This window comes from Dermacentor andersoni, chromosome 1 (assembly GCF_023375885.2).
Source record: "Dermacentor andersoni chromosome 1, qqDerAnde1_hic_scaffold, whole genome shotgun sequence".
Lineage (NCBI taxonomy): Eukaryota > Metazoa > Arthropoda > Arachnida > Ixodida > Ixodidae > Dermacentor > Dermacentor andersoni.
This window is the reverse complement of record NC_092814.1, coordinates 279,133,082-279,277,260: the sequence shown is the minus strand read 5'-3', so window position 1 is coordinate 279,277,260 and position 144,179 is coordinate 279,133,082. Positions and strand designations below refer to the sequence as shown.

At 46.6% G+C, this 144,179-nt stretch overlaps 2 long non-coding RNA genes across 2 annotated transcripts; one reads left to right on the top strand and one right to left on the bottom strand.

Annotated features, from left to right (window-relative positions):
• Positions 1-29,020: 29,020 nt before the first annotated feature.
• Positions 29,021-83,319, top strand: LOC140215321 (uncharacterized). Its single transcript, XR_011892278.1, has 3 exons — positions 29,021-29,245; positions 79,919-79,977; positions 82,617-83,319. It is a non-coding gene; the product is annotated as an uncharacterized lncRNA (long non-coding RNA).
• Positions 83,320-101,420: 18,101 nt separating this feature from the next.
• Positions 101,421-102,519, bottom strand: LOC129381075 (uncharacterized). The gene is made up of 2 exons (XR_008609302.1): positions 101,992-102,519; positions 101,421-101,929 (listed from the first exon to the last, which is right to left on the bottom strand). It is a non-coding gene; the product is annotated as an uncharacterized lncRNA (long non-coding RNA).
• Between the last annotated feature and the right edge of the window lie 41,660 nt (positions 102,520-144,179).

The window sequence follows — 144,179 nt, the reverse complement described above, 5'->3', positions numbered from 1 at the left end:
TGGCATTCTGCGCACACTTCATTTCCGTTTCGCCTCCCACGTCATCACTCACTTTCAAAGCTCAAGCGAACAGGCTGGCGTTGCAAACGCGCGGCGCCATTTTGTCTGTGGCTGTCGGTTCGCTACAGGGAGGGGCAGCGAAGTGCTAGCGTGGCAGTGTCACAAATGGTCACAGACGAAGGTGAGCTAATCCTCCAAGAAGACAAAATGATCTTGTACTCACGGATGGTGCAGGCTGTTTCAGACTCCGAGCTGTATTGAACAGGGTGATCAGTTTTAAGTTTCGTGGAATTTTTTTTTTAGGATCGCCTGTGGCAGATAGTATGATTCTTGTCCTTGAGCTGGATTATTCGATGAGGCGGACATTACAAGCACGAGGATTCGAAACACATATTCCTCTAATTAACCAAAGTTCACTAATTAATGTTTTAATTAAATTACGGCACACATTGAAGTTTACTGATTGTAGCCGCCGAGCTTGCAAGACGTGACCACTAGAAATTCAAAGTGTGGCAATTTCCAAAGCTACTCCAGCTCCAGTTACTTCCGTGCTTCAACGCATAAAATGGCGCTTTGTTAAAAAAGCAAGTGGAACAACAGTGCATTTTTACGGCAAGTTTGATGGCGCATATCTCCAAACTGGCATCATTCTGGAAATTCAATCCAATTGGATACACCTTGCAAGCTCGCCGGCTATACAATACGTAAATTGCAACATGTGCCGTAAAGTAATTAATTCATAAGGTAATATGTGTATTTTTGTTAACTAGTTGAATAAATGTTTCGATTACCCGGGCAAGTAGTGTCCGTCTCTCTGAATAATCCAGCTCAAGGACTAGAATTACGTTATCTGCAACAGGCTATTCTTGCAAATTCCATAAAAGTTAAATATCATCACCCTGTATGTGCATAGAGAAGTCGTCACAGCGCGGTGCACATTCGCGATGCATTTAGCAGCAGTTTGTCTAGATTTGTTGCTAAAAGGAAACTCGTACATTGGTTTTTACTTTCAGGCAAGGGCATATACGCGGCCAGTAAGTGCGAAGTCGGTCGCTTTTCCTCTGCAGAACACTGCGCGCAGTCTTCTTTGATTGGCTACAGGCCAGTCATCCAAGTGCAACTACACTCGTCTGCACGAAGACCCCTGAATTAGTCTGCGCGAGCCTGCACGAATTGTAGGTAAAACGAGATCGCCTATAAATATCTATTAGATGTATGGATGCTGTGCGCGTCCCCTTTGAAACGGGGTGGTGGTTTGCGCCACCAGGCTCTTTTACTTATTTTGTCTAATCTCTTACCGATCTTAATTTTTTAAACAGACAAAAAATTCCCAGCATCAAACTTTCTGAACCCCTATTGGGAACTTTGTTTTTGTACGCCTCCGTTGTTTGTAGTCTCCCTGCTTTTCTGTCACCAAACCTCCAATCGCTTTTTGCTAATCTTTGTTGCTGACATGTTTACTTTCCCCCTGCTATCCCTGAACTTGAGGCCAGCGATGCCTAAACCCGCAGTTCTGTAGATATCTTCACGTTCTAATAAAACCTGTTCCCATCGTTTCCCTATCCTTACCGCAGCTAGCACATTCTTCTTCCTTGGTGTACATCGCTTTATAACTATGCGTTCTAAGGCATGCTGATCTCGTTTCGAAAAGTAAAGAGCTTCCCTTCGAGTTATCATAAATTGTTTCTTTCCTTATTTCGTTTTGACCTCTTAGGTAGTTACTCATGGCAGTTACTCACCAAGGAGATTGCCTCAGCCTCTCTGACTTTGCGCTTGACATTCTTTGTTACCCTGTTGCTTATTAGCCGCCGTGGTGGCTTAAGGGCTATGGTATTTAGTTGCTAAGCACAAGGTGAAAGTGAACCCGGCCGAATCCCGGCCAGAATGCAGACAGAATCCCGACCAGAACCCCAGAACTTAATTTCTTTGTTGCTTACTATACCGGTCGCATGCTTCCTGGTAAGCTTCCTAGTTATTTTCCTCCACTGCCAGTCAATATTTTTTCTCTACAAATACACTCTCCAAGCCAATTTACTTTATTCCATATTCCTCGGTCGTTCTTCATAATTAATTTTACTGTGAGTTGCCCTCACTTAAGAACTTGTCCAGCCCATATCACCCTGCACAGGTTCACGTATAGTCTTCCTGTGAGCGCCCAATGCGAAGCGTCCCTCTGGCATTTGGTTGCCATCGAGTCCTGATTCTACTTCTGACTTCAAGCAGACAAACACATTTCCCAATGTAAATCGTGTAACCATTACACCTTTCCACGTGCCCCGAAGCACCTCGTACATATTGTATCCCCACAGGGCTCTGTGTTTCATTACGGCCGCATTTCTCTTACCCGTTGCTATTATTGTTTTTTCCTGTGTTTCCATATATCTATTGATTTGGTTTATCTATACACCAACGTATTTGTATTCTTTTACCCGAGGTATTTCCTGGCCCTGTATTGACACTGTCTGTTCAGTGTTTTCGTTGAATACCATCAGACCTGGTTTTTTCACGCGAAATTTCAATCCTAAATTCTCACCTTCCTGTTCACAGATATTAGCCAGACGTTGCATATCACTTTGCCTGTTAGCAAACGATGCAAGGTTGTCCGCATAAAGCAAACCTGGGAGCTCCTGATTTACTATCGTGCTCGCCTGTTTGTACGAGAGACTAAACCCGACATTGATTTCTTGTAGCGCCCTTTCCATCCTTATCATGCACATCATAAACAGCAGCAGTGGTAAAGGGCACGCCTGTCTCAATCCCTTGGTGATATCAACTTTCTCCTTGCTACTCATCCCTTGCCGTTCAACGGAAACGGTATTTTCTAGGTAAAGCTCCCTCAGAAGCAGTATACAGTCGTTGTCAAAGCCTTCGTATTCCAGAATGTCCCACAAAATGCGGCGGTTAACGTTGTCATATATATACGCTCTGGCAGTGTCTAAAAAAGCCACATGTAACGGTCTCCTTTCTTCCCTGGATACATTAATACACTGAGTAAGAACAAATAAGTTATCATCCAGATGCCTACCGATTCTGAAGCCATTCTGAAGTTCCTCCAATATTCCATTATGTTCTGCCCATGCTTGCAGAATTAATTGCCTGCATTGCTAACCTGTATGTTATGTCGATGTAATGGTCAACGGTCTATATGAGTGGAATCAATTGTTTTTTCCGCATTGTCTTTTTAAATCAAGTTCATTCTACTTTGTCGTCAACTGTCTGGTATTCGCCTATTTCTAACCTTTTGACTACTGCTTTCAACAGAGCGTCCTTTTTTGGTCTTCGTTCATTAATCAGCCTAACGGGAACCTTGTCTAACCCTGCAGCTGTGCGCTTACGAATTTTCTCTTGTGCTTTTTTCCACTTGACATTTCTCAGCGCTAGCTTCTTTTCCGTCTGTTTCTCGTTTATGCTTTTTTTTCCTTCTCAAAATCCACCTCGGCATTGCCTCGAAATCATTCGGGTGTTATTTTTCGGATGTAATTTAATGCCGCGTCCCCTTCCGGTTTGTTTCTATCTTCGTCGAGAATATGTTGTTGTAATGTTCCAGATTTTCTGCCTTATAAATTAATGTGGTTCCAAAGTATTCTAGGTGCGGCCTTCTTTTTCTCATATTTCTGTGAACCAGCGTTCACTTTCACCTTTTATCTTTGCTAGAACCAATATTTGAACCATATTTTTTTTTTCTTCCTACGTTCAGCCGACACTCACGTGGTATTTTTTTTAAATTTCGTGCACTTCAAAGAAAGGCTGGAAAAAATTAAACAGGGCAGTTATCTTAGCATAGATGAAATAATCCGATGTTTCTGAACAAGCGCTACAAATTTTTTATCGAAGAAGTTTCACTAGAGTTACTACTTAAAAAGTTAATTAAGCAATCTTTGTTAATTACCCAGCTTAGGGGATTGGGGAAAAAATGTCATGACGTGCTTCATATGGCTCAGAACAATACTGCGCCCATTCGACACGCGTAGCGCCCATGTTTGTATCTTTAATACTTCGCCCAGGTTAGCTACGTGATCGAGTTCTGCAGAAATGTATCCATCTCTCGGAGCACACTAGAGAGAGAAGTGGTTCTTGAAGGGAAACGGAAAGGTTGACGCTATCTTCTGCAGCCCTGCAGCACGGCTCAGCGCCAACCGGGGTGGGGGGAGAGTGGGGGCAAAAGAGATAGCAGAGGCACACTACATGCTAGACTTTGCATGTCCGAACCTCTCTCACAGCATTCCAGACCCGCTTTTTATCCTGTTTATTTCCCGGTTTCACTCGCCGCGGGAATTCACTGTTCTTCTTCATGGCCAATAACAAACGCCGAACCATTCACAATATTCCGCCCCCAAAGTCCTACCTTTTTGCCGGACTCCCTGGTCTCGAAAGTTTCACAATCGCCCCGCATATGAGGCAACCACGTGGCAAACTGTGAACCTGATGTCGACGACGTTCCCACGGGAGTCCTCGACAATGGTCCCTTTCAACAATTAGTGGCCTCTTCGTGACGGTGTATCTGTCAGCATCGGGACACTGACCTTCGCGGTAGTCGGAGAGCGGCGTTGTCGTCTCGAAGTGAGATGTGTCTGTTTACGTGTCACCGTCGGCGCGAGGTCCAGTCGTAGTCCGGGCGGGCATTCGTCTCGCCCATCAGCTCGGGGCGGTCGAAAAGCCGATGATACGGAATGTCCGTCGGTCTCAGGTGACGCTGATTTAGTCGCCTTGAGTAAACGACGAAGCGTAAATAGCACACCATATAGCTGCACGTCTGCCGGTGAAACATGCTTTGTTCCAAGGATGATGATGATGATGATGATGAATGTTATGAGCGTCCTCTTTGGAACGGGGCGGTGGGTTGCGCCACCAAGCTCTTGCTATTATACTGTCTAATGCCCAAGCTAGGTTAAATAAGAAAAAAAAAGAAAGAAAAAGAGAAAGGAAAAACACGATGAACTCCCACAACCACATCTTCTGATCCCCTATTGCGAACTATGCTTTTGTACGTCTCCGTTCTTTGTCGTTTCCCTACTTTTCTTCCACCAAGGTATCACCAAGCACCTGGCCGCGCAAAGCTCCCGTTGTGGCTGTCGTGCATTATTTAATCAATGCAAAATACTAAGGTGCTACAGGGACCAGCGTGCACGTGAGACATACGAGGCATTTCGCATCGACAAAGAAGGCGATATGTGCCTGAGTGTGCCTTCGATATCGTTCCTCACCAAGTAACTCACGAATTGTGCACGTGGATGATGGCAACGGCACCATTTGGTTGAGTTCATCTTCGTGGCTACGTTCCTGATGACGTATTCCTACTTTGGTATATTCTCGTCTCCCACCTCCTGCCTATTCAAGCTCCTGTATATATTGCTGTGTGCGCAATAAAATATTGGTTGATAGTCAACGCTTCTTCTGTCCTAGTGTGCACGTCCCGTTCTTTGCGCTGTTACCCGTTCTTTTTCTTCTTTTTTTATAGGCATGTACAATCCGGCCCAAGTTAGCACTTTATTACAGTAATCGGGAGTCGCTTTGGCTAGTCCCCCTAGCATGTTGTGAATAATTGATCTCTCTATGTACCGTTGAATATTTCCCCCATATTGTTTCATGAAGTCATCTCTTCTTTTGAAAGTGTCATATATTCCCATAGAAAGCTCAGAGTAGTCATTCTTGGTAATTTTAATGCACCTGGAATTAATTGGAGTTCGCTTAGATATTCTAATCGCAATAATTAGATAGAGAACAAATGCAGCCTGTTGTTGGACTTTCTGGCCAGCTATTCCCTTTAGCAGCATAACTTGATCGCTAGTTCCTGTGCTGAATGCTGAATTCCTGCATAATGCTGAAGCTGTAGATGTCTCTCGTTCTGACATTTCCCTTGGGCGTAGCGATCAGTTTCATCCGTCACTAAAGATAACTGCCTCTGTATCAGCCCTGAGGCAGAACTCCTCCAGTGCCACAAATAAACCATCTTGCTTTGCTTTCAAGCGTGATGATTACATTGATTTATATGAGTTCTTGTCCGCCACCGATCGGTCATTGGTTACAGACAAAACAAATGTTTATGACTAAGTAGATCAGTTTACAGGGCTTGTTTTGAGCAATATGCGCAAATACATTCTCCAGTACAGACCTAAACGCTCTAAATTTCCCCACTGGTTCTCGCCTGAACTTATAACTGCCCTAAAGCGTGAGGATCGCGCGCACCGAAAATCGAGATGTCCTGTGCCTAATGAGTGGTCTTATACGTCTCAAGATGGCAATAGACATTCTTTGGGTACTTCCCACGAAGCGCACACTTGACCAGCGCCTGCCTAGACGACGACGGTGCCCGGCGCTGGCTATTGACGGGTCAACAAAGAAGCTCCCTTCGGGGTGACAGCGACCGCCGCCTTCTGTGGAAGTGGTAACGACCGTCAGGGCCAGGCTTCTCAAATCGTTACAATCTGACCGTCACGCCAAACTATTGGTGCCCACTATTGGTGCATTGATGCAAGGAGCCAGCGTCCCCGACTTTCGTGGAAACAGCTTCAACTTCAGATTTCCTATTGCCGCGTGGTGGCGTCCTACGCGGGGGCGATCTGTGGTTTGGGAGAGCTTCAGAATGGCTTTAGAATAGGTAGGCGTTTGGATGATAACTTGTTTGTTCTTACTCAGTGTATTGAAATATCAAAAGCAGAAAGCAGACCGTTGTATGTAGCCTTTTTGGACATTACAGGAGCATACGACAACGTAGACCGCAGCATTTTGTGGGATATTCTGGAAGGGAAAGGCTTAGGTAACGATTGTATACAGCTCTTGAGAGAGATTTACCTAGAAAATACTGTTTGCGTTGAATGGGAAGGGATGAGGAGCGCGGAGAAAGTTCATATCAACAAGGGACTGAGGCAGGGGTGCCCTTTATCCCCGCTGCTGTTTATGATGTACATGGTGAGGATGGAGAGGGCGCTAGAAGGAAGTAATATCGGGTTTAATCTCTCATACAAACAGGCAGGTACAGTAATAGAGCAGCAACTCCCAGGTTTATTTTATGCGGACGACATTGTGTTGCTCGCAAACAAGCAAAGTGATTTGCAACGTCTGGCTAATATCTGTGGACAGGAAGGCAACAAGTTAGGTTTGAAATTTAGTGTTAGAAAATCAGGTGTTATTGTATTCAATGAAAACAGTGAACAGACAGTGGAGATACAGGGCCAAGAAATACCTCGGGTAACAGAATATAAATACCTTGGTATATGGATAAACGAAGGCAACGGATATATGGAAACACAGGAAAAAACCATAACAGTCAAGGGGAAGAGAAATGCAGCCATAATGAAGCACAGAGCGCTATGGGGATACAATAGGTACGAGGTCCTCCGAGGTATGTGGAAAGGGGTAATGGTTCCAGGACTTACTTTTGGAAATGCGGTTGTTTGCTTTAAATCAGGGGTACAATCAGGACTCGACGGGAACCAAAGGTCAGTGGGTCGCCTCGCATTGGGCGCTCACGGGAAGACTACAAATGAAGCTGTGCAAGGGGATATGGGCTGGACTAGTTTTGAAGTGAGGGAAGCCCGCAGTAAAATTGAGTACGAAGAACGGCTGAGGAATATGGAGGAAAGTGAATGGGCTGGGAGAGTGTTCAGGTATCTGTACAGGCAAAACATAGATTCACAGTGGAGGAAAAGAACTAGGAAGCTTACCAGCAAGTATGCGGCCTGTGGGGTGGGCAACACAGCAACAAAGAAGGTCAAGCGGAAAGTCAGAGAGGCTGAATTAATCTCATGGGTGGCGGCAATGGAAAAGAAACCTGCCATGAGTAACTACTTAAGGGGAAAAAACGAAATTAGGAAAGAAACCATTTATGATAACTCAAAGGGAAGCTCATTACTTTTCGAAGCGAGATCGGGATGCCTTAGAACACGCACCTATAAAGCGAGATATAAGAATGAAGAAGAAACATGTGCTTGCTGCGGTAAAGCTAGGGAAACGACGGAACATATTTTATTAGAATGTGAGGACGTCTACCCAGCGGTCGATTTAGGCACCACTGGCCTCCTTGAAGCCCTTGGGTTCAGCGGGAGCAGTGGTAAAGCAAACAGGTCCGCAATAGACATCAGTAAGAGGCGATTGGAGGATTGGTGGAAGAAAAGTAGGGAAACGACAAAAGACGGAGACGTACAAAAGCACAGTTCGCAATAGGGTATCAGAAAATTTGGACGTGGTAGTTCATAGTGGGTTTTTTTTTTTTTTTTTTTCATTGGTGAACATAGGTAGGATATTAGGCAGCATAGTAGTAAGAGCTTGGTGGCGCAAGCCACCGCCCCGTTCCAAAGGGGACGCTCATAACATCCATCCATCCATCTAACTGAAACGGATTAAAACGTACAGAGCCAGATACCAGGAGATAGACTTGTGCGGGGCGTGTGGAAAGGAGGAGGAAACGGCTGAACACTTGATACCTTCTTGTAAACGACTTCACCCTGCAGTTGAATGTAACGGGGAACTATTCAAAGATTTTGGTTTTAAAGACAGTGAAGGTAAAATAGACATTGAACAGGTACAAATAACTAAACGGAGGCTATCTGATTGGTGGATAATATCAACGCAAAAGTAAAGGAGTTAATACATAGGTATGCATGCATATAGTACCATTCATGGCTAGGTGGCGCGCGCCGACGCCGCCCGATTCAAAGGGTTGAGCCTCATCCATCCATCCATCCATCCATCCATCCATCCATCGCGCAACATAGGATGCGGAGTCCGGCGGAATGGTGCGGCCTCATGGGTGGGATTTTGCGAACAGTTCGACCATTATGATTGTCCGAGACATGATTATCAAATTCCCTCGTCTAGTTACATGAAAAAAAAAAAAAAAACGACTGCTCTAAAAGCGGACATCTTTGGTACTGTGGTGTTTTCTCAGACATGCGGTGTAATCAGACATGTAAATGGTGCTCCGGCATGGAGTGTCAATTCCTACATCCATGGAGTCATTTGCGAGTTGTGAATATATAAAATAAACCCCGGGATAGCGCAGGCGATCTACCACGTTTTAGGCACACCGGTGGCGTAGGCACGAGAACGCCTGGGTGACGCATTTCTGCAAGTATTTCTGCTCTGTTTAGCGCCCAGTCTGAATTAAAATTCCACGGATGACGCCCCCGCCGCTAGTCGTGGCGGTGTTTGCTAAAGACTGAATGCATTGTATACGAAATGGATAATGACGATAACCGCAGTAAGATTAGTGATCTTAAGAATTGGTAAACAGCGTGGTTGATAAGTGGGTCCACTGTACAGTCAACCGCAAGAGTTGACGGGACGCGGGATCTGCCAAGAAGTTGAATTCTCGCGACGCGTGGTCACACAGCCTCGAATTAAATGTTCCAGCATGTAGTAGCCTTCGCCACCTACACAGTCAGTCATTAAATACGAAGTGTCATGCCTTAACAGTGCAGGAATTCACATTTGAAGGGGAAACCGCATACCGTAAACTTTTGCTGTTGACTGTACGTTAATGCGATGTACCCAACACCCATCCGCTGCCGTACATCGCCAAGTATATTATTTCAGGATCCAAGACCTCACCGATATCTCCTTTTTCTTTTTCGAAATTAATTTCCAATCGCGGTTCCATATATGGTTACACCAACTCTCTTCCCCCTCATTCAGTGCTACCCGAAGAAGTGCCTTAGATAGGCTTCATTACTTTTATCTCGCGCCTCTCGGCGTGAACGAGGTCCGCGTCCACCGCGGGGAGCGCTTTTGCCACCCCCGCGAGGCCATCAGGTGTCGGCGGTGGGGCCGGCCGGGGGTCGAGGATGACCGCACTGAGGCCCCGCGCTTCTCGTCGACCCTGCTGCGAATTTGGCGCGGCCGCTCGCTGGAAGAGGCACCGCAGCCCCGCGCAGTCAGTCTCGAGCGCGCGCGCCAAGGTCCACCGCCGCACCGCGCGAGCCTAGTCAAAGCAGGCGATTTTCTAGGTAAATCTCCCTCAAAAGCAGTATACAGTCGTTGTCAAAGCCTTCGTATTCCAGAATATCCCACAAAATGCGGCGGTTAACGTTGTCATATATATACGCTCTGGCAGTGTCTAAAAAAGCCACATGTAATGGTCTCCTTTCTTCCCTGGATACATTAATACACTGAGTAAGAACAAATAAGTTATCATCCAAATGCCTACCGATTCTGAAGCCATTCTGAAGTTCCTCCAATATCCCATTATGTTCTGCCCATGCTTGCAGAATTGCCTGCATTGCTAACCTGTATGTTATGTCGATGTAATGGTCAACGGTCTATATGAGTGGAATCAATTGTTTTTTACGCATTGTCTTTTTAAATCAAGTTCATTCTACTTTGTCGTCAACTGTCTGGTATTCGCCTATCTCTAAGCTTTTGACTACTGCTTTCAACAGAGCGTCCTTTTTTGGTCTTCGTTCATTAATCGGCCTAACGGGAACCTTGTCTAACCCTGTGGCTGTGCGCTTACGAATTTTCTCTTGTGCTTTTTTCCACTTGTCATTTCTCAGCGCTAGCTTCTTTGCCGTCTGTTTCTCGTTTATGCTTTTTTTTCCTTCTCAAAATCCACCTCGGCATTGCCTCGAAATCATTCGGGTGTTATATTTCAGATGTTTTTTAATGCCGCGTCCCCTTCCGGTTTGTTTCTATCTTCGTCGAGAATATGTTGTTGTAATGTTCCAGATTTTCTGCCTAATAAATTAATGTGGTTCCAAAGTATTCTAGGTGCGGCCTTCTTTTTCTCATATTTCTGTGAACCAACGTTCACTTTCACCTTTTATCTTTGCTAGAACCAATATTTGAACCATATATTTTTTTTTCTTCCTACGTTCAGCCGACAGTCACGTGGTATTTTTTTTTAAATTTCGTGCACTTTAAAGAAAGGCTGGAAAAAATTAAACAGGGCAGTTATCTTAGCATAGATGAAATAATCCGATGTTTCTGAACAAGCGCTACAAATTTTTTATCGAAGAACTTTCACTAGAGTTACTACTTAAAAAGTTAATTAAGCAATCTTTGTTAATTACCCAGCTTAGGGGATTGGGAGAAAAATGTCATGACGTGCTTCATATGGCTCAGAACAATACTGCACCCATTCGACACGCGTAGCGCCCATGTTTGTATCTTTAATACTTCGCCCAGGTTAGCTACGTGATCGAGTTCTGCAGAAATGTATCCATCTCTCGGACCACACTAGAGAGAGAAGTGGTTTTTGAAGGAAAAAGGAAAGGTTGACGCTATCTTCTGCAGCCCTTGCGGGAGCACGGCTCAGCGCCAACCGGGGTGGGGGGAGAGTGGGGGCAAAAGAGATAGCAGAGGCACACTACATGCTAGACTTTGCATGTCCGAACCTCTCTCACAGCATTCCAGACCCGCTTTTTATCCTGTTTATTTCCCGGTTTCACTCGCCGCGGGAATTCACTGTTCTTCTTCATGGCCAATAACAAACGCCGAACCATTTACAATATTCCACCCCCAAAGTCCTACCTTTTTGCCGGACTCCCTGGTCTCGAAAGTTTCACAATCGCCCCGCATATGAGGCAACCACGTGGCAAACTGTGAACCTGATGTCGACGACGTTCCCACGGGAGTCCTCGACAATGGTCCCTTTCAACAATTAGTGGCCTCTTCGTGACGGTGTATCTGTCAGCATCGGGACACTGACCTTCGCGGTAGTCGGAGAGCGGCGTTGTCGTCTCGAAGTGAGATGTGTCTGTTTACGTGTCACCGTCGGCGCGAGGTCCAGTCGTAGTCCGGGCGGGCATTCGTCTCGCCCATCAGCTCGGGGCGGTCGAAAAGCCGATGATACGGAATGTCCGTCGGTCTCAGGTGACGCTGATTTAGTCGCCTTGAGTAAACGACGAAGCTTAAATAGCACACCATATAGCTGCATGTCTGCCGGTGAAACATGCTTTGTTCCAAGGATGATGATGATGATGATGATGATGATGATGATGATGAATGTTATGAGCGTCCCCTTTGGAACGGGGCGGTGGGTTGTGCCACCAAGCTCTTGCTATTATACTGTCTAATGCCCAAGCTAGGTTAAATAAGAAAAAAAAAAAAAGAGAAAGGAAAAACACGATGAACTCCCACAACCAAATTTTCTGATACCCTATTGCGAACTGTGCTTTTGTACGTCTCCGTTCTTTGTCGTTTCCCTACTTTTCTTCCACCAAGGTATCACCAAGAATTAGTGGCCTCTTCGTGACGGTGTATCTGTCAGGATCGGGACACTGACCTTCGCGGCAGGTGTTTACGCGTCACCGTCGGCGCCAGGTCCAGTCCTAGTCCAGGCGGGCACTCGTCTCGCCCGTCAGCTCGGGGCGGTCGAAAAGCCGATGATACGGAATGTCCGTCAGTCTCAGGTGACGCTGATTTAGTCGCCTTGAGTAAACGACGAAGCTTAAATAGCACACCATATAGCTGCACGTCTGCCGGTGAAACATGCTTTGTTCCAAGGATGATGATGATGATGATGAATGTTATGAGCGTCCCCTTTGGAACGGGGCGGTGGGTTGCGCCACCAAGCTCTTGCTATTATACTGTCTAATGCCCAAGCTAGGTTAAATAAGAAAAAAAAAAAAGAGAAAGGAAAAACACGATGAACTCCCACAACCAAATTTTCTGATCCCCTATTGCGAACTGTGCTTTTGTACGTCTCCGTTCTTTGTCGTTTCCCTACTTTTCTTCCACCAAGGTATCACCAAGAATTAGTGGCCTCTTCGTGACGGTGTATCTGTCAGGTTAGGGACACTGACCTTCGCGGTAGGTGTTTACGCGTCACCGTCGGCGCCAGGTCCAGTCCTAGTGCAGGCGGGCAGTCGTCTCGCCCGTCAGCTCGGGGCGGTCGAAAAGCCGATGATACGGAATGTCCGTCAGTCTCAGGTGACGCTGATTTAGTCGCCTTGAGTAAACGACGAAGCTTAAATAGCACACCATATAGCTGCATGTCTGCCGGTGAAACATGCTTTGTTCCAAGGATGATGATGATGATGATGATGATGATGATGAATGTTATGAGCGTCCCCTTTGGAACGGGGCGGTGGGTTGCGCCACCAAGCTCTTGCTATTATACTGTCTAATGCCCAAGCTAGGTTAAATAAGAAAAAAAAAAGAGAAAGGAAAAACACGATGAACTCCCACAACCAAATTTTCTGATCCCCTATTGCGAACTGTGCTTTTGTACGTCTCCGTTCTTTGTCGTTTCCCTACTTTTCTTCCACCAAGGTATCACCAAGAATTAGTGGCCTCTTCGTGACGGTGTATCTGTCAGGATCGGGACACTGACCTTCGCGGTAGGTGTTTACGCGTCACCGTCGGCGCCAGGTCCAGTCCTAGTGCAGGCGGGCACTCGTCTCGCCCGTCAGCTCGGGGCGGTCGAAAAGCCGATGATACGGAATGTCCGTCAGTCTCAGGTGACGCTGATTTAGTCGCCTTGAGTAAACGACGAAGCTTAAATAGCACACCATATAGCTGCATGTCTGCCGGTGAAACATGCTTTGTTCCAAGGATGATGATGATGATGATGATGATGATGATGATGATGATGATGAATGTTATGAGCGTCCCCTTTGGAACGGGGCGGTGGGTTGCGCCACCAAGCTCTTGCTATTATACTGTCTAATGCCCAAGCTAGGTTAAATAAGAAAAAAAAAGAGAAAGGAAAAACACGATGAACTCCCACAACCAAATTTTCTGATCCCCTATTGCGAACTGTGCTTTTGTACGTCTCCGTTCTTTGTCGTTTCCCTACTTTTCTTCCACCAAGGTATCACCAAGAATTAGTGGCCTCTTCGTGACGGTGTATCTGTCAGGATCGGGACACTGACCTTCGCGGTAGGTGTTTACGCGTCACCGTCGGCGCCAGGTCCAGTCCTAGTCCAGGCGGGCACTCGTCTCGCCCGTCAGCTCGGGGCGGTCGAAAAGCCGATGATACGGAATGTCCGTCAGTCTCAGGTGACGCTGATTTAGTCGCCTTGAGTAAACGACGAAGCTTAAATAGCACACCATATAGCTGCATGTCTGCCGGTGAAACATGCTTTGTTCCAAGGATGATGATGATGATGATGATGATGATGATGATGATGATGATGAATGTTATGAGCGTCCCCTTTGGAACGGGGCGGTGGGTTGTGCCACCAAGCTCTTGCTATTATACTGTCTAATGCCCAAGCTAGGTTAAATAAGAAAAAAAAAAAGAGAAAGGAAAAACACGAGGAACTCCCACAACCAAATTTTCTGATCCCCTATTGCGAACTGTGCTTTTGTACGTCTCCGTTCTTTGTCGTTTCCCTACTTTTCTTCCACCAAGGTATCACCAAGCACCTGGCCGCGCAAAGCTCCCGTTGTGGCTGTCGTGCATTATTTAATCAATGCAAAATACTAAGGTGCTACAGGGACCAGCGTGCACGTGAGACATACGAGGCATTTCACATCGACAAAGAAGGCGATATGTGCCTGAGTGTGCCTTCGAAATCGTTCCTCACCAAGTAACTCACGAATTGTGCACGTGGATGATGGCAACGGCACCATTTGGTTGAGTTCATCTTCGTGGCTACGTTCCTGATGACGTATTGTTACTTTGGTATATTCTCGTCTCCCACCTCCTGCATATTCAAGCTCCTGTATATATTGCTGTGTGCGCAATAAAATATTGGTTGATAGTCAACGCTTCTTCTGTCCTAGTGTGCACGTCCCGTTCTTTGCGCTGTTACCCGTTCTTTTTCTTCTTTTTTTATAGGCATGTACAATCCGGCCCAAGTTAGCACTTTATTACAGTAATCGGGAGTCGCTTTGGCTAGTCACCCTAGCATGTTGTGAAAAATTGATCTTTCTATGTACCGTTGAATATTTCCTCCATATTGTTTCATGAAGTCATCTCTTCTTTTGAAAGTGTCATATATTCCCATAGATAGCCCAGAGTAATCATTCTTGGTAATTTTAATGCACCTGGAATTACTTGGAGTTCGCTTAGATATTATAATCGCAATAATTAGATAGAGAACAAATGCAGCCTGTTGGACTTTCTGGCCAGCTATTCCCTTTAGCAGCATAACTTGATCGCCAGTTCCTGTGCTGAATGCTGAATTCCTGCATAATGCTGAAGCTGTAGATGTCTCTCGTTCTGACATTTCCCTTGGGCGTAGCGATCAGTTTCATCCGTCACTAAAGATAACTGCCTCTGTATCAGCCCTGAGGCAGAACTCCTCCAGTGCCACAAATAAACCATCTTGCTTTGCTTTCAAACGTGATGATTACATTGATTTATATGAGTTCTTGTCCGCCACCGATCGGTCATTGATTACGGACAAAACAAATGTTTATGACTAAGTAGATCAGTTTACAGGGCTTGTTTTGAGCAATATGCGCAAATACATTCTCCAGTACAGACCTAAACGCTCTAAATTTCCCCACTGGTTCTCGCCTGAACTTATAACTGCCCTAAAGCGTGAGGATCGCGCGCACCGAAAATCGAGATGTCCTGTGCCTAATGAGTGGTCTTATACGTCTCAAGATGGCAATAGACATTCTTTGGGTACTTCCCACGAAGCGCACACTTGACCAGCGCCTGCCTAGACGACGACGGTGCCCGGCGCTGGCTATTGACGGGTCAACAAAGAAGCTCCCTTCGGGGTGACAGCGACCGCCGCATTCTGTGGAAGTGGTAACGACCGTCAGGGCCAGGCTTCTCAAATCGTTACAATCTGACCGTCACGCCAAACAATTGGTGCCCACTGTTGGTGCATTGATGCAAGGAGCCAGCGTCCACGACTTCCGTGGAAACAGCTTCAACTTCAGATTTCCTATTGCCGCGTGGTGGCGTCCTACGCGGGGGCGATCAGTAAAATTGAGTATGAAGAACGGCTGAGGAATATGGAAGAAAGTAAATGGGCTGGGAGAGTGTTCAGGTATCTGTACAGGCAAAACATTGATTCACAGTGGAGGAAAAGAACTAGGAAGCTTAGCAGCAAGTATGCGGCCTGTGGGGTGGGCAACACAGCAACAAAGAAGGTCAAGCGGAAAGTCAGAGAGGCTGAATTAATCTCATGGGTGGCGGCAATGGAAAAGAAACCTGCCATGAGTAACTACTTAAGAGGAAAAAACGAAATCAGGAAAGAAACCATTTATGATAACTCAAAGGGAAGCTCATTACTTTTCGAAGCGAGATCGGGATGCCTTAGAACACGCACCTATAAAGCGAGATATAAGAAGGAAAAAGAAGGATGTGCTTGCTGCGGTAAAGCTTGGGAAACGACGGAGCATATTTTATGAGAATGTGAAGACGTCTACCCAGCGGTCGATTTAGGCACCACTGGCCTCCTTGAAGCCCTTGGGTTCAGCGGGACCAGTGGTAAAGCAAACAGGTCCGCAATAGACATTAGTAAGAGGCGATTGGAGGATTGGTGGAAGAAAAGTAGGGGAACGACAAAAGACGGAGACGTACAACAGCACAGTTCGCAATAGGGGATCAGAGAATTTGGACGTGGTAGTTCATAGTGTTTTTTTTTTCTTCTTTTTTCATTGGTTAGCCTAGGTAGGATATTAGGCAGCATAGTAGCAAGAGCTTCGTGGCGCAACCCACCGCCCCGTTCCAAAGGGGACGCTCATAACATCCATCCATCATAACATCCATCCATCCATCTAACTGAAACGGACTAAAACGTACCGAGCCAGATACCAGGAGATAGACTTGTTGTGCGGGGCGTGTGGAGAGGAGGAGGAAACGGCTGAACACTTGATACCTTCTTGTAAACGACTTCACCCTGCAGTTTAATGTAACGGGGAACTATTCAAAGCTTTTGGTTTTAAAGACAGTGAAGGTAAAATAGACTTTGAACAGGTATAAATAACTAAACGGAGGCTATCTGATTGGTGGATAATATCAACGCAAAAGTAAAGGAGTATAGGTATAGGTATAGGTATAGGTATATAGGTATATAGGTATATATAGGTATAGGTATAGGTATAGGCAGAACATAGGTATACATGCATAAAGTACCATTCATGGCATTCATGGGGGCGTGGAACCGGCAGTGCTATGGTAATGCCGCTCACGCATGTTCTGCTTCTCGTGCAGGTTGCATGTAGTTCCAGAGCGCTTTCAACAGGCCACGACTGCAACAACCACAGGATTATGGCCAACATCACCGAAGTATTCGCATGCAACAGCGACGAAATCTTCAATGCACGCGATCGTGGACCGGTGACGTCTGCTCCAGTGGAATCCGGCATATGTCCAGCCACAGTCAACGAACCATGGTTCACAGCTACTATCACCGGCCTACAAAAGGCGGCAGACTGCAGTGTCCCTCTGGGGCGTGGAACCGGCAGTGCTATGGCAATGCCGCTCACGCATGTTCTGCTTCTCGTGCAGGTTAGTGAATGTATACCATGTAGAACATTTGCAGTTCTTATCTTGCCGGTTCCACCCCGTATCCTGTATAACTGTGTACGTATGCATTCCGACGCCAGAAACCGCTCAAGGCATCGCATTTTGTTGTTGCGTCGTTATGCCTTTTATTTCTTATTATTAATACTGTGTGGTGATATTGAAATGAATCCCGGCCCTACCACTGATGTGACACTACAGAAAATTTTGGATGGGCAAAATGTGATTGTTCGAAAGCTTAATACTATTGAGGCGAATCAAGCGGAACAGAAGGCAGCTATAAATGATTTGACTGCACGTGTGTCGTCAATTGAAGTAAAAATGTCAGTATTACCAAACTTAGAATCCGCCGTTACTGAGTGTATGGCACACTATGACGCACAGCACGGGGTGATACAGCTGCTCCAAAATAAGGTCGATGATCTTGAAAATCGTAGTAGGCAGCACAACCTCGTGTTCTACGGCATACTTGATACAAATATTCGCGAATCTTGGTCATCATCTGAATTGCTTTTGAAGGAAGTATGCGCAACAAAATTGCAAGTTAATCCTGAGTCTATCGAAAAAGCCCATCGACTTGGAAAATTTCGAGAAGGGAAAACGCGACCCTTGATCGCAAGGTTTGGGTCTCTGAAAGAAAAACATTTGATTTTAGGAAAGGCCAAGAATTTGAAAGATACAGGTATCAGTATGTCGGAAGACTTTTCTGAGCCAGTGCGCAAGAGAAGGCGAAACCTGTGGCGATTTGCTCAGGAACACAAAAGTAAGGACGCACGTGTCCAATTAAGGCATGACACACTCTACATAGACGGCATCAAGTACACCTATGATGACCTTTCAGACAAGGTTGTGCCGTGCAAATGACCCAATAACTCCTTATCGACTTCACTTTCCTTTTTGGTAGTCAACTGTAGGAGCATTAAAAACAAAGTTGATGCTTTCAGCAATTTAGTGCACATGGTCAAACCTATAGTGTAGTTATTGGCACCGAATCATGGCTCGATGAAGACGTAGCAAGCTCTGAAGTATTTCCTGATAACTTTACAGTTTATCGAAAAGATAGAAATTACCACGGAGGTGGTGTATTTATCTTGGTAGACCAGCGCATCCCTTCTACACGCGTAAATATTATAGAAGATAGGAGTGAAGCTGTTTGGTGTCAGCTGAAACTCCCGAACGGCAAATCCCTGTCAGTCTGTTCCTTTTACCGACCACCAATTGGTTCAGCTAGGGAATTGTCTCATTTCACTGCCACAGCTACAAAAATCACATCCGATTACGTCATTGTGGGTGGGGACCTTAATCTGCCTAATCTCAACTGGAATGAACAGCCGATAGCCTCTGGAAGCTCCCCTAGCTTCACATCTGAAATTGCCGATTTCATGAATCTCCTTTCATTAAGACAAACTGTGCTGAAACCTACGCGAGGAAATCATATCTTAGATCTTTTTTTCACAAATATGCCAGAAATGGTCCAGAACACTGAAATATTGCCAGGGATAAGTGATCATGACGTCGTGCTAAGCGAAATAAATATGAAACATGTAAGCGTTTACAGTGAGAAGAATCGGTGCATGTACAATTACGCCAAGGCTGATATCCAATCAATCAATGCTTCACTGGAAGCATATTTCGTTGTGTTCGAAACTCTTGCGGATGAGTACTCTGTGGAAAACCTATGGGTTCTATTTAAAGAAAAAATATTTGAACTGCGCAACCGGTTTGTTCCGTCATGGGTATTGACTAGAAGGCGTAATCGAAGTAAGCCATGGTACACTAAAGAACTGAATATTTTAGTGAAGCGTAGGCAAAGAATTTACCGTTCATTTAAACGATACCCTTCTAAAGAGAACTTTTGTAAACTAAAACTGGCAACGCGGGAAGTGAACAACGCTACAATCCAAACAAAATCAGCCTACTTTAAAACAATAGAAAGTAAGATAAAGCAAAGTCCGAAGGAACTTTGGAAGCATATAAAACGAAATAAAAAAGACATTTCTATCCCCGCTTTGACCGATGGCGATGTTACAATTTGCGACGCCACAGAAAAGGCCAAGTTGTTCAATCTTTATTTTACATCAGTGTTCTCTGCCCCAACAGATTATCGGAAAGATCTGAAATTGTTAAAACACGAATCCACACCGATGCCTAAAATAGTGATCGAAGCTTGGGGCATTGAATTACTGCTTCATGATTTAAATTGTGCAAAAGCTGTGGGCCCTGACTGTTTACCCAATTTTATGTTGAAGTCTTGCTCTCATATAGTGTCAATGTATTTGAAAATTATTTTTGAGAAGTCCTTGGAACACAGTTCACTTCCGACTGATTGGAAAATGGCATCGGTTGCTCCTATACATAAAACTGGCCCGCGCAACATTATTAATAACTACCGTCCCATTTCACTAACTTCTGTGTGCAGTAAAGTTCTAGAGCATGTTTTATATACTGCAGTAGTCAAACATATAGATAGTAATTCTTTATTTAACCCAAATCAGCATGGATTTAGGCGAGGATTATCATGCGTCACACAACTAGTAGAGTTCACACATGTCTTAGCGGCAGCCCTGGACGACAAATCATCGGTCGACTGTATTTTTCTTGACTTTCAAAAAGCGTTCGACACCGTTTCACATTACCTGTTACTGCAGAAACTAACCAGTTTTAATATTAATCCCCAAGTTATTGCATGGATCGCCGAATATTTACGCGAGAGGCGACAATATGTAGTCGTAAACGGCGAACAATCTGCAATAAGTAATGTAACGTCAGGGGTACCTCAGGGATCAGTTCTGGGGCCCCTTCTTTTCCTACTTTATATCAATGACATTAATGAAAATGTACAGTCCCATATTAGGTTATTTGCAGATGACTGTATATTATACCGTAAGGTTACATGTGAAAGTGACTGCTTCGTAATTCAAAACGACCTATATGCCATACACGAGTGGTGTGAGCGATGGGAAATGAAACTGAATCTCGAGAAAACGGTGTGTATGAGTGTACAGTCCCATATTAGGTTATTTGCAGATGACTGTATATTATACCGTAAGGTTACATGTGAAAGTGACTGCTTCGTAATTCAAAACGACCTATATGCCATACACGAGTGGTGTGAGCGATGGGAAATGAAACTGAATCTCGAGAAAACGGTGTGTATGAGGTTCTCCAGAAAAAGAAAATCCTGGAAAATTTGAATATACGATAAACTACTGTCCAGTAAAAATGGTGTGTGAATATAAATACCTAGGCGTTTACTTTTGCCCCTCTTTATCATGGAATCGGCATGTAGATTATACCGTAGGCAAAGCTTGTCGGAGCTTGGGATTTTTACGACGAAATACACGTGCGTTTCCACAACAAACCCGGGAGCTACTATATAAATCATACGCAAGATCTGCGCTCGAATACGCATGCCCTGTGTGGGATCCTTCATCAGTAACCAACAAAGAAAGACTAGAAAAAGTTCAGTCCATGGCGGCAAGATATGTACTAAATATAGCAATGTATGACAGGCAGTTTAGTGCAACTAAATCTAAGGCAATGCTAAACTGGCAATCTCTCCAGCACCGAAGAGCGTCGTTTCGACTGAAGCTTTTGCACAGCATATATCACTCTCATACTCAAATTCCACGTGACGTGTACATAAACCAGCCTCACTACACATCAGCACGCAAAGATCATGAACAGAAGATAAGAGAATACAAATGTAATACATCGGCCTTTAGCAGCTCGTTTTTCCCAAGGACCTTCAGTCAGTGGAACCGACTTCCTTCCTCAATTGTAGGAATTTCTTGTCCTAACAAGTTCTTTTCTGCATTAAAAGCAATAGAATCTTGTGATCCCTAAGGCTTGGTAAATATCCCGTGTACGTCTAGCAATCATCATGACCTATAAAGAATCCCAGCTGCAAATGACATTTTCTTTTAGTGCCTTTTTTTTCCACCTTGTCGCACTGTATCTTAATCACTACATTGTTTCTTTTTTTTTGCAACTTATTATTCGATTTGTTTTTTTTTTTCGCTTTTTCATTATGAGTCTCTGTAATCATTGTGCTTTATGTACTCTTTTTTTTTTTTTCAAATGTGACATGTGACATCTGCAACGTGCCTGTTTCCGATATGGCTGTGTGCAACTTAGCTGTGTGCTTTTCTTTTTTTTCCTCTTTTTTTTGTCGGCCTATAATAATGTGTTGTTGACTTACACAATTATGCAAACCTGCAATTTTGATGCTTGTTTTTCATCTGTACCCCCCCCCCCCCCCACTGTAATGCCTGAATGGGCGCTGTGGGTACTAAATAAATAAATAAATAGGTGGCGCGCGCCGCCGCCGCCCGATTCAAAGGGTTGAGCCTCATTCATCCATCCATCCATCCATCGCGCAACATAGGATGCGGAGTCCGGCGGAATGGTGCTGCCTCATGGGTGGGATTTTGCGAACAGTTCGACCATTATGATTGTCCGAGACATGATTATCAAATTCCCTCGTCTAGTTACGCGGAAAAAACGACTGCTCTAAGAGCTGACAACTTTGGTACTGTGGTGTTTTCTCAGACATGCGGTGTAATCAGACATGTAAACGGTGCTCCGGCATGGAGTGTCAATACCTAGATCCATGGAGTCATTTGCGAGTTATGAATATATAAAATAAACAAATTCGTTTCATTCCACCCCCCCCCCCCCCACCCCCCGCCTTCATCTCACCAACAAGCAACTCTCGGCGTAGAGACAGACGACGGCGTGGGTCCGCTTTGTGAGTTTAGTGCGACGCCCCGGGATAGCGCAGGCGATCTACCACGTTTTAGGCGCACCGGTGGCGTAGGCACGCGAACGCCTTTGTGACGCATTTCTGCAAGTATTTCTGCTCTGTTTAGCGCCCAGTCTGAATTAAAATGCCACGGATGACGCCCCCGCGGCTGGTCGTGGCGGTGTTTGCTAAAGACTGAATGCATTGTATACGTAATGGATAATGACGATAACCGCAGTAAGATTAGTGATCTTACGAATAGGTAAACAGCGTGGTTCATAAGTGTGTCCACTGTACAAAATCCCGTCGATGAACAGTCAACCGCAAGAGTTTACGGGACGCGGGATCTGCCAAGAAGTTGAATTCTCGCGAAGCGCGGTCACACAGCCTCGAATTAAATGTTCCAGCATGTAGTAGCCTTCGCCACCTACACAGTCAGTCATCAAATACGAAGTGTCATGCCTTAACAGTGCAGGAATTCACATTTCAAGGGGAAATCGCATACCGTAAACTTTTGCTGTTGACTGTACGTTACTGCGATGTACCCAACACCCATCCGCTGCCGTACATCGCCAAGTATTTTATTTCAGGATCCAAGACCTAACCGATATTTCTTTTTTCGAAATTAATTTCAAATCGCGGTTCCATATATGGTTACACCAACTCTCTTCCCCCTCATTCGGTGCTACCCGAAGAAGTGCCTTAGATAGGCTTCATTCGTTTTATCTTGCGCCTCTCGGCGTGAACGAGGTCCGCGTCCACCGGGGGGAGCGCTTTTGCCACCCCCGCGAGGCCATCAGGTGTCGGCGGTGGGGCCGGCCGGGGGTCGAGGATGACCGCACTGAGGCCCCGCGCTTCTCGTGGACCCTGCTGCGAATTTGGCGCGGCCGCTCGCTGGAAGAGGCACCGCAGCCCCGCGCAGTCAGTCTCGAGCGCGCGCGCCAAGGTCCACCGCCGCACCGCGCGAGCCTAGTCAAAACAGGCGACCGAGGAAGGACGGCGGTGCGACAGACGGGGCAGCCTGAGAAGGGGAGCGCGGCGCGGAGGGGAAAGAGGGAGGTTTGCTCCCTCGCTCGTGGCTTCTGCTCTTGCTGCTGCTGCCGCTGCACGTGTTTTGGCGCGTGGGAAAGTCCCGCCAACAATGGTCCCGCGGCGGTCCTCGGAGCGGGCCGCCCTCTCGCCAAAGCGCCGCCACTCGCGGCCCGACGGCGCGACGTAGGCAACGGGGGCCCCTGCGCGGGCCTCCTGGTTGGCTGGTAGCTGACGTCACCCACGACGAGGTCGGTTTCTCCGCGCCTTTCAAACTCTCCTGTTCCTCCTCCTTCGCCCCTCTATCACATTTCTTTATTATCGCTTTCATTATTGCTACTACTACCATTATTATTGTTGTATTGGCTTTCGCATGGGGGAGGCTGGGCTTACAGTGCACGGACGCGTGGAGTCTTTATTTCATCAGGCTCGCCTCGGCATCCCTTTCTTCGGCGCGGTTCGCGTGCTGTGTCTCTCGGCGGTGTGGAGCGCACCTCTCTCTCTCTCTCTCTCTCCCCACCTGGCGCCGCCGCCTGTTGATTTCGAAACCCCCCCGGGGGAGAATTAAAGCGCACACGGGTGGGAGACGTTCAAGTTCGCGACGGGATATGAATCGGGTCTTCGAACACGGATGTTGCGGCGTGCAACGAGCCGCTGTTAAAAGGAAGCGAAGCAGAGGAGGCGAGAATCAAAAGCAGTGTTCGAAATTATCCCAGTCAATGAAAACGCGCTGAAGTGTTGAGTCGGGGCGTCGAAGGTCCGGGCTCTACGGGGCAGGTGGTCGCAGAGCGAAGAAAGAGCGAGGGGCGGTGTGAACAAAACGCACGTGAGACCAAGACGACAGCCGCTTTTCTGAGCGTATCTTGGCTAGCCTGCCAATCAGCAAAACGCTCAGTGACAAAACGAAAAAGAAATGGCGTGCTTAAGTACGAAACTAGAAATAGAAAGCAAAACGTATTATAAATGGACCGTTTGTTATTTCGAAAGCGATTAAAGCGGCGCGCTTGCGCCCAAGATAAAGCCCGAGAAGTGTCGCGGGAGGCCTGTCAAGTGGTCATCAATCAAACGGCAGCTTACTGCACGCTTTGTGCGCGCGCGTCTTTAAAAACAAGCGCATCGCGGATCAACTGGCCGGCCGCAACGCTCGCCTCGACGCTGTCTTGCCCTCGTTAAGTTTCGTGGTGCTTCGAATAAAATTAGCCGCCACCTTCTCGCTTTCGTGTCTGCGTGCAAAAGAGTTGCCGCAGTGCGCCAGTAGAAGCGATTGAATGGGCCCAGATATATGTGCAAAAACGATAAAGATTTGCTGGGATGCCCCATCCAGGCATTGTGGCGTCACGGTCGGCCGCGTCCATGACGAAATTACCGAGCCCGCGCGGCGCGCACTGCTTCTGGGCCGCGCCCGCGATCTTCCCATTTAACGCGTCACGATGCGCGAGCCTCAACGCGCCGACGCGGTAAACGTGGACACGAAAGGGGCGAGCATGCCACGATAAGCGTATTTGCGCATCTCCGGCGTCTGGCCACCCCCTCCTGCAAGCAACTGCCTGCACGATGGGCCTGCGATCGAAGCTCGCGGTGCCGCCTTATCAGGCGGCCACAACGCGCAACGGGGGCAGTCGCCGAGTGCTGTTGTGCGTGTATCTCAATGGTACAGCTGGAGCGAGTGTTGTATATGCTTCTGGCGCCATGCCACGTCAGGGGTCTAGCAAGTCAATCCAGCACATAAATTCATTGCGTTTCTTTTTCTTTTTTTTTTGCTTTCTTTTTACTAAGACATAAAGTCACAACTTAGACCAAGACAGCGCTTAAACGGTTTTTAATTTAGACAAGACAAAAAAAAAAAGAAAAAGGGAAAGGTTCGCTAGTAGAGATTTACCTAACTTTGGTGTATATTATGAGGTTTAATGCCGCAGAGAAACAAACGACCGGGATATATGAGAGACATTGCATAACGGGAGGCTATGAATTGATCTTTGAGCGCCTAGGGTTCTTTAATGGGCACCCAAAGCACGGTGTACGAGCCTTTATTTTTTGTCTAATTACGCCCCCATCATCCACCGTTCTCACCCGGCGACAGTAGGTTGTGATGCTAAAAAAATTTGTGCACAACGGTGTCTTTTGTTATTTTGAACCTTGTTTACATGAATAATTTATGTTGAGTATTTTCGAATACTAGCGTCTTAACCGATATACAGGGTGTCCCAGCTAACTTTAGCCAGAGTCTAAAAATATGCGAATGCACGTAGCTGGGCAGAACCAAGGTAATGTTGTTTGCCGTCGCTTGGAGATACTCAGATTATTTTTTCATTCCGCCTAATCAGATAATTAGACTTAATTAAGCAACTTGCCAAATAATATAATTAGATGAGAAGTGTCAATGAAAAAATTGTAGAGCAACATGAAAAACTGCCAATACAGCTTTCTCTTGCTCAATACGTGCTACATAAAAGCGTTTTTCCGAGTGAAAGCAGTCCGCGAATACACGCAAAATTGCCGCGCGACTAGCCGTTCGAGGCACCATGCGTTTTTACGCTCGGAAAAACGCTTTTATGTAGCACGCATTCCGCAACAGAAAGCTGTAGCGGGAGTTTCTCATGTTACACTACAATTTTCTCATTGCCACTTTTAATCTAATTACAATATTACAGCGAAGCTGCGTATGGCTAGAGTTCCGTGCATTTTTACTCTCCTTGAACAAAAACTATCATCATCAATGGCTCATACCCCCGTAGGCATTCATGCTCCCGTAAGCAACCAAAAAAAAAAATGCAATGACTCATAGCTTCGTAAGGCAAAGCCGAGCTACAAACACTCAGCAAGGTGAAGCGAACAGTGCTTAAATTCTTTCTAACTCCGCATACCACATACAGAACAGTATGTAGAAAACTGTCATCATCAATGGCTCATAACCCCGAGAGCAATGGCTCATACCCCCGTGAGCAATGGCTCATACCCCCGTGAGCAATGGTTCATACCCCCGTGAGGAATGGCTCATAGCCCCGTAAGCAAGCAAAAAATGCAATGGCTCATAGTCCCGTAAGATTAATGGTTATTCACTTTACGTGAATTAGCTGCGATGACACTACCCCTGTTTTTGTTGTCGGTGATTTCAATGTAAATGTGTCGGTACCAAAAAGGGAGCGGTTTACGCGTTCTGTGTTGCAGACGTATCCCTTGCGATGCCACAACGATCCGGCCGAACCGACCACCCAGCGGCGTACGTGCATCATTTCACATTATCAAGGAATGTTATTGCTTCGTTTGAAATAATGACCTCCGATCAAGAGAATAAATCAGTGTGCGTACCTTTCGTCACAATGACCACCCATCAAGACATTAAATTAGTTCGTACCTTTGTTCAAAATTATGTGTCACCTCCGTATCATTTGCTAAACAGCTTCCCTGTTCAACCACCTTCAGAGAGTGGAATGGCTCACGATTTTTTTTAGAAGTTGCTTAATTAAGTAAGACTAATGATCTAATTAGGCAGAATATAAAAAATAATTTAAGTATCTCCAAGCGACGGCAAACAACATTACCCTGATTCTGTCCAGCTACGCTGCATTCGCATATTTTTAAACTCTGGTTAAAGTTAGCTGGGACACCCTGTATAGGATCACGAGCAACATTACTCAGTCAAACGCCTTTGCAACGAAGCACCTTGGGATCTCCAAAATCCTCCGTTGTACAGGACATGCGTGGAACAATAAGAGCAACTTTAGGCGCGGTACAGTGAGGCAGACAAGTGACAGGCGCATGAACCAACTGGCCCAGCAGCATATTCTATTGCACAGGCCACTTGGCTGTAAAGGTCACACGCCAACCGTACACCACAGAGTTGGCTAAGCACAATCAACAAAAGGTAACATTTGTTTAACACGAACTCATGACATCCACCCTAAAGGAACTCTCACATTTTTCTTTCGACACTTCCAGAGAAATGTGCTACTGCACGCGACCTTATGGTTTCGAGGTTCACGCCATGATTTGCGGTGAAAGCCGGCTACCATATCTGCAGCGGCGCAGCCCGGAGCCTCCCGCGCGGTATTTTCCTACAATTCTTTTGTAGAAAATTCATAGACAGTCTATAGACTTGTGTCCACGAAGTCTATAGACTTTCTACAGATATTTCTTTAGACAAGTCTATAGACAGTCTATGGACTTATGGCCTTACACTTTTTGTAGACTTGTCTATAAAATGTGTGAGTCTATAGACTGTCTATAGGTTAATGAAAATTCACATTTCTAGACAAATGTCTGCAGAATGTCTGTAGACAAAAGTGTATAGGCTTAGACAGTTCTACTTTTGTGAAGTCTATGGCAAATGTCTACAGACTATCTTAAGAGTATTCCTATACTTCAGCTAGTCTATAGACTTGTGGCCTTACACTTTTTGTAGATTGTGGTCTACGTACAGACTGCCTGTAGACAATTCCTGTAGACCAGTCCTAATATATACAGGTTGTTTCAGCCAACCTGGGCCAAGTATTAAAGATACAAAAATGGGCGCTACGCGTGTCGAATGGGCGCAGTATTGTTCTGAGCCATGTGGGGCAAGCACGTCATGATATTTTTATCCAATCCGTCAAGCTGGGTAATTAACAAAAATTGCTTAATTAACTTTTTAAATAGTAACTCTAGCGATAAATCTTCAATACAGAAGTAGCACTTGCGCAGAGACATCGGAATATGTCATCTATGCTAAGATAACTGCCCTGTTTAATTTTTTCCAGCCTTTCTTTAAAGAGTGTCAAATTGAAAAAAAAAATACCACGTGACTACCGGCTAACGCGCTGCGCTTTAAATTTAGTGCCCGCAAATGTAAGTTGAACGTATTAGCAAAGGCTGCTCCGCGCACAGAGATCGATTGAACAGGCTGTCGGTGACTGCGATGGACGTCACGTGACCAAAGGGGCGTGCCGTATTAAGAAAAATATTCCTCAACGAAAATGCGGCTGCTGCGTCTGAATGCGATACGGGACCGGAAGCAGCATTTGACGCAGCGCAGGACTTCTTTTCTTCTTTTCGAACTAATGAAAAAAACACGATGCTTACACCAGCGTTTGACAGCGAGCGTCCGCGCTCGTACAGTGTGATGTGTTCATGCTTGCTTGTGCGCGCTGACACCATGCTTGTTAATTCAGTGAGTAAGCGAATGTTTACAAGTTTCCACGGCCGATAAAACTACTATCCTTACTTCGTATAGATGTCTATACTAATTGGCTATCGCAATCGATGCTTCGCCTCTCGGGCGAAACCACGAGTTTTTTTACATTTTAATGCTCTTTTCAGGCTTTTTTTTGAGACGTAGCTTCGTCGCTTTTATATTGCCGTTGCTTTGGGCAATCTGCTGGTTTTCTCATTTTCTCAGCAACACCGCTCCACACGCGCCCTTTGCCACGGCCTTTAAAGAAACAAAGGCAACAACAATATTTCATCTGCGATACTGTCATGGTTTAATGTTTATGTTGACACGTAGTTCGAGACTGCCTTGAAAAACTGTGCCCACGCCGTGAGGCAACACGTGAGTCAAGCGTTTCAAAGTCTAGCTCGTAGTAGTAGTAGTAGAAAACTTTATTTGTTATTTGGTAATAAAGTCCCAGAGGGTGGGACCCTCAGTCCAGAGCCTCATTTGCTGCTGCTATCCGGCTGGCCCGGTCAATCAGGTATCGCTGGTCGTCCAAGGCTGTGCTGGAAAGAGCGGCTTCCCACTGGGATCGGGAGGCGTTGGATATTATAGGAAGGCCGGGTGGTTTGGAGCATTGTCACGTAGAATGGTAGAGGTCTGGGTGTCCTCCACAGAAAGGATATTTGTCGGGATACTGGGTAGGGTACAAAAAGTGTGGCGGAGAGCAAGGCTGGGGAACGTATATTAGTTTGGAGCCGGCGCCAAGCGGCTGCACCTGCACGGTTTAGTTCCACGTGTGGTGGAGGGAACGTTCTACCGGATAGTCTGTAGTGTTGTCGTATGTAAGTGGTATCTTTTCCACCTTGTCTGGGTTGGACTGGCCCTGCACCGGCGCCCGGAGGTTGAGGCCTCGGGCTGTCTCATGAACGCGCTCATTGCCAGGGAGAGACGCATGCGGTGACCAAATTAGGTGAACTAGGCGTATATGTTGGTTCTTGTGTAGCAATTTATGAGCCATCGGGGAAATACGGCCTTGTGCGTAGTTTCGACATGTTTGCTGAGAATCTGTAAGAATATATATTATCTTATCTGTGGGTTGAGCACTGATGGCGAGAGCTATGTCACATTCTTCCGCTTCCGTGCAGTTGTCGGTCCGTATTGTGGCTGGTTTTTCGCCCCTCCAGTCGGCCACCGCTACCACTTCAGCTGCAATGTCGGAGTATATAGCACGCGGCGTCGACGCTGCCGTATGCTCGGTGCAGTGCCATTGCACGTGCAGCGCGCCTGCCTTTATGGTGTTCGGGCTGCATATTCCGAGGTATGGGGGCCACTGTAATGTTTTCTCTGATGTTTGGTGCGATGGACAGGGGCTTGCGTGGGGCAGACTGCTGTTGGGTATCACAAATGTCTGAGTACGTGCCTTCCAGTCGATGTGCGTTCAGTCGTTCGATTTGATTGACTTTCTGAGCTTCGATTAATTCGGCCAAGGTGTTGTGCAAACCAAGCTGGAATAGTTTGACTGTTGAGGTGTGTATAGGAAGGCCTGTCGCCGTTTTCACCGCTGCGCGTATGAGGATGTCTAGCTGGTTTGTTTGTTTTTGGCTGAGTCGTTGGTAAGGTGGGTGATAGGTAATGCGGCTTACGATTAGGGCGTGTATGATGCGCCTGACGTCTGATTCTTTTAGGCCGTGACGGCGGTTGGTGACCCTACGGATCATGTGGACTACCTGATTAATTTGTTTTTTTCAGCAGCGTCAGGGTGTATGTCGTCTTCTTGTTGGCTTGGACATCGAGTCCCAGAAACCGTAATTTGTTTACCTTATTTACACGTGCACCCTCGACAGTCACCGTGATGCCTGGGGGTAGGTGATGTTTTTTCTGGAGTTTTTTTTTTACTATAAGCAGTTATAATTTTTGAGCTGCGCACATAAGTCCTCCTGCTCGTGTATACTGCTGGGGGACATCCGCTGCCGCTTGTAAAGCGTCCTGTATTTCACCATCTGAGCCACTGGTACCCCAGATGGTGATGTCATCAGCATAAATCGCATGTCTAATTCCCGGTATGGCATCCAGTAGTGGAGGTAGTCTGCTCATAGCTATGTTAAATAGCACGGGTGGAAAGTGCTGAACCTTGTGGCGCGCCTTTTCCCGCAAGAAGGATGGAGCCTGAACGTATATGTCCTATAGACTGTCTTTTCATGGGCGCCACCATATTGCTACGCAGTGGCGCCATCTGTGGGTAGTTGGCATGCTGGCTTGGACGAGCGCTCCGTTTTGCATGGCAGGTATACGCTCAGCGGTAGTTTCTGGCGTTTGTTTTCGCTCTCGTGCGGTCTAATTAGTATGACGTGGCGTCCTCTACGTGGAATACGGTTCTATGAGACGTACTGAAGTGGTTTAAGTCGGTATGGCCGGACTTTCTGCTGGCGGTGAGGCGGACGGAGCACGCAGCGCTATGTGTGCGCGCGTATTTGAGCCCACAATCAGCCTCGGAGATCGATTGTGCATTTCTGAAAGTTCCATTCACTAATGTGACCTTATTGCAGTATTATACTCTAGTTCTAAGCTGCAGCTTAGGAGGAATGAAACATACGCGACGGTCCTAACAGCGTGGGTACCGTTTTGCTACGATAACAGCTGCGCTGTTATACTTTGACAAGCGTTCAAACTGTTAGCTGCAGATTACATTGCGTGACTACTTGGTTCGGTGGATGAGGTTTCCACCCATGAATAAAATAGTTCTCGTTAGTAATAACAGCATACCTTACAGTGTGAAATATACTTGTCCAGCAAAGCGACCGTTTACGAACCGCGCGAGCATCTTAAGCAGTGGTAGGTGCTGGATTACAGATATCTTTGTTCTATATAGCGCACGGTCCAAGTATGCGGCATCAACGTTTATAGATCTACAAACGTTGTGCGGCGTGACTAAGCGAGGTCATACTGCGGCGTTAGCCCGTTTTCTATTTCTTTTTCGAGAAAGAGGACGATAACCGGCGTTTTTTTTTTCGGTTGTGTTCGTTCCGTTCTTTACGACGCACTCACACGTATTACGGAAATTTTGAGCTCAAAAATAGCCATCGTATTATTTTTATGCGATCCATCTCGGATATTATGGCTTTACAGGGCAAAAACGCAATGTCGAAGAACATAGCTTATACATGTATCATGCTCGTTCACCGACCGCAGTGATCGCTGTGTTGAGCAGCGCCATCGGCCTCATGCAGGAGGCTAGCGTAGACATATAGTGATTTCAAGCCTACTAGATTTGAGATGCGTGAGAACGATGCCGGTGTATCACAAATATTTTATAGCGCCTGCCGCTTAGATGTTTCGTCGTTGCCTTAGGTTGGCCGTACATGAGCATGCGCTCTTATGTTTATTACTTTAGTCCCTACGACAAGCGATCAGATAGTGAGCAGATTTACCATTTAATGCTGGTAATACAGAGACGCCGGTTCTCTTCGTTCATTTAAAACCGATATACCAAAAATAGTTGACAACACGTATACACACACCGCGACTGATAAGGCGTGTCGCATGTTTGTACCCCCAAGAGATATTTCCACGTACTGTAGCTACCGGTGCACCGAAAGGCTTCCCTGACCTTATTTGAACGGACGTTGCGTAAATTTCACAAAGTACGATTTACAACATCTCTAAATCGTTCCGCAGCGCGCGACAGCAATACTTTCAAGCAGCGCGGCCGCGCCGGATCGCACAAGCCAGAGAGGAGGAAAGGCTCGCCGCGCGCCCTTTCCTCTTCGCCCGATGAAAACGTCTATACCTATCGTTGCAATGCGATCTTTGAGGAACGCCCGGACGTAAATATATAATCGTCGGCCACATTTGATTGCCACTAGATTGGTGAGAATGAGATCGTGACCTACGTTATCAAACGCGCCTTTGAGGTCTAATGCAAGGATGGCGTTGGTTTGTTGGGTGCTGATATGGTCAGTTATGTCTTCCTTAATTTGGAGCAGTACGTCTTGAGTGGATAGACCCGGTCGGAAACTTAACATTGTGTGCGGCAATAACGCTTGCTCTTTTAGGTACGGCGGAAGCCTAGACAGGACGACGTTTTCTAATAACTTTCCTATGCATGATGTTAGCGAGATGGGTCTCAGTTGGTTTGGAGACGGCTGCTTTCCTGGTTTTGGCATCATTGTAATAGAGGCGTGCCGCCATTCTTGCGACAGCGTGTGCTCTAGCCAGTGGTATTGAAAGTAATCCGTGAGTTCTTTTATCCATCTGTTGTCGAGGTTTTGTAAAAGCCGGTACTGTATTCCGTCTGCTCCCGGGGCGGTGTTGCGTACTCTTCGATGCAGTGCCGCTTTAACTTCATGTTGTGTGATGTCTTTATCTAATTCCGAGGGCTCCGCATGCGGATAATCAATGTAAGCTGGTGTGAGGCCTGTACTTATGTAAGTGTCCTTTAGCTGTTCTATTATGGCCGCATCATCCCCAGGTGTCTGTCTCAAGAATTTTTGAAGGGTTCTGCTGCTCGTTGTTTGGTTTAATTGGGGCCGATGAGATTTCTAAGCAGTACCCACGTTTTGGGCCCAAGGTACCCTACCCTGCATTTGATTGCATAGGTTCGTCCAATTGTTTCGCGTTTGTTCGATTGCGTAACTTTCCGCCTGAGCTGTTAAGGCGGCTATCCGTTGCCTGAGCTTACGATTGTGTTTCTGCTTTTTCCACCTTTTTTGTAGGCAATGGCGAGCTTCCCAAAGGTGTAACAGATGTCTGTCGACATCGGGATATTCTGGTGACGTGTCGATGATTTTCGTTGTCGCCCGGGAGTCTGTCTCAATTTGTCGTATCAATACCTGCAGAGTTTCCGGTGTCGAGTCGCCTTCGGAAGTTTCGTTGGTGCTTTGTTCCTTGCGCCGCTTTCGGAACTTGTCCCAATGAGTCATCCGTATTTTACGCTCTTTGATTTTTGCTCGCGGTGTTATTAGATGCGTTTCTATTATATTATGGTAACTACCGAAGATCTCATCAAGGTTGTGACATCCCTGGTACCTGATGTCCTTGATCAGCGTTAGGTCCGGGCATGTGTCTCGACTGACACTGTTGCCTATTCTTGTTGGGTGGGCTGCGTCTGCCATAATTGTTAAGCCTAGTTGTGCTATCGTCAGTGCTAGCCGTCGACCCTTCTGATTAGTTGTCTCGTAACCCCACGTTGAGTGTGCTGCATTAAAGTCCCCTACGATAAGTAACCGTTGCTTTGCTTCCTTTAGTGCGTGTTTGAAGAGTCCGTCGAAACAGTCTGCCCGATTTTAGGGGCACTATAAATGTTGAGCAGAAAGAAGCTAGGCTCATTCCTGTCTACGGGAATAATTTCGGTGAGTACGTGCGGTATGCGTTCGGAGCTGAGTGTGTGGTCGATTGCGGGTAATGTACACTAATGTTGCTGTTTTAATCGACCCCTTCTGGTGTTCTTTGTGCGCAAAAGTATTGTATCCAGTCAGTTTAGGTTCAATTATTGTTTCTTGTAGTGCCAATATGTCTGGTGTATGTATCTGTGCGTGTATGAACTGCGTAAGATTTTCTTGTTTCCGGCGGAAACTGCTGCAGTTCCATTGCCAAATTTTGATGGGTTGTGCTTGCGCTAAATTTTGTTGTCTAGCCATGATTTATTGTGAGCTCGCCTGAAATAAAGGGCGTGCGTATGGATGTGTCCGAATATTGTCTCTTGCCTCGAGCGGGCTAACACGGGTGCAGTTCGGGGTGGCGTTGTGGGTGACTGTTTAACTAAACTTCGTCTCGAAATTGTTGTCTAAATTCATGGGTATTAACTCATTGAGCATGTGTTGTAGGGTGGTTTTGGTTTCATCCTTTAGTTCCTGCCTACCTTGCGTGAAAACTCTCCTTGAGTTCCTGTCTGTCCCGCTGCATTTCGTTGCTCAGGCGCTCTCTATGTTGAAACTCACGTTTCAACTGGTGTAATTCCTGCCTAAGAGTTATTGCCATTTCGTTTACTAATGTTCACATCTTTTGCCTAAGCGTTCGGGCTTTGTCATTAATCATTTCCTGCACCTGAGCGTTGGTAGCGAAGTTATTTGTAAGAGGGTACCTGCCCTGTATGAGTACTGCGTCTGCATGTTGTAAGGCGTGGCCAGCTCACCTTTGTTGGATTCGTTCCAGGGCCCTTCGTGACCGCTTTTCTCTCGCTCCTCTCGATGGTTGACTGTGATTCCGGCCCTTGGTCGTTTGCAGCTGCTTCATGCCGTTCATGTCGGGGTCTCTTTGCGCGCGGTAGGATTTGCGAACTGGATATGGACGTGTCCCTGGATTTATCTCGTTTCTTTGACTCCGTTGATCTTCGGGATGATCGGCCTCTGTCTACGTTCGTCTCCGTGGAAGGTGCCGGCGATTTTGACCCGTGAGATTGTGGCTGACTGGTGCTAGTCCCATGCTAATCCCAGTCTAGCTAGAAGTCATTTCTTCCGCTAATTTGTATTGCCGGTAATGCATTCAAAAGCTGAGGTATATATAATCGCTGTTGTTCGTTATGAACGCATTCAAATCTTTCGTTAGAACGTATGCATACGGCGAAGGAAAAGAGAAGTCCGAAATACGGTGACGCATGTAGGCCGCGCGGCGTCTGCACGTTGCGTGACGGGCCCGCCAGCATATAGCTGTCGACTCTCACGAAAAAACATCTCGATATATTTCGTCGATGCAGCTGCCAAAGATGCCAACGATTGCAGTCACATGTTTCGATCGGTCAATTACACCAGCCTCCTGCTTTATAAGGCACTTACTAAAGACTAAAGTAATTCGCGGGCCTATATGTACATCTCCTGTATACCGTCGTGCGTTAACAATCCCTGCTCTATATCGCCCATTCTGTCTATTTCGTGTTGCGTTCCCTCTTTAGCGTTGCAAATGTGTCGCGCAATTCAAGCAACCATCTGGACCCCAGCTTTCTGCCTTATACCCGCTCATCATCACCGTCATAGACGCCGACTACGAGGGGGGCTCCGGGGCCCGCGCCCCCTCAGAAGATTCCCGGAGGGGGAGGGGCGCTGAGCCCCCCCCCCCCCCCCGTTATGTTATTGCATTTATTGCATTTATTGCAAATGTTATTGCATTTTATTACTGCATCATTGCTGGCGCGGACGTGCACTGCTTTTAATTCATATTTTCGCTTTATTTCTGCGAATCCTGACATTAGGAGGGCACACGCATCAGAAGCACTAGCGGCAGCTGCCTCATCCGCATTTTCTCACTTCAGCATTTAAATGTTCACTGTAAACACCATGTACAGATACAATATATTTAAATATACCAACAGGACAAATATTATTATATTTTTGAAAGAGGAGGAGGCAGCCAATTAAACAAATATTTCTAAAGCTATGGATGGCCTGTGCCTAGAGAATGAATATGTTGCTGTATGTTCATCTCGCTTCAAATTGCATTGCGTGCTTTTTTGACTATGAAAAAAAAAAAAACATATAGACTTCAGTGACCCCTTCAGCAGAGTCTTTTTATCAACCGCGTGTGAAATGCACATGAATGATGTGTGTCTCAGTATTGATTCTCGTTCCAGTAAGTAATGTTAACGACTCACAAAAACATTTCTAAAAATTTACAACATTTATTAGGGATGGAAACATCGTCACTAGCATGCAGAGGTCATGAATATATACAGGGTGTCCCAATGAACTATCATGCACCAAGATTTAGGAAAAAGTTCAATGCGTTACTCGAAGAAAACCTAGTGCATATTGTTTCCAGTACAGTGGAGTAGCGCTGTCTGTAATTTTTTCGTTATTGAGATTTAATTAAGTAATGTAATTAATTATCTAACTGGAGACGTACTATCCTAATCGTCAAAGCGCCAATGAGGCATTTGAAGGCATGAATATATACAGGATGTCCCAATGAACTATCATACACCAAGATTTAGGAAAAAAGTTCAATGCGTTACTCGAAGAAAACCTAGTGCATATTGTTTCCAGTACAGTGGAGTAGCGCTGTCTGTAATTTTATCGTTACTGAAATTTAATTAAGTAATTGCAATTAATTATCTAACTGGAGACGTACTATCCTAATTATCAAAGCGTCAATGAGGCATTCGAAGGCACAGCCAAGGGGCATCTAACTGCGGCCTTTTAAGCGGCGTACTAAATGCGCACAAATATTTTTCCGACTTATAAATAATCCCCACGATATATGGAGAATACCACGTGATTGCCCTCCCACCCGGATCATAAGGCAGCGCCATCGAACAGGCTCCCTCCTAGCTATCCAGAACGAAATAATGGAAATAAAGGAAATAATCGTGATCGAGCTATAATACCTTATCGGCCGCGCCCCGGTCGAAGTAACACGTCGCGTTTGGTGTTAGTTGGAAACAAACAGTGATAGCTGTTGTCTTAGCGTCGATAAAGCGCACAGATGCTCGGTCGTTAACATGTCACCACAAAAACGATCGAATTGACAACGTCAGTGCAAAGGTATAAAGCTGCGTTTTGTTTCGTCCCGGTCGCCATTTACTTCTCTAATGAGCAGAATGTAAACATGATCCTTGCCTTGGGAGCTGCAAATGACAAGAGGAATTCAGGCCGCAAATATATACTATAAGTCATGGAAGTGTGTGGTGGTAGACCAAAATAAACGCGTCGATTATAATTCGAAATTATGAAAACCTGAGACAAACCGGCAGCTTCCAGAAACAGCGGCGGAGGACTCCATCTTTGAGTCAATATATAACCTACGCAAGAATGTTCTAACATTTATGGCCTCAAACAGTCATGCTAGGGTGCAGGATTTCTAACTCATCAGTTTGTAGGATTCTTAATGACGGCCTTTCCACCGTACCACCTTAACCAGCACCAATGCTTGGAAGATAGGGACCCGTAGAATCGTCTATATCTTTTTCTAATTGGGTACTCACTAAAGCCGATGAGTCACCGGACTTTATGAGCAACATCATGTGCACAGATGAAGCCAATTTTCGCAGAAACGCTTAGGCAAATTTGCATAATGCACACTATTGGTGGGACTCCAATCCGCACTGGGTAAAGCGCATGTACTCGGAACCAGTACCAGTGGTCGCTCAATGTGTGGTTCGGAATTTACACCGGTGGTATGATCGGTCCCACCTTTTTCGATCACACGCTGACTGGACAGCGTTACGTGAACGAAATCCTTGAAAGAATGGTGGATGAGCTTCTCAGCGAAGTCCCGCTGTCACGTCTTCCACTTCTGTGGTATCAGCAAGATGGGGCACCCGCACACAGCAGCAGCCGAGCACGAAACTGGCTGGATGCGACTTTTCATGCGCAATAGATTGGAAGGCACAGGCCTGTAAATTGGCCAGCTAAGTCACCTGACATATCTCCACTGGATTTATTTCTTTGGGGTTATTGGAAGATCATGCTTACATGATCGAGACGGACGTCCGATTAGTTCAAGGCAAGCATAACAGATGTCTGCCGTAGAATTCCGGCGTCGGTCATCAAGAAAGCCACTGAAGATGTGATAAAGCGGACTCAGTACTGCGTAGCTGCAGAAGGCGACCTATTCGAACAGGTCCTCTAGGCAGCAGCTGGTGTTCAATAGAGCTTACGAAATCATAATAAGGGCACACTAAAATCTGATGTTTTATTTTAATTTTTTGTGCATACATCGTCAGTGCCAATTCGGCTCATTTAAAAGTGATATATTTACTTTTTGAACGCACTGGTTTTGCCGAACCTGTTTTTGCCGCACGTATAGACTTTCATGAAAAATAAAACAGTCACTTTAATTTGGCTTTGGTCCGAAGCAAGTTTCTGGCGCGAAATATAGCTTCGCGCACACTCTTTCGATGCGGTGCGAGCAAAGTCAAGATTTTAAGCTGTTCTATGCCTATGCACTGCTTCTCGCATTTTGTGTGTGGTCAGAGCGGTGCTTCGGCCGCGTTACGAAGGGACTTTTGTTATCAATGTGGTCAGCCGGACTTGAAAGACGGATAACAAGCGGGACGTAGAAATGAGAGGAAGGAATAGCTGCGAAGCCGCGTAATCTGCTGTTGGTGCTCCTTCCCTACCATTATCAAGGTGATGCGCTGCCTTTTCGGGTCAGCGACCAGGCAGTGCAGTTGCTTTCAATCAGCCTATTTGAGGGCACTACTTTATGATGCGGATGGGAGCGCACTCACGTGGTATTTTTCATTTTTCGTGGGGTTTCTTTGCCAGTCGGAAAAATTACGCCCAATTAGTATACGTCACTGAAAACACCGCAGTTAGACGTCATTTGGGGTTGCTTACAGATGTCTCATTGAGACTTTGAAAAATAGGACAGTACTTCTCGAGTTAGATAATTAATTGCAATTACCGAAGTAAATCTCAGTAACGAAAGAATTACTGGCGGCAATAGGTTTTCTTCGAGTAACCCAACTGCTCTTTTTTTAAAAGTCTTGGCGCATGATAGTTGGAGAACACTGCATAATTCACTCAGTAACCGAAATGAGGCCAAGCCGGATTCACTCAAAATCAACAGCCGTCATGCGCGGCAACGCTTATACTCACACACACAAAAAAAAAAGAAAGAAAGAGAGAGAGAGATAGAGAAAGGCTGCAGTTTCGCCGGAAAGGCGAAGCAGTATTAAGGAAGATTACACCACCGAGAGGACTCAGGCTGTGAAATTAATCTGTCTCCTATTATGAGGTCTTGTATGTGCTCATATGAAGGCGTCAATTCAGCGATCAATTCTTCGAGGTCACACGAAGTTTATATACATATATATATATATATATATATATATATATATATATATATATATAATTGGGGTTTGTAAAGCCGGGCGCCCCCCTTCCCCCTTTCCCCGGGAAAAATGAAAACTCTTCGCTTATATGATCACCGTCCTTGGGGCTACATACTCAAGAATCCCAAGCTCGCTATATGATAGGAATTATTACATGACATGCAATGCAAGCGGTAAAGAAGGACGGGACGGGGAGTGGGCGCCGTGAGAGGACGGAGGTTCACGCCAGTGCCTAAAGCAACGAGTTCTGTCAGGAAGGTCGGCAAACAGAAGGCGGCCCGGAAGCGCCGCGCCGACCACTGACGGAGCAGCTCGTCCGAGGTTATCGAACTCGCCTTCTACAGAAAGGGTTGATGTCATCGGTCCGAAGCCTCGCCGTTGTGTACGTACGCGTTCCCAGCTATCGGGATGAATCTTGGAAACTTTGAGCGAAGGCCGCCGGAACTGCTTGAAGAACGGACGTCACGCGGGGGCGCGCGAGGTTAACTCCTTCCTTTCTAGAGAGAGAGAGAGAGAGAGAGAGCGAGAGAGAGCGAGAGTGAGACGGAACAGTGAACCGAGATAGGTCATTATCGTCTCGAAAAACTAAAATAGCAGAAAGAAAAGAAAAGCGCCAGTTTACGCATGTACCGCCTGTGTGTTTACCTGTGTGCACACTCCTTCCGCGTAAACATCGATTTCAGTTCAGTGGTCTCCGCGCCTGAGAGAAAATTGAAGAAAAGAAAACAAAGGGGCGAGGGGGGGGAACATATTTCCTTTGAGCGAAAGGTCTATAATTTTTCCGCTGCTCAGTTATGCGTAAAAAAAAAAGATGAGTAGTTGCTGCTAAGACGTTGCTGCACAAAATCCACAACGTGGGCGAAGAGCTGCCGGAGCGCTTCTAGCGTCACTAACCGTTTGCACTTCTCGCCATCGCGGGTATATACTTTGCCTGCTGAGATGCGACTCCCTAGCGGACAACTGACGGGGAAATCTATACAGCGGTGACGATGCGACGTATATATCTTACACGTTTTCAAACTTAGAGATTTGTTCACTCGAAGACGTCGAAGCAAGACGCAGTCGTTTCACTGAAAGCGAGGGGTTCCTTTAGTAAACTTTATTAAATAAATAAATAAATAAATAAATAAATAAATAAATAAATAAATAAATAACGGGGTTTTACGTGCCGAAACCACGATCTAATTATGAGACACGCCATAGTGGGGGGGCTCCGGAATGACTTCGGCCACTTGGGGTTGTTTAACGTGCACCTAAATCTAAGTATACGGTTGTTTTGACATTTCACCCCCATCGAAGTAGGGCCACCGTGGCCGGGATATGAACTTGCGACCTCGGGCTTGGCATCCCAATAAATAAATAAATAAATAAATAAATAAATAAAGTATTTAATGTGTCCGGAACAACACCGAGGTCTGAGTGCTGGTGCATACAGAAAAAAAAAGAAAGTAGAAATGTAAAACAACTGCTAAGAAAAGTTATTGCCCAAAACAATTAGCGAAAAAGAAAACTGGATAGACAGCTACACAATGTGTAAAATACAGCAATAACACAGAGGTGAGAGACGGAGTACATATACGGAAGGAGAGAGAAACTGTGAGAGGACATGAGAGTTGTGCAGCGATAGAAACAAGGTTCAAGAGAAAGTGCGAAGCTTGCAACAGAAAGAAGACAACACGTTTTGAAAGATATCAACATGGCGAAAATGACGATGTATATATAGAGCAAGGACAGGAAAGGCAGGGAGGTCAACCAGACGAGCACCCGGTTTGCTACCCTACACTGGGAGTGGGGAAGGAATAAAAAGAGGAAAAAATGGAGAGAGTAAGCACTGAGTACGTGTGGGAGGATTCACGGGAGTAACGGGAAAGGCAGGCAGGTTAAAGGAAAATCCGGTTTTCTACCTTACGCTGGGGAGAGACGGGAGGTAGAGTTAGGAAAGCACAGAGAGACAGAGAGAGAGAGAGAGGGAGAGAGAAAGGAAGCACAGGCACACAATCAACAGTCGGTCACTATCGCCACATACTATCACCGCACAGCATAGTAGCACTTGTAGCGCTATAAACATCAGTTCAGGCTACGGCAGCTTGTGCAGGTCTGTTGACCTTAAAAACTGCAACATTGCCCTCGTCTCGCGCCCTCCCTTGTGAGGTCGGCATTCCAAAATAATTTCCTCTGTTAAAGGTCCTTTGTCAGTGCCCGCTATTGCGATTGCGAGTGATCGCCTCCGTAAATTGTAACGAGGACAGCCACACAGAATCTGTTGAAGAGTCTCCTCGCTATTACATTCATCACACGAGGCGTTGTCGGCCCATCCGATTCCGAAAGCAAACTTCGTGAAATTCACTCCTAGCCATATTCGACAAAGCAGGGTCATAGAGAAAGAAATTCAACAAGAGGGGACACTCGGCGAAAACTGGCAACAGGAAACACGTCACGCCTAGTGTTAATCCCATCCGTTAGTTGACCCGAGCGTCGGAAAAAAAGAATGTGAAATAAACTTACAGACAATGTTTTTTTTTAATTCTTTCCCGCTAAAAGTAAAAAGTTTTGTGTATATATATTGAACTTATACTTTGCGACTTATTTTTCTTGCGTCACCTAGCATCAAGCTAACGGCACGTCAGGCGCGACAGATGCATGCGTCATGCGCCAGACAGGCCATACCCAAGCCAGGGACGCCGGTTGCGCATGTGAAGTTCGCCTGTTCGGCGACCTGTTCCTTTTGGATGTAGCGCGTTTGTTGGGCTCCCGGCGCATTCTTGCGTTCCTTCTGCACTTCGACACGGGACCACTGCACTCTTCGACTACGGCAAGGTGAAAAGTTCTGTCTGACAGTCTGCGACGCATTTCAAGCATTTTTGGCTTTTACGGCATGGAACCGAGACTTGTGACGCATGCAGTTATCGAAAAACAGCTCGGCCGTCCTGGCGTAGTTAATTTGAGGTAATGACTCGTACTGGGAGATGTTTGCGATGCTTTCTGTGAGCCCCAACATTATTATAACTTATTTCGGTAGTTTTGGGGCACCCTCGCCGCGCCCGGTTTTGTGACGCAGTTAGCAAAAAGCAGCTCGGCCGTGTGCCCTATAGTTAGTTTCGGGTTTACTGAATCTTATTGGGACAAGTTCGTGACACATTCTCTGACCCCCAAAATTATTATAATTAATTTCATTACTTTTTAGGATACTTTGGAGGTGCGCTCGCCGTGTCTGGGGTTGTGACGCAGTTAGCGAAAGAGCAAGCTGGCCGTGGTGACAGTTTAGCGTGTACTGAATCTTAGTGAGACACGTTTGTGACGCTTTCTATGGCCCCGCAGCATTTACCTTCTTTTGGTGCTCACGCTTGTCGAAGACTCGACGAGCGATTGCCAAGAGTGTTAACACGGCAGTGTGTTTCTTGCGCCGGCAGAGCGCACTAAAGATAACGCCGATGAGCTTTAAAACCAACAACTCAAAAATTCTGTGTTCTGTTATACGACTGAAACCAGGCTTTGCTCCCACGCATTTCTCTCGAGTGCGAGTATATATATAGGCATTCTGCGAGCGTCTAGCATGGTCTGGCTGAGAGCCTGTGTTGCGGCCACCTCTGTGTATATGCAGCGTACTATCGCGTCGGTTGAAGTAAGTTCTTTTGGAAACGTGCAGTCGCCCGTGCATTTGTGCTTTTAACGTGCAGGAGATAATGCCCGGGAATGGGGGAATTAATGCTTGGAAATCAGATGTTTTCAAAATACATTGTTCGACTTGGAATGAGTCGGGTATTTTCGACGCCGTGTATGTAAAAGCGAACTGCTTTTGTTTGTAATGTCACCCATTCACCACTTTCGCACGTTTCCCCTCTACACGCAGTATTCCCATAAGGTCTAAATACCAAAATGACACATGCTTGTAATTTACTTCTTTCAGCTGATGCCGTCCGGAGGATGGATCAATCAATCAATCAATCAATCAATCAATCAATCAATCAATCAATCAATCAATCAATCAATCAATCAATCAATCAATCCTATTAACGTGCCCAGGAACAACCTGGTGGTCTTGGTACTGGAGCACGTCAGAAATGACATAACATACACAATTAGTAAGTACAATTCAATTAGTAAGTACAAGTAATTTCCTGTATGTTGTCCTTGGTGTCTTTATTTGTTGGCTTCTGATGATATGATTAATAAAAATCGGGCCCCTCGGTTAACCCCCTTTCTTTTCGTTCAACACACAGATACATATACATCAACAAACATGAACAAAAAGCGCACATACAATACATATGTGGTTTACAATATATAACGTACATTATATAACAAGCAGGCACGTACCCAAGGGGGGGGGGGGGGGACAGGGGGGCCCGGGCCCTCCCACATTGCTAAAGCGCCGCCAAATCAAGCTTGACACTTGACAGCTATTCGGCGGTCAACATTTCGCTGCCTTTTTCACTCCTTTTGGATGGCGGTAGTTATCGGCATCTCCTGGGTGTGAAGGCCAATTTTCTCATGGATTCTGTGCCCGCGCGATTAACTCGAAATGCGTTCAGTTGTCACCATCTATTGCAATGGTCTCGCGCATCGTTGTTGCTTCGTTAATTCAACCTTCTTTGTTTAGACTCATCCAGGGAACAGGAAAGGGATTCGGTTCGTAGTCAGCTGGTCTGTATGCTCTTGGAACGAGTTGCGGCAAGGAGAAAACGCCAGTTGCGTTTAACTTTTCGTTTTGCCTCATTACTTCCTCTAGTGACGGCTCGCCGCGACGCTGGCAGATCCTTGGAACCATATACCCATGATATGGGTTAGAAAGGGGGAAAATAAGATCTTGCGAAACAGCGTTCGTCATGAAACCCTGCAATAACCGTTAAACACATAAGCTATATGAATGTCACCCGTTACCTGGTCTGGTCTTTCCCTAATTGTACCGCACTTTTCACGCAAATTCGCAACTGGAAACAAGAGTCGCAAGGAGTTCAGAAATTAACCGATGTATTAAGGGAGAGAGCCGAGGCAACGGCCAAACAGGAAGGAAAAGCGAAAATTAACACATTTAACGGTTGTTTGTGAAAATATTTATGCATCATCTTCTATTTAAAAAAAAAAAACAGTAGAGAAAACGCTGCCGGAAGTGGAGAATGATTCCGTGTGTTTTGAATGACGCTCCTATATAGTTATCAGTCGAGCCACCTGACGTATCCACTTCCCTGCTGCGCTAATGGGGGTGTTTTTCTAACCTTCCGCGGTGGGCGCAGTGCAGTACGTCTAGAACCGCAGCGTCCGGCACTCTACGTGGTTGTACGGGACCGGTGGCCACGCATCGTTGCGCAACTTTCCAAATAACAATATACGAGTCGGTTTTGGCACTTGGTAGATCAGTAAACGAGGGATTCAAAAGAACTGTGCCATTGTTCCGCAAATATATATTTCTTTCTAATTCTTCCAGACCCATTTCAAAAAACGCCACTAGAAAATTTTAAGAGCGTAGGTATTCCATAACTGAGGTTTTTTAGCGCACGAAAAGGGACGAAAGACAGTGGCGAAACGAGGACACAGCGCTAACTTCCAACAATGGTTTTATTCCACAAAGCGGTAGACACATATATATATAGGTAACACCCACAACCGTACGCATGCGCATATGCACTGATTTTTAGTCAAATGAGACAGCAACGAGACATGTGTAATGGAAAGTTAAGATGATATCAAAGATGAAAGAACGACCATGCATAGCCAAAAAAATTTTTTTGTAATTTCAAGTCTAAAAGATTAAAATGTAATCTCCATCAGGCCACCCTCTGTGTCACGTTTAAAAAATCGAATTCTTTACTTGAAAGATCTATTGAAGGCGCGCTAACACACGCGCTCCCTAAACTAGCAATCTTTGCCGCTTCAATAATCTCACGTGTTGTTTGCGCTGGGCTTCTTCCTATCACCGTGCACTGTTTATAAATGGGACTGCACCCATGCTTTCTGCAGTGTAAAGCCAGATGCCCCACTCCTCCAGTTCGCACATTATTTGCGTGTTCACGCAACCTGTCATTTAGGTACCTTCCCGTTTGGCCGATGTATATTTTGCCGCACGACAGGGGCAGTTCATACACGATATTGTTCACACAATGAACGTAGCGTTCCTTGCGATTTGTCCGGCAACTGGGCTTCTCAGAACCACAGTAGCTGGCCTTGCACAAGTTGGACAGCTTGATTGGCGCTGAAAAGATGACGCTTACATTTGCGTTATTGCCAATCTTCTTCAGTCTGTGCGAGATATCGTGGATGTACGGTATGATTGCGCGTTTCTGCTTCACTCTCGGATTTTCCCGTGAAGTGGACTCCTCATCCTGTCGTCCGCGTTTTGTGGTCTTTAGGAGACCTTCGGCCACAGCTGTGATGATGTGCTGCGGGAAACCGGCCTGTTTCAGGCGATCCACTTGCGCCATAAAACTGGACAAACACTTGTGAGGACATGAGCGGCGAAGAGCATTCATTAGGGTTGACTTTGCAGTCCCCCTCTTAACCAACTTAGAGTGGCCTGATGAAAATGGCAGTAGCGGTTTGTTCGCCCTTGGTTCATACGCCCAGCACAGCTGGTGTCCCTCAAAAAACATTCTTAGATCGAGAAATCGCAAAGTACCATCCTGTGGCGTTTCATGCGTAACAGTGAGCGGTTGTAAACACTTGCTGAAAAGATCTAGCACTTGTGTGACATCAAGACAAACCTCCCCGCTAGGGCTTGGATCGAGAAGAACAAGGTAGTCGTCAACGTACCTATACACCTTTTTTACATTTGGGTTTTCTAATTTGGCATCCAGTATCCTGTTCACACGAGCAAGATAAAGGTCACTTAAAATTGGCGCAATACAGGAACCAATGCAAATTCCTTGTTTTTGAAGATAAACACTTCCATCCCACTTGGAGAATGTCGAGCGTAGATACATGGACAATAGTTCAAGAAAACCCTGTGTGGATATGCAGATGGTGTTTACAAACTTCAGTTCATCGTAAGCATCAATAGCCTCTTGAACACATACTAATAACTCATCATGTGGCAGTGAATAATATAGATCTTTGACATCTATAGAGAAAGCTTTCAAATTGCTGCCTACATGCGTCTTCAGGTACCCTATTACTTCTTCTGAGTTCTTGGTCAGAAAAGGATCATTCACTGCAAGCAACTTCAACTTGCGTTGAAGGAAAAGCCCTACGGACTTTTGCCAAGTTCCACCTTCCGACACTATAATACGCAGTGGCCATTCTGGTTTATGGGTTTTGATCGAAAAAAAACATTTCAAGGCTGTCAGATTTTTTACTTTCGATTTCGCGGACCAGTTTTCTCAGGTTTAATTTCTGACAAAGCTTCTTGGCTTCTAATTTCACTTTCGCAAGTGAGACATCTTTCCTGCTATGAAAAACTGAATTCAAAGCCTCATCTGCCTTCTGTTTCAACGAGTTATGTGGGATGACCACAAAACCACCTTCTTTATCTGCAGGTAGCAGTGCCAAGCTATTCTCGCGAAGGAAATGTTCCACACGTTTTAAGGGCACGACTGGCCTGGATGGCTTAGCTCGCGACACAACATCCACCCCTACTGAGATACACCTTCCTACTTCATTTTCCTCAGCGCATTTTGAAAGGTCTCTAACCAAGGTTAAGAGTTCAGGAGCAGACAATTTTGGTTCAACAGAAAATTTTGGTCCCAGCTTCAGGGTGTCTCTCACATACCCAGGCAGTTGTATGTCTCCCTCGATGTGGACTGCATTGTTCCGGTTCCCTTGATTCTTTTTCTGTTGATTCTGTTTTTCCCGTAGCTGCCTGAGCAGAGGTCTCCAGAGGGCTTCCACACTGTCGTCAATTCTTGTTGAGTGCTCTCGCCACTTCTTCCTTTTTTCTGCAGGTTGAGTTGCCTGAAGGAACACCTCAGTTATGGAAAATTTTAATTGAGTCTTTCGCTTGTTTACTTGTTCTTGGCAGTGTTCTTCCTGCGCGAGTCCATTTGATGTGGTTCCTTGTTCGTCAAGTAAAGGAAAGGTGTATCTCAGGCGTACCTGTGAGATACACGTTATTTCATTTCTCTTTTGCGGGTTTACGTGTGTTTATGGTGAACGGTAGGCATTATTCACGTCTGTACTAGTAAAGGTACCCCCCGCCCCCGCTCATTTTCTTAGAAAAGTTACCTTGGGCTGCGCCCCCCCCCCCACCCCGAAAAAAGAATCCTGGGTACCTGCCTGATAACAAGCCAAGTATAACATACAACATATAGAAGAACATTGAGATTTCTGGAAGTCTGGACACCAATTGCTGATGAGTGCCATAATAAAAAATAAATCTAATAAGAACAATAATAATAATAATAATAATAATAATAATAATAATAATAATAATAATAATAATAATAATAATATTATTATTATTATTAATTTTATTATAGTGCCCAGGAACCGCTACGTAGCCTCCGTACTGGTGCACTTAAAAACTAATACGCAAGACAAAATGTACAAAGAAGACGTATGTGGTCGAGGAAACAATGCGAGACGGAGAAACTAATAGGGAAACAGAAAACAGGGAGGCTGGCGTAAAAGGAAATTAATCGTACAATACGATTATCTACATTTATACAAAACACAGGAAATGAACGCTGAAATATTTCAATAAAGGCAGAATAGTTATTACATGTGTGTGTGTGTTTTTTTTTTTTTTTTTGGAGTCGATTCATAGGATAGTCTTTAATGCAACAATGCCGGGCAGAAAATGCGGAATGTTGCCTGGTATACTTTTGTAGCATGGAAAGTTGCACATGATTAAGAAGCCTTGGGCAAAATGTATAGCGTCATGGACCACCATATAGAGGTACAAAAGGCCTGATTTATTACGTCTTGATGTTAGAGGTGGCGGATGAAGTATAACTGAGAGGGCTGGGCTAAGGTCACCAGAACGGAAAGAGCGGTGCTTGAAAATATATATCAATTTATTTCGTACGCGTGCAATGAGGTCAGAATTAGATTTGCACGTTGCACCCCAAAATACAAAGGCGTATACTCTATAGTAATAGGAGGCACGCAGTAGAAGACAATTTCAGAAAGACAACAGTCATGGGATGTACGACAAACAATACCAAGAGCGCGAAGGGCACGTTGTTTCGCATATTTAACGTGTGAAGAGAAGCTTAGCGTTTTGTCTAAGTACACGCCAGGATATTTCATTTCATGAACCCTGGGCAGTTGAACATCCCCACGGGTGCATGGAAATTTCGCATGGTTTGTTTTCCTGGCATAACTTCATACCATAGCTTTGGAAGAATTTCACAGAAGTTTGTGCACTATAGTTTGAGCGCGAAAAAAAAAATGTCTTTTTGGAGGTCAATGCAGTCTTGGGCATTGTTGACAGGCTTAAGTAGCTTTAAGTTGTTAGCAAATAGAAGGAATAAAGAGAGTCGAATTGCTGACGAAATGTCATTTCTGAACAACAGGAAGAGAAGAGAGCCAAGAACATACCCTTGAGGAACTCCGCTAGTGACCTCTTAGCTAATAAAACCCTGCCCATTATATATGACAACGAAGCACGATTATTGCTTAGGTAATTTGACACCAGAGCAGGGATGGAAGCAGGTACGTCCATTTGCGTGAGCTTTGTAATAAGGCGCTTATAGCATCAAATGCTTTACTTAGGACAAGAGCGTCAAAGTGGTCCCTTTACTATGTACCACACTGGAAGCATGAGTCATAAATGTGACCAGAGAAGTGGTTCTCTTCCACGAGTGGAAGGGTTGCTTCCACTCGTGGTAACCCTGGTGGTAGACGGAGTTGCAGACGTGGACCAAATTTGTGTCTAATTGGTCCCTATACTATGTACCACACTGGGAGCATGAGTCATAAATGTGACCAGAGAAGTGGCTCTCTTCCACGAGTGGAAGGGTTGCTTCCACTCGTGGTAACCCTGGTGGTAGACGGAGTTGCAGACGTGGACCAAATTTGTGGAGACGTGCGTTGGTGAATTCACTGGTGCTCCACAGAGTCTGCGTAAGCTGGCGTGCGAGGGAGTGAAGCCTTGTGGCTGCATCTGTTCTCGACAGTGATATTGGTATAATATAGGCACCATCGCGGGCCGATCGGGCGGCGTCATCCGCACTGTGATTTCCCGAAGTTCCGCAGTGACCCGGTATCCACTGGTAGATGATGTTGTGCCCCTTGTTGATTGCGTGATGGTGGAGTAGTCGGATGTACACTTTAAAACAAGGTCTTCATTGAGTGATAGCGTACACACCGTACCAGACTGTGAAGGTAGGTTACTTGAGGTAGAAGCATTTTTTATGCCAAATATAGTACAGAAATCGTCTGCAAGGGCATCAGCGGTCTTCAAGATAACACCACCATTTTCGTCAAGAAAACATACACCTTCGGCGCTCTTTTTAGAAGCGTGAGAGCGCATGTAGCTCCAGAAATATTTTGAATTATGTGTCATGTTAGCTTCGACACGTTCAATGTGGTTGTTGTGATCATTGTTATACTAAAATTTGCGATGACAACAACAGCACCTAAATTCAAGTTTCCACTTATCTATAGCCTGTTTGCCCCGCTTTTTTGTGCGCATGGTCTTTCCGTTTATTGGCGTTTTTAGTTCTTTAGAAAACCAAGGAGGAAACTTTGACTTTTTCCACTTCGTTACATCGCTCGTAGCGGGGGAATTAGCTTCTCAAGATTCTTTGTTAACCTCTATATAAGCTTCTGCCACATATCTGTCACAAACGAGTGAATTGAAGGCGCCTATATAGCTGATTCGTGACTGCCTCTACCTGGCTTCCATCGCGTCGCTTAGGCAACCCTTATTCGGCGCAGAAACAAGTGGGTGTGACACACAATTGCATGACGCCTGATGCCGACAGCACGGAACCGCGAAGTACATTCGCAAATGCTGTGGAGCTGCCATATAAAGTCAGACACGACTGCGTCACTCATGCGGAAGCGTATGATTGACGCGCTGAAATTCGTTGCTCTTCAGAACTAGACCACAACAGGCCATCGAAGAAATGCACATTTAATTTTTTTTGCGGGCTTTCCGCGTTAGCGTGTCAACGGAGTGCTTTCTGGGGAGTGAGCCGCTATTGAGAACCGGTACACATGCGTGCGAGCGGTACGATTGTCCGAAAAGTTGGGTGGTATACTTGGGCTGTTCCGCGTTGCCTCGTTTCGTATCAATAAGGCAGGTATGCGACCACATTTTACGCTCATAAAATAGAAAGAAGCAGCTCACTGACGTTCTGCGTAGTCGTAACAAACAAACAAACAAACAAACATCTTTTGATTCGTTGAAATGATATATTGAACTCGCAAGAAACCAGGTGCATTTTCATAGTTTCCTTTTTCTGAAAGATAAAACAAATTCATACGTCTGCCGACCTGCAGTTGATGACAGCGCTCTAGACCGCGTTTCATCGCAGAAGTATATCGGAGTTATTCTCGATGGTAATGTTAGCTATGGATCCGAATGCACACGTGGCGGCCCTCCATCCATCTCAACATCCTCAAGTCTCTTGTACAAATATAAAGATGACTTGCCCCCTATCGGCTAAAAATCCCGCTATAATATTCTCTCACAGTTTCGCTTGCAGTATTGCCTCCTTGTATGGTGTTCTACTTCACAGCGTAACCTTCATATGTTAGGCTGCAGAAACGTGGAATTCGAAGTTTTCTTTTTTTTTTTTGGGGGGGGGGGGGGGGGGGGGGCTACAAAGAACGGATCACACTAAGCCTTACTTTATTACTGCTAAAGTGTTGCCCCTAATTGATATTATACAACTTAAACTTGCATTATTATTAACTGTTCAAAAACAAGTTCATTCTGACCCTGAAGCATTTAACAATAAGTTTGTAAAACAAGACGTTTACAACTTTAGAACTCCCGCACTCCAAGCCATCCGTCGACGACATCTATCCCAGCTAACGTTAGCCAAGCCGTTCAAAGAAAAAGAATTATTTCAAAAACACGGTGAAAGGCAAGATTTTAAGACCTACAGTGTTCGGTTGTCAGCCCTCTGACAATCGAACACCGTAGATCTTATCATTGTATCTTGCACCGTTATTTTTCAATACTTCTTTTTTCTTAGAACGACTTGGCTAACAGCTGTGACATATGTACGGTATGTAGGCCAGCTGATACAAACACGCCAGGAATTCATGCCCTCCTCGCGGTCTTTGGGCATCCGCCGTGTTTTTCCTATCCTTTCGGGATTTTTCATAAGCGGTAAACTAAATCCCTTCTTCCACTTCTTTTTTTGTTTCGATTTATAAATTTTTCATCACTCGCATACTCGCTCACTTGGACAAAAGACTTAATAGCTGCCGCTGGTAGTTGGCATACTTACTTAAGTTGGTTGCATAAATCTGCTGGAGTCCTTTTTTTAGCATAACTGTATATTACCTTAAAAATACCTTTTCGTTATTATTATTATTATTATTATTATTATTATTATTATTATTATTATTATTATTATTATTATTATTATTATTATTATTATTATTTTGCAAATGTGTCCCGGTTGTAATCATTCAGTGATTTCATCCCTCAAGCGTTACAGTGAATTTGCATTATATAACGCAGGTAGCGTGCTATATTCAGATGCCGTGGTCGACAAGATACCTGCTCCCTACATGAATTGTCTGCGTTCCTATCCTGACGGGAGCCTTAATATGTGCAGTGAATTTGGAATATATCACCGTCACTTAGTATAACGACGTGTCCGCAGAATTAATGGACAGTCATTCACCCAAACTGATATCTTGTGCGAAATAAGCTGCATGTATAGGCTGAGGCAGGGCACAATTACGTCATTTCTAGTATTCACCATTTATTATATATCATGACGACCCTCGACGCTTTTAACGTAAACTTTGGCTCCCTTTAACTATCGAGGGTCGTCAAGAAGATGTTGTAATATTGAAACATTTGAATATTTGGTGAATTCCGTGTTCTTCGCTTAAACGAAGTATACTGTGCGTACTACTTATATGTTTGCTCGTCCCTGTACTCCCCTTTTCCACTAGACCATATTTGCAACCCTTTCCTTTCTTCGTGAGGTAATTAAAAAGTTTCTTCCATCATTTGTGCGCAGGACGAAAGACAACATGAACGGAAATATGACGGCCGGCCTCGGGCCTGTGCCTAAGTTCAATGATATGGGTAAAATGCATTAAAATCTAAGCGCTGTGCTAGATCGGTACCGCCACAACTGCGCCGTGACCGTGCACTTGATGAAGCCAACATTTTGGAGTATATAAATAATTTTGTACAGCCTATTTCGGAGATGGCTTTGGCCTACGTTTCAGCACGGGTTTCACACGTGTATAGTTTGGTGCTAAAGCAGGCTATAGACCGTTTCATCGGGCGAGGAGGAAAGGGCGCGCGGAGAGCCTTTCCTCCTCTCTGGCTTGGGTGATCCGGCGCGGCGCTGCTTGAAAGTATTGCTGTCGCGTGCTGCGGAACGATTTCGAGATGTTTTACATCTTACTTTGTGAAATTTACGCCATGTTCGCTGATATAATGTCGTCAGGGAAGCCTTTCGGTGCATCGGTAACTACTGTAGGCAGAAATATCTCTTGAGGGCGCAAAAATCTGACACGCATAATCAGCCGCGGTGTACTCGCATTATCAGTCGCGGTGCGTGTATGTGTTGTTTACTATTTTGCTTATATCGATTTTAATTCAACAACAAAAAAAAAACGGCGTCTCTGTATTACCAACATTAAATGGTAAATCAGCTCACTGTCTGATCGATTGGCGTAGGGAGTAAAACATAAAACATAAGAGCGCGTGCTCGTGCACGGCCAACCTAAGGCAACCACGAAACATCTCAGCGGCAGGCGCTATCAAATATTTGTGATACACTGGCATCGTTCTCACGCATTTCAAGTCTAGTATGCTTGGAATTAACATATGTCTACGCTAGCCTTGCTGCATGAGGCCCATGGCGCTGTTCAGCAAAGCGACCACTGCGCTGGGTGAGCCAGCACGATACACATATAAGCTGTGTGCTTCGGCATTGCCTTTTTGGCCTGTATACAGCCATAATATATGAGAGGGTTCGCATAAAAAGAATGCGATAGCTATTTTTGAGCGCAAAATGTCCGTAATACGTGTGAGTGCGTCCTAGAGAACTAAACGAATACAACCGAAAAATAAATTCGGTTATCATCCTCTTTCTCTAAAAAGCGAGAGAAAACGGGCTAACGCCACACAACGTTTATAAATATATAACCGTTGATGCCGTATGCTTGGACCATGCGCTATACAGAACAAAGATCTGTAATGCAGCACCTACTACTGCTTAAGACGCTCGCGCAGTTCGTAAACGGTCGCTTTGCTGGACAAGCTTAATTCAGACTGTAAGGTATGCTGCTATTACTAGCCGAAACTATTTTATTCATGGGTGGAAACCTCGTCCATCCAACCAAGTAGTCACGCAATGTAACCTGCAGTGAACAGTTTGAACGCTTGTCAAACAGCACAGCACCTATCGTAGCAGAACAGTACCCACGCTGTTACGATCGTCGCGTATATTTCATGGCTCCTAAACCGCAGCTTAGAAATAGGGGATAATACTGCAATAAGGTCATATTAGTGATTGGAACATTCAGAAATACACAATTGATCTCCGAGGCTGATTGTAGGCTCAAATATGCGCGCACACATCGCGCTGCGTGTTCCGTCCACCTCAACGCCAGCAGAAATTCCGGCCATGACGCATTAAACCACTTCAGCACGTCTCACAGAACCGTTTACCACGTAGAAGACGCACGTCATACTAAACGGACCGCACGACCGCGAAAACAAACGCCAGAACCTACCGCCGAGCGTATACCTGCCATGCAAAAGACCGCTTTCACCCAAGCCAGTATGGCGCTGCTCATAGGCGGCGCCACTGCGTTCACAATATGGCGGCGCCTACGAAAAAACGGTCTATACGACAAGCTGCGACAATGCTCATTTGAGGAAGGCCCCCAGAGCGAACGGATGCCTTTTGGTTCGAGTTTCTAAGCGAACTTCGAACTTTGGATGAAAAAAAGCATGGAGTTAAGTAATGGCCTCCTACTCATTTGACACGCACGCACACTGGAAAGCAGGCAAGCGCACAGCTCAAGTGTCCGGGCGAGTGTGTGCGTTCTAAAGAATGGTCCCCGCAGTGCTGAATAGTGCACGCAGAGAACCGCGCATCCCTGCGTTCTGCTTTGCACAAACAGCTATAGGATGGCTCGGCGGCAGTCTTTCCCACACAAACGCGCGCTTGCGCGATGGGTGTCCCGCGGGGCGCGGTACAGAGCCGCCCCCCAGTGTTTAACCAACACCGCCAAAAAAGCTCCGGGCACTGCTGCGCTGCGTGGGCGCGGGAGGGGAGAGGCTCGGCGTCAAGAGGCCACTTGGCCGACGGGCGCGCGCCAAACGTCGATCGAGCCCCCCTCCTGTGCGCGCGGGGACAGCAGCACGTAGTGCTCGCCGTCGCTCTTGTTCTGTCAGCCTATGGATGACCTACGACGTCGAACGCTTCGGCTGCCACGGGCCATCTGTCGTCGCTTTTTTTGGTGCAGACGTTACGCACGAGGGACTGCCTCCGCGCGGCATCGGCCAACGCCGGCCCGTTAGTAACGCTGCAGAGCCACCCGTTCAGCGTTGCGACGGTCCACCGCGAATGTGCGCGTTGAATGAAGCCAGATGACGGTCTTACTGCGAACAGCAGCAGAAAGCTCTAAAAGGGGCTTGCGGTGTCCGTCCTTATACTCCGTCGTCGTCGTGTCATCGCCGCCGTCGTTGTCCGAGGTCACCTTAATTATCATCCCGCAGCTTCATTCTCGTCAGCTGGCGAAGGAAAACAATGCTTCGCCCACCACAGTTACGGGAGAGCCAACTCGTGCGTCCGTACACGGCAATGTGCAGTTGTAAGCCAGACGAACGTTTGAGCTATGATGGCGCAACAGTCGCGCTTGACAATTTGTTGCGGTGTTTCGGGCTCCACGCAGGTTTCGAAAGTGGTGGAATTTGTTCATGCATTTAGTTTAAATTTTTTTTAGTTTCGTTTTGAATTTTGAATTTAGTTTGAAATTAGTTTGAGTACCTCCAAGCGACGCCAAACAACGTTACCTTGCTTCTGTCCAGCTTAGTGGCATTCGCATATTTTTAAACTCTGGCTATAGTTAGCTGGGACACCCTGTATATTTCATTTCGGTGTATGCGGGTGTTTACACAGGGTGTTTCTTTATTTATATTTTTTGAGACCATACCAAATTTTTAAAGATAGCCTGTGGCAGGCGTCACAATTCTAGTCGCTGAACTGGATTACTTAAAGAGGCGGACATTACTTGCACGCAAAATCTAAATGCGCAATCGCTTAATTAAGAAAAACACTCGTTATCTTTTTAATTCATTCCTTTCCGGCGCATAATGCAATTAATGCAATTTACGAATTGTAGCCGGTAAGTTCGCAAGGTGTATCCATTTGGAAAGAATTTTCAGGATGACCCCAGTTTCGAGCTATGAATCCCCCAAAAAGTGCGATGGGCGTTCTTTGCATCAATGCAGAAAATGGCGGTTTATATATATATATATATATACATATATAAAGAGTCAAACAACAGTGCAGTTTTTTACCGCAAGTTTCGCGGCGCATATCTCGACACCCGCGCGATCCTTAGAAGTCGTTCCAAGTGGATATGCCTTGCACACTCACTGGCTACAATTCGTAAACTGCAATATTCACGCGCTGTAAAGCACTTAATTAAAAAAATCTAATTAGTGAATTTTGTTACTTATTCGATAACGCATCCCGATTTCGCGCGCGAGCCACATCCACCGCTTGGAGTAATCCAGCTCAAGGATTACGCTATACCTGCCACATGGTACTAAAAAAAAAAAAAAGAATCCGCATGGTCTGACAAAAAGAAATGCCCCTCATATAATAGCTGAAGGCGAAGCGTTGGCCGTCTTGCTGGCGCACAATCTTTTTCTTTTCTGCGGGAGACGAGGAGCGAACGAAGACGAGGAGCGAACGCGGAGGAAGCGATTAACCTGCAGGTTAATCGCTTCCTTGGGTTCACACCTTAATAGGTAGCCAAATGAAGCCGTATTATACGAGACCACGTTCGGTCTCTTAGGCTTGAGTTTGTGTGACCTTGCTGGACGCACTGCTTTTCCTGTTAGGAAATCTGCCGAGTATACGCATCCATGACACGCAACTGGCCCTCTTCGAGCCTCCGCAAATTCACGCGAGTCTGACGTTCAGTTAAGAGCTGATTGCAGTACGCAGTGCTATTATCATGTAAATTCGAAATAGTGAAACGATTCATTTCCGCGTGGCTATGGCATTAAACTGAATGAGAACCAGGTAACCGGCAACTTCACTCAGTTGAGAGCTCTCTGCATTTCAATCGTCTTGCTTAAAGCATTAAAGAATGACAAATGAATGTGCACACAGTATAAGGATCAGCGAAAATTAATTAGTATACACGAGTGAACTATACACATTTATTTCGTAACCTAGGATATCAGAATCCTGCAATGCAAATGCTTTATATTGTTTCACGATGCTGTGTGCATACTTACGTACACCTCGCCAGACATTTTTTGTTGTTGTTGTTGTCGTGACACGAACAACCAGCGCCTCTAGCGGCCGCGAGCTAGAAACAGGTGCTGAAACGAGGTTTTAAGGGATTATCTATTCGCGCGCTGATACATCGAACTGAAATTCGGGCAAATAAATTGATTAGGTTCTAGCATAGCCGCACATTGCATGTAGGTAACGCGGATCAGATTTTTAAAACATATTTTCTCTTTGTCTGAATCCGCATAAATAACCAAATTTTGCGCAAGAAAAGAAAGAGAGAGAGAGAATATGCGAAGAAAGTACTGCGGGAAGTGTGGTTGCTTGGAGGGATCCTGCTTCATCTCCTTCAAACAGCTCGTTTTTAAGGTAATAATCATAGCTGCCGAATCGCAGGATTCAAAACTATACACGAGCAAGCGATGATCGAGCAGATAGATTAGAATATACCCTATATGTAGTCTTACGGTGTAAGGCAAACGTAGCTCCCTGGATAGATTTCAGCGCCAGTGTGTCATTTTTTTTTTCTTTTTTGCTGCGTATATTTCACCGAGTGGTCCACACACTTATCAAGAACTTACGAGGTGGCGGAGCGCGAAAAGTGAACTTAAACGCCCAGAATTGTACTGTGTCGATATAGGGATTAAGCGAATAGTGATTAGGAGTTAAATATTAATTGCTGCACAACTCTATACGTGGATATCGAAACAAATTTTTAGAACAACACTGGAAAATCAGGTCTACGTGGTATATAGTATAGGACGGTCGGGGTGCAGCCTGCGGGACACCGAGACCTTGAAGCGTATGTGCATAATACTGGACTAAAATGTGGCGTCGTGGCATCGCTTCTTATGAAAGTCTCGTGTACCGCGCGCTCTGCGTATCGCATTATCGAGATAGCTCTGGGCTGTAGAGTGCAAACGGACAGAAATGATGGCAAAGGATACTTACAAGATCGTAGACGATAAATGTTTCACAAGCAATACCTCGCCGTTACTAATACTAATAGGATTCTAATATCGGATACTAATATGGATGGGGAATTCGGCGGTATCTTGGAAGACCGACCATAAGAGATATACAGTCATGACTATAAAGAACACCATTGACCAGCCTCCCGATCGCGAGGTGCTGATGATGGCAAGGGATCGGGCACGCGGAGAGGGCGCGGAACTATATAAAAGCGCCGATTTTACGCAGCAGCCGTCCTATCATATGTTCAAGGGGGCCTATACCGCGAATCATAATGGGTAGATGTATCGTTCGCCGCAAAGAAGCTATACACAAACTGCCACCACATTGGAATGCGGAAAGATTGCCTTTTGCGTAATCTTTAGCTTTAGCTTGTAAAAAAGAGCAGTGCATGCGACGGAAACGCTGCGAGGGTGGATGGACCCTCTGATGCTCACAAGAACTGTAGATATCGAAATGATATGACCGAATTCAAGAATCCCAGCCTTCATTTTAAACGCGATTTGAATGTGATGTGAATTTTAACAGTATCTCGGAACGCGTAACGGCTCGTAAGAAAAGCAAATCCGACCGTACAGTATTCTTCGAGACCACTATGGAAGACGTTCAACGTGGGCGCTTTACTGTATGTGTCGCCTGAGAGGAAGATTTCTTTTTTTGCTGTTTTTTTTTTATTCGAAGATTTCTTTGCCGACTCATTCGCGCTCAGGTTTGGACGCGAAATTCGAGAGAACGATGGTCTTATCGGTTCCTACAGCAATATTCGTCCTTTTTTCTGCCAAATGAATTGCTATATAGGGTTTTAGGAAAATACTTTACCAGGTTGGAATTATTGTTGCTCTTTATCGCGTTCGTTTAGAAGCACACATCATTCGATTTAAAGAACATAAAAAGGAAAGCGCCGCGCCGCAGCGCTCCCAGGGAGGTTCTGTACTTCATCCCATTGTGCACACGTGCATTGCGCACCATGCAGACGAGCCTCGCGGTCGCGGCGCCGTCTCCGTGCGTTCGCGCAGCATCCGCGCGCGCGTCTCAGTTTCGCTGCGCGGCGAGTATTCCCCACGGCCGGCGCCGCCAGCTCGTCCGCCGCCGACATCCGAGCCAGAAGTCAAGCCACAGGCCCGTGCGCGGTTCGCGTCGCGCTGGGAAACCAGCTTGACGAGCTTTCTCAGAAGCGTAAACATATCTGAGCCTGCGGAAGCGATGCCGCCGCTGTCGGTGACGAAAGAGTGCGACGACGACACCGCGCCCGCATCGTCGAGACCGCGACGGGGCCGCCGCCATCCAAGAACACGCACCACGGCCTGGAGCTGCAGTAGCGACGCGTTTGCGAAAGGCGCGCACACTCTGCATGCATCCTTTCTGATTAAAGAAAAAGACGCAGTCGATGTACTTGCAAGTCACTACAGCATTGCTTTCGCACTCATTGCACACAAGCACGACTTATTCGGACACACTTTTGAGTTTGAGTAACGCTGTCTTTATGCCCCTGGATTGTGCACGCGGTTTACTTCGTTTGTGCTCCCCTCCTGCCTTTTTATCACCCTTTCCCGTCGTAATCAACCAGAACTATGTTTCGTTAACCTTTGTGTCTTTCATATACATATTTTCTCTTTCTCTCTCTTTTGGCATACGCTCTTACGCCTTCGAGATGATTGTTCGCCACTTCTTCGTCTTAAAAAAAAAAATCTTGGTTTTTGCGTGCCAACAGAGAGAGGGAGAGAGAGGTAGAGATGAAGAGGAAAGGCAGGGAGGTTAACCAGATATCAGTCTCCGGTTTGCTATCCGACACTGGGAATGGGAGATAGGGGTTAGAAAGATGACAGAGAGGAAAACGCTAAAAAAAGAACACGCACACACGGAGACACACACACACAAAAGGCGTTCCAGTTAAAGACGTTCACAAAGGCCGGTAGATCACAAAAAGCGCAATAGCGCTTGCACGGGCTTCTTCTGTGACGTTAAGTCCCTTCGATGGTGTAGAATTCTCTTTTCCGATAGCGGTTGGTCGTCCAGTTGGTCAAGTTCGTGGCGAAGGCATTCCCTCTGTGGACTGTACTGCGGGCAGGCGCACAAAAATATGGTCAATCGATTCTTCATGGCCGCAGTGGTCACAGGTTGCAGTGTCGGTCATCCCTATGCGGAACGCATAGGCTTTGGTAAAGGCAACGCCCAACCACAGTCGATGCAAAAGCGTGGCGTCTCCACGGCGATGCTGTGATGACGCTCGAAGACTTAATGTGGGATCAAGAGAGTACAGTCGCGTATTTCTTAAAAGGGGTTCATTCCATTGTGACATGGTGCACTGCTGAGCAAGCAGGCCAAAAACCACGATCTGAGTATGAGGCACTTCGTAGTCGTGAACTCCGGATTAATTTTAATCACCTGAGGTTCTTTAATGTGCACCTGTATATAAATGCATGAGGGCGTTCTTGCATTTCGCGTCCATCGAAACCCGCGACTCCCAGCTAAGACGCGTATAACGCCCACGGGCCGGGTTACCCACGGCGGGTCACTTCTTGGCGCACTGAATTTTTTGCACATCGTATGTATCCGCCCGTTGTTCACTCGCCACTTGTCCCTGTAAATAACGGATAAATGAATGAACAAATCGAACAAAGCAAAACTTAAAGGGACACTAAAGTGAAAAATGATTTCTTCTGCATCAGTAAATTACATTTCTACAACATCAAAAACACCACTCTTACAACGATAAGACGTTTGGTAAGCCAGAAAAAGCGCAATAACGAAATACGGGTGGCGACGCCTACTTAAGTTTCCGCACCTGGTGGCTGTGACGTCATGGATCTTTATGGCATCTTCTAGGGCTTACTAATTATATGTAGCGGTACAGATTGACTACATTGTGTTCTAAAGGAAACAAATATTAAACATGGCAAGTTTCGGGAACCTTTACTCAGCCAACGCGGCCGAAATGCGAAAACATACTTTGGAATCCCTGACGTCACGCTGACGTACCGGCGCTGGGGATTCGGCGCGAAATTCAAATACTGATACTTGGACCTTTATTTTCTCATCTAATAACCAAACTACTTTTTTTAAATGACTGCCTGCAGGGTTCTGAAACAATGCTTCATTAGTCTAAACTTATTTATTGTTTCGCTTTAGTGCCCCTTTAATGCTTTTGGTTGGAAGGCGGCCGGGGAAATAGCACCAGCGAGACACGACATGCAGCGCAAGGTCAATTCCGGTTGGAACGAGGCCCGCCAGGGCCGAGAAGCGTTCGTGACCGCCCGATGCGTGTACTGGGAGCGGTCCGTGACAACTGCGTACGTTTCGCTTATCAGCAAGTGGTCTCAAAGCTGACATCACTAACATGTTCGCGTATGTGTCGTGTCAAGGGCAGGCTACTGGCGATAGGCGATGATGCACGAGGCAATGGTAACTTCTTACTCTATAACTTCTCGTAAGAGCGGGTGCCAGTAAATCGTGATTTTGAGCATACTATTAAGCGAAGGCGGCCAGTCCAATGCCAAATAGCACTCACGAAATAAAAAGCTTTGTGAATTCGGTACGTTCGTTAAGTTGTGAAGTTCGGTAACGTCTTAATTAGGCCCGCCCGTGACGATAGACAACAATTTTCTTAATTTTATTTTTACAGATATTTCTCGTGTTTTTCATTTTACCTCCTACACCCGTTCCCTTTAATTAAAAAAAAAATATAATGATATATGCCCTCGCTGCAAACGGAGTCAACAAGGCACTTTCCCGCTTGCACCGTGAAAGTTCAGCAGCCTTACGGCCGTGGCTGTGTGTGCGTATCTGGCGGCGTGACACGTGCATATATATCAGATACTTGTGTGTATCTGACGACGCGAAAATTCGCCGTTCATCTCAGATCTGTGTTCCGGATGTGGCGCGGTGCGACCGGAGGCGTGCGTGGCAACACAAAATGCGTAGGCCAATGCGCACTCGCAATTTACTTTTTCACGGCTTCCCGCACCGAGACTGCGGAGAAGGTGCATGGAATTTGAGTAGGCTTGAAGCAAAGGACGAGGCTGTGAGATTTCAACGCTGCTCCTCTACAGGAGCGAGGGAAAACCACCGGCTTCAAAGCAGTCGTGTTGTGTGGAACGGATATCGTTTGTCGCCACATCCTCCAGGAATTGTTTACGGCTAACTTATAAGTAACAGAAAGTCAGTGCGACGCCTTCACGCAAACGCGTCCAGCGATGTTCTCAAAGTGCCGGTTCCGTCATTATTATACCGTCTCGATCTGTTAGCTTTGTTATGTTTGGTTTTCGTGGTGTGCTCACTACCTCGTGCCGAGGAAACAGTATACGCAAGCGCTGGTAGCTCTAGCTGAACAGTACTAAGCAACCGCGCGGGCCTAAGACATTGGACAGTCACTGGGGTACGTGAGCGAGAGCTCTGCTGTTCGTCCGAAAGGCATACACAAACACAGACAGGCGCACCGTCGCGAAGTCGCGCCATCGACAGCAATGTGACGCCGCGTTGGCTGAGAAAAATGGCTCGCATGTTTGCGCTGGCGGTGCGGGCGCGCCACGCGGCCCGGCGTGTTTACACAAGCATCGCGGTCCGTTTTCGGGAACAAACACCGACGGAGCGCCGCAGGGCTGCCGCAATCACACACAGTGAACCCAGCTCCCCCCCCATCCACCCCAGCTAGTCTGCTCTCTGGAGGGCAGAACATGCTTCCTTCTGAAACTTCGGAGACTCTTCCAACTACGTCAAAAATTAATCATTCGCTTGTGCACTTGCCGTTCGTAGGAGTAACGCGATGCCAAAATCGTCATGAGGTATATTACCGCATTTGTTGCACTGAGAGGCACCGTAGTCACCGCCCTGCTCCATTCTTACATATGACTTTCGTACAGACCACTTTTCTTTCCCGCTACAGCTTTTTTTTTCGTTTTTGCCCCGTGTTTTACTGGGAGGCAATCGCTCTCATTGCTACGACAATGGAAGTGGAGCCAGCAGAACGCCCACGCCACGTGGTAGGAGCCAGCCCGAGGAAGAGAAACTGCCCTCCAAGTCAAGACGACAGCAAGGACATTATATCTTGTACTCCTGCTCAAACGATGACGCCTCAGATGATGAAGAAGGCTTCCAGAGAGTGGTGCATCGGAAAGCCAAGAGAAGAACCATCAGCGGACGGTCTTCGCCAAGTAAGTAAACTGTCATGCAACAGCGAAGACCATGGGCGCACACAATTCACTTCGTGTCGGACACACCTCCGGACAACCTCAACTGCCTTAATCGACAAGCGAACTCCGTTTCTCTGGAGGCTCTTGTCTCAGGAGAGAATAAGTATATCAGAATTAATAATTGAAAGAACGGTCCTGGATATATTGATGTCTACGACCGAAACGCAGGCGATGCTTTGATGGCAATAAAGCTTTTGCGCGACATTATGTCCACTACCTCGTTCCGCAGGACAATGAAACCACCGCTGGGGTTGTTTATGATATTGATACATCGATTAGCGACAGCGACGTGCAAATTTTAATCAAAGATGCGACACATGATGTTGTCTTAGCTCGGTTGTCTTGGTAGTTAGAGCTGTGTGAGGCACGTCTCCAAAGACGTGCCAAAGACGTTCAATCTTTCTACACAAAAGAGAGGTTTCTATCCGTGTTCCTCTGTGTGGGTTGACCCGACATGTCCTGAGAAGCCCCGCTGCCAGTGAACAAGAGAGAAAGAGGTTGCCCGGATGGTGGAGGGTATAAAAAGGTCAGCGAGACGCCACGTGGAGACACATCTCTGCCCTTGCGTGCAGGAGCACGCACGCCAAACGTTTCGGTACTTTTTGTCTTAGAGCGCACCGCTCACCCGTAACGCTGTATTGAACTTCTGTTATTGTATTTTCATCACCTCGTCTTCCCTGCCGAACCCTCTCCGATAGTCAACCTGGTTCGAGCTCCAAGCAGGTGCTGTTGAAGGTCGCCGAAACCCTGTCGCCGTAACAACTGGTGGCAGCCTTAACAGTGTGGACGCACTGACACGTTTACTCATGAAAAACGCGCACACACACACACACACGCACGCACGCACGCACGCACGCACGCACGCACGCACGCACGCACGCACGCACGCACGCACGCACGCACGCACGCACGCACGCACGCACGCACGCACGCACGCACGCACGCACGCACGCACGCACGCACGCACGCACGCACGCACGCACGCACGCACGCACGCACGCACGCACGCACGCACGCACGCACGCACGCACGCACGCACGCACGCACGCACGCACACACACACACACACACACACACACACACACACACACACACACACACACACACACACACACACACACACACACACACACACACACACACACACACACACACACACACACACACACACACACACACACACACACACACACACACACACACACACACACACACACACACACACACACACACACACACACACACACACACACACACACACACACACACACACACACACACACACACACACACACACACACACACACACACACACACACACACACACACACACACACACACACACACACACACACACACACACACACACACACACACACACACACACACACACACACACACACACACACACACACACACACACACACACACACACACACACACACACACACACACACACACACACACACACACACACACACACACACACACACGAACGAACGAACGAACGAACGCACGAACGAATTCTGTACAGCACCCGAGTGGCGGCATAGCATTGCCTAATGCGAGGCTGAAGTTACGAATTTTTTTAGTTACGGATTTCGCGATATTGCAGTATAGGTTTCAATTAAAACATGAATAACAGTCACCGACATGACAAATACAACGCGCTCCCGACTGTCAATTGCGCCTCTTCTCGCGCTTATCACACGCACATGCGAAGCTTGGCGAATAGATAAAAACAGTTATGCGCACAATGATACGAAACGGCAAGGCTTTGGCCTTGACAACGATGGGGCCCGGCGGAGGGGCTACTTTCGAAATAACTACCGCCACATTCTTTGGAAGCGGTAGCGACTGTCAAGACGAGTGGATCATCCCACTTGTGCGCGCTCACCCGTTCGTATGACGCAAACCAGTCTTCGTCTTCGTCGTCTGCACCGCTGAAGATCTTAGGGTCCCGTTGTCGTGGAACGCCGGTGCAGGTGACGGACTGTCTAGTCGGTGCCGTTTGGGATGAGCTGTTGGTCATGGCGTGTGGTAGCGTTCTTGATCGCAGCTCCAGGGTTTCAAGCGACGGGGTTTGAATCCCAGCACCTCCTTGAGAAGAGGTTTATTTGCGGCTCCCTATGCAAAGGCACAGCGACGGAGAACGGCGAGAGAGGCCGAAGCACTGTCCAAAAAGACACCAGCAATCAACAGCGCGAGCCGAGCCGAGCGTTGGAAATGCGGCAGTATATATATATATATATATATATATATATATATATATATATATATTTCCGGGGCCGACTGGTCGCCCCCCCCCCCCCCCCCCGGGAAAATGGAAACATCCCGCTTATGATCAGAGACGTAGACTGACACCATGGGGGGAATTTTGTGAACAGTACGACGATTGCAATGGATCGAGAGAAGGACATTGAATTCCCTCGTCGAGGGAAAGAGGGAAATGAACTGCTTAAGAGCGGAGCTTGAATGATGTGTACAGATGGGCTTATACGTGTAAAGGCTCGGACATGTAGCGTGTTCGAAGAATCACTGAGACCTTCTTGCGAGCCTCAAAATGTAAATTTGTACATAAAACTTGATTTTCTCATCGATCGGACGTCACTCTGGACCTCTCTTTCGCCAGGTACCTGGCTTGGCACCTGGCACGGCACCAGCCATGGAACCCATGGAACCATTCGCCTGGCACCAGCCAGGCGAATGTGTTCAGAACGCTCGATTTCGGCTAGCCGAACATAAACCGAACCGCCACTCTGAAAAAAAAAAAAAGAGAAAAAAAAGGGGGAGGTGCAGAGTAGAGAGAGAGAGAGGGAGAGAGGGAGAGAAAGGCAAAGGAAAGACAGGGAGGTTAACCAGAGATTATCTCCGGTTGGCTACCCTGTACTGGGGGAGGGGCAAGAGGATGCAATAGGTGAGAAAGAAAGAAGGATAAAAAAGAGTAGACAGAGTAGACTCCCGTTAAGGTTAGGGGAGCGAAGCGACACGGCGCGAAGCACGGCGGTGGGGGCTTAGGTAGATGCCGCTTTAGCGGTCGCAGACCAATAAATAATGACACGTTCTTACTGTGAATTCCTTTAGTGTTAAATATTCAGTTACGCGTTATACTGAAATTCTTGTTCATGCCTGGGCGGCGCATACGCAGAGGGTGCCCACGCGGCACGTACTTCTCCCGTCGTCGACGACCTTGCCGCTGGATGAGCGCCGATGACGCAGTGCGATGCGGCAAACCTTATGTTACGTGCGCCCCAGTGACACGGGCCAACACCTGATGACAAAAAACTGACGCCTCGCCATTACAGACTGTATCGCTCATTATGATCCCGTTTGGACGGAAGTTCGGGTGGCCGACAAAGCAAAGCGCGTCGTCCTCATTACTACAGTTGAAATTCGATTTAACGAAGTGGTGAACACGCTCGAATTATTTCGTTAAGTCGGGAAATTCGGAAAATCGAGTAAGGGATTTTTCGGTCCTTCGAAATCTAAAATTGTAACGTAGTGACACCCAAAAGGTACCGCAGTATTGTATTTGCCACTAACCCATGCTTGCGCGTGTAAAAAATCCGCGAGTGCGGCCCAACTACCGCTGCTCCTAGCGCCATTTTGTGCGTAAGAACGCTAGCGACTGCTGACTCCGCTGTTCCGTGCATGGGCGCGGCGTGCGGCCTCGTCAAAATAAAGCTAGGGCCGTGACTAGGGCGCCTGGATGTTTTAACGCGATAGCGTTAGAGCGCACGCTCGAAGGAAAACCCGTCTGCGTCAAAACGAGAAAGAAATCACAGCTTTTATTACTCATTTATTCCTGGAAAAGCTTCGCTAAATCGGGTTTAATGCAAGCTAGTTTCGTTAATTCGGGTTGATGACAACACTGAACCTTATGATTACTTGCCGGGGAATGAAAATTTCTTCGTTAGATCGAGAAGTTCGTAAAATCGGTTTTTTTCTTTAGATAGAGTTTTAACTCTTTCGACACCGCTCGGCCAGCAGCCCGCATTTGCGCCGTCATGCGATAAAAGCCGCATGCCCGGATACCTACACCAGACACAACGCCCTGTCACGGGCCAGTCTCGCTGCAGTCGACCTTGTTCATCCATCGTACGCTGAGAGCAGCACAATAACAGGGCGCAATCGCCCTGTCACGTGGTATTTTTTCATATTTCGCGGGATTTTTTGGAACGTGGAAGGAAGGACCACGCGAGATATATCGTGTTGGAAACAATTTATTGAGAGGTTTCTCAAGGTGCTATAAAACTTTGGGTATCACACTTGGGGTCCTGCAGCCAGTACTTAAAAAGTTCGTTATTAAGATAACTAATCCGTTAGTTAAGAGGAAAATAAAAAAAAATAGCCTGAGTAACTCTAGGCCGGTGCCAACATTATGCATTCGGTTCAACTTGCCTCCGGAGTGCCTTTCGTATTTAAAACTTTGGCTCAAGTTATGTGGGACAACCTGTATACCGTCTCCATAGCTGTCCGTTGGGACGATCATCTGCCAGGACGCACTGTGTATGTGAATTGAACGCAACCGGAGGCGTGAGTACTGTTTCAAGCGCGTGTAAAAATAAGAGACCCAAGTTGAGGCCTCAACACGCACAGAAAGCCGAGCAAGTGCAATAATACACAGCACTTCCGCGCGTTCGAAGATGCAAATAAGTCGGTGAGGGGCTTTACAAGCAGCTTTCTTTACATGTATAAAGAGTTCTAGTGAGTTCATTAGCTTTATTCTGCGTTTCGAATGCTTTTCATTCCCTGTAAATACGCCTCTGCAACGACAATTCCTTCAGGTGCATTGATAAGATGCTCTAGTGAATACTTCCCGTCCTCTGGAAAGCACCATGCTATGTCTGCAGTTATGGCTTCTATTTTCTTGTTCCACGTCAATTCGAGAGCGACGTGGATGCACAACTAGAGTTCCTCGTGGCATCATACATAGATAAGCAGGCAGCTGCATGTGTTGAGTATAAAATAACGAATGCCTATTGCACCAACTAAGTAAAAAATAAATTACAAATGTGTGCTCAAAGCAACATACCTTGGGTGCCATCTAACGCTATAATCGACTGACTGTAGCAAAGGCAAACTCGATGAGGACGGCTAAAATATGAAAACATGTTGAATATAGACGTTACGTTCTTTTATTAACTTTGTATGCCTAACTACCGTGTTAGTTACAGAAAAGGAATCGTTGCGCAGGAAGCATATGCGGTCGGTTGCCGAAAACTCGGCCATGTGTCCACGGCCCCCGATACTCCCACCCGGGCGGTAGTCGGCGCCCTCTGCATATGAGCCGCCGCGGAACTGCGCGCTCTGGAGCAGCGAAGCGCATTCAGGGTCAAATATAATTTTTCTTTGTAAACGCCTTGATTAAACAGTATAGAGAATGCTTGCCGTCGTCCTTACAGCGCTTGGTACTGGAACCACAATCAGTTGCGGGCGTCGTGCAAGATGCCGAACGCGTCGTCTACCCCCTAAAACCGCGTCTCGATTAGAGCGCCGTCGTTACGTGGATCCCGGGTGTTTCCCCATGCTCTCACGTTCGGCCCGTCCGGCTTTACTGTAACGCCTGCTACGTTGTGCCTTTCGTGCGCCTGTGTGCTATGTGCATGCGTGCTTGCTTGCGCATCTCATAAGAGAGCAGGTTCTGCAATGTACAAATGCCTTGTTCCCCTGTGGCGTAGAACCAGTTCTGGCGGTTTTCTTCTTTCTTCTTATACCGGCCTCGGCGCCCCAGCGTCGGCGCCCCAGCGAACGCATCGCGTGGTGACTCCCGCAGCTGGGGAAACGTCAGAAGCCAGTAGTTCTGTCGAAGCTAAGCCATCCGATAATTCTCACGAGCACTTGTATATGAAGGAGAGAAAAACAGAAAAGTTGGATAAAATATGAGATTTTTCGTTGGCCCATGTTGGAAACGAAAGCAGGAAACAAGTCAATCGGGGCAGTCATGAGCGAGGCACTTCTGCCAGTCAGTTTCTCGAAGGATATGCGTGCATAATGCCAGTTCGTTGCTACTACAAACTTCGTTTCGGCGACTCGGGTAGTTTGACATGCACCGAAGTCTATGAGCATGGGCCCTTTGCATATCAGCCTTATCCAAATTCAGCGACTTATCCTTATCCAGAGCACTGAGCCCTCAATTTCGGGCGCCCGCAGCCGCATAGAGCTTCCGAGCCTCCAAGCTATACGGGGTGTTTCAGCGAATACTTTCAATCTTTAAAAAAAGATTACCTGTGGCAGATAGCACAATTCTAGTCCATGAGCCGGTCTACGTACTCGAAGAGGCGGACATTATTTGCACAAAAATTGATATCCCTAATGGACTAATTAACAAAAATTAACTTGTTAAATTTTTACCTGATCACCTTATGGCACATATTGCAATTTACAAATTCTAGCCGGGAGTTCGCAAGGCGCTTGGGACGAATTCTCAGTATGGCACCAGTTTCAACATATAAAATCCCGAATTTTGCGGAGAAGTGCATTGGCGTTCCAGTTATTTTTGTGCTTCAATGCATAAAACGACGTTTTGTTAAGGAAGCAATCGGAACGAGAGTGCATTTTTACCGCAGTTAAGTTTGGCGGCGCATATCTCATAAGTGGTGTCATCCACAAAAATATTGTCAAGTGGGTACGCTTTGCAATCACACCCGCTAGAATTTGTAAATTGCAATATGTGCCATAAAGTAAATTGTTAAAAAACTTAATTAGTAATGCTCTGTTAATTAGTCGATTATGGATTTCAATCTTTTGTACAAGTAATTAGACCAGCTCGTGGACTAGAATTGTGCTATAGGTCACAGGCAAACTTAAAAACTTTTTTAAATTGTTCGCTGAAACGCCCTGTATGTATACCGCGGCAAACGATGAGGGAAGAGCGAGGGATTTTTGTCAGAGTATGCAACTGTGTGCAGATGAAGTAAGTGACACGTACTCTAAGTGAAATGGCGCAGATCCACAGAACAAGCTACGTTGAGCACGTGCATGCTCGGGAAGATGGCGAGCCGTTAACTGAAAAATTATAGTCCCATTAGCTTGTTTTAGGTGTAGTGTAAAACGTTCACTAAGGTAATGTTGAACAGAACGAGGGCAACACTTGACCTCAGTCAACCCAGCGAGCAGGCTTGATTTTTAAAGGGATGTTCAACAACGGATAACATCCATGTCATTACTCAGGTAATTGAGAAGTCTGAGAAGTGTGACCAACCTCTCGATAAGACTTTCACAGATTACGAAAAGGCGTTGGATTCAGTAGCGATACAAGGCGTTATCGAGGCATTCCGTAATCAAATATTGGAGGAAGCGTACATGAATGCTTTAAGAAATTAATCTACAGCTAGAAGTTTCACAGGCAACTATAGATCTTCTGAAGAAGAGTTAAAAAATTCGGATCACGGTGTCATGTATCGAGACGCTCCATCTCTAATGCTATTCACTGCTTGCAGTATTGAAACTGTTAAGCTGGGAAGGATTACGTGTGAGAATCGACAAGAAACTAATATTAGCAACCTCCTGTTTGCAGAGTACATTGTTCTGCTCAGCGACGCTCGAGATGACTTGCAGCAATTGACAGAATAACTTAACCGGCAAAGCATAGGAATGATATTAAGATATTTTTTTTATTGAAATGATAAATAGGAGAGGTTGGCGCCTTTATGGCCGCACCGGCTACTCCTTGTCACTTAGCAAAGGAAACAAATATGCGCAAAAAGAGCGAATAATGTCGCAAAATATGGCACTCAGTAGAACATCAGATGTATAGTCACAATACAGTCCAACAGTACCTGAATCACAAAATTTTGTGCATGAGTTCAGCACACATGTGCATATATAAAGCCGAATAATTTGAATGGCCAAAGCATAGAACACAAATAATTACACTGCAAAACTCCGAACACAAGTAATTACACATCGCGTAAACAAACACGATCACCACATAAATCAACTTTGAACACAAAACAACATTTATAGCCCTCAGTTTATTAGAATAAACAGAAATTTAATATTTCTCCAAAATGTGTGTCGTCGAAAAATTTTTTCGAAGCAAGAAGCGCTCTCTTCTGGACCAAATATCTTTTTTAGAGGGAATGGTCTTCTGTCTAAAAGTAACAAATTTGCTTGTACTACCCTTTGTGGTGAATCATATTCAGTGCACTCGAAGAGAGAAGATTATGCATATTTTCGTCTAGAGGACCACAGGAGCACTGCGGACTAGAGGCACGTTTTATCCTGTATAAAAAGTGCCGCGTAAATGCAGTAACAAGCCGCAGGCGGTGCACCAATGTTTCGAATTTTCTGTTTTCTCTCAGATTTGACGGAATTGATAGGTTCATATGTGGGTCTATAAAGTATAACTCCGAGTTCTTAGATTGCCAAAAAAAAATCAGGTAGTTTTGCTGAGACGGCAGGATCATATATCTGTCTCAGGAGTAGACGGATTTCATTGCACGAAAGAGGAATATTAATTGACTCTGTGTTATTGTGCGCTCGATTCGCAACTGTGTCCGCTGTAGTGTTACCAGAAATATTGCAGTGTCCGGCTATCCATTGAAATGCAATTACGTGATTCATTGCCCTTGCCTTTGTGTGTTCTTTGAGCGTCTAATACAATAGCAAAGTCTTCAAATAATTTTTCTAATTGCTTTGTAGTAATGCGAGAGCGGCTTGTTAATCGCTAACGATAACCCATTTTCGCGCATTTTTTACTGATTTTATGAAACGCCAAGCACATAGACTTGCAAACAGTTCTGCCACGGTGGAAGGTGTCTCTCGGGATAATTTCTATCTTTGCATTAGCGCCAAATGTGAAATGACGAATGCTGACGCAGAGGAATGTTTATGACATGAGCCGTTTGTATACACGTGGATGCACTGCCGATATAAGGAGTAACCTTAAAATAGTGCCAGTTGATGTGCGGCTACCATGAGCATGTCTCTCTTAGATATAATCCCCTAGACCGATAATTATATTTTAGGACTTGTTAACATCCAAGGAGGGTAACTAAAATCCACTTTGCATAATTCAAAGCTTGGTAATAGTGCTTTATGTTCTTGAACATAGTGAATTTTGCTTTTGTTTTGTTCGCTAAGCGCTAGGTTTAATGTATTAAAAACAAAGGTTACGGCGCTAAGCAGAGGAGGACGAAGTGAGACACAAACGATATATACGGGCGCACGCGTATATGTCGATTGTGTCTCATTTCGTCCTCCTCTGCTTAGCGCCGTAACCTTTGTTTTTAAGTCATTTAAACAAGCTCAGAAACAAATTTTGTTTAATGGATGCTTCTCGTGTTGAGTTAAGATGCGCTAAACATGTCGGCATGTTTCAGCTGTGTGTATAACAGAAAATTTGATTAATATGACGGAATACTGAGGTAATTAATGTTCAGTGATCCCGGCAAGAGAGAGACTCTTGATTCATAGTCAGTCTCAATGAGTTCTGCAGTAGTGCGTTTATCTAGGCTAATTAGTCACATGACAGCCGCATTATGGGGCGAAAATCAGATGAATAAAAATTGGTTGTAGCGTATACGTCGGCCACTCCCAAGTCATGACTGGTAGCTTGGCATTATGCCCAAGAAAAGAAAACTGCAATATCGTTCCATTCTCCCAGTACTCTAGCGTAGGGTGGATACTTGACAATAACATAGAGGCTTGAAAAGAGGATCAACATCACGGCAACAAGTGATATAACGAAAAATGTCAGACGTAACGTTACATGGACGTATCTAATATTCTAGTCGAAATCAAGGGGAAGAAAGAGTTGGCCAGCTTGTGTCCTAGAGCAGAATTAACCGGTGATTCTTTAGAGTAACAGAGTGGGTGCCCGGAGGAGGGAAACGCACTTGAGGACGGTAAATGATTAAGTGTCGTGATAAGAGAGAGAGAGAGAGGAAACAAAAAGAGAAGGCAGTGATGTTAGCCAGAAAAGTTTGTGTAAAGGGGAATAAGGGAAAATGGGAATATAAAGAAGGAAGAGAGAGAAGAATGCCGTGAATGTGTGCATGTGCGCGGACAGCACTATACGCAGTCAAAGGCGCTCGCACAAGCCAGGAGGAGGAGGAGGAGGAGGGGTGTTGCTTGCTGCAGGCGGACATAGCACTGCAAAAAGTACCGGCGATTGCTCCGCCCGAACGCCACCTATCAACCGCGATACGGTCAGAAACAATTCGCAGTACCACTTACAACACCAGGTTCCAAAAACAAGTTGACTCGGAGCCCAATACGTTGCGCGTTTTCCGAACCCCAACGACCCATACGGTTCACGATTCACTTCCCAAATCTGTATCACGGAGGAACATTGTAGGAGGAGCCGAGGCATCTCCCTCCTAAATATCCAATGTCCTCGCGGGAACAAAATGTCACTCGCATTTGAGTGTCGTGCCGTCTTGCGCCTGAGTCCATCTAATAATTTCTTGCATTCTGCTTCAAATTCAGGGCACTTTAGTATATAATGTTAAATGTCACCAAGAGCTTGACAATGCGCACACTACGATGATGGGCCAAGTCCAGCTGTCTTGCACGGCCAAGCTGGAGTTTGCGCAGACCCTGTGCGGATGCGATAAAGGAGAGCGGCATCAGCTCAGCTAAGCCCTCTAATCACACAAAGTTGGCGTGTTGGAGATCACAACGAACGGAAGCGGCTTAAGATAGCCTTCTTCATGTCTCTTTTCGCGTGCCGGAGAGCCTTCTTCGTGGGCTTGAATTGTAGCACTTTGCGCGCCAGACTGTCAGCGGCCTCGTTGCCTGCTACAGCGATATGGAAAGTGTACCCACTGGAACGCGATGGTAAATCCGGCTTACTGTAATTCTTTAACAGCATGTAATGCACGCCTAATGCACTTTTCGAGGGTAAACCCGCGCAGTATGCTGCGCGGGTTTGCTGGCCTCGTCTGATGGCCAATGCACCAACAAACCGTCACTATCACTATCCGCGAGAGAGACTATTTGCGCATGTAATGAAAGCTGACTGCTTTTGCAAATTATCATTTAGGTTTTCTTCACCTCTTTCAGATTGCACCTGTTTCAGATTGTTTTCATGGCGTCATGTACGTATCTTCAGGGTTGATATCGCTGTGCACGTGCTCTTTTTTTGTGTGCGTGTACAAGTACGACCGATCCCGGAAATATATATATAAATTTCGTTGTTGATAGCGCTTGTCTTAGTCTTCGTTTCTTCTTGTGCTCGTGTTTTGCTGCGCTGCCCAGATACCGTTCCCTGATTCAGAGCAGGGTCTCCCTTCTTTCGCACAAGTTACGTCTCTGCTCTTTTACATGCAGCGCACGGATTACGGAGGTTTAGGTCGGGAGACGGAAAGTGCTGGGGCAGCTTTAAAGTAGTAGTTGCTGCCGCCTTGCTTGCTATCATCGTTTGAAAAAGCTCACCAGTAGACTTCGCAAGGTGCTCTCTGTATTTGTACAAGTTGATCATTTTGCCAATATTAGGCCCACGTTTGTGAAATCCAGAAGCACTTGCGTAAATGGGGAAGTGATCACTCCCCATTCGATCTGCTGCTGTGATTTTTTTTATATGAACGTCATTTGAATGCAGCGTAAGCTCAATCGTACTTTATGGTGCAGGTGGTTTATAAAATGTCGCATTGCCATCGTTAGTAACACATAACTATATATAGCTGTCAAATCGCTTTCGCCACCTGCTTCTGACGAGCATCCGTGTTTTTGTCGTCCCACATTCCATGATGCACATTAAAATATCCGCATATGATACATGGTGCTGGGCAGCGATCACAGAGGTCCTTAAGGAATGTTTCAACTGTAGCCTTTTTCTTTGGGGACATGTGCACATATGCAATACTGACTTTTCTTGATGCGCATTGCATCCTGATGGCCACCACTTCCAGCACATTAGAGCACAAATTTCTGACATCCAAAGCGACATGGAAAATTTCCCGACGAATATACAACGTGGCACTTCTATCCGGAAAAGAGTTGGTGTTTGGGTTTGTATGGGCGACGTATCCAGATAGCGATATTCGTTTTGGTAGTCCGGCTTCTGAATGAGCCATAACTGGAATCGGTGATTAAAGAAAGGTTTAGCTCGGCTATTCGGTGTATTAGTCGACAACAGTTTCAATTCGATTATAAAGGACACTTTTGGTCGATTGGGGTGGCATGATTGCTTCGTTGATTTCATATTACACTAGCGGATTGGTCGCTGAATATCCTAGTAGGATGAAATCCAGTGCCAACGCTGCCTTAAGAAGGGTCTTCACGGGCCTGGGGGAATTCCTGCGAAATGCGATCGTTGTGCCGCAAAGAGAACGCGCAGTATCTCCGTGATGTCTTGGAATTGCGTTCCCAGCTGCTGAGGACTTCCATTTTTCACTGCTCCGGAATAGGAGGCTTGTATACGCTCCCCGTTTCCAATTCTAGGTAATGTTGATGCCGATGCAGAGATTCTGGTCTCCTCTGGTTGCGTCTCCTTCGAAGCATTATCTTGTCGACCACTGGTATATTTGTGGTCTTGAGTTTAGTAGTTTGCGCATGTCTTATAAGGGCAAGAAACTCGTCAGTGGACGGGGCCTTCATTAATGAAGGTGTAAGACTGTGACCAGAAAGAAACGCTTTTCTGCGATGTAGAACGTTAACGAGGAACGAGCATCCGCTGTAGCCTGCAGGGTCATCTCCGCCGCAGTTGGCACATGTTAAGTGCGCCTTACACATCTTTAAATCATATTCATGCGCTCCACCACACCGTTTGCAGCGCTGTTCACCACTTCAAAATTTTGCTACGTGACCGAAACGTCGGCATTTGAAACAACCTGGAGCTGGCTCTGTGTAATCCGTCGTTTCATGCCGCGTGAGCCTATGGTTGCGCGATTAGGCCGCTCATTGTGCGAATGTCAAAATTACAACGTCCGTACGTTACAGCGAAGCTGTTTATGGCCAGGGTTCCGTGTATTTTTCATGTCCGCCAACAAATCTGTGTGAGCAAAGATTATCATCACCAGCAACGGCTCGTGCCACTGCTCGTGCGTTCGTCGTCGTCTTCTACCACAGCTGGTTCGTTGGCGCTGCTCGGCGGAACCTTGCGAACGCGCTGGTGCCACTGCTCGCGTGTTCGTCTTCGTCTTCTTCCACAGCTGGGGAGGTATTCTGCAAGAGTCCACCTAGTGGACTGTCCATTGCCGCTCATCATGCCAGCGTTCCCATACTACCCCTCCCTCGATCTGCTAAGACGCTGAAGGCACAGGGCCACTGCCAGTCGGTGCGATGATTTCGCTCTCAAATTCCTTGCCTCAATATATCACTCGCGCCTTCGTCGTCGTCTTCTTCCATGCACAGCTAGCTCCGATGCATGCCGCTTATCATGCTAGCGTTTACATACTGCGCCTCCCCGCGAAGGCGCTGACGGCACTGGCCCACTGCCAGTCGCTGCGGTGACTTCGGTCTCAAATTATTTGCCTCAATATACCGCGAAATGAAAACACGAATGTGTGTAACGAACGTATAGCACTAATGAACCCGGATGTATAAAACTAAATGTGCGTGCGTACTTTTCGTCACGATGACCACCGATCAAGACAATAAATGTGTTCGTACTTTTGTTCAAAATTCTGTGTCACCTCTTGACGCTTGAGCAAAACGAGAACAAGGTGAAAGCGGGAGCCAACGTTTCGACAAGTGGACTTGTCTTTTTCAAGTTTCAAGGTTTTTCAAGGCCTTGAAAAAGACAAGCCCACTTGTTGAAACGTTGGCTCCCGCTTTTACCTTGGTTTCGTTTTGCTCATCGTCTTGAATTTCTATCTCCCGCCCTCCCCGTGTTTTCTTTCACGCGTGCTACACAGCTTCGCTGGTCAACCGCCCGTACAGAGTGGATTTCTTAACCTGTCATTCTTTGTCTTGTGAGTCTGTCCGGCGAGCAATGCGTCTGACTTGAAGAACTAACTCCTTGCGACTTCAAAAAATCTAGCAGGTCACGTTCTGTGTGCCATCTCGGAACACCACGTATAGTCCACGTGTTCTGGACGTAAGCGTGCGGAAGACGGACGCTCACAGCGATGTCCCCAACTTTGTTGCATCTCAATAACTCATTCACTTCTTCCTCCGTGGCTAAGTCGAGCAGTAAGGCCCCTTGGGTTGTAAAACGACTGCGAACCGGTGCACCAGATTTTACGGCGGAGTACAGGGCAATGGGGTTGACTTGCCTCAAATCCATTTCCGCTGCTGTTGGTGGAATTGCTACCGGAACAGTATGTTCTCAGAATGCACAAAAGTGCCTTCACTACCTTCTGGGCCGGTGGTCAGTGGGGATGGCGTTGCAAGTGTCAGCTCGCCCAGTGAACGACCATCTAGTCGCCTCAATGAATTGTACGTTGATTGTCTTTGTCTGCCCAATCGAGGACAGTTGTACAATAGGTGGTAAATGTTCCTACAGCAGCAGATATCGCATGCAGGACTGTCAGCCATTCCAGTTAGTGTCGAATAAGCTTTCGTGAAAGCGACTCCCAACCACAACAGATACAGAAGAAACGCTTGCGTCGGTGTAGTCCGGGCGGAGGTCCGAGTTACAGCTAAGGAGTGCAGTCTGGTGTGCCTTATATGTGCGATGTTCCACTTCAGCTAACGAGAGTGTGCGCGCCAGAAGGCGAAGCTGTCTCGCCGCGTCTGTTCTAGAAAGTGGAATCGGGACGCAGTTGTCTTCTTCATGTGATGTACGAGCAGCCTTGTATGCGTCATTATTTCCAGTGATACCGCAATGTCTGGATATGCATTGAAAAGAAATATCGTGGCCTTTTTATCTCAAGAGATGGTTAAAAGCTCCACGATTGTCCATGTCAGCTGGTCGTGAGTTCCACTCGGAGGAATGACCGCGTACATTGTAACGCCGACTTTGAATCGCAGAAGACTGCCCATATTCCAGGACTTTCTGTATTGTTCATATCAAGTGTACCGTGGACGGCCGCGAGCTCTGCAGCTGTAGATTTGGTGACATGGGAAGTCTTGAACCGTTTGGTTATTCCTCTTGTCGCTATATCTACAGCACCGCCAGAACTGGTCGATGTACGTAGTTTAGCATCAGTTTAGACGTGTTTTCACTCGTCGTATTTCTCTTACAGACTGAGTAAACTAAGTTACTTGAGTGCAGATGACGGTAGGTCCGACTTTTTCTAAAACCCTGGCAGTGTGAAGTTTACTTGGGGACAGTTCGCACATTATGGATAAATCAAAGCTCTAGCCGCAGTTGCGTACCCTGATGTAACTGAGGCACTACGAGCGAAGGCAGTTGCGCTGAATGTCGTGCGGGGCCTTTCTGCTGGGAGGCTGGCGGTAGGGGCCCGGGCGGAGTCTCCGGTGTGCATACGCATTGTCTCAACGGTACGTTCTGATTACGTAATCTTGAGCGATTGCAGTAGTTTCTGTCGTTGACGCGCTCCGTGGTAGACCAAGGCGTATCCTGTAGTTGGGCTTGGATACATTGGATTGTCCCAGGCTATATAGTTTTTCACGTGTTGGAGACGGCCGGTAGGCTGTGCCGCAGGAATCCAATAAGAAAGAACCCTGTACAGTTGCAACATAGAACATATTGAAACTCCCGACGTCTTTGCCACTAGGAACCTAAACATATGCAAGCTGCCGTCAGACCTTTTCTCAGACATGTGAGGTCCAGGAGAGGTTTCTGTAAATAACTACCCCAAAAATTTGTGATTTGTGCTGTACGGGATCAGCTGCCCATTTACGGATACCATGTAGGGAGACATTTCTGGTAAATGCCACCACTGCGCACATTTCACATGGCATCTGCAGTTCTTGTTCGCAAGGTAGGATGATGTTAAAGCGCATCTTAGGAAACCGCGCAGGAAGCTGAAGCCACATCACATCCAAAAACGTCCAAAGATGATGATTGTAGGTAGCCATACGTACCCAGAGATAGATCTTGCCGCCAAACCCTACTGCCTATAACGTACTGAAGATTGCTTCGCGTTTGGCGTTATCATAAGCTCCTTTAACATCAAAAAAAAAAAAAAAAAAGCAGCGGATAATCGTGTACAGGACTTCCGGTGCTAGACGTACGTCACCAAGTCGACAACATCGTAACTTGAAGAACTGCCACCCCAGAATCCGGTCATTGCACCTGGATACACCTCGTAATATTCGAGGTACCATTCTAATTGTGCTCTCCCTTTGTTTTCCGACGCAGCTGTCAAATGCAATCAGTCGATATGATACAATGTCTACAAGCGACTTGCCAGGCTAGAGCAGTGGAATGAGATGGCTAGTCTTCCACTCCTGGAGAATCGTGCCTGTCTGCCAGGGGCTGTTGAACAAGAGCAGGAGTACTTTTCGAGCCTCTTCGACAAGATTACATAGCGCATGGTAGGTTATACCATCGGGTCTTCGCGATGATGAACTCTTGCACAAGGCAAGTGCAGCTTTAAGTTCGTTCACAGAAGAAGGGCTGTCCACGCGGGGGTCGCGTGAATTCAGAGTGGTCGAGCGTCGATTTTCCTACAGAGCTAGTTCCGCCAGGAATCATCCGGCAGAAATCGCCAGCGTTGTCAATTTCTCTGCGTTGTTGGTGAAGTTCCAACAATTTAAAAAGATGGCTTTACCCAGGGGTTCCACGGAGACAATCAACAGTTCTGCATATGTGAACGAAATGTTTTCTGGAATCCAAAGACTCGCAAAATGACCTCCATCGTTGCGGTGCGAGTTCGTGCATGCGAAGCTGAATTCTCTTTTGTGTGCGTCTAGCCAAGCTCAAGTCATGTACGGACTCTGTACGCCTATACCTTTGCTCCGCACGGCGACAAATAGCATGAAGCTTCTCTACCTCAACGTCGTAGTCAATGCGAGTAGAGGTCCTCGAAAGCGAATTCTTGGCGTCCTATAGGGCAACATGTATAGTGTCCTCTAGGCTAGAAGATAAGCCATCACAACAGCCCTCTTCCACAATTTATTTGAACATCGGCCAGTCAATACACTGGGTGAAACCAGGCAACTGGGAGTCCGTGAGCCCTTCAGTCCTGAAATAAATGGAGAGGTAGTCACTACCCAGCATTTGAATTTCCGAAGACCATCGCACCTTTCTGGGGAGAAAGCGTGAAACAAAGGTGATATTCAGGCAGCTACTGTGCGCTGTTCCACATAGAAAGGTGGGGCTTTCACCATTTAACAAACAAAACTCTTATTTGCAGGCAAATGACACCAGTCTTCTACCCCTCGAGTTCATCTTAAAGCTTCCCCAGATATAGCGGTGAGCATTAAATTCTCCAGTCACCATCCAAGGCTGTCGAGTCACTGTCATATATCGCCTTAACTGCTCGCAGTCCATTGGAGTTGAAGGTGATATATGTAAAAAAAAAAAAAATTAAATTATGGGGTTTTACGTGCCAAAACCACTTTCTGATTATGAGGCACGCCGTAGTGGAGGACTCCGTAAATTTCGACCACCTGGGGTTCTTTAACGTGCACCTAAATCTAAGTACACGGGTGTTTTCGCATTTCGCCCCCATCGAAATGCGGCCGCCGTGGCCGGGATGTGATATATGTAGGCATCGACAACTGTGAAAGTGAACTTGCTCTTCTTGGCTGTAAAAAAAAAAGAATAAAATTATAGGGTTTTACGTGCCAAAACCACAATCTGGTTATGAGGCGCGCCGTAGGGGAGGGAGAGACTCCGGAAATTTAGACCACCTGGGGTTCTTTAACGTGCACCTAAATCTAAGCACACGAGTGTTTTCGCATTTCTCCCCCATCGAGGTGCGGCCGCCGTGTCTTCTTCGCTGTCGGGCACACGTACTGATTTTCATGATCAGGCGGTACTGGATGGTGGGCGTACGTAAACTCACGTCGTATGAAAACGATAATCTTGCTGCATTCTCCGTGTGTGGCGGACATAAAGCACTCATACTCAGACAGTTTAATGGGAGCTGATAGGTTGGGCTCACAGATGACAATAATGGGGAATTGATTAAGTAACAGAAACTAACGAAAGTCGAACAAGCACGACTTATGTCCTCTCTAGCAAACAGCGCGAATAACGGGACACAGCAAAGAGGCACGTGCACGACACAGGAGCTGACTTCCAACAAGTATGTTTATTGCGCGAGCGCAGAATATACTTGTTGAATGTACAGAATATACTCGCGCAATAAACATACTTGTTGGAAGTCAGCGCCTGCGTCGTGTGCCTCTTTTCTGTGTGGCGCCGTTGTTTGCTAGAGAATGTGTTCGTACCAACAAACCCGGATGGCCACTATTCTGAAGTTTATGTCCTCTGTTGTTCCACTAAAATAACGACGCTTTCTGGACCTCCTCAGGAAACGACGGCTTCTGGCGGAGCCGTGAGGCGCCGGACTCTTTGAGTCCAGTGCATGCAGCACGTTGCGGGATAAGCTTACATAGTAAATTAGGGAGCATACGTCCATAAGATGAAGTCAGCTGGAGCGAGACACCACCTTAAAATTTGCGAAGCTTAACTCACCCAATGGTGTCATAGATGGCAGCAACGACTGGAAGCAAGATTTTGGTGTTAATTAGGATAAGTACATCTCACAGCTATTTAATCTCACGTCGACTTTTGCAAATGTGACCTGCAAAAAGAAACTAAGAAGAAAAATCGCTACATACAACGAAATTATCGGTAAATTTGTTACGAAACAATTACGTCATCGGCACTGCGGTAGGTAGCGAAATTCAAAGAGAGAAGTTCGATCTCCTTTTAAATCCGCTAGACACTCATCTTTTTCATCAGAGAGAGAAAGTACGAGATGAAAGGAGAGAGTTAGACACAATTCTGGGGGTTTACGTACCAAAACAATGAGGCACGCTGCAGTGGGGAACTCCAGAATAACTTCGACCATGCATGCACCCAAGTTTCTTCAACGTGCACGCAACGCGCGGCACGCAATCGTACTTGCATTCCGGCCCCATAGGAATAGGGCCACCACGACGGCGAATCGAACCCACGATCTTGCGATTCGTAGCACAACGCATAGCCACCGAGCCACCACGGAGGGTAAAGGAGCCGAACCAGAGTTTGCAAACAATCCGCACAGCGCAGATGAGGGGCCAGAGTAACACGAACAGAAGAGATGCGCTTACTAACGACGGATTTTTATTCAGAGCCGTAGTATATCAGAACAAATTACAATCTAGCCAAGTTTGGAATTATGGAGCGTTTCCAGAAAAGTACAACCAACCATTCCCCTGCCCGTCTAGGTGTCCCTTTCTCGCGCCATATTTAGTCCATGTAATGCATCGAGGGTTACGTGGTTCTTCGCCTTTCACCATAGTAGAAGTGCGCGAGAATTGTTCTTCCATTTCACCTGTGCGGTAGGGAATCGAACCCGCGACCTCGTGCTCAGCAGCAGAACGCCATAGCCACTCAACCACCGCGACCCGAGTAAGCCACAGCTTCCCTCCATTCTTTTCTTTTCTTTTTTAGTAGCAGAACACACTTCCACCCCTCTTTGCAATACGAGATGACCAACAAATACGCCCCATGCGACACCTACAATGGTTAGCATGCACGAATTCGTCGGCAAGTCCAGGTGAAAGGGAAGAGAGAGAGATAGAAATACTTCGCATGCAGGTTACAACAGTTGCATTCCGCGTACGGATAAAATCATGCCCCGACGTGTCCCCTAGTTGCACTATACATTGGGCCTTTCCCACCCCCTCCTCTTTATGAGTCTCGTTTTCTTCTTCTTCTTCCATATGGAGCACACGCGAGCGGCATTTGGCCTCGTTTGGCCGCTGTCCACGACGATACCAGAGTGTATGGCGCCAGAGTTCGAGATGGACGGTGGGAAATCCGGGAGTCCGCACAATGTACTCACTCCCTCCCCACCTACCCCCAACCTATGCTCTTTTCTTTTTCTTTTTTTCCAGACATCCCGAACGCGACCCCAGCGACCCCTGGTGTGGAATGCGGCGGTTGCCATTGTCTGCCGGTGCGGTTCCGTGCGGACGCTTGCGCCATCTGCGGGCAGTATGCGCGAGCTAGGATTCCCCTCCCAGGTTCCCGGTTGGTAGCTCGGCTCAGTCTCTCTATCCTGCTTTTCTTTCTGTTTCATGTCTTTTTGTTCCCTTCCATGTTCCCTTCACTCCTGATTCTCCCTCTGCCCTGACTTCCATTTAGTGCGACGAGACATCGGAATGCAGGCCCCCACCGACTTGCGACGAGGACGAACTGTATTGCGTTCGCTTTTGAACGCGTGCTGCCTTTGTGCCGCTGTCGTTTGCAGGGGCGGTTAGGAAGCAGCACGGGAGAGGTATACTGTTGCTCATAAAGTTCACGGAAAGTATGAGACCGGTATAGACCGTTTTTTCATGTGCGCCACCATATTGCTACGCAGTGGTGACATCTATGGGCAGTCGGCATGCTGGCATGCTGGCTTGCTTGGCAGGTATACGCTCGGCGGTAGTTCCTGGCGTTTGTTTTCGCGATCGTGCGGTCTATTTAGTATGACGTGGCGTATTCTACGTAGAAAACGGTTCTGTGAGACGTACTGAAGTGGTTTAAGTCGGCATGGCCGCACTTTCTGTTGGCATTGAGGCGGACGGAGTACGCAGCGCGATGTGCGCGCACGTGTTTGAGTCTACAATCATCCTCTGAGGACAAATGTGTATTTCTGAAAATTCCATTCACCAATGTGACCTTATATCGGTATTCTCCTTTGATTCTAAGCTGCGTTTCAGGAGCAATGAAAGATACGCGACGATCGTAACAACGTAAGTACCGTTCTGTTACGGTAGAAGTTGTGCTGTTATTCTTTGACAAGCGTTCAAACTGTTAGCTATAGATTGCGTGGCTACTTGGTTCGGTGGACGTGGTTTCCGCCCATGAATAAAATAGTCTTGGTTAGTAATAACAGCATACCTTACAGTGTGAATTACATTTGTCCAGCGAAGGGACCGTTTACGAACTGCGCGAGCGTTAGAAGCAGTGGTACATGTACATGCTGGACTAGGGATATCTTTGCTCAATATAGCGCATGACCCAAGCATGGATCGCCGTTTATAGATCCATAAACGTTGTGCGGCATGACCATGCGAGGTCTTAGTGCGGCGTGAGCCCGTTTTCTCTTTTTTTTTTCGAGAAAAAGGATGATAACCGATTTTCTTTTTCGGTTTTGTTCATTCCGCTTTCTACGATGCAGTCAACCGTATTACGGAAATCTTGTCCTCCCAAACAGCCATCGCATTCTTTTTATGCTGTCCCTCTCAGATATTATGGCTTTACAGGGCAAGAAAGGCAATGCCGAAAGCACATAAATATATGTGTCATTCTGGTTCACCAACCTCAGTGATCACTTTGTTGAGCAGCGCCATCGGCCTCATACAGGAGGCTAGCGTAGACATATCATAGTGATTTAAAGTCTACTAGACTTGAAATGCGTGAGAACGATGCCGGTGTATCACGCATGTTTGAATGCGTCTGGCGTTTAGATGTTTCAGGGTTGCCTTAGGTTGGCCATACGCGAGCATGCGCTCTTATGTTTTAGTTCCTGCGCCAAGCGATCAGATAATTAGCAGATTTTCCATTTCCTGGCAATACACAGACGTCGGTTCTCTTCGCTGAATTAAAACCGATACACCCAAAATATTTCACAACACATACACACACCGCGGCTGATGATGCGCATCACATTGTTGCGCCCCCAAGAGATATTTCCACGTACTGCGGTTACCGATGCACCGAAAAGCTACGCACTGGTTCCCCGACGACCTTGTATGCACGGACATTGTGTAAGTTTCACAATATACGAGCTAAATAATCTCGAAATCGTTCCGCAGCACGCGACAGCAATGCTTTCAAGCAGCGCTGCGCCGGGTTGCACAAGCCAAAAAGGAGGAAAGGCTCGCCGCGCACCCTTTCCTCCTCGCCCTAGGAATAGGTGTGTACAATCTGAAAGTTTAATATGGCGGAGCAGCCGCGCATATACCAGTTATAAACGTGGCAGAGCTCGAATCACAGCTGGGCCACTTGCAAGTGACGGCAAACCCTTGAAATGTAAAAGACTACAGTTGAACCATATTACAGAGGACGCAATTATGCCTTAAATTTAGTTCGATGTGTAACGTGATTCGACATACCCAAAATTCGCCTGTGACAAAGTTGAACGGTTAAACGAACCTTTTTGATGTGTGCGTTATGCCACGCAGGTGTCCACCGTAACTTGCACCAAAACTTAAAAATATGCAAGTTCCACGCAGCTGGGCAAAACGAAGGTGATGTTGTTTGCCGCCGCTTGGAGCAAGTCAGACTTCTTTTTTTGTATTCCGCCTAATTGTATAATTAGTTATTATTAATTAATCAACTTCTGCAACACAAAAATGTGGCGCGCGGTTATTCGCGCAGCACTTTTTAGTGTTTCGCGAGCTTCGAAAAAACTTTTATGTAGCACGTAATGAGTAACGGAAAGCTGGATCGGGCATTTTTATGAATGGTCAACAATTTTCTCATCGACACTTTTGTTCTGAATATAATATTTGAGAAGTTCCTAAATAATGATAACTAATTATGCCATTTGACGAAATATAAAGATAGTCTGACTTGCTCCAAGCGACGGCAAACAATATTACATTGGTTCTTTCCAGCTACGTGGCCACTTGAATATTTTTAAATTTTGGCAGAAATTACGTGGCACACATATGGTAAACGGAAGTGGCTAAGTCCAGTGGAGAAAATACGCCAAGAAGGAATCCATTTATTTAAAACAAAACTGCGCGTTCTAGGCAGTAATGGTTGCATGTGTTAACCTCGCTAATAATGGCGTTACGATTCTGTGCACAAGATTGTGTAGACCTGCTCCGGTCCACGTCGTTTCGTTTTGTTCATCATATCAGGTATCGTTATATTCGGGTTCGACTGTATATACCTTCGCAGCAGCGATTAGCTCTCGGCCTCTGTATAAGGAAGTGGCCTCAGAAAATGACTGGTCCAGTGAAATACAGGCTATAGGCTCTAGTAACTTCACGTGACCCCCGATTGAAGCTTTAAGCGTGCAAGACGAGGACGAGAAGCAGACATGCAGCACACGAGCGGCTGACTTCCAAGAGTTTCTTTTGAAGCACGAGACCACACGTATAAATAAATAAATAAATAAATAAATAAATATATATATATATATATATATATATATATATATATATATATATATATATATATATATATATATCACATATATAATCGCACGTGCGCAGCCCGCAGACATACTTTGCCGTCACGGAAGTACGATAGCTCCTTGCAAGATAGAGCGATAGACGGTTTTGCCACTCAGGTGTCGCCTAACCCGTCTATCATTACCGCCTCGATAATTTTGCGGGTCCGTTGACTGCTACTACGAGAGTACTAGTCAAGGATGGACCCACACTGCCTTTGTTCATGGATTTTCCCTATGCAGGAAAGCTTCCTTGCAGGTTTTGCAAAACGTCAACTCGAGATAATTAAATGTTTACTGATAAACGAGGTTCACATTGTGTAAAGGATGGCGATGCGAGACAAAGGCACTGATAGCAGATGCGGATGGATGGAAGTTGTGGGGAGCGAGAACAATCGCCACCTGTCGTCTCGCTGACACGCTATTCGGTGGGTTCCACTGAAGAGGACTCCACAGGAATTCGGCGTGGTCATTGCCGCCGAGCCATTTATTGTCGCCCTGTACTGGTTAATGAGTGCAGTGGTTCTCCGCGGTGCCCATCACTGGAGACCGGCTATTCGGTCGAAGAATTCGTTAATCACCGTTAATTCCATCCCAGGAGGCCACATTTAGGTGAGAGCGGAAGGCAGAAACGTTTCTTTATGTATATTGGTGCACGTTAAAGGGACACTAAAGGTTAATATTAAGTCAACGGGGACTGTTGAAATACCATCCCAGAAACCTTGAAACGCTTATTTAGTGCGAATAAGAGATTCATTATAAGAAAAAATGCGTTCTGAAGCGTCCGCGTACCTCTAGCGCAGTTCAAATCACCCGCCCACCGATCGAGGAGTATTGACGTCATGGTCTCATAGTGACGTTGCGCCGTTGGTGCGTAAAACGGCGAGCCCGCAGACGGCGCTACGGCTTTTCTGCACAAAACGCAAACGCGCGGCCAGAAACAGAGCCAAGACAGAGCCGACAGCAGCGCGAAAACGGAACTATGGTGGCTAGCGAAAGGGAAAGCGCACAGCTGGTTCTTCATTTTATGACGCCAACTTCGACGCTCGTTGCAATGGATGACCCTGGCAACGACACATTAGCTCGCGATGCTGAGCTCGAGTTCAGCGATTTAAGCACTGATGAACGTGACCTGTTGTTGAGGGCTCGCGCTGCCGGCGGCGTTGCGTACTACTACGATGACAGCCTGCTTTGAAAGGCGCTTCACGCGACTTCAGTAAGTCGGCGTTGAACTCGTAATCCTCTAGACGAAAGTGCAGCGAGCACACTACGTGATTTTTCGGCTCTTTGCCAGCGCACTGTGGCAGAGGTACGGCACTTCACCACTTCGAACGGAGAGGTTCACTCGTTGGCACACAGTGATAGGTAACGTTGGATTCGCCGCTGCAACTGCCCTTGGCCAAGTTCCGCGGACCGTTCGCGCATCCCACGACATCACATGGACGTGGCATTCTCGCTGCTTATTCCAAATGCAAGTTTCGCGAGCCAGCAGGACCACCGCAGCACGACGCGATAAAGAAACAACTGAAACTCCAAAGCGCGCGCGGCGCAAAGTCGAGCGCGCAGAGTCGAGCGAAAACGAAACCTTTCGATCACCCATACTACTCAAGGGTAACGTCAAAATGTTATTTTTTTCTTAGAATCGAATAGAAGTGGACAAGTAGTGTTTTCTTCCGTCTTATAATTCAATGAAATTATCTTTTTAATACGAGTAGTTGAGTACTAGTGACATAAATTATGATGAGGAGTGCTTTCGTCATCGGGCTAGTACCGGAATGTCGCCGGGGGGTCTCAAATCGTGTCGTGCATTTACTTCAATTTCTCGGTTACTAAAGCTCTGTTCGCGATTATATTGACGCCTTAGGCGTTCTAGAGCATTGCTTTATCACTTTAACTTGACTTTCTGGTAACCTTTAGTGTCCCTTTAAATACCCAGAGGAAGTGGACGTTAGAAGGTAGCACACGGAACGAAGCGCTTGTCCTGCGTTCTTTCCCATATAGCTCGCCCGTTTGCGCGCTGCTTATGCAATAGGTCGAAATTAATATGTGTGCTCAATTAACGTTAGCGGCGAGTCTATGTAGCTCCGCCCCTGTGTGCCTGCTTCCATTTTTTGAGTGCGTCTTGCCAAGCCATCTAGTCAGTCTACTGAGAAGAGACTGTTTTCAATGGTATCCCACATCTCGTCGTGCGTATACCAGCTAAACCCCATTATAATGCCCCTTTGAGATTTATATATATGTGTTTAGATAGAGCCTAACCCTTCCGGATGGATGATAAGCGCCATTTATAAGCACTAAAACCATCAGCCTAAAAAATAATGGAACGAAACGATACAAATTCCGACAGAATCCATATGTCACGATGAATGTATAGACGCTAAAGTGATTACCATTGACGCAATGTAGCCAGCGAGATACCGTATTGCCGACTCCGAAACGCGTCACGTATGAGCCGTGTGTGCAGCCGGGCCTCTCGCGCTTCCCACTGGTCACGCTGCGCCATCTAGCGCCGCCGCCGCGAAGTCTGCTCGTTCTGCGTGTGTGAATATATACCCGGACAAGATTGTCTGAGTATATACGACGCGGATTCGATTCCGCCCAGCATCGAATAAATCTTAAAGGACTTTTTTGTCATTGAAGAGCGGCACACACCCAGTATCACCTAACCACTAAACCAAGTTTGTTTCGAATCCGGCTCCCTCAGTACAGACAGTCCAACGCTCTACCCATTATACCATGGACTACACAGGGCCATGCCTGGCGCTCCTTCTGGACAAAAGATGCTTCACTGGCGAGCGTGCAGCTATGGAATGCCATCCTCGGTTCACCGCCTTTTCGACGCCAAAGATCTAGCGACGAAACCAGCGTCACCTCAAAATAATAGACCGCGCCTATATGTCGCTTCTTCGTCTGTTCGACGACACAGAGCTGACGAACGGAACGAGTTCTGGGACCCCAAGCTGCAGTGGGTCATCGGTCATGTTTCGTCTCTAAACGGCAAACAAATAAGCTCCCTTCGACGTGACGGCCACATTTTTTAGGAGCCGTAGTGACTGTCAAGACGGGATTCCTAAAATCGCTACAAGCTGGCCGTTACGGTGAGCCGTAGGAACAGCGTCAGCGTCTATTTCACGTGCAATTGCCTCAGAACATTGTATAATGTTTCGAACGACTGTCGTATACATCCGACATATACCCACAAGTAGATGTACTGCATATATTTCGTTTATACCAGTACAAACTGACTATGACTTTCAAAAGAAAATCGAGGGAAACTCGCAGATTCCTGAGCAACCTTGCCGAGCTTCAGCACAATGTGACGTCATGTGCCACTCGACATAAAGAAAGTTGGAAAACTTCAAAAACGAATTACTCAAAAGAAAAATGGTCAAATACGCTGCCTGCACTTTTGAGTGAACGCAACAGAACTGGAACTGACATTTCAAGAACTCCACAGCGAAACCTTATAATTCGTTGTTCTCTACGCAAATAACTCATTCCCCTTTGAGCAACGAATCGCCAGCGTTACTTTTACTTCTTTCGATGCGCGTGAGTTTGGTGTCACTCTGAGCATTTTGTAAAGTTTCCTTGTCATTTTTTTTCCTTGTCATCTGGCTGTTATGTGTTTCCACATTTAGCGGAGTGTCTCACGTTTGCTGCTATCGACAATTTCATTGTACTGAATGGGCTGCAGGCTCCTGTCAAGGCTGCTCTTGGGGCAGCTTTTACCCAGCCTCCTTCATCTTTTTGATAGAAATAAAAAAATATTCTAATCTTTTGCATTCTATTCTATCTACGGCGTTTTTTAAGCATAAAGCAGTCCTTCAAACGCTTATATGTCAGGCTTTATGAACATCACGCAGGTGAGGAAAATCATTCAGAGTTCTTCGTATAGTAATCTTCGTTATCTGAACAATCAATATTTCACACACTTCATTTTGGCACACTTCCACTCCGGCAAAACTATTTCAAAGCGCGCGCGATGTGACTACTATTAATTTTTAAGAACATGCATTCCATTGGAACACATATGAGGAGTTTTTTTTCGAAATGAGCCAAATCCACAAACCGAAACTGGGTCAGATAAAACGGTAATGACAAGAAAAACTAGGCAACTTTCTCATAGAAAAACCGTTGCAACGAAATGGGTCAAATAACGCCAGGCGAACGTGTTCGCAGATCGTATTTCGTATCGAAATTGAGCCAGATCCAGCTGTTGCACGGATCAAAATGAGCCAAATCCATTTGCCCAATAGGAGAGCGCTTTTGGCATGACGTCATTTAGCCATCGCTGCCTCCTTGTCAGTTCCCGCCAAGGAGTTGGTTCCCGCCTGACAGCTCGGAGTGTTTCGTTCGTGTTTTCGCGAGTTCTTCGCTTTTCTGATATCGTTGTTCATGGATTCGGATGGCAATGAAGAGATCGGCGAAAGATCTATCCCTAGACGTCGACGGCGAAGTGAAAAAAAGCCGCATCACCACCGTAAAAGCAAGAATGCGCCGTTGCCAAAATGTAAACACGCGAAAAAGACTCTCAGGTGTGCGCTTGTGACAGAAGGATCCACTAAACGTTTCAAGGAGAAGTTTTACGAACTGTGTAGCGTGGAACAAAAGGCGTTCGTTTTGATGTACTGCACGCCAACAGCCGTAAAACGTAGGAGAGGAAAAGAAGCGGAACCTCGTCGGAGCCTTGCTGTTGTTTACAAGGTACGGATAGAAAATGGCCAAGAGATTCGTGTTTGTCGCGATATGTTTTGTGCAGTGCTTGATATTAGTCACAACACAGTTACTCGCTATATAAAGCACAAGCATGAAAAAGGTGAAGTGAAAGCCGACAGTCGTGGAGGTGACCAGAAGATCAAGCGCTACGGTCGAAAGCGATCAGCTGTTGTGGGTTTCATTAAGCGACTTCGGGCAAGAGAGTCGCACTACAACCGGAAGAAGACAAAAAAGTTATACCTTCCAAGTGAGCTGAAGAGCATCCGAAACCTGTGGCAGATTTATAACCAACAAGCACCCGAAGATGTGAGGGTGAAGTATGGCTTCTTTCACCACATTTTTCGAGCGACGTTCAATCTTTCGTTCAGAACACCGAGGACAGACGTTTGCTCTGTGTGCCTGAAAAATGCGTATGAGATGAAAACTTGTGGAGATGTTTCACAGAAGCAGCGTGTCATAACAGAGCAACGTGTACACAAGTTGAAGTATAAGGCTTTTTATTCCCTGCTGCGTGAGAAGAGGGAAGACTTGAAAACATTCTCATTTGATTGCCAACAAAATCAAGTGCTCCCCAAAGTTCCAGACCAGGAAGCCTACTACAGCCGCCAGCTCTATCAGTACCACCTCTGCGTGGTGGAAAACCAGGCAGATGGATCAATGCCGAAAGAGGCCATCCATTCCTACACATGGAGGGAAGATGAAAGCTCCAAAGGAAGCAACCAAGTAGCCAGTGCGGTACATAATACACTTCGAAGCGCTAACTTCGAAGGAATTAGAGAGGTGCGGTTAGTAGCCGATGGCTGTGCTGGACAAAACAAGAACAGTACTGTGCTTTGCATGCTTCTTTGGTGGCTCCAGAATGAGGCTCCAGCAGGTGTCTCAGTAGTTTCCCTTGTGTTTCCTGTCACAGGACACAGTTTTTTACCCCCAGACAGGGTATTTGGCAGAATTGAAAAAGATGTTAGACGACACGAAGAAATCCTGAATCCACAAAGCTACCAAAGGATTTTTTCAAATCACGGCACTGTGTTAGAGCTTGGAAAACATTGGCATGCGTACGACTGGAAGGCCTACTGCACGGCGGTGATGAAGTCGACATCCAGCTTGCCGTTCAAGATAACCGAAACGAAGGTCTTCTACATTCAAAGAAATGCAGCTGGTAGGAGTCCTCAAATTAGAGCAGAGCCTCACTATAAAGTTTCTGTGTCAAATTTCGTGTCAGTGCTAAAAAGGGGAAGGTCCCTTGCACAAGCACCCATAAGATGTGCACTGTACGCACACCACGTCAACGAAATGAAAGTCAGAGATGTGACCAGCCTTCTTGTGAAGCATTTCGGAAATTCCTGGCAAGACAATGAAGAGCTTGCGTACTTCGTTAGTGTCTTCAGGCGCGCCCAAGGAAATGATCCTGCGGAAGAATTAGAAGAGAGCTGCTTATGCTGCCAAGAAGACGCACCTGCTCTTCAAGTATAGTTCTATTGTTCTTGAAGCACAGCAAAGCCCTGCTGCCAATGTTATTATAGCTTTTCTGTCATTATTACATGATGCCATTCTGGAAAGCCAATTTTAATAAAGTTTTCATAACAATACCGCCTAAAATCCAGTGTTTCAATTCAATACGAGCCAAATCCAGAGTTCTCACCCTAATATCGGGCATATCTGCCGCATAATTTTTCATTACTTGTGGTCGTAAACTTGCCCTAGCCGACATGTAAAGCATATCATATAATAGCTTTGCTAGCGTTGCATTTAGGTCCGGTAACAAATTTTTGCTTTTTTCTCAACGTTTGTTTACGTGGATTTGACCCATTTCGAAAAAAACTCCTCATATTGCTTCGAGTTCTTGCAAACTTGCAAAGAAAAAAAACTCTTTTTACCTAATTTATGCACCTTTTTATATGCCGCATACATCATAACGCGTTGAACATGACAACATAATATATATGGCTTAATAAGCATACTGCAAAAGACTTTATTCGCTTCGTATGATTACTGAAAATCATAAATGGTGGCGTCTATAGTGGATTATGACATTGCGCTGCTAAGCCAGGGTGTGGGATCAAATCCCGGCAGCGGTGGCCGCATTTCGATGGGGGCCAAATGCAAAAACGTCCGTGTACTTTGCATTTGGTGCACGTGAAAGAAACCCAGGTGGTCAAAATTTATCCGGAGCCCCCCCAAGTACGCTCCTCAAACTCACATCATAGTTTTCCCCGTAGAACTCCAGACTTTAATTTAATAAAATCATAAAAATTTAAGAAAGATTAAAGGGGACAAAAAACAAAGGTAAAGGAAGCGTAGACAATCCCACGTCAAGTTTCTCCGCCGACGTCAGCGCTTGTCATTTCCCTACCGGAGCAAGGCGAACTTTCACGGGTGGCCACGTAGTCACAATGTTGCAAGTAGACGATCGATCAATCGCTTAGCTACTGGCAACATTTTCGTCGATGCGTACACCAATACATGTACAGCGAAGCTGTTTATGGCTAGGGTTCCGTGCATTTTTCTTGTCCGTCAACAAATATGTGCGGGCAAAAGCTATCATCATCAGCAACGGGTCGTGTCACTGCTCGCGCGTCCGTCGTCTTCTTTCACAGCTGGCTCCGTTGCCGCTCATCATGCCAGCGTTTCCACACTGCCCCTCCCTCTGCGAAGGCGCTGACGGTACTGGCCCACTATATAACGTATGTGTATAACGAATGTATAACACGAATGAACGCGGATGTATAAAAATAAATGTGTGTGAACACCCTTACTCACGATGACCACCGATCAAGATAATAAAGGCGTTCGTACCTTTGTTCAAAATTCTGTGTCACCTCTTTGTCTTGTGCTACACAGCTTCGCTGGTCATCCACCTTCACAGAGTGGAATGGCTCACGATTGGTTTAGTCTGTGCTGTAACCATTGCGTAGTTATCTGATCAGCGCTGGCCACAAGCAGTGGCGTACCAAATATTTCTCGAGTGTGTGTGTGTGCGGAGGGGGGCGGAGCAAACCGCGAGCGGTCTGCCCCCAAGTAAAGGTATACACTGCCTCTGTAGCTTTGGTCAAAGTTGGAGGCAATTGGACGGGTAATTTTTCAGCTATGGCATACATCAACATCCGTTGACGGCGCGCACAGTGAAGTAAAAAGATGCATGGATCGGTCAGGTGGAACATGACGGAGAAGCCATTTCTTTCTGCAATAACACTAGGACGGGGGGTTGTGACACAGACGCACGCCTCTACCTTTCATGTCAATTTGTTATGTCCCGTGCGCTCGCTGTTCTCGCGTTCATGATATGGTTTCCTGAATAAAAAAAGGAGGAGGAGGAGGAGGAGGAGGGAGCCGAAGTCAAGCTCACGTGTGTCAGCCCCAGCTCAGGAACCCTGTGACGGAATCAGATTTTGTCTCCTCGAACCAACCCAGTCATTGTTGCTGTTTTTTTTTCCTTATTTATTTATTTATTTAATACTTTTTTTTTCGCGGAAAAGGAGATTCGATCAGCTAAGATCTGGACTTGCATACAACAGCGCTATCTCGCAGGATTTGGTGCTTGGAAATTTGTGCAGTGTTTCGCGCCTCACCTAGACTCTTGAAAGTCTATGGACTCTCGTCCATGCATTTCAGAGGCCACCACAGGCACTAATGTAGCGGACGATCGAAGACGGTGTTGTGTGCATCGCAGAGAAGTTATTCTTGCGAAGGTGAACGTGTCCGCCGCGAGAGCCTGCTGCAGGCGCAGTAAGCGAGTTCACAGGGATCGCTATAGTCTGCCGATTCGTTTTGTTCTTTTTTTTTTATTTCATCTTCAGAGCAAGTGCATTCTGCTAAGAAAAAGAAGAGATACCACTGTGCGTCAGGTAACCCTGCTATCTCTATGGGCCTTCGCACGCACCACCCAATGCGACTCTTTTTCTCCCCCCTCCTTTACTACTATCGATGCATCCTTATCGCAGTAAAGAGATTCGATCAATCAACGACTGCAAACGTTCTGCCGACCGCTGTGAACGCCTCATCGATCCTAGTACAATCCCTACGCTCGTATCGCGTCTTTGCAAAAAGGAAGTACTCTTATGTCGCTCTAAGGAAGGATACCTGAAAAGCCACCAGAGTAAAGGAAAAGAAGAACAAAGAAGAAGAAAAGAAAAGCACATATCTCGGATGGCTGGGACAGTTGGGAAAAGGGCACGACGCTCGAGCAGCGGAGGTTGGAACCGTTGAGCGTAAAAAAGCGTCGCAGTCGCGGTGCTCTCTCTCTACGCGTCACGCGATCATGCAGAGCTGCGTCTCGGCCGGCCGCCGACGGGCGCGACCGCAGGACGCGAGGCTCTGCGGCGACGGACCGGATGCGCGGGTGCACAAGGCGCGACGACGACGTGCACCCCTCCCCGTTTCTTCCCTCCTGGCTGCAGGTTCCACCGAGGATCGCCCCCCCTCCCCCTTTTCGGAGAGTGGTTGCGGGCCACCACTGGGCCAGTGGAAAACTGCCGTGTGCGCGCGGAAAGGGCCCGCGTGGGAGACCGGAAGCGCGGAAACCCGCGGCTGCGCGCACCCCGAGCTCCGTCCGGCGCCTGCGCGCGGCAGGATTGACGCAGAACGCATTTCTGCGTACGCACGGTTCTGCGCTGGCCGGAGTTGTACTCTGCGGCTTGCAGGATTTCTAGGCAGGTGCTCTATTTATACGCGCAGCGCGTGACATGTGTATCCGCGCCTGTCCGCGCTGTTTCTTTCGGGCTTCCTGCGGGGCCTTTGTCCTGGACGCGGTGTTTTTTTTTTTTTTTTTCGCCTCTTCAAGTGCCGTGACCGCCTGTTCTATTCCGCGAAACGGACCGCCGGCGCCCGTTGTTTTATCTAGTGTCTCGCAGACGTACAGGCGTAGGAGAGCCGCCGAATAACGTTCTGCATAAGAACACAACAGAGCGCTATTTCCGATTTTGTTTTTCCTATAAAGGCTTTCATGGGATGATCATTTCATCCATCTAGGTCGACCCAATGCGGCGCCGTAGAAAGAAAGAAAGAAAGAAAGAAAGAAAGAAAGAAAGAAACCTATGCCCTTGCTTTCCAACAAACAACGGGAGAAACATGGATTAAATCTACGAGAGCGAAGAAACGAGAAGGATCAAGCTTATAAAATACGAAGTCTATCTTAGGCATGGGCTCGATTCGAATGAGCATGTCGCACTTCACAGCGGCGTAGTGAACACGGTTATAAATTTTAAGAAAATCTTTGGATTGTAACTTCGCTCCAAATAGAGAAGCAGTTTATTCCGTTATGCAGTGCCTTTATGCGGATTGAAAAGTTAATTTCTGCGATTGCCATGCGCACTCTCGAAAAACGAGATATAACAAAGGTTAATAAACGTGGCTTGCAGGTTGGAAAGTTTGGGGACACACACAAAAAAATATGTTCTTTTTCGTTGAAATAAAGCGGGCTCGATGATCTGGGTTCGTATTCACAAAGCTTCTCTTACGTATAAGAGCATTCTCTCATTTACCGACATTGGGGCACCCATCACTCAATGCGACGATGGGCGGGGTGAGATGGCAAGGAGACGTGCGCCGCGGCGATGACCGCTCACCACATGGGACTTATGAATAAGAGAACTCGGCAAATGAGGGCAGCGTTCCTTGGCTACTTGACAACAAAGTTGTGAGCGGTTCAAACAAAGAGAAATGCTCCGTCCGCCCATTCTGCATGGCTTGAATTGCATCTTTGAAGTAAGTTCTATCGCGTGAGACTGAGTGAAACAAGAAAACAAGAAACTGCCAAATTTATATATATATATATATGTGTGTGTGTGGGTGTGTGTGGGTGTGTGTGTGTGTATATATATATCGCAGGGAGAGGCGTTCGTCCTGCAGTGGACATAAAACAGGCTGATGATATGTATAGGTATATATAATATGCGAGATCCATCATTCAGAAATTCAGCATGCTGCAACCTGTGGAGTTTTTCTGAACTGCCGGCCGGACTGCACCGACGCGAAGCGTCGCTTCTGTGTCGGTTGTGGTTGGGAGTTGCCTTCATAGAAGCTTATTCAGAATTAATTGGAATGGCTGACAGTCCTGCATGTGACGTCTGCGTCTGCGAGAATATCATTGACCTCCTATTGTGCCACTGTCCTCAATTCGAAGCACAAATACATTATATGTCCAACGTATCCAAGGGAACGAAATCGTCACCTCAGTGAACAGGCAATACTAGAACACCGTCCTCACCGATCATCAGCTCTGAAGGCAGCGAAGGCTCTTCCGTGCTTTCTGAGAACGGCTGGCTTCTGTGAGCCTCTTTGACTCCGTAATGCTGTCCTTACACATCTCTCTCTCTCTTCTTTCTAATAGTCTTCTCCCTTCCCCCAGCGTAGGGTAGTCAACCAGACTATTGGGTGGTTAACATCCCTGACTTCTCTTTCTCTCTCTCTCTCTCAACTTTACGAATAACCAACGCATGCCGGTCCCACCAGCGCGAAGAACGAAAGAGGTGAAGAGCAGGCGCTCAGATGATTAGTGACCGCGCCGGACCACTTGTCAATGTCTTCGGTGGACAATGTCAGCTGCACCAGCTCCTTGGAGCTGTCAACCTGTGACAGCTGCGATTCCGACGAATTCAATAGCCACGAATCGCCCTTCGCATTCAATGCGCCGCCACGAGAGCCATCGCGCAGCGCAACACATCGCGCTGCAACATAAAGACCAAGGGTAGCCCTAACCATTGATGTGATATGTGCTGTGTGCTATTTGAAGGGTTTTACCACTTTTCAGTGAAGCGTTTCGCATACTCTCTATAACTGTGGAGCGCTGCTTTCCGCATTTGTATACGTAGGTTTATAGAGCGCATAATTTCCCTGTATAACGCCGCTTAGTGTCCAACCGCTGACCGGTGCATTTGTTTACATCGGCATGGTACAGCGACCGCTCGTTATTTGCTTGAAATACATGCACGCCACGCATCAGTGGCATCAAATAATGTCAGAACATTGAAAACGCAGATTTTGTGCAGGCAAGCACTGTCGCATTACTCTGAGTCGCGCTGGTGTGCAGCGACCGGACACCTTCAAAAACAGCGAGCGGGAGACCGTATGTACTACAGTATGCATGTGTTATGCTGTCTAAGTTATCGCTCTTCGTACTCTTTTCATGCACACAATTCATGTGTTCCGTAAAGCAGAAGTAGATTAAAAATTTGCGCGTATGATCGTTCATTTTGAGGACGCGTAGTTTTATTGCGGAAGCGCCGATGCCAGTTCAGACACCGTTCGCAGCTGAACGAGGCGGTTTGCGCTGATGTGTAGAAGGGGCCTCTGCTTGTTGCGCATAAGAGGCAAGCAGTGCACCTCGGAAGGTCAATGATGAGTGAGCATAACAATATGTAAAAATACACTCATGCGTAGTCGCATTTGTTTTAAGAAGTGCCTGTGTGCGCGACTGGTATAGAACGGCAACGTATACGCCGATGTTGACATCTATAGGGCGCCGTGTCGTCGCTTCTCGCTTTTTGTTTGTGCATGCCCTGTATAGGAAATGAAAAATAGGTTATTTCAAATCCATATGGTCAAAATTGAACTACAAAAGTAGTTCTCTTCATCCAAATGGCTTTATTAGCTGCAGGTCAGTCGATCAGGTCCTTCCGCACGAACTCGATGACTGTGATAGGCCTAAAACCTATATATATAGGCTGAGCGCGATCGACATCGGCGAAACTGTATGTACGGCTGGCGAGGGTGAAGTTCGGGCTGCCAACAAACGCAGCAGCACTTGTCACCCATCACTTGCCCGTCGACTCAGAACGTTAACTTGGTGCAACGGCAAGTTCTCGCAGCTGCAACTTCTCACGCCAAACACTATATATATATATCACGATCGCCGGCTCCTCGACTCTGCCATCTTTCCCAGTATGCTCTGCGTATGCCGCCCTTAACGTCATAACACAATATGTGGCCAATAGCTGAGGAGCAGGCAAGCGAGGTGGTTTGAAGGAATTAACGAAATTCACTTGTGAAAAATCTGCGCAACTCTCAAACCTGCTTTTTTCAGGACAAACCCAGCGAACTTTATTGACATATCCGTTGACATAAAAAAAAAATCGCTGGAGTTGCCCTTTAAGCACGTTGACAAATACGAGCCAGTGGTGGTACAGTGGCGCTGTGTACAAAGCACCGGTAAAGCCACTGGCCACGTAAGGCAGATATATGTCATTCCTGTGTCGTGTGGTATAGCGAATATGTTTGTCAAACGAGGCGGGTGTGTGAATGTACTCCTCAGAGAGCATGCGGCTTTTGCGAGTATACTATAAGCTCTTTCGTTTGTGCTCTCTGACGCACTGCGTATCTTATTGTGGACGCGGGTCCCTCGCTGAAGATACAGCGTGTCGTTTTTAGAAATGTTAATCAGTTAAACAACACATTGCTTGAGGCATATCGTATACAAATAAGGAAGAGCACGTAAAGGAGCCAAACTTGTTTGTCGGTTGGTTGGTTTGCCTTTATGAATGGCGCATGCCCACTATGGGAAATTGACCAAGAATCGGAAGAATTAGAAGGATAATTAGTCAAACCTAAAAAGAAACACTAATGAAATATATTGATAAGATAAAAAGAGAAGTAATATAACACGAATGTCTAAAAATTCAGCATGGAAATCGTCCTGATTCAGAAAAACTTCTCTACATCTGCGCAGACATCTCTACGACAATGTAGTGAGGAGGTTCCCAAAGACCGGATATTTGGAATGGCAAGGTTTCATCAAATACAGTGAAATAGTCCTACTAAAATATTTTTCCTTAGTGTTAGAAAACTGTGGAATGCTAAGATATATATATCGTCTCATCGTCACCACAATATGAGCACATTACGTGTGAGGACACCATACCAGCTTTATGTAGATAATAGTTTGGACAGGTACTCGACAGAGAATTTTAGTGAACAGTACAGTTTCTACTCCAAGGGAATAGGCGGTGTCAGTAATACGTTAAATTCGCTTATTATGCATGGGTTCCCATGACCTTGAACAACTCCACGCTTCCTGAACCTAGCAGCAGTTATGAAAGCTGAAGAAGGAAGGATTGAGAGAAGGGGACTACTAAGGGTCGTTCTCGCCAAGCTATTTGCTGTTTCATTCATAACTAGACCTTTGGGATCACGTAACCAGACCACTCTAATTAGGGTTTATACCAGATAATGAAATGTACTTGAGATAAATGACGCACAGAAGGGCAGGGAGGTTAACCAGGGGCAGTTCCGGTTGGCTGTGCACCCTGCACGGGGGAAGGAGTAGGACAATAAAAAAGAGAAAGAGAGCGGGAGGGGAAAGATATAGGGAAAGAGAGGAGCAAAAACAAACCGCGTATACTATTGAAATGTGCGAACCACTATTCGCAGTGAGATAAGAACCCATTGCTGTAATAACTCTCGAGATTGATAAATATACTCTTCGTTGGGCCAATTTTACAGCCAGAAACTGCGCCACAGATATAGGGTATGAAGTCAGGAAGTCTTAGTGAAAACGACTAGTCAGACTGGATCGACGGGCCTTGCACGAGAAAGGCCTTTCTTGTTCTAATCTCCTATGTGTTTTATCAGTTCGTTTAAAGGGTATTCCACGTAAATTTAGCCAAGCTTTAAAAATATGCGAATGCCACGTAGCTGGACAGAACCAAGGTAATGTTGTTTGTCGTCGCTTGGAGATACTCAGAATTTTTTTTTCATTCTACCTAATTCGTGAGAAACTCCCCATACAACTTTCTGTTGCTCAATACGTGGTATATAAAAGTGTTTTTCCGCGCGTGAAAGCAGCCCGCGAATGCACGCCAAGTACCTCGAGCGGACAGTCACGCGGCAATTTTGCATTCATTGCGGGCTTCTTTCACGCCCGCAAAAACACTTTTATATAGCACGTATTGAGAAACAGAAAGCTGTATGTGGCATTTCTCACGTTACTCTACAATTATCTCATTAATACTTTGCAGCTAATTATAATATTTGAGAAGGTTATTAAGACTCAATATGAAATTAGGCAGAATGCAAAAAAGAAATCTCAGTATATATATCTCCAAGCGACGGCAAACATTACCTCTGTTCTGTCCAGCTACGTGACATTTGCAAATTTTTAACGTTTGGCTAAAGTTACTTGGAACACACTGTATATATGCACGCGCGCGTATTGCATTTCTTGTTTTCTTTGAATTTCTGTGCGTATTCCCATACGTGCACGTCATGGATTTTTAAGGAACTCAATTGTAAGTTAAAGCGCTTTTTTTCGTCCCATTTATTTATGTGCTCGTTATCGCCGCGCTGCTTCTGCTTGAAGATGTCGTATATAGGTGCCCTTGGCCCTGTATTGCATGCTTTCTTTTTCGCTCGCCTTTCATACGCCTGTATAAGCTAACCGCGTGGTAATGCGTTAGTTTCGCAAGTTTGATTCACTGTGATCGTCCTATACAGTTAGGCTGTTCCAAGGTGGCACACTTTCATGTTGAGATGGAAACGATGAACCTGTGCTTAACTAAATTATTGCACTTATCCGACTTATTTTCCTGTCAGCTCGCACTGTGATGTGCGCGGTGACCTCCTTACTCCGCACATTCAGTGCTGCGCTCCCACTCCTGCGATCTGAGTTTCTTTTTTTTTTTTTTGTCACTCTCTTTGTCTCCACCATATAGAGTTTCTTACAAGAAGTGCCACAGTCTCTACATCTTCACTTGACATTCTGACGCGTGAGGATTCACCTGAAGGAAGTAATTGCTAGCCCATTTGTTGTAATTTACATTTTCTTTTTTTCGTTATCTACCTGTTTTCAACAACAACAAAAAAGTGCGAACCGGCGTTATAGTCTTTCTTTCTTTCTTTCTTTCTTTCTTTCTTTCTTTCTTTCTTTGTGCGGCTAGTTTGATTGCAATAGTATTCCCTCTCTAACAATGCAACGGGAAACAACGTCATGAGCTCAGCGGATATTTTGTTCCATGTAAACGGTGGCAGCGCGAACAAATAAAGGAGCGCGCCACAGCGGAGGCAAAGCTACACGAATGGCACAAACGCATATGCAGCACCACCACCTGGACAGCGTAGCCAAAGCATCGCCGCCAATATGCCCGCACGCCATATACAACGGTCTTGCGGCCGGCGGAGAGGCTGTCCGTGCACTGCGCGTGTGCCTTTGTCTTTGCACGATGAAGCTTCCCCAAGGAGGCCGCGATATATGCGTCTATACCTGCGCCAGGCGCGACGATTTATTTCTGTTCCGCCGTATACCCGCATAGGCCAGTACGTCTCATTCTTCCTCTTTGGCGCGACAGCTTCCGATAGCGATCTGGTTGCTTGGCGGTATCAATCAGCAGCTTCCTGCGTCGGGGCGTGAGATTAGAGCGCAGCAGGCGGATGTTGCGCGGTTCCCATGGCGGTACCTTGCGTCGGCGGCAGACGCTGGTCGTAACCCCGAGCACCGTTGGTGTCTGCAGTGTTACGGAAATGCACCAGACTGTCAGGAAATCCACACGCCAACCAAAGCCTGTATGATCCTGTCTGGCGCACTGAGCAGCCTGGCAGCACACTACACCTGGAAAGGATGGAAGACAATAATGCCATAGTTAGTGACGTATCCCGCGGCGAATGCGAGCTTCTTGCCCGACGGCAGCCGCAATGCTACGCCGTGATATCCTGCTTTATTGTATTTCAACTTCAAGCATACGCTTTTGTGGCATAATCACCGTACAGCGAAGTGAATCGCCGTTACCATGGAAACGGCGCACACGTCGCGCTATAATTAACGCTCCCTTTTCTATTAGACATGAATAAATAACGTTATCGCCGTCGGAGCGCGCGCACGCACACTTCTTGGCCTGTGGTAGTGGCGTGGGTGGTGAGTCGATACCAGCGGCGGTCGCCATCGTTCGATAGTAATATTGGATGGGTTCGGCTACCGGAAGGAAGGACACTGGCTACTGCAATGGTCAGCAAGATGTGTATTCTCCTTATTAGCTAGATTTCTTGCTGACCATTACAGTAGCTGTCCCACTCGTGAACCGCGTTTCCGTAACGTGAAAATCCCAGGTAAGAGCAAGCAAAAAACCGCTCGTGAAATGTTAGAGGCATTTTTTATCAGAAAAGCCGGTCAGGATTGTGAAAACGAAACATCGGTGGCACTGTACAATGCAGAAATGAAATTCCTTTCCCGCCTGGTTTAATCACTTCCTGTTCGACGAATTCCATTTTTCCTTGTAACGGTGCATCTGTGCAGCTTGTGGACCTGTGGGTCTGGCTTCAATAAAATCAGTTGTTAGTTCGCGCCTGTGTTCGTCTTCCTTTCTGTTGTGCCGTCCCGTTGCGATGTATTTGAAGATGGTTCTCATGTCAAAATACAAACTAGCCCAGCATTCAACTCTTTTAAAGGGTATATATATTGCTGCGCTGCTTAGCGCGAGGCCATGGGTTCGATTCCCGACAACAGCGGCCCCATTCCGAGAGATCTAATGCAAAAAAAAATATACTCAGTGCACTTCCACTCTGTGAAGAAGGACGACCAGCGAAGCTGTGTATGTGGGCTCCGTAACGGCGAACTGCACCTCCGCCACGGGTCGGCCCGGCATTGCACTATATTCAGTATCGACGCACATATGGGGAGTGCTTAACGCCTGCTTCACCTCCGCCGTGGGTTTGCCCGGCATTGCACTATCTTCGTGATCGGCCCACGTATGGGGAGTTATACGTCTACACACGGACACGATCCTGGAGTAACTAGCGCTTAACATATTCGCTGTAAAAATGCTCGCGTACCGCGCTTGGGGTGTGCAGTCAAAAGCACCAGATGGTGAAAAATAAATACTGAGGCCTCCGCTATATGGAGTGTCCCTTATAGTCCACTTTTCAGCTTATGGACGTTAAAACCCGCAATTTAACATAACCTGACGCTTTTCACACTGCTGTGCACTGGAAGAACAACTTTATTCATATTTATCACATGCAGGATAACAGGGAAAATGGTGTGAATGATCTGTTCATTTTGCGCATACGTATATCGCAAAACAGACCGCTTCGTGTTGTCCCTTTCTTCGCATCGTGTGTTCTTTGCGATAGTTTCCCAAATCACGGATCACCAACTCACCTACACCCACGCTCTGCTACAAATTCAGCATACAGAGTGAGAATAATTAAATCATAGCCTTCCGGCACTGAAAGTGCGGAATGTAGATTTAACAGAATGCACACGAGATCAATAAAAACCATAGTCGCACAGACTCCGAAGGGTGAACGTAACCTCTTGCTGACTCGAATTTTATTATTGCGATAGCAATTATGTGGACACTCCAGGCGCATTTCTGCCGGCGGCGGCGGCGCCGTGATGTTCCGCATAAAGTCCAAGGGCACTATCATCGTCACCGCGCGCCGTATGCTGTATGTGCGACTGAAGCGTGCGAGGGTGAGACGACGATGGTTACTCAAGCCAACGCCTCCTAGATAGCGCAAGGCCTGTGCACTTTAATACATGACGTCATGCTGCCTTGCTTGACCGCCATAGAATATAATGGCGATGCTCCCGAGTAAGCCGCGGTGATTTTGAGGTCACCGCGTTCGTCACGCCGGGCTTGACATCGGAAATTTCGGTCCAAGCAGCATGATCTCAAAGCAGAGTGGACAGGCCTGCTGTCGAGGAGGCGTTGCTCAATTTCGCACAAACAAGGGAGGAAAGCAGGGAGGAAGCACGCCGTCTTCCGTCACGCGCAAGGCATCGGAGAGAGGGGAGGGAGGGAGGAGGGGGGCTGCGTAGGGCGCGGCCGCCCGGGCCCTATCTTGAAAGCGATCCGCGATGAGGACAGAGCCTAGGTGCACTGAGGGCTAATAGCTTCGTGTGCGCTCTGTTCTCGCCGCTTACTTCGCGTTGAAGCGATAGGCAGCACGAAGGTGAAATCGCTCGCTGCTGCTGCTACGCTTTCTCACTCCAGCGTTTAGACAGTGACTGTGCGCGGTCATCGAGTCAGATGTGTCCATGTTTGCTTGTGCGCGCGTGACACCATGCTTGTTAATTTAGTAAGCGAATGTTTACAAGCTTATATGGTCAGTAAAGCTACTATCCTTACTTCGTGTAGCGTCTTGTTTTTTCATTCTATTTTTTTTTATCCCATAACTCTTAGTCGTCGCTGTCTTGCATATTTACATTTTCTTCATTTTGCTTTTCTGTGAAACACTGCAGCAATCGCACCTCAGTGTTGTTCCTGGGCACATTAATTTATTATCAGTTTAGACAGAGACATGGCTTTTTCGATATTTCATTATCGGGTTATTTTCCGCCTAACCATGACGTCTGCAGCATCGACCGGGACAGTAATGGTGGTAAGATCAACGGACGATGAGTCCTGATCGCTCTTCATGCTTGCGTGCCTGCGGCGTGCGTACATGGAATCCGTGCCCGACTGTTTATGGGTAGATCTGTTGTGCGGCGGTGGAGAGCGAATACTATTACGTGAATTTTACGTATCACCCTCAACTTGTACGTGTGTTTGTCAAACATTGCAAGCGTGTGTGTCTCCCATGATGACAGAGAACTGGTTCGAGCAGATAAGTAGCACGTGAACTTGTCTTTCAATTGTGGCAACACTAGCTAAGACAAGGCTTCAAAGGAAATGCACCAAAAGCATCTAAATCTCCGCAGTATAATTTCGCCGCCGGTGATTACGTCAGCTTTCATCACTATCTTGCTAAGGCAGACTTGCCCCATAAATGGGCCCTCGAACATGTTTCAAGCCATCGTCTTTCTGTTGTAGGTTGCATAGTCTGACGGTTGGAGGTGCTTCTACAGCCTACGCCAAAGCAGCGATATCGAAATTTTAAGATTTTAATCACGCAAACAAATAACTACATCGCTGCTGACCGCATCATCGCCCAGTGGCACGTGCCAGAACCATCAGTGATGTCACAAATCGCTGCTCAGTGATTGGTTAAAAACTAAGTTGCAGATAACCACTGCATTACAGCAAAACGTAATAAATTAGGAGTTGGTTTTCTATCTGTTTGCTGTTATCTTTATACTGACGCTAACAGATACGGCCCTACAAAAAATTCGACAGATACACTTAAAACTGCTTACGTGTGGGAATGCGAAATCATTGCAGTCCTTTTCGTGAAATGTTTTTTTTTTTTTTTTTATCTGCGCGTTCCTTGTCCGTGCAACCTCTCGCCTGCGTTTTAACTGCGCCTCGGAAATTAAAATTATGGGGCTTTACGTGCCAGAACCACTTTCTGATTATGAGGCACGCCGTAGTGGAGGACTCCGGAAATTTCGACCACCTGGGGTTCTTTAACGTGCACCTAAATCTAAGTACACGGGTGTTTTCGCATTTCGCCCGCATCGAAATGCGGCCGACGTGGCCGGGATTCGATACCGCGACCTCGTGCGCGCCTCGGAAAGGCCAAATGAAAATGCGCCAAGCGTCTCAACGCGCTTGCCCGCGAGGAGTTCATACTTCGAAGGACCGCTCAGCGGCGTTCAAATGGACAGTAATGTTTTTTATTTTATTCACTCATTTTATACACTCATGACGTGGCGCCACCTCTTACCCATTGGCTGCGCCTTCACGTGCCCCACGACGCACGCACTAGGCCACACGTTTAGTCAGCCAGATGGCTGCGATGCGACGTGCACATGCAATGACGCACGAACAAGTCGCATGGTCAGGTGGAGGCGCTGTGGCGTCGGGGAAGCGTGCTCGTCTCGCACCCCGGAGGCCCGGGCTCGATTCCCACCCAGACCGAAATTTACCTAATATTCTTTTCAAAGGCATTAGTTTACTTTGATTGCAGGAACCTCCGTGAGAAATTGGAGGTCAATTCAAGTGTTCTTTGACGTGTTTTTACTCTTTGCCGTCGGCAGTTCCTTGTACCTTCATTCGGTCACACCGCTGTCTACAACGCCGCAGTTTCGTGTAATCGTGCAAGTAATACTTCCGCATTAGGAATCCGAGCACAACTAAGCACTTCTTATGAGTTGTGAATTTGAAAGCACTAATGTCCAGCTGAACGCGTTTATTGGTCCTTTTTTCACTGCGAGCAATGTTTGCGTTAATTCGCGTTCCGCCTGCCGTATATTAGTCGAGTTGACGACGATGGTGGATTTCGCTGCCTGCCTTTTCGTTCCTGTTGCTGCGTTCTTCCGCTCCCTTACTTCGTCTGCCGTGTACTGGCGTGGACGACCACGTTTCGCTGCTGCCGAGGCATGCGGCCGCCAATGACGTAGAAGCTTCGGACTCCAAAGCGGTACGTGCTGCCCGAGCCAGCAAGCGCGTGCCAACGTCACGAGCCCGCCTCGTGACATGGCGTCGCACTTAATCGGAAGTTAGGTGCCATTTTTTCTATGATACAGACGCCTTCGGCTTTTTCGCTCAATGGGCCATTTGACGCTTTCGCATCAAAAATAACTGCAACTACAGAACTAGGTACGGGCACTGGCTGTTCTTTCGCCTCTGGTATATGGTGGCATATCTCTTGCCTCTGAGCATAAAAGATTCTCTTCTCGCTTTTGTACGCTCGTAAGCAGCCTTGTCGCCTCGCTACCTCGTTTTGAACGTTGTTCTCGTGGTGCAGGTTTCTCACCTCAGTGCATCATTGTTGCCGCATCCTTTTTGTTGTTCGAGGTGCTGCGCTGAACTAAGGCTGAACCGAAGAAAAGAAACGTTGCGTAGTCCAAGGTTGATGGGCCAGCGTCATCAGTACACCGGAGTAACCGGGATCCGTGACCATAAAACATGTAGGCAACCATGGAGTGCAAACTCCTGCCACGTAGGCACTTCGCTCTCTTGCCATTAGCAGCGAAGTATTACGTCAGTGGGTGGGAGAAATTGGGGAAGAGGACCGAAGGAAATTTGAGTTGAGGGCATGCATTTTCTTAATATTATTTTTTAATTTCTCGGCTGAGTAACTTCGCGCTGCGCGCACCCCTATCGCTGCCATTCTTGTTGCGTTTATCTCTCCAACCGTCAACCTACGCATTACGCGACCGAAATACGGTGGCTTAAAGGTGTCCGAGGGCCCATTTAACGTAAGATAATGAAAATTATCAAGTGCAACATTTCACTGGCGTCCTGCCGGAGGGAATGTGTATCTACGTTTCCCTAAAATGGAGTCACTCTTCATGCTACCCATTTTGGTTTTTAAATGAACTTAGCAAATCATTGAAATGCAAAGAGCACACCCACAAAGGAGCAAAGAGCGGATCTGAATAATAGAAAGTTGAATTCAAGGAGTACCGATATCTCAGTAAGAAACTGTACGCCCGTGATCGCAATAACTACATTAGCTCAGTCAAAAATGAACTTTCTAAAAAACCTAGAAATTTCTGGAGATACGTGCAACTGAGGTCGACATCAAGTAAAACGGATACTATATCTATGCCAACAAGTAATCATGAAGGTACAGAGGACGTCTCAGAGGCGTTAGCGCAACACTTTCAATTAGTTTTCAGCATGGGTGTTGGCCCTACTTCGTCCGAACCTTCCGTCGCTCAGTGGTTTCACGCCAAGCACTGCGTCTATTAGTGAATAACGTATGGCCAAAAGCATTCACAGCGCAAAACCGCCGCTTTCGTATTGCCCTGATGGCATTCCTATCGCTCTACTTAGATTATTCAGTGATGTGCTCAGTCCAATAGTAACTAACATATACAGCACCTTCCTAAAAACATGAACTTTTCTTACACCATGAAAAATCTCTCGTGTCATTCCCGCCTACAAATATACCTCGAAAACAGATGTGCAAAACTATACAGACGGATATCTCTCCTATGCTCTGCCACGAAAATCTTTGAGTCTGAACTGTACCCAATAATGGCGTGCCAGCGTGCGGAACAGCCTAATACCTAATAAACGTGGGCCGTTCAACAACAACAAATCTCGTCAGCTTTATGACCAACGCATCGGAAGGGGTCGAGAACAGGAGTCTAGCGGACACTGTTTTTGTGACTTGCAAGGCGTTTGCTGTTATCAGTCATGCCCTGTTGCTTCCAAAACTCTAAGAAAGCGTTGTTTCCGCATCTTTAATGCATTTGCTGCAAGACTACCTGTCAGACCGACAATGATATGTCACCTCGAACGGACCGTCCTCAAGAACGCATATAGCTGCGAGTGGAGTACTACAGGGCTGTCCTCTGACCGCTTCTCTTCTGACTATTTGTAAATGATCTATATCCAAAGTCATAAAAAAACCGTCTTTCGTCCTTTATGCGGACGACGTAAAGCTATTCAAAGGAATTCGCAACCTTCGAGAATGCATTCCACTTCAACGAGATATATCCGCCTTTGCCGATTGGCGAGCGCAGAACAAAGTGGTTTTAAGCGGCCAAAATACGAAAGTAACATCGTCATCATCATCATCATCATCATCATCAGCCTAGTTACGCCCACTGCAGGGCAAAGGCCTCTCCCATACTTCTCCAACTACCCCGGTCATGTACTAATTGTGGCCATGTTGTCCCTGCAAACGTCTTAATGTCATCCGCCCACCTAACTTTCTGCCGCCCCCTGCTACGCTTCCCTTCCCTTGGAATCCAGTCCGTAACTCTTAGTGACCATCGGTTATCTTCCCTCCTCATTACATGTCCGGCCCATGCCCATTTCTTTTTCTTGATTTCAACTACGATGTCGTTTACCCGCGTTTGTTGCATCACCCAATCTGCTCTTTTCTTATCCCTTAACGTTGCACCCATCATTCTTCTTTCCATAGCTCGTTGCGTCGTCCTCAATTTCAGCAGAACCCTTTTCGTAAGCCTCCAGGTTTCTGCCCCATATGTGAGTACTGGTAACACACAGCTGTTGTACACTTTCCTTTTGAGGGATAGTGGCAACCTGCTGTTCATGATTTGAGAATGCCTGCCAAACGCACCCCAACCCATTCTTATTCTTCTGGTTATTTCAGTCTCATGATCCGGATCCGTGGTCACTACCTGCCCTAAGTAGATGTATTCCCTTACCACTTCCAGTGCTTCGCTACCTATCGTAAACTGCTGTTCTCTTCCGAGACTGTTAAACAATAATTTAGTTTTCTGCAGATTAATTTTCAGACCCACCCTTCTGCTTTGCCTCTCCAGGTCAGTGAGCATGCATTGCAATTGGTCTCAAGAGTTACTAAGCAAGGCAATATCATCAGCGAATCGCAAGTTGCTAAGGTATTCTCCATCAACTTTTATCCCCAATTCTTCCCACTCCAGGCCTCTGAATACCTCCTGTAAACATGCTGTGAATAGCATTGGAGATATCGTATCTCCCTGTCTGACGCCTTTCTTTATAGGGATTTTGTTGCTTTGTTTGTGGAGGACTACGGTGGCTGTGGAGCCGCTATAGATATCTTCCAGTATTTTTACATATGGCTCATCTACACCCTGATTCCGTAATGCCTCCATGAATGCTGAGGTTTCGACTGAATCAAACGCTTTCTCGTAATCAATGAAAGCTATATATAAGGGTTGGTTATATTCTGCACATTTCTCTATCACTTGATTGATAGTGTGAATATGGTCTATTGTTGAGTAGCCTTTACGGAATCCTGCCTGGTCCTTTGGTTGACAGAAGTCTAAGGTGTTCCTGATTCTATTTGCGATTACCTTAGTAAATACTTTGTAGGCAACGGACAGTAAGCTGATCGGTCTATAATTTTTCAAGTCTTTGGCGTCCCCTTTCTTATGGATTAGGATTATGTTAGCGTTCTTCCAAGATTCCGGTACGCTCGAGGTTATGAGGCATTGCGTATACAGGGTGGCCAGTTTCTCTAGAACAATCTGACCACCATCCTTCAACAAATCTGCTGTTACCTGATCCTCCCCAGCTGCCTTCCCCCTTTGCATAGCTCCTAAGGCTTTCTTTACTTCTTCTGGCGTTACCTGTGGGATTTCGAATTCCTCTAGGCTATTCTCTCTTCCACTATCGTCGTGGGTGCCACTGGTACTGTATAAATCTCTATAGAACTCCTCAGCCACTTGAACTATCTCATCCATATTAGTAACGATATTGCCGGCTTTGTCTCTTAACGCACACATCTGATTCTTGCCTATTCCTAGTTTCTTCTTCACTGTTTTTAGGCTTCCTCCGTTCCTGAGAGCCTGTTCAATTCTATCCATATTATAGTTCCTGATGTCCACAGTCTTACGCTTGTTGATTAACTTAGAAAGTTCTGCCAGTTCTATTCTAGCTGTAGAATTAGAGGCTTTCATACATTGGCGTTTCTTGATCAGATCTTTCGTCTCCTGCGATAGCTTACTGGTTTCCTGTCTAACGGCGTTACCACCGACTTCTATTGCGCACTCCTTAATGATGCCCATGAGACTATCGTTCATTGCTTCAACACTAAGGTCCTCTTCCTGAGTTAAAGCCGAATACCTGTTCTGTAGTTTGATCCGGAATTCCTCTAGTTTCCCTCTTACCGCTAACTCATTGATTGGCTTCTTGTGTACCAGTTTCTTTCGTTCCCTCCTCAAGTCTAGGCTAATTCGAGTTCTTACCATCCTGTGGTCACTGCAGCGTACCTTGCCGAGCACGTCTACATCTTGTATGATGCCAGGGTTCGCGCAGAGTATGAAGTCGATTTCATTTCTAGTCTCACCATTCGGGCTCCTCCATGTCCACTTTCGGCTAACCCGCATACGGAAAAAGGTATTCATTATCCGCATATTATTCTGTTCTGCAAACTCTACTAATAACTCTCCTCTGCTATTCCTAGAGCCTATGCCATATTCCCCCGTAGGCCTGCTTCTTGCCTACCCTGGCATTGAAATCGCCCATCAGTATGCTGTATTTTGTTTTGACTTTACCCATCGCCGATTCCACGTCTTCATAGAAGCTTTCGACTTCCTGGTCATCATGACTAGATGTAGGGGCGTAGACCTGTACAACCTTCATTTTGTACCTCTTATTAAGTTTCACAACAAGACATGCCACCCTCTCGTTAATGCTATAGAATTCCTGTATGTTACCAGCTATGTTCTTATTAATCAGGAATCCGACTCCTAGTTCTCGTCTCTCTGCTAAGCCCCGGTAGCACAGGACGTGCCCGCTTTTTAGCACTGTATATGCTTCTTTTGGCCTCCTAACTTCACTGAACCCTATTATATCCCATTTACTGCCCTCTAATTCCTCCAATAGCACTGCTAGACTCGCCTCACTAGATAACGTTCTAGCGTTAAACGTTGCCAGGTTCATATTTCAATGGCGGCCTGTCCGGTTGGCTTTAGCATACGCTAAAGAATGTGAAGGCAAAAGCGTGCGCGCTCACGAGACATTCATTAAATTACTTTGACATTCTCATTCGAATGCGTTTTTACTTCCTATTACTTGCTTTCTCTTGTTCTCTTTTTTGGTCGCCCAGACACCGCCGCTGGTTCTGCGTGGTTTATGGCACGTTAGAACGGTCGTGGCAAGTCTATGAAGACCGCTAAGACACATACGCAAGTTCACTGTATGAACTTTTTTTTTTTAGCAAATTAATCGACGAGGGTAGCTACATGGGCTTGTGTATATTTCTTGTAGCGCAGGCAGAATGAGAGGGACACGGAAAGGGGAATTAGACAAACACACCAGCGCCCCCTAACTTCCAACGCATTCATTTGCAGTTCTTTCAGGCGTACTCATACTCCTCAAAACGTTATAAGACGCGCGTACATTGCTCGGCAAATATGAACAAAACCGGGATGCCCACTTCTGTGGCCTCACTGTTTATTTAGAAGGGTGTCCGTTCAACGCGAACAGAGATAATCGAGCCCTTTTATTAAAGCAAAAGCTGGCGCACCTCGTTGCTCGAGGCCTCACTCACGAGCATCATCGGAGGAAGAGCCCCCGCGGGGTACTGCAAACGTCTGGGCGTGGGAGGATCGTATGACCAGTTTCCGCGACATCACGACACAATACCAGTTACAAAGACGCGTATACCCATTCCCTCACGCTAGGTTAGACGGGACGCAAGCAGTACACTTCACACAATTACAAACGGATTCTTACAGAAACCCCAGACTCATGCGCGCCATGTATCTAGACATGTACACTACAAACAGATGTACATCGTGTGGCGAGGTTGCCACACTTAATCACATGTTATGGGAGCGTCAGGACTTAACAAACAAGTCGGGCAGTGCCGACGCCTCCGTCTCTTCCACCGCCAGCCTCCGCTCGCGTGCTGGAAGACCGCACTGCTCAGCTCGAACCTGACAGCACAAATCTGGGCCGTCCAGCGAGCCGAGGAAGCCGCTTCGAGACAAGGTCTCGAAACCGCGTCCGCGGCGGGTGCCCAGACCCACTAAAAAGACTCCGGACTTGAATCTCATTGATTTGGAAATAAAGTTTACGCTCTTTTTCTTCTTAAATAGCTCATGGGCCAATAAATACGACGGCCATCCGGCTTTATGGTACCAAAATTCAAGCGCATGCGCCAGTAAGCCATCAATTCCTTTATCAATAAAGGATCTCGATTATCTCTGAAAGCGTATGGTTTTCCGGCGTTTGTTCATATTTGCCGAGTACACGTGTCTTATGACGTTTTGAGGAGTATAAGTAGGCCTGCGAGAACTAGAAATAAATCCGTTGTTGAAACTTAGCGCTGTGTGTTTGTATATATAAGGCACCTATACAGGGTGTTTCACGTAACTTATGCGAAGGATCTTAAAAAAATATGTGGTTAGCAGCAGATGAATGACACCAACGGCATATGGTTTGCCGACACGTGGCGCTCTTTAGAGTATTTGTTTTATATTCCTCGTAAATAGTTAACTAAATAAGGTGAATTATGCAAAATTTTTAATATTCGCTTTAGGGCCAAGTGCGTTTCGTTGCGTTGTAGAGGGGATTCAGAGACGACCGATCCAATTTTTTCTGGCAACGTACATGCTGCGTGCCGATTTTTTCCGGCGTTTAAGGAAAGCCCACGAAATATGAAATAAAACCACGTGACTGCGCGCATGTGTTGTCATTAAAGCCCCTATTAAAGATTAAGGGGCTTTAATGCGCTATCGTATTGCAGCGCTCTCAATCGCGGTTCGTGCCAAAGAACCGTGCGCGCGGACCGTAGCGAAGTGAGCGGCCGCGGCTCTAGGCATTGGCTTCAAAGAGCGTCAGCATCTTTGGCGGTGGCACACGGAAAGGAAGCACCGTCGTCCTTAATAAGCGGTAGGCTCGACGCACGGTTGAGAGCGCTGCAATACCACAGCGCACGAACGCAGTCACGTGGTTTTATTTGATATTTCGCGGGCTTTCCTAAAACGCCGAAAAAATGTCCTCCGCCAACCGAGTCCAACTATAGCGCCTGCGAATTTCCTAATTTTATCGCCCCACCTACTCTTCTGCCGTCCTCGACTGCGCTTCCCTTCTCTTGGCATCCATTCTGTAACCCTAATGGTCCACCGGTTACCTAACCTGCGCATTACATAACCTGCCCAGCTCCATTTCTTTCTCTTAATGTCACTTAGAATATCGGCTATCCCCCGTTTGCTCTCCGATTCACACCGCTATCTTTCTGTATCTTAACGTTACACCTAACATTCTTCGTTCCATCGCTCTTTGCGCGCTCCTTAACTTATCAAGCTTTGTTCTTGTCTTCAAGTTTCTGCCCCATAAGTTAGCACCGGTGAAATGCATTGATCGTACACCTTTTTAATGATGATAATAAGCTTCCAGTCAGGATCTGAAAATATCTGCCATATGCGGTCCATTCCATTTTTATTCTTCTGTAAACTTCCTTCTCATGAGCATGGTTACCTGTGAGTAATTGACCTAGGTAAACGTACTCCTTCACAGACTCTCGAGGCTGACTGGCAATATTGAACTTTTGTTCCCTTGCCGGGCTATTGACCATTATCTTTGTCTTCTGCATCTTAATCTTTAACCCCACTCTTACACTCTCTCTGTTAAAGTCCTCAATCGCTTGTTGTAACTCGTCTCTAGTGTTGCTGAATAGGACAATGTCATCTGCAAATCGAAGGCTGCCGAGATATTTTCCGTTGATCATCAGTCCTAAGCCTTCCCAGTTTAATAGCTTGAATACTTCTTCCAATCACACAGTGAATAGCATTGGAGAGATTGAGTCTCCTTGTCTGAACCCTTTCTTTATAGGTATCTTCCTACTTTGCTTGTGGAGATTTGAGGTAGTTGTGAAATCTCTGTAGATATTTTCCAAGATATTTACGTAAGCGGCATGTACTCCTCGATTACGTAATGCTTCTATGGCTGCTGGTATCTCTACTGAATCAAATGCCTTTTCGTACCTGATTCATCTTAGTCAATTAACTAATTGCGGAATGTAAAAAAAATACTTTAAGGAGCGCCACATGACGGCAAACCATATGCCACTAGTTTCATTTAGCTGTGGCTAACCACTTTTCTAAAATCCTTGGCACAAGTTGCGTGAAACACCCTGTATATACAAGCCCATGTAGCTATCCTCGTCAATTAAAGTGCTAAAAAATCATTCATTAAACCGGCGTATGTGTCTTAATGGTCTTCATAGACTTGCCACGACCGTTCTAACGTACCATTAACCACGCAGAACGAGTGGCCAAGTGTAGGCGACCGAAAAAGAGAAGAAGAGAAAGACAATAGGAAGTAACAACGCATTCGAATGAGAATGTCACAGTAATTTATTTAATGGCTCATGAGCGCAGGTTTTCGCTTGCATACGCTCTTTAAAGTGACTGTCAACTTTTTGATAAATTGATGGCTTACTGGCGCTTGCGCTTGAATTTTGGTGCCATAACGCCCGACAGTCGTCGGATTTTTTCGATCGTTGAGCCATCTAAGAAATCGAACGAAAGGAATCCTTCGTTTCGCCGATCGTCGGCCATCGGCACGTTTTGCCTTGGGAAGGTACAGTTATTAGCAGAGGAACTAACCACACTTCAGCTAATGTTGTCGAGGTGGTAGGTCGAACACCAGTCATGACTGGCACTTTCATGAGGCAGATTTTGGAAAATGAATATAAGCAAACCCGAAAGTGTGTATTCTTCTGCGATGCCGTGCTTTTAGTAAAGAAGTATTAAGTAATTGTTTCAAAACTATTTTTATGCAAATTTCATGGTAATAGGTTGGTTATTAAAGAGACAATGAAGCTCAAAGCTTAATTTCTTGAATTTTGCATTAAAGTCTATTTTTTATTCGTATTTAGGCCGTTGTGGCAGAGTCAAAGTTATTGAAACTTACTAAGTTCAATGTTTGGCTCTTTCAGAGTACAATGTGGTCAATATTTATCGTTCCAAAAATTCTGCAGGCGCCGTCAGAATCCATGGCGTCGCGGCGGGCTGTTGCGGGAACTTGGCGTGGCCGCCCATCTTTCCTTGTTGCGCCTTTTGCGTGAGAGGTCTTTCTTTTTTCTTTTGTAGACGGGGTAATTAATGCAGCTGTGGTTATTTTTTTCTCTTTAACGTCCCTGTGGGTCTAACGCAGCCGCTGTTTTGGTCGTAATCATTGGTGCAGCCGCAGACGACCGATGCACGGAGGGAGGCCGACAGGGCCACTCGACTGAAGATGGCAGCACCAGCTTAGCGGCAACAAAATGCAGCCGTCGCCCAAGTCGTCCAAGTACTCCAAGAAGCGAGCGGCCGCCCGCTTACCGTGCTGCCATCTTCGGTGCTCGAAAGCAACTAAGGCGGCTTGCAGCGCGCTCCGCAGCGCTCCGGGATTTTCTCCGTGGATTTTGGGCAGCGTTGGCCCCTATCGTTAGTTTTAGAGCTTCGGGGTCGCAATGGGAACTGCCAGCGGTCGTGATTCAACTTAAGGGCGCTTCGGCAACGGGGGAGGGAAGAAGTCGTCGGTTGCTCGCGGCAACAGGAGCACGAAATGCCGCTGATTGCAGCGGCGGCCCACGAATGAGGGGGCGCCCGCCTGGCCATCTGCTGCCGCACGCGGGCTTCACTTTCAGAAGCCGGTAATCGCACCTTGCGTTTTTGTTGTTTCGGTAACAGCGGCATTCCGGGCTTCTTGCCCTTATCGGCTCGGCGTGATCGGAGAGGCGCCGTGACAGGGTGACTGCTGTTCGCGAAGCAGCCCAACCTAAGGTCACGACGTGACCAGCAGCGCTTTCTTCGACGGCGCCAAAACACGCCTTGAGCTCGAAACGCGGGAAATCCCATAACTTGATTTCCCGCGCCTTGTGTACAGAGGTGGGTTGTGTGTGCGGGAGGGGGGGTGCGGGCGAAGATTCCTTCGTCTCCCTCCTGTAAACCTCCAACAGCCAGAACAACAGTTGGAAGTGCACACCAAAAATTGAAAAGCAAACACGAAGATTTGGCAGATTAAATATTAGGAGAAGGAAAAATCTGGTTAAATACAGGAGGGCCGAAAAATCCTACGCCTGAACTGGAAGGAAATAATATAGACCCGTTTTACTTGCAAAATAATAAACACACCCGCTACGGTATTCGAAGGCACTGAGATCATCGTTTCCAAAAGCCATTTAAAGACTTGACGAAGGCTTCAAGAAAGTTTCTCATAGATGTACTTCTCTGCTGTTTCAATACCCCAAAGAGTATTTCTAAGAATTCGTTATTGTTTTAACTCGCGACCTTGAATGTAAACATGGACAGACGGGAACATTAAGAGGTTGCTTTTGTGGTAAGAGGGCAGTTTGATGCATTTTATTCAACGCAGTCATTGCCATAGCAGGCTTGTCTGCAGGAGCATTTTCCTGCGGCATGGAGACACCTCGCCGAATATTTCCTCGCCGGTTTCGCTGCCGTTGTTTCAGGTGCTGTATAATACTGTATAACACTTCGTACTAACCCACGCACACAAGCGTGCATGTACAATACATTAGGTACATATGCTGAGAGGACCTTGTATTTGTGAAATACACGCAATAAAGATAGAGGAGGATATATCGAGGAAGCGCAGAGAGGTCGGCCTGAAGTCCGCTAGCCTGCTACTCTGCTCAAAGTGGAGGGGAGAAAAAGAGAGAAGTATGATGAGTGACGATGAGGAAACGCAGTAGCATGCGATTATATACATTTTACAGGAAAGAGCGCGCGCAGCGCGCACCAGGAGCCGCCACAGGCGCGCTGCCATTGAACGCCTTCTTAATCGGGGGCAAGTATGCGCCCGCCGCCTCCGGCGGCCACTTCAGGAACTGTCCGCCGAGAGGCTGGGTCAGAGAAGGGTTAGGCGCTGTGTCGTGAACTTCAAGAAATTCGACAGAGACACGTAAGACTGCTTACGTGTGGGAATGCGAAAGCATTGTAGTCATTTTCGTGAAATGTTTCTTTTCTGCGCGTTCCTGGTCTGCGCAAGCTCTCGCGTTTGAACTGCGCCTCGGTAAGGCCAAATGAAAACGCGTCAAGCGTCTCAACGCGCTCGCTTGCCATCGAAGAGTTCATAATTCGAAGGAACGCCCAGCGGCGTTCAATTTGGCATCAATGCTTTTTATTTTATACACTCATTTTATACAGTCATGACGTGGCCCCACCACCCATTGGCTGCGCCGGCACGTGCCCAACGACGCACGCACTAGGCCACACGTTTAGTCAGCCAGATGGCTGCGACGTGACGATCACGATGACGCACGCACTAGGCACACATTTAGGCAGTCAGAACCGCGGAGCCACCGTGGTGTTGGAGAAGCGTGCTTATCTCGCACCCCAGAGGCCCGGGTTCGATTCCCATCAGACCGAAATTCACGCAATATTATTCTGTAATATTCCCGTCAAAAGAAGAAGTGAAGAGAGAGAAGTAGATCTAATATAAACAGTTGATCAGTCTCAGATACTTTATTTTACATTTGGCGCAGCCGACAGGATGTGGATAGAAGTACGAGTTGGTACAACTACAGCGGGACAACCGCACGTACAGCACGTACAGTCGCGGTCAAAAATACGCGGCCCACGGCTCCAGTCGGCGGAGCGGCCGCGAGCCGCACCGCGGCGCTCGCGTCGGCGCTGCGAGAGTTTGCGCTCTGACGACAGGTATCTCCCTACGTATCGTCCGTATCCGTTACGTATCCGCCCGTTACGTATCGTCCGTTACGTATCCGCCCGAGAGCGAGGGAGATACCTGTCGTCAGAGCGCAAACTCTCGCAGCGCCGACGCGAGCGCCGCGGTGCGGCTCGCGGCCGCTCCGCCGACTGGAGCCGTGGGCCGCGTATTTTTGACCGCGACTGTACATACTAAGCGGGAGATGAAGAACAAGTCGAAATCCAGGAGACAGCGGCGTCACCGAGTCTGCTCCACAGGATGACGCCTGGGATCAGTGGAGATCAAGTTTTATCTCCGCTTTTGACCCAAACACGGTTGACCGATGGGACAAAGCTATCTTTTTCAAACAACGCTCAAGTTCACTAATTGACCATTTCTACGAGAAGAGACGGCTGTTACTGCTATCAGATCCTACTTTACTTGAGTCGTCCATTGTGCCGTTAGTCATCCACGGTAGGACAAAGGAATGCCAAAGGCAAGTGTAAATAAGGTCGCCCAAGACAATTGAAGATCTACTGGAGTACCTTAAGGACGTGTGCCATGAAGCCCCTGGCGCCCGCTGCACAGCATAATTGGATCCATTCAGCCAGAGTTCATCCGGATAATACAGCGGCAGCGTTGACAGCATCCACCAGAAGCGCAGTTTCTGATTATTCCCTTAGCAACAGAGACGTCAACGAGACAAAAAACGAATAAACATTGGTGCGCAGCCCCACCCGTGTTTACAGAACGACGCTGTCTACTTGATTCGATCAAACGTTTTGCAAACTGCACTGCTTATTAACGGAAAACAGTAAGAGCTCTAGTTGACACAGGAGCTTCAGTGAGTCTGATCAATCAAACCATGGTGAAGGCAGATGACATGCAACAAGGTAAAGTGGTAACGGTTAAGAGCTATGATGGATCATCTCGAAAATTGCACACCTGCACGAAAGTTAATATACATTTGACTAGGGAGGACTTCACAGTAGGCGCGCTGCTTATGCGTGATGTCGAATTCTTGTCTATACTGTCAAGACCCGACATGAAGAAACTAAGAATGAACATTTCTTGGAAAGATGAAGTGACTCTAGACTCCCTGGTTTCAAGTGTCCAGACACCGACACAGATGAGGAGGACTGCCAAATGCGCTAATGATACATGGACAATTTTTCCCGAACTTATACGCCTCGATATATATCCAGCTGCAGCTTCTGTACCTTTCGAACTTTGTGATACGACTATTGTACGGAAGAGAGCCTACAGGATTTCTCATGAAAAGAAAATATGGTTGAAACAAGAGATGCAACAAATGCTGAACGCTGGAATCATAAGGCCCTAAACATCACCTTTTGCGTCTCCCATAACTATTGTCCCTAAAGAAGATAGTCCACTTCGACTGTGTACTGATTATCGGCAAATTAACAGCCAAACAGAGCTGTATCCATTCCCTATGCCTTTGATTGACGACATCATTAATGATACTGGAGGGTGCCAATGGTTCTCACGAACCCATTTGTCAATCGGTTGGAAGAACTCGGGCGCTTGGTTTCAGCGCATGATGAACGGTGTACTTAAAGATTTCATAGGAGATTTCTGCAATGTTTATGTCGATGACATCATCATTTACTCTCGTATTGAGGAAGCGCACTGCTCCCACGTCTATCATGTACTAGAAGCATGGGGCAAATCACGCTTAGAGATAAGAAGAAAAGTTAATTCTTGTAGAGAAAGAAAGTTCCTTGGCAGAGTCCTGGACGGCTTCACGAAGACAACAAAGGAACAGCCTGTCCAACGAATCAAGGAACTGCATAAACCATACGATGTTCACTCACTGCATGTGTTCTTAGGACTGGCAGGACTTATTAGGGCGTTCATTAAAGACTTTGCGGCAATATCCAGGTGTCTTACAAGGCTCACTCAAAAGGAAGTTCCATTTGTGTGAAGCAACGACTGCGACCATGCATACGAAGAACTGGTGCGCGCAATATCTTCAGATCCAGTCCTGGTATTAATGACATGATGTTGATATTAATGCTATTGGTCCTTCGGCCAGGAGCCAGACAAAATAAAAACACATAATTCCTCCTTGCAAGTGTCTGAATATAGGCACACAGAAGGCTGTAATTCAATTTATTGTGAAAAATTTTAAATATAAACCGTTTACCGGTGACGCTTGGTGTCTCAGCAAATGATATAGCTGACGTTTATTGGGTTGCAGAGGTCGTGGCCAGAACGTGATTAAATGTATTGTAAGCTGATGCTTTTGAGGGATTCTCAGACCTTGTCACAATTTCGGTTCGAAATTCTGCACCCCTGAAATGTTGCAGAACATCTGAACAGCTGGTTACGGCGCGTATCTGTTCCTTAATGCTGTCCTTGGTCACTGATGGATATCTTTCTCTTCACAGCGTGACGAGTTTTCGTAGCATCTGGGAGGTCAAAACAAGATGTTTTTCGCTGAAATGACCGAGTACATTTTTTTAGTACTGAAAATTTTCCTTCGTATTTTTAAAAGATGGCATTGAACGACGGTGTTCAAAAATGTGTCAATAATTGAAGCCCACGAAATTATGAAAACGGGTCGGGTAGGTCTAGCACATCGCAGCACCGGTGTATACAAATATTCATTGTTACCACCGAAATTCATATTCAAAGCGTCTTAAGGTTGGTTTAATCGGTGCATGAAATAGGATGTGCCACGGACTCAGTAGCGATATACAGTAGAACCCTGAAAATACGTTTTCTTCTCGTTCACACATTCGCTGAAGCCTGATTCCGATAGAATAGTCGGGTATAACAATCCCTCCTCCTCGCCCCCCTCCCACCACCACCCCACTTCTTTAAAGCGGTTAGCTTATTTTTGTAGGGATGTATGTGTGCAGCCTAGCAAGGATTTACAGCTATAGTGGTGGACCACATCTAAATAGTAGTCCGGCGGGCGGCTTGGTACAGTCCGGTGCACGGGTGAATGCTGTTCTACTTAGGACAGGTGGCGGCACCTTAGCGAGCACAGTCTCTGGTATACGTTGTAATAACGCGACGATAATGTCTGATGCGTCACGAATTCATGGCGAGAGAGATAAAAAAACAGGTCAAATATTAAGAAAAAACGAAAATGTTAATTGCGCTTCCGTACCGCCCCAAAAACTATCACGCTTCTGTGTGTTCGTGTGATTCGTTATACCTGACTATCTTTGCTTGTTTGTCTTCGTAAGTACAGGTGGACGTCCTGTGAGCAAGTCCTTGCTCTCGACGTCGAAAAACCCGACTGACGCGCTCGTTCCATGTAATGTGCCACTTGGAAGACGTTGACTTTGTGAAGGGGCATTCGGAACGCAAGGAACTCGGCGCAACGTGAAGGATGGTATACGAGCACCCGTATATCGGCCCTTCTGAAGGCAGGCAAGAAATAATAGAAAAGAAAAAGAAAAGCGGCTGATCGAACGCCGTTTGTCGCAAACCAGCAAAACAGGCTGTTAGTTGTGCGAGGAGTGTTTGCACTGGAAGGGATGACCTCGTGCAACGGTGGTGTAGGCTATGCGGGCGTACTTCATGCAGCACACGAAAAACAATCCACACGGGAGCGCAATTGAAGGTTTCGATCCTCTTTGTATGTTGTGGTCGCAAGTTGGTATAGTGTGCGTCAAATTGCCGTAGGCGGACCCGTAAATGCTGGCGTCCCGGCAGACGTTTTCACAACAACACGTAATGTATGTGTGTATATGTAATAGATATCTTCATTTTGTGCCGTATTTTCACCGGATCTACAGAACTTGTTCGTCGCTATTCTATGTCTCTATCATACAAATGAAAAAGGTGAATCCGACAGCTCCAACGCATCAAAACACCTCTACTGCCGTGATCACCATTTACCGACGGGCTTGAATTACCGACCCACGAAACCCCATGGCTTTTCCCCAGCGATTCGGCTGAGGAGAAAGGTCCACAGCGGAAGCATCCAAAAAAAAAAAAGAAGCACAGTAACAAAGGTTGCAGTTTCGCCCGAAAGGCGAAGCATCGATTGTGAAGGCAAATTAGTAGACAGCTATACGAAGTAAGGATAGCAGTTTTATCGGTCGTATAAACTTGTAAACATCCGCTTACTAACTAAATCAACAAGCATGGTGTCACGCTCGCACAAGCAAACGTGAGCACATCTAACTCAATGACTGCGGAAACTCGCTGTCAAAACGCTGGAGTGAGGAAGTGCCGCATCAGCAGCGAGCGAATTGACATTCGTGCTGCGTCTCGCTTCAGCCCAAACTAAGCGCCGAAAACAGCGCACACGAAGTTATCAGCACGCTGCGCTCTTTGTCCCCACCGCAAGTCGCTTTCAAGATAGGGCCCGCGCGGTCACTCCATAGGGAACAGCCGCCGAAGTAGAGCGCCCTCCAGTGCCTTGCGCGCGACGGAAGACGGAGCGCTTGCTCCCCGTTTTCCTCCTTCGCGCGCGCGAAATTGAGCCTCCAATGGCCGCCATCGTTGGCTCACCCTTGCACGCTTTCACTCGCACATGCAGCATACGGCGCGGCGGCGAAGTTATCGCCCTTGGACTTTATAAGGAACATCACGGCGATAGCGACGGGACAAATGCGCCTGCAGTGTCCATATATTTACTATTGCAATAAAACGTTTTCAAACAAGCAAGAACTTAACAGGCTACACGATGAGAAGCGTATACGCTTCCCACGATTTTAGATGTATAATTACACCCGGAAGCCGGTACACCAATACTCGTTTACTAGTTTGCACGTGTGCGCTTCTTCCTCAACCCACTAAGAAGGCCGGATAGCCTTACTTGTATGAGAAGGATAAAACATGTGTAAACTCTTAACGTGACTAGTAATGAGCAATCTGTGGCCCGAGCGCATTGTGAAAATAATATTTAGGCAGGTTGGCGTATTCGATATATGTAAGGGCTGCATTGTAAATACTCTCATTGATAACCGGTGCATGGTTGCGAACGACTCGTTTAAGCCACTCTGAACACGCGCGTGTTGTCCATTGAGACTGTCGTTCAGGCATGATTTACACTTAGCCAGGTGAGCATTCTTTCTATATTATTACATGTTCATATTGATGGCATATCACTGTAGTAAAGTTTGTTCTTTCTCCTTGAAGCTGGTCACGTCTCGTAATCTGATAATCGCCGTTGATGAAGCAGGAGGCAGGTTGGAGGTAACAAAACTTCGATATATATTGCAGCGGGAATATTTACACAGTAAAATGCAAAGATTGCAGTAGAACACTGATGAAAAACACACAAACAACGCCTTACTTAAACAGCGCCTTACTCTTCTACTTTTTCCGAAGTGAGAGCCTAGGATAGCTGTCCCTACATGCGACCAACTGAGTCTCACTGTTCGAGACACGAATGGTTACGGCCTAGACTAGCGTTGCATTACTGATCTACCAGTTTAATGATTACAGCCTAGACTGAAAGGAATAGGTTCCAGACAGTCCTTAAAGGGACACTAAAGGGGAAAATGATTTCTTCTGCATCAGTAAATTACCATTCTACAACACCAAAAACACCACTCTTACAACGATAAGACGTTTGGTAAGCCAGAAAAAGCGCAAGAACGAAATACGGGTGGCGACGCCCACTCCCACCTGGGAGCTGTGACGTCTTGGATTTTGATGGCATCTTCCAGGGCCTACTAATTATGTATAGCGGTACAGATTGACTGCATTGTGTTCTAAATGAACCAAATATTAAACATGGCAAGTTTCGGGAACCTTTATTCAGCCAACGCGGCCCAAATGCGAAAACATACTTTGGAATCCCTGACGTCACGCTGACGTACCGGCGCTGGGGTTTCGGCGCGAAATTCAAATACTGATACTTGGACCTTCATTTTCTCATCTAATAACCAAACTATTTTTTTGAAATGACTGCCGGCAGAGTTCTCAAACAATGCTTCATTAGTCTAAACTGATTTACTGTATCGCTGTAGTGTCCCTTTAAGTACACTTCAGAAAACAATAATGAGAGAGAGGGCAACAGCTGGCCCGCCTCAACATTCCCCAAACCAATGCGGTTACAACTGAATTTAAACCACCTACTGGGTTGTACCTAATCTCATTAGCAGAGTTGTTAGACTTCAGCAAAGCGTTTGCCACTCTTTCCCATCATGGCTCTCTCTCTCTCCTATTCCCACGCTCTTAGCGATTCCTCGCTGCATGGGTAGCATGGGTGCCTCTAATTTCTGTCGTCACGTTTCTGCGAAATTTGGCTGCAGGCCCGCTCTCATAGAATACCAGAAGTGACACGCGCACCGGCAATCCACCTCTTTCATGCATGTTCCTGCGCTGCCCTCTGACGCACGCCGCTGGAAACGTTTTGGAAGGGTGCCGGGGATTTCGCCGGTTCATTTGTGTACCTGCGCCCATGTTGAGTGTGCGTCGGTTGTGCGTTTCGTGGATCGCGAATAATTATTAATGGTTCCTCCGGGGCAGCATGTCGACAGTGGGTGAACAGGCCCGAGAGCGCTGTTGTGGTAACAGCGCGGCCGAGAAAGGCACGCCGAGTTCCGTCTGCCGATGCGCTATCGCTGATTTCTGCGATTGCACATCGCTTTTTGTATTCATTTTACACATTCACTAAACATTTCGCATAGTCAAGAAGCCTTCGAGCACAGCCTTCCACGTGGAATTTGCCAAAACGGTGTATTTGTTTACATCTACATCTACAGCTTCAGATCGCTGTTAGCTCTTCGAATATTGTAGAAACGGCGCATCGCTGATGTAAAATAATCTCAAAATGTAGCAAAAAATACATATCGGCGCATATGAGCCGCGTTGTTCCTCCCTGAGAATTTCAATATGAGCGGCTGAGTTACTTAAACTGCAACTGTGATCCAGATACATATATATTACGGGCTGTTCCTAATTCTCGCTTTTGTTGAACTTACAGTTTGCGCGTGCCATAAAGCATTTTTAGAGAAAACTCTGCTCGGCATAAGCCCCCACTTATAGGCCGTGTAATTCTCCCGCAAAAACACGGATGCCATTGCTGACACCGTTGGTAATGAGCCAGTTTATGCTGCTGTGCCGAATGATTATTCTCTTCTTTCCCGTTTGACACAGAGGTAAACAGTGCTTCTCTGAAACTAAGAAATGTCTCAGCATAACAACACACACATACCCACCATCTACGGGAAAGCGACCGGCATCGTTCGGGAACGGTGACCAAAGTACAAGATGTTGGCACAGCGCTGTGTCGCCGCTTGCTGCTTATTGCGCGAAGTGAGTAGTTATGAAATCGCTATAGGGTCACAACTAAACTATAAGAGCGGTTTCCTTCGTCATGATTGGTTATTTTTTTAAGTTCAGGTCCATCGGTAGCGGGTGCACGAACACGACGCGGTCAGGGGTAACGCAACCTTCGCTAAACCGGGTTAACATTGATTCAAACTTCACGTGCACGGCTTGAGAGGACTGAAGCTCGTGCATTTCAACTTCGAATGCATGTCGACGCATTTTGACCACGAATAATTATATTTAAAAGTGAATGAGCTGCAGCTATCGCGTAGGGTCCGGTCAAGCTATCATGGTCGGCACGCTGATTTTGTCGGTGCCGTCGACAAGAAAACCCGTCGCGCTATATGACAACTCGCACCCGTCGGTTGCGTCGTTGTTGCCCTACTATTATGATCAAATTGTCTCAGTGACACAGTGCTGAATCGTCGGCGTCGCCGTCTTGTCGGTCTCGTATCGACCCAGTGTTACCACGCCTTAAACGAGTACATGAAGTCAGGCATGCGCTGCCACCACCAGCAACAGTAGGCCGACGCTGCAAGAAGTCTGCGTCAGCAATGTGCTTTTGAAGTCTCGCCCAAGTGTAACGCAGCGGTTTATTAATAAATTTGACGGCCGCCAATGCAAGGCGGTAACTACGTAGTTCACGGTGCAGTCCGGACGAAGCCCTGGCCCTTTTCTGTTTTAAAGTGGAGTTGCAGTCTTACACTACGCATGTTTTCGGCACCGCACCGACGTCGGGCTACCAGTAGAGTTTCAACGCGGTACACGGCACAAGTGTTTGCTGCAGTGAGCGTACGTGCGCTTTTTTTTTTTTTCCAGGGTAGCTTCCCCCCATATCATGCCGCGTGGCCGCGTGGCCGCGTGGCCGCGCGAGCTCCCCTTCCAAAACGTTTCGCGACTAATCCGCTAGAGCAGGGCGCATGCGCCGTCGCGCCGTGAAGAAAAGCGGAACAAGTACTCTGTCAAAGGAGCGTTTTTGTCGAATCCTACGCTGTTCTCCATGCATGAGCTTTTGACGACTGGGCTGTTTTTCAAGTCGGAAATTATTGGCACCGTCTCCCGCGCAGGTCATAGATCACGTAAAAGGTGCTTGCCATTATGGGTCCTTTGTTGTAGGCAAGATTAGCTTCAGACAGCAGAATGACGGCAGCCTAATGTGTCGGTGGTGCACTTGCTTGGACTTGACTGATTTCAAGGCACTTTGCGGCGTGCACACACAGTGTTCCCTCTACCCACTTTCCTCTTTCTGTTCTCCCCCTTCCCCCAGTGTAGGGTAGCAAACGGGATGCTCATCTGGTTGACCTTCCTGCCTTTCCTCTCTTTGCTATCTCTCTCTCTCTCTCTCTTGTCGTACGCATTTAGACCCGACAAACGGCGGTGCAACATTATCGCCTTCCATCTTTGGTGACGGTGTCAACGCTCCCGCATTCATGGGTAGGGATTAGTAGGTAATTACCCCAGCAATCGAGCGCTTCCCGCAGTCAATTACCATGCAGAGAGAGAGAGCCGAGAAATTGCTTGTTAATGCCTCACACCGCCTATTCTGCATGGTTGAGAGATGAGCGGCTTAACAACTGGCTTATAGGAAGTGGTCAACAAAGGAGTAGCTATCTGCTCCATAGAGACAATTTAAATTAGTTCCTGCCCGTTGGCCTTGCTATACGTGTACATCATAAACATTAATTGAGCAAACGGAGCTAGGCGCTTGGAAAATGATCCTGTTCTTGCATATTGTTGCTTGCCTTTGCGAAACGTATATAGATTGTCGGCGAGCGAAAAGCTATTTCTGTGTGTGCGTGCCTGTGTGTGTCTACTGGTTAAGTACACTGATTACAGCTAGCCAGCGCTCTTCCTAACTACTTAATTTACGTGCAATCTATAATTTAGAGATGATATAACATTTAAGTAATGACTCTACGCCTGCTTGAAAGAATAGGTAAGAGGAATGGAGATTGAGCTAAGTATGGCTCACTATGGTAGCTTCACATGCGAAAATGCATGGTAAGTGAAATGTCGAAAACGTGATATGACCAAGGACTACTTTCCGCGAAGATACCTCTATTTCGAAAAGGCTTTTATTTTAGTGTGTTAACAAGGGAGCGCGTGCCAGGAGTCCATCACTGAAAAAAACAAGCTTTAGAAGAAGCGCGCCTTCAGCGTCGTATTTTGTAAAAATTTACATGTTCCCGGAATTGTGTCGTTGAAATTTGATTAGTAAGGATTTGGTAACTGAATAGATTTAATAAAAAAGAAAGAAAGAAGTGGTAGTGTTATTCGTTAATGTTCTGCCGCTTAACTAAAGACTGCGAAATCAAGAACGCCAATTTACGTATACTTACGCCGAACTTTTTTAACAAAAGCTGCGTTGCAATTTTGCACTCGCTATTATGTACGAATCAGTTCCGTTTTGTATATTGTAAAGGCCTCGGACCCGTTCAGCTGTACACATAGTATATGATCTAAAAAACAGCAAGGAGACACAAAGAGCCACACTATAAGTTATGCAACACTATGCAGAATTCTTGCAAGCTTGTATTGTATTTTTTTTTTTTTGGCGGGAAAAGACTTGGTTATACTGTAGCACAGAAAATGAAGGCCAAAGTTTCAGTTTCAGTCTTTCAGCCTTCTTGAAACGCAGATGCGCAACCGTTAATTGCCAGGCCAGAATCGTCATGCATGCTGCCGTCATTCAGTTATCATGGTGTTGCCGTCGTCGTGCCCTCATTATATGTTTCGTCGTCATGCTGTCATGCCGTCTACCAAAACATGTACGATAATTTGTGCCTTCGTCATCAAACACCGTTATCAACGTGAGCGGCTAGTATATTTCAGAACTATTGCTATAGTGTGTTCATTTGGTTTCTGCGGTGCGCATAAGCTATTCGCTTACTTTGACAACCAGCTTCGATGGTTTCTGCAACAATATTTTTCTGTCTATAAATCCTTTATTATTTTCGCTTTGTGCGTACGCCACGAAGAATAGAAGTGGCGCTAGGGCCATTTTTTGGGGGGGTCAGTATTTTACGTCAGAGGCTCACAGCAGAGACTCATATGAGTATCTAGTTTCTTGAGTATACAGTGTAATCTTTACCTTTCTTTTTCTTTTTTGTTGAGTAATAAACTAATCCTGAGCCAAGTTGTCGAAATGCATGGACTCACGCATGTCGCCAGATTTTGCTCTGCAGTGTGCTAGCACGCATGGGTGCTAGAGAGCGGAAATGTCAAGATATATAGCATCGCCATCAATCTGTCGTTATCGCGTCTTTTCTAGATTTCCAAGCCCCAACTCACGCTGAGGCAAACCTTTCCGGTACTCCAGAAGTGCAATTTAATAGTCGAGTTAAACTTATAACCTTTCTCTCTAGTGGATAAACGAATCTTAAAACTTGCCTCTGGCAGTTGGGACCACGGCTTCGTTTTTGCGATTTAATGTAGCCACCATGCATTGGACCGCGAAGCCAGTGCGATCGCACTCGCACATGCCCCGTTGTGCACACAACTCTCGTTGGTGCTTCGTCTTTTTTTCCGCTAGAATTCGTGGCGCTCTCATGCAATCATCGATCAGTGCGCATCTGCGCCCTTGATGTGCAAAGTGGGACGTTCGCCGATCGCTCTCGAGCATTCACCATAATATACGTAAGACCAGCATGCTATACTCAAGAAGGATGCAGGTCGCTGCATGCAGGGTCCAGTCGTGGAACTTGGAACAATGTGGCAACTCTCCAAGAGAAGGCCGCCGGCTTTGGTCGACCGTGGCGTGCACGCAACGCAACGCAACTCAACGCATGTCATTATTATAGTATACGTAACGTGGCGCCGCCGCTGCGATCACTTTCGCAAAGCTGTTCACGACGCGGCGCGTTCTGGCAGCCTGTTGATTTACCGCGATCACAACTCATACACCAGGGAGCAGCGGTGGCCGCGCAGGTGCCGCGACCTGCGTGCACCCCTCCGGCCGGTGTATAGGGCGGGCCGTGCTGCAACGCCGTTGTTCGAGATGCACGCGATATCGAGCGCACCGCCACGCTGACCGATGCGCGACCCGGGGCGCTGGAAAAAAAGAGGAGAAAGAAGAAACTGCATTCTTCGCCAGTCAGGCATCTCGGGTGTCGTCTCACGGCGGCGAAAGCAGACTCGCGCGGGACGTCCCAACCGGCGCTTTCTGCGCCCTCCACGGGACCTCCGCCGCCGATGATGGATGTCGAGTCGACAGCGGCGGTCACGAGCGGGGCTCTAGGTCCGCCCTGTCCGGCACGCGGAGCGGAGGACGGCTGCTGCGTGCACGCGCGCGACCGCGGCTATTCCAACTGGCGGCGGTCGTGCACGATCGGCGAGCGAGCGAACGCGTTTTCCACGCTACTACGAGGTGTACATCCGTCTCGTGATTTGCTGCCGTTATAAGAGGCGCGTCCAAATATTCTTTTCCCATGATTTTCACCCCGCGGAGGGGAAAGAATGGTCGGCTTCCTGAACATAACTTCCCTCTTGTTTTCTTTCTTTCTTTTTGAATGCATATAATTGCGGTTCTCAGATCGACACAAAGCCGTGGAGTTCCTGTAGGGGAAGCTCGATGAACTCCCAAGTTCATGGCTTGCGTCTCACAAACTGCCAGAGCGCAACTTTCTTTTTTTATTTAATGCGACCAGCAGTGGTAAGAAATTCTTCTGCGTGCATTTCCGTTCCGGAAGACAGCTCATATGTAACGCGTTGACGAGCGCAGGTGCGTTCCGCGCGGTGGTTTGGGAAGAGGTCGCGCGTTCAGGGTTCCTGGCGATCCGACACTTCTCGTCCTGCCGGATGGTCATCGCGGGTCCGAAAGAACCTTACGTGGCGCCTCCTCCTGGGCGAGGTGCGGCAGTGTTTTGAGACTGAGCACCCTCGATCACCGCATCACTCCGGGTTCTTGAGCCGCCGTGTCCAGATTACTTTCTACCGCCCGAGTTTCTTTTTTTATTTTTTTTTTTCACGTGCACGTATGCCCGCAGTACATCAGCGTTTTTGCATTCCGCCCATTCCAATCACATACTCGGTCCAGCCGGCGCAACACATACTCGGACCGCAAATCATTAAAGGACTCATCCACCGACTCTTTGTCTGCGTCTTCGACAGGTTTTTATTTGATCGTGCATGAAAAAAAAAAAGAAAAGTAACACCCCTCGTGAAGATATAGGTTGGTGTGCGTCGCCCGTAGGGGCGCCACTGAAAGCGGTGTACTTCAGAATCGCGGATGAGAGAAGTCGCGTGGCTGTAGAGTTTGTGCACCATGCATGGCAGACGAACGGGGTCGCGATTTTACGCGTTATTATTATTTTTTATTGATATGATATAAGGAGAAGTTGACGCGCAATTTAAGGCGCCGGCTACTCCTTAGCTCTTGGATGGGTCTAGCTTACAACATACACGGTTCAGGATTACATAATAAATTAACCTGTTCATACAAGCACCAGGACTTGTCAAGCAACGTTTTCACATAACACTATGACGTAAGAAACACATGGGACATACAATATACAAGTGAAATGACTCCAGAGTTCCGTAGATACTGTCGCCGAATAACACAGCCTCTAGTCAGCGGGTGGTACATACGTCGTGTAAAGGCATTATCACGTATAGTCACAACAGAAGGGTCAATATAACATAATCCACAAACACATACATATATACAGCGACATTGAATTGAAAGGAACAATAAAAGCGTTCATAACGGCCAACAATGCCGCTGTCTTCAAGAAAAGTCTTTAGTGCTATTAAAGCGCTATTTTGCAAGGACGTTGTTGGCCAATGGCCCAAAAGTTTCTTTAAACTGAAAGGTCTGCCGTCTAATGTAATTAGTGTTGTTTTAAGTCTTGGTGCATCGTGATGTGGGCATTCTAGAAGGAGGTGATGTATATCTTCGTCTACAAATCCACAATCACAATCGGGGGTTTCCGCATGGCCAATTCTGTGTAAGAAATGTTTTGTGTAGGCAGCTGCTTAGCCTTAATCAATGAACAAAGGTTTTCATATTTCTGTCTAATGACAATGAAAAACTGGAGGATGCTTAAGCTTCGCCTTCAAGGGTGGAACGCGATAGCGTTATCGCACCCGGTTCGCACCGCCCACTCATTCGCTCGGCATGCTCTTGAGTCACAAAGAGACATAGTTTTCATATACAACACTTCTAAGTCCACAGCACAACTTACGAGGCGCCCCGCATCGGACTTTGCACCCACCTATCACGTGGTGAGCGCTGAACAACGCAGCGTTCGGCACGGCAACGAAACGTGCGCCTGAGCAAGCAGAACGAACCAAAGAACTCGGTGTCTCGGAGGGAGAAACGATCTACGCGAGCCAAACGTCGTGATCGGCACGGAGAGCCGGGCCGCGACAAGCCATGAAGGCGGACGCGATCATGGGGCTGACGCCTCGATGGGATCGTCCTCTATCTCGCTTGGGAGCACCATGCAGACGCATGACTCCTCGCCAGCAGCACGGCACACATCGCAGGGGACGCTTTCCCACCAGAGGTGCTACGGCGCAGCGATCATGACAGAGGCGTCCAGCATCGGACGCCTCTGTCACGCTGTGAACGGAAAGAGGAGCCGCGTCGCCTAAACACGAGGGTTCGAATGACGCACGCTGGAAGTTGGAAGGGGAGAGAGCGAAAAAACTTATTAAACGCAAGAGTATTGGGGCATCCTCGCAACGGTCCCCGCACGGCCCCAATGCGCTCAAACGAGACGAAGGGGAGAAGAGGGCGAGTGACGCGCCACCTGTCGGGGCAGCGCTGTACATTGCGAGGAGGGGGTCTTCTGTGTTTGCCGCAAGATGGCTCTGCGTGTGCGCCAAGCGCAGAAAAAATGTAGCGGAAACGTACTCGTTTAACTGCGACTTCTGTAATTTACATGCTCATAATTACCGATATACACCGCAGTATAACATTCTACGGCACGTTTATAAGGCAACACCGCATTCACTAGAGGCGCTTTTGTCGCGATTTGAACCATCGAACTCATGGCTGGGTGGCAGCGTCTCCATCTCACACTCCGCAGACCCTGGTTCGATTCCCACCCAGCCCATCTTGCAAGTTGTTTTTATTTATGAATTGCTTCCTGTCATTTTTCGGTCACGGCCAACGCCGCCGACGCCGACGACTTTTCTTGCGACACGAGCTCCTTAACGCTGTCGCGTTAAAGTTTGACTTCAATAAACAGATCAATATGATACAAATTCGAGCTCTTAGAATTCTGTTCAAACCACGTATTTCTACACATTTTGAAAGACGTGGTCCTTATAATACAGCGCAATTCATTCTTCGATATCGGGAGCGGGAACCACATCATCTTTGAGGTGTGCTTGTCGTGCTGCTTCATCGGCTGCTGTGTTGTCAGGAATGTTACAATACCCTGGTATCCACTGGAATGCTATTTCATGCTTGGCTTGCCTTTGTGAGGTCTTTAAGTGTTTCGTATATTATTCTATCACTCATTGCTTTTCCTTTTCTGCTGCAGATTGATGTTAGAGCCGCCTGTAAATCACTGAAAATTACCCATTTTTGCGCATCTCTTACTGACAATATAAATTTTATTGCACATAGGATTGCGAACAGTTCAGCCGTTGTGGACGAAGTCGCACGAGATAAATTAAATGATTCTTGTTTGTTGAGGTGCGGTATAGTGAATGCTGAAGTTGAAGAGGTTGCTGTACTGGAGCCATCTGTATAGACGTGTATGTATTCCGAATACCACATATATATCTGGTAAAGTGCTAGTTGTTGAGCAGCTCAAATGAACATGTCTCTTTTTCTGAATATCCAGTCTACTGAAAATTCGATTTTTGGAAGTGTAAACAGCCATGGAGGATATTCGACGTCTGCGTTCCAAAATTCATTTCTTGGCAATATATGAAGAGTTCCTCGAATTTCTTTATGAACATAACTTATATCTCGTTTCATCATGTCTAGAGCCAATGGGTGGCTTTTATGCTGTGTTTGAAGACGGAAATAATGTCGGCATGTTTCTGCAGTTCTCACAACTGGAAACAGTGATTGGTGAGCCTCAGCTATTACAAGACAGCTAGAAGTCACTCATGGAACTCCTAGACATATGCGTAGTCCTCTAGCTAAATGTCTTTGAAGTCGCTATTCTGACGTGTGGGAAAGTCCGTGTAAGATGGGCGCGGAATACGCAATTTTTTGTCGTATTAATGCATTGTAAACAGTCAGCATGGAACATACTGATCCGCCCCATGATCTGCCTGCAAGTCTGCGAATTACAGTCTCTATCGCATTGACCTCGTTTTCGGGGTTTTTTATGTGGGCTGCACAGGATAGCTGCCTATCAATTATTATGCCAAGAAATCTATGCTGTGTGACAATCATTAGAGAGTGTCCTTCCAGATTAAGAGTGACATTTTTTAACTTGCCTCCGAGTGAAGGGCAATACAGCTGTATTTGCGTGTGGTACAACCGTTCCTCTCTCTCTCACAAATTAGTTAATGATATTTATGCCATCTTGCAATGTCATCTGAAGTAATTGAGCATTAGACCCAAATGTCAAAATACCCATGTCATCTGCATGCAGTGAAAACCTTAACTGTGATGGAGGTCTTCTTGTTAAATCAGCCATGACGCAGTTAAAAAGAAAAGGGCTGAGTATGCTTCCCTGTGGTACTCCCTGTTTGAAAAAAATGTTCAGCACTCTTTCCTTCACCCGTCTGAACAAATATTTTGCGACCTAATAAAATATTCAGAAATCCATCGCAAGGACCTGCCAGACAGACCAAGATCCAACATGCTTAGCAGAACATGAACGTGACTGACAGTGTCAAATGCCCTCTTGATGTCTAGGAATACTGCTATCGTCATGTTTCCACTTGCACACTCGTGTTCTGCACAGGTTACTTTATCTATTATTGCAGCCATCTGTTTTCTAAAACCTGCTAAGTAGTTGGAGAACACATCCGTTTCATTACACCACCATCGAAGTCGCGCGTCAATCATTTTCTCCATTACTTTGCATATAGACAACTTGTCAAACTAACTGGGCGGAAGGATTCAATTCAAGGCACAAGGGCGTCTTACCCGGTTTTAAAATTGGGATTATTCGAGCGACTTTCAAAGAGTCAGGTACAGTTTCTCCTATCCATAGATTATTATAGATGTCTAAGAGAGCATTTGTACCTGTCGGTCCGAGGTTTCTTAGCATATTGTACGTAATGCCGTCCGGCCCAGCAGCAGACTTTTGGCGACATGATGCACCTGCACATTGAAGCTCGCTTAATGCGAAAGCAGGATGTTGTGCCCAATAGCAAGCAGTAATTTTCTGCTTAGCTAACACTACTGAATTATCAAATTCTGCAGATTGTGATTAAAAAGCAGGTCTGGAAATAAGCTCGCAGAATTCATCTGAAACTATTATCTCACACGTGTCCCGAGCAACAGCGAGAGCACGAAATGGGAAGCTCTGTGTTACAGGTCCGCGTAAAGAACGAATTACTAGAAAAATCCTTGGGACAGGCGTGTGAGGAGACAGCGTGCCGTAGAAATCGCGCCATGCAGCGCCGTTTGCCTAAATTTTTCATGCGTCTGCGCATTACATTGTGAATTTTCTGAGTGTTTTTGTATAATTCTAAACTTCCGCTCCGTCGGTTCGCTCTTTTGGGTCGGTGTCTGATGGCTCTTAGGTGTTCATATTCTCCGTCAACTGCAGAATAATGTTTGGGAATTATGACCTTCTTTGTGCATATGTTCACATTATCCAGCAAAAATTTAGTAAATCTTTCCACCGTTGTATGTTGATTAATTTGATCCGTTAGGCGGTACCGAAAAGCCTTCCAGTTGGTTAGTCTACTCTAACGCCTGATATCATAGTGCATGCTAGGGTGATTTACAAGGATGGAAAAATGACCACTTCCGCGCGTTTCCAAATCTGTTGTACATCTCACACCATTCACTAGATCATGGGAAGACAGGGTAACATCTATGCAGGTTGAATAATTATATCCACGAAGAAATGCTGGCGACCCATCGTTTAAAACAGTCAAGTTGCATTTATTTATGGCGCACTCAATAACGTTACCACGTGCATCACCATGATCACTGCCCCAGATAATGTTGTGTGCATTGAAGTCTCCACATATAAATACATTAGAATTAGCTATTTTGAAGATATCCACTAGCACTTATTGAAATCCGCTTTGAAGGTTGCAGATATAGATTAATCGCTGTTATGCAGAGCTTACCAAAGATACTTTACATGCAATGAATTGTGGAAAGTCTGAATCACTGGACTGAATTTGATAAGATGGCAAGCCCTTTCTGACGCACAGGAACCCTCTGCTAACAGCACCTTGACGAGACGTCTTGTATATCACATAATTCGAAAGGCGAAAATCATCACTGATTCCCGCCTCTTGAATGCAAAGTAATGGAAAGTTGTATCGTACAAGCAGTTTACGAAAGTCAGCACACTTCCTTCGAAGTCTACTGGCATTCCACTGAAGTATGGATACATTTTAGTAGCGGTTATTCATGTACTGCTTGCCGCAGTTTTGGCACGGATTGTTGACACAATAGTGCCTCCAGCGGCAACAAGGCTTTCACTTCTGGTAGGTTGTTTGCTTCCGGCAGAGCAGATAGGATTGCCTTAAGAGCTGCGAAAAGCATTGGCAAAATCAGTTGTGTCACCGATCCTGTGGTATGTTCGCTATTAGCTGGTGTTACTTCTGCAGTAGATGCGTAAGGTCGCTGAGAGAAATGTGTGCGAGTACTGGAGCTTTCTTGTGTATTACTTTCTGGCTGTTGTCGTCTGGGTTTCCGTAGCACTGATGCATAAGACTGGGCGCTTGACTGTGATCCTCTTGATCGGTCTCTTGATTGCATTGTTGGTTGTTCTCTAGAGGAGGGATAGCTTGTTGGTGCTCTTGGCTGTGGTGGTTCCGGTGCCCGCTGAGGTGGGTGATCTGGCACTGGATTAACAATCTCAAGGTTTGGTGCGGGTTCATTGCGTCGCGGTTGTCTTCCGTGGATAAGTTCATGTCGATCGACGCATTTGTGCCGCTGCCTTGTTCTGAGGGCAGCCTGCGTAGGAGGTGGCATGGTTCCCCGCACAGTTCGCACATTTAGGCTGAAGGAGTGACTTGCACTCCTTGCGGTCATGATGTTCTGAACCGCTTTGCATCGACGTGTGCTGCGGCAGTTTTTCGCCATGTGCCCAAATCGCTGGCAAGTATAGCAATCAAGTGCTGGTCCTAGATATTCTTCCACAGGATGACTGGTGAAACCTAAGTAAATTCTTCCTGGAATAGGGCGATCGTCTTTCAAAGTCAGAATTACTCTGTGAAGTGGATGCAATTACATCCACTTACAGTAAAGCAGTAAAGATAACTTAAGAAAATGGAGCAGTAAAGTTAACTTTATTGCTGCATCTTCCTGGCGGTAATACTTTGTCGACGTCCCGATATAAGTCCTGAATCTTTCAAGAAGTCTAGGAGTTGCTCATCTGTGTACTGCAGAGGCACATGTCTTACTTTCCCAACGTTTCGCGTGTATGACTCTGGGATGAACGGCTTGACTTCCAAGCCGCCTACACTTGAGAGCATGAAAAGGCGTTTTGCGGATGCCAAGGAAGCAACGCTGACACTGAATCTTCCATCTCTGGTCATCCTGAAAGACTGTACTTTTTCTTTGGCAGCGGAAACTATTTCAGCAGACACTCGGTTTGGATTCACTTGTCAAAAAGTTGTACCTTCACTTGCTGGGCGAAAGACAACCAGGATGTCTACTGCTCATTTTTTATTATACGTGACCAAAGTAAATGGTGCATCTTCACTCATCTCTTCTTCATCGCTTAGCTCGTAATTCGATGTTGTATCATTATACTTGCTGTCCTCTAGACGAGGTTTCTTGCTCTCGGCTTCAGCGTCAGCCAATTTTCCTGAAGTCACCGAAGTTGATTCCGAGTTGTGGAGAACCAAACGTACCGGCTTTATGAAGCTTGGTGACGCCTGCAAGGCCCCAGGCTTTTCATTACGGCCTGTAGTATCACTCATATGGCTTGCTACACTTGGACGAGCATAAGGCTCGTGACGATGTTCTCGGCTTCCAACCACTGCAGTGGCAGGGTAATAGTCAGGTCCCCAAAAAAGAAACGTCGTACCTGTAAGGCGCTCGGCCCGCTGAATCTTCACCCGACGTCTTGTTAGTCAATCGTCATCAATGCTGGCCGTAAGTGCCGAAAAAACCCGAAAAATCAGAGCACCGCACAAGGACACCGACCAAACAGATACACTTCTCTCACCGCGTTATTATTTCTGTGATGGCAGTTCCCACAAAAAGAAACGCTCTCTACGAGAGTGGAGATGTTTCCGATGTGCCTGTGATTTGAAATGCATAGTCCAGACCGCATATATACGAGCACTTCCCTGCAGAGAATCATGACAGTGCCCGGCTATGAATGATATGCGTCACTTCATATATCTTGCAGTTGCCCAGCGCTGACTTGCTTGCATTATTTATTTGCCCGAATGAGCTTGCTGTGTATACCCGTGTGACGAATCAACACACTGGAAATAGCGACAGCAGCCGTGCACGGAATGGCCTACCGCAACATTTTTCGAGCGTGTGGTAACATAATTAAGCTTGATAAAAAATGACGTACAGCGCGAAAGACAAGGACTGCGAGAGACGACATACACAGAGCTGTGTATGTTATCTCTCGCAGTACTTGTCCTTCGCGCTGTACGTCATTTTTTATCGTGAATTACCAACTAGCCCAAGTAACCACCCTAGTAAGCTTGATAGTTTTTACGAAGGAATGTAGCCCAGTGGTGCACATCTTTTAAGAATACACTTCACATGCTATTAATTTCGCTGGTTGTTATGGACTTGGACGATGGCGTCTCGCTGTTGTGGCATCTCGCTGTTATGTTATGGGACACTAAGTGTGACGAATGAGAAAAGAAGATTGGGGAAATGAAATGGGTTGTTACAAAATACAGCCACAGAAGCAAGACGGTGTGCACCGGCTTTCAATGTAATTTTCGGCCCACTAAGCTATATGGGAAAGACCACGGTATATAGAGAAGACACAGAAAGATGCTATACGCCCAGCTATACGAAACCTTCTTTCTTTGCCAGCGCCCTGGGATTTGTCTATGCTGAACGACGCGCGGTGACGCAATGCGTGATTCACAGCCTCCTATTTGCTCGCGAGAGCAATTTACTGCTGTAAATATATAGCTGCCTAGACTCGCCGGGGCATATATTTCAGTGAGTGTGTCATCGCGCAGCTGAGCACAAGGTCGGGGACTCGATCCCAGTCTTTGCCCCCGGCTGCATACAGACGCATAAAAATATTAATCCGGAGCCACCCATCTACGGCCTACCTCGTATCAGATCGTGGTTTTGCTTGTAAAGATCCAGAACTTAATTTAATTAATTTTAATAGCCGCCTTGGATGCATATCTTACAAGATGTCACGTTCGGCTTCAGTGCTTTGTAAAGACTACAGATTTATCAATAACAACAGCTGTTTTCTATATGTAGAAAGAAAAGTGTCAATTTAAAACTATGTATACAGGTTGTTCCACATAACTTGAGCCAAAGCTTTAAAAATGAAAAGCAGTCCGGATGCGAGTTGAACCGAGTGCATAATGTTGGCACTGGCCTAGAGTTACTCAGGCTATACTTTATTTTCCCCTTAACTAACGGATTAGTTATGTTTAATTAATCAACTTTTTAAGTATTGGCTGCAGACCCGAAGTGTGATACGCAAAGTGGTCGTAGAGCACCTTGAGAAACCTCTCAAGAAATTGTTTCCAACATGATATATCTTACGTGGTCCCTTTTCCGCGTTCCAAAGGAAGCCCGCGAAATATGAAAAAAATACCACGTTACGGGGCGATTGAGCACTGTTATTGTGCCGCTCTCAAGCATGCGATGGATGAACAAGGTCGGCTGCAGCGAGATTGGCCCGCGACAAGGCGTTGTGTCTGGTGTAGGTATCTGGGCATGCGGCTTTTATCGTTTGACGACGCAAATGCGTGCTGCTGGCCGAGCGGTGCCGAAGCGATAAACCGTCTAACGAGACGAAAGAGAACAAGAACATAGCTTTATTTTTTGAGGCTTAAAATGCGCAAGAGCTGGCTGCCTTGCCTACGGAGTGTAATGAGGATAGGTGGGGAGGCGGCGTTAGCGCTGGATTGATTTTCCCGTAACCTTCAATCCAAAAAGCACCCTTTGATTATAATGCGTGTTCGAAAAGGTCACCATCTGCTGCAATGTATATTTGGCATCTCATAGTACATTTTCCGAGGCGTTCTTGATCATAGTATCAGGGATGGAGTAGCAGACTTGTCTCACTTTATTTCTTTTAGGTTCTCTGATGTTGTGGGTGGTGTCCGGTGTACTTGATCCTTGAGGTAGCCCCAGAGAAAGAAGTCGAGGGGAGTTAAATCTGACGACCGTGCTGGCCATGCAATGGGCCCATGCCGTTTTCCACTGCTGCGGGAATACTTCATGCAGCCATTTGCAAGCTTCGCTGCTGCCGGGCGCGGGAGCGCCATCATGTTGATACCAAATATCCTTGATCCTAGCCAATGGAACTTCGCACAGCCCCATCAAGGATGTTGACGTATCTTTCGCCTGTAAGCATGCTATCAAAAAACATGGGGCGAATGCTAGTGCCACCGTAAACTCCAGACCACACATTAACCGACCACTGATATTGGTAATGTATCTTCAAAACCGAGTGGGGTTTTCGTCTCTCCAATAGTGAGCGTTGTGGATGTTCACTTGGGCATTACGTGAGAAGGTAGCTTCATCGGTACACAATAGTTTGTTGACAAAGCCTGGGTCCTCTTCCGTCTTGATTATAATCCAGTTTGCAAAGTCCTTTCGATTTTCGAAATCGCGGGGCTCCAACATCTGGTGCAGCTGCACGTGGTACGGATGAAGTTGCCTCTTCTTAAGTACTCTGCACACTGAAGACTTTGACCATCCAGCTTCAGCACCCACACTAGAAACATGTGGGTCTGAAGTAAACTTTGTCACAATATCTATCTCCACGTCCTCGCCCAGGACTGAAGATTTATGTCGTTTCTTCGTAAAATTCCCAGTCTGTCTTAGCGTTTAATATGCACGCACAATCGTTATTGAGCTCGGACGCGTACCTGGAGGCCAACGTTGAAATATCTGAACTGCGCGCCTTCTATATCCCCTTGACACACCTAGAGCGAAAACCATATCCGCTCTTTCCTCATTGGAGTAAGCCATATCTGCTGCTACACGTTGGTCCCAGCCAAATAGCGTTGCTGTGGAGAAAACGCAGGGATACGGTCACCTGAGGAGCACTGGATATATTGCAGTTCGCTGGGATCGGTTCAAACGAGGTACATAAGGTGTGGTCTACATCCGGTAAACTGGAACAGCCTGCGGGCGCAGTCTCTGAGGGACTGAGGCGCCGGTCACGGTGCACAAGAGTGAAGCCAGACGTCGCCACCCGATACTGCGACCACGAAGCGATGCGCACGTGTGGGGTGCGAGATCAAAAAAGAACGTCCGGTAGAGAGTAAGTGGGAGAAGGAGACCAGACGGGGCCAGTGCGAAAAGAGTCATCGTCTGAAGAAGACTTGCGTGATCTTCCTTGAATATAGCCTAGGTTTCTTTTTACCCTTAGTTAGTTTTGTCCCCGTGTGATTTATCCGCTGTTATTCGCACCCTAAGGTTTAAAGTTGTAGGATCATCGTTCAATTCGAAAACTACTACAAGGTCATTTGTGTACAAATGCAAAATTGTAGCAGCCGTCATCGCCTTCCATCGTTCCCACACGCTTCGCCCTTTCCTTCTTTCAAGCAGAAGCAAAATGCTGCTTTCGTATTTTCTTTTTCCTGGCCTTACACGCTTTATCGCTTCGGCAACGCTCGGCAAGCAGCATGCATTTGCACCGTAATGCGATACCTTTGCACCGTCATGCCCAGATACCTACACCAGGCATAACGCCCTGTCGCGGGCCAGCCTCCTGCAGCCGACCTTGTTCATCCATCACATGCTTGAGAGCAGCACAATAACAGTGCGCAATCGCCCCATCACGTGGTAATTTTTTCATATTTCGCGGGCTTTCTTTGGAACGCGGAAAAAAGGATCACGTGAGATATATCGTGTTGGAAACAATTTATTGAGAGGTTTCTCGAGGTGCTCTATAACTTTGCGTATCACACTTGGGGTCTACAGCCAATACTTAGAAAGTTGATTATTTAACATAACTAATCCTTTAGTTAATAGGAAAATAAAGACTAGGCTGAGTAACTCTAGGCCAGTGCCAACAGTATGCGTTCGGTTCAACTCGCGTCCGGAGTGCCTTTCATTTCTGAAACTTTGGCTCAAGTTATGTGGGACAACCTGTATATTCACGCAACGAGGGCAAAGTGCGAGAACCGCAGAGGAGTGGAGTTCGATCAGCTGATCGTGCCTCAGTGCTACCGTCAGGATCTGTTGCGTTTGTCGCATGGGGGTTCGTGGTCCGGACACCTAGGAGTTAAGAAGACTAAGGACCGTCTCTTGCAAGAGTACTATTGGCCAGGGTGTTTTCGTAACGCAGAACACCTTGTGAGGACATGTGACACCTGTCAGCGGGTGGGCAAACCAGGGGACAAATCGAGGGCGCCGTTGAAGTTGGTACCTATCATTACGGAGCCTTTTAGACGGCTCGTTATTGATACAGTGGGACCTCTGCCGGTAACAACCACGGGGTACAGACACATTTTGACTGTGATCTGCCCAGCGACAAAGTTCCCTGAAGCAGTGCCGCTTAAAGAACTCAGCTCAGTTGAGATAGTCAATGCACTACTGTCCATATTTGCGCGAGTTGGTTTTCCTGCGGAAATTCAGTCAGATCAGGGCACAGTGTTTACTAGCGCTTTGACGACAGCCTTTCTCGAAAGGTGCGGGGTAAAGCTGTTACACAGCTCAGTGTACCACCCACAGTCGAATTCCGTTGAGAAGCTCCACTCCGTCATGAAGCGCGTGTTGAGAGCATTGTGTTTTGAACAACAAACTGACTGGGAGCTGTGTCTGCCTGGGATTATGTTTGCATTAAGGACCGCGCCGCATGCGGCTACGGGGTTTTCGCCAGCTGAGATGGTGTACGGTCGCTCGCTGCGGTCTCCGCTTAGAATGCTTCGAGACTCGTGGGAAGGCAGGGGCGACGACCCAGTCGTGGTGGAGTACGTGCTTAGGCTCCTCGAACGCTTAAGAAGGGCACAGGAGTTGTCAGGTGAAGCAATGGCAAAGGCCCAACAGAGGGCCAAGGTTTATTATGATCGGACAGCCAGGGCCCGTCGTTTTGAGGTGGGCGATGAGGTAATGATATTGCGCACATCGCTAAAAACAAATTCGACGTGCAGTGGGAGGGCCCAGCACGGGTTGTTCAAAAACTGTCGGACGTTAACTACGTGGTGAGTCTGTCAGGAAAACGGAAAGCACAGCAAGTTTACCACTGTAATCTGCTCAAACCCTATAGACAACGGGAAGCATTGGTGTGTATGATGGTAAACGTTCCCGAAGAGCTTCCAATCGAGCTTCCGGGACTAGGCTCAGTGACGAACAGGGAAGACACCGATCAAGTCATTAGTGACTTAATCAGTAAAGCACCGCTGTCGCCTGAGCAGAAAACCGAACTACACCAGCTCTTACAAGAGTTTCAAGGTCAGTTCTCTGAGAGGCCTGGTAGGACTTCTGTCCTTACTCATGAAATAGAACTTACCTCCCCAGAGCCAGTACGATCCAAGGCGTACCGGGTGCCACCCCGCCAGCGCGATATTATGGAGGCTGAGGTAAAGAAAATGCTACAGCTCGGTGTTATTGAGGCGGGTGAGAGTGATTATACCTCCCCTTTGATTTTAGTTGAGGTACCGGGCAAGGAACCTCGTCCTTGCGTCGACTACCGCAGGCTTAATTCCATCACTAAGGATCAAATTTATCCGATCCCTAACATCGAGGAGCGCCTTGAGAAAGTTAGTAGCGCTCAGTTTATTTCCACCCTAGATCTTGTCAGGGGTTATTGGCAGGTTCCACTTACAGAAGAGGCTAGTATGTATGCGGCGTTCATTTCACCAATGGGAACATTCCGCCCTAAGGTTTTGAGTTTTGGTTTGAAGAACGCGCCATACTGCTTTTCAAGCCTCATGGACAAAGTGTTGCGGGGACAGGAAGAATTCGCTTTACCGTATTTAGACGACGTAGCGATATTCTCCGCATCCTGGTCTGAGCATATGGCACATTTGCGGGCAGTGCTAACCCGCCTGCGCGAAGCGGGCTTGACAGTCAAGGCTCCCAAGTGCCAGTTAGCACAGGCTGAGGTTGTCTACCTCGGTCACGTGATTGGACGGGGTCGTCGCCGCCCCTCTGAAATAAAGGTGGCCGTTGTGCGAGACTTCCGGCAACCGCGCAC